General features: G+C 49.3%; 4 protein-coding genes and 2 long non-coding RNA genes across 7 annotated transcripts in view; 3 read left to right on the top strand and 3 right to left on the bottom strand.

Moving 5' to 3' along the window:
- GRIA1 (glutamate ionotropic receptor AMPA type subunit 1) overlaps positions 1 to 11509 on the top strand; it is a 120003-nt gene extending 108494 nt beyond the window's left edge. For both annotated transcript variants that reach the window (XM_048319656.1, XM_048319654.1), the window contains exons 15-16: positions 5760 to 5894; positions 8209 to 11509. In XM_048319656.1, the coding sequence (XP_048175613.1) occupies positions 5760 to 5894; positions 8209 to 8397 (324 nt within the window). In that variant the 3' untranslated portion in view covers positions 8398 to 11509. The remainder of the gene's footprint in view (positions 1 to 5759; positions 5895 to 8208) is intronic.
- Positions 11510 to 39390: 27881 nt separating this feature from the next.
- Positions 39391 to 53052, bottom strand: LOC125333837 (LON peptidase N-terminal domain and RING finger protein 1-like). Its single transcript, XM_048320092.1, has 12 exons — positions 52593 to 53052; positions 48746 to 48864; positions 48203 to 48325; positions 47860 to 47988; positions 47070 to 47205; positions 46204 to 46297; positions 44951 to 45065; positions 44195 to 44316; positions 43644 to 43802; positions 43017 to 43179; positions 42790 to 42936; positions 39391 to 41672 (listed from the first exon to the last, which is right to left on the bottom strand). The coding sequence occupies exons 1-12, from the start codon at positions 52963 to 52965 to the stop codon at positions 41475 to 41477; spliced, it is 1878 nt and encodes a 625-aa protein (XP_048176049.1). The 5' UTR covers positions 52966 to 53052; the 3' UTR covers positions 39391 to 41474.
- An 8503-nt stretch (positions 53053 to 61555) lies between these two features.
- On the bottom strand, positions 61556 to 62476 carry LOC125333660. The gene is made up of 2 exons (XR_007206946.1): positions 61886 to 62476; positions 61556 to 61721 (listed from the first exon to the last, which is right to left on the bottom strand). It is a non-coding gene; the product is annotated as an uncharacterized LOC125333660 (long non-coding RNA).
- A 5362-nt stretch (positions 62477 to 67838) lies between these two features.
- FAM114A2 (family with sequence similarity 114 member A2) lies at positions 67839 to 78268 on the bottom strand. The gene is made up of 14 exons (XM_048319737.1): positions 78167 to 78268; positions 76848 to 77053; positions 76538 to 76634; positions 76005 to 76100; positions 75598 to 75710; positions 74516 to 74650; positions 74186 to 74344; positions 73708 to 73831; positions 72662 to 72741; positions 71938 to 72066; positions 71574 to 71713; positions 70765 to 70837; positions 70145 to 70198; positions 67839 to 69418 (listed from the first exon to the last, which is right to left on the bottom strand). Exons 2-14 carry the CDS (start codon positions 77049 to 77051, stop codon positions 69320 to 69322), a joined length of 1503 nt encoding a protein of 500 aa, XP_048175694.1. The 5' UTR covers positions 77052 to 77053; positions 78167 to 78268; the 3' UTR covers positions 67839 to 69319.
- A 16-nt stretch (positions 78269 to 78284) lies between these two features.
- Positions 78285 to 88815, top strand: MFAP3 (microfibril associated protein 3). Its single transcript, XM_048319738.1, has 3 exons — positions 78285 to 78352; positions 82980 to 83438; positions 84802 to 88815. Exons 2-3 carry the CDS (start codon positions 83159 to 83161, stop codon positions 85545 to 85547), a joined length of 1026 nt encoding a protein of 341 aa, XP_048175695.1. The 5' UTR covers positions 78285 to 78352; positions 82980 to 83158; the 3' UTR covers positions 85548 to 88815.
- Positions 88816 to 91762: 2947 nt separating this feature from the next.
- Positions 91763 to 100392, top strand: LOC125333768. Its single transcript, XR_007206966.1, has 3 exons — positions 91763 to 92289; positions 99301 to 99599; positions 100208 to 100392. It is a non-coding gene; the product is annotated as an uncharacterized LOC125333768 (long non-coding RNA).
- Positions 100393 to 109333: the final 8941 nt, after the last annotated feature.

Genomic DNA, 109333 nt, shown 5'->3' with positions numbered 1-109333 from the left:
AGAGCTGCTTGAAACTCCGTGTGTGAAATCAGTAGGCACAAACCTTAACCCGTGTAAGCTTTTTCTGGGAGTGGAAGATCACAGTGAAGAGTCCTGGCTGTCACACAAAAGGATTTCATCTCTATTCCTTGCTCAGCGTCTGCACTGTGTCTGCAACAGAACTGTGACATGAAACGTCAGAGAAATCAACACAAACATCACCTGACCCCTCTCCCACCTACAGAAAGACCAAGAAATTGTATTGCTCACTTGTTCTCACAACTGCAGCCAGGCAAACATGCCCATCTATTGCCCACCCAAGTCCTATCCATTTTTGTCTCTTGGGCTCTTTCGTTCCTACTGCAAACAAGCTGAGCTGCCCAGCTGCTGCATGAGCATCCCCCTCCTTTTTCCATGGTGCCCATGGATCAGGGATGAGGCAGGGCAGGCAGGGCTGAGAACCAGCCCAGCTTTCCCCATCCTGCCCATGGTGGGCACAGATCCCTCCAGTACAGGCTGAAACACTCACCTTTTCTCAACAGCCAAGTTCCAGAGCTAAGCTGGAGAGGTTGGAGGCTATTCCATATCTTTCCTCACACGGGCATGACAAAAGCTTCCCACTTCTGTCTACTGTTGAGCTTAGCTTAGTTTGCAGTTAGAGCGTTTTCAGAATGATGAGTGCTAATGAAGAGGGATGAGGGCCTAGCTGGATGCAAGGTTTGTGCCCAAGGTTTTTAGCCAGAGCCTGGCAAAACCTCTGGTGTTTCCCAGGCTTATTTTCATTGGTCCCAGATGATGTTCCATGCCTGCACTGATGTCTATGCATCCTGTTTTTAGTCTGTTTACCTATCTATTGCCCACCAAGTTTTTTATCCAGAAAAATTCCTATCAAGAAACAATAGATACATCAGTGGATCTGCACTCAAACTCCAGAGGCAAACACTCCTGCTTTGCTGAATATTTTGATATGTCATGTCATCCCACAAGGTGCTGGACATTCAATCCATGGCCCCAGCTGCATTGCCAGACAGTGGGACATCCCAGGCAGTGTCCTGCACTGGGCAGCAATGTCCCTGCTGCTCTTGTCCCCACTGTGAACATGCACCAGCCACCCCTTCCCACAGGCTCAGGGCTTTTCCATGCACACTCACCTCCAGCATTGCATGTAGCTAGAAACCATCCACCAATTCCTGGTCCTGTCTCTCAGCTTGTCTGAGTCCCCTCTACTTGCCACAGCAGAAGAGAGACAGACACTGTAAGAGGCACTTCCTAGAAGGACCTTATTTTGCAAACAAGCACAGGATGGAGTGCCCTTTTTGCAGGCTATGAAATGGGTTTGCCAGGGATGCCTTGCATTGTTGAAAGGTAATGACAAGGTTGATTCTAAATGTTGTGGCAGACAGATGGGATTCCTGGGGCTTTTGCAAGACACTGGGAGAAAGGAAGTTTTTTCCTAGACCAGGATGGCAAGGTGCAAGCTGCTTTCAGGGACACCCAGGTCACTTCATGCAATTAAAAGACTTTTATCAAAGACACACATTTCCCAATCCTCTTCTCCAGTGCAGGAATTTTGTTTTTGTTAAAAAAATAAAAAAGAAAAGGAACAAATCCTGAAGTGCCTTGCCCTGGTTTTGCAGGGAATTGGCAGGTTCTCAAATCAAAGGTGTCTTATGCTGAGCAGCCTCCTCCCCAGCCATCCATGTGCTCCTGCACATCCCCTGGCAGCACTCTGAGACAATGGGCAGTGCTATGTCCTTCACTGCTGAGCTTCAGGCTGTACCCCACTAAATTCTGCCCAGCTTTTGGGGTAAAAGCTCAACCCCTGGAGCTGCCACCTGCTCTAAGGACAGTTCATCTTCTGGAGACTGCAACTACTTAAGGTGCCATCTCCCTGTGCTGCCAATGGGCCCTGCTCATGCAGGGTGACAGAAGGGACCAGCCCTGCTGGGAAACTGGGAAAATTTGGCCCTAATGCCTGTCAGCCAACAAGGATTAAATAATGACAAAGGGGATGATGGACACGGTGCCATGTTTGAGAGTAACAGACGGGAAGGTGCCGGGTTGCTGCAGCAACAAGGCTGGGAAGATGGGTTTTTCTCTTGGGAAGATGGGTTTTTCTTTCTCTTTTCACCTGCCAATCTTCCCCCCACGTCAGGGCTCTGCTGCTGAGGGAGATGAGCAGTGACATTTACACTCCCACTAACAAGCTGGTTCGGTGATGGGCAGCTCTGCAGGAGAGCGTCTGGTGTCACAGAGTCTGAGCAGAGAGGAGGGGAATGTCCTTTCAAGCAGATAGAATAATTTGGGACTTTTTGTTATTATGAGCATTACTAGGGCAGGATCACACATGGAAACAGCAGGCAGAGCCTCAGTGGGGCACTCAGGGCCTGGTCCTGCAGCTGATGGGAGAAAAGAGATGTCACTCCTGCCCAGAGAACATCTCTGCACATCCTGTGGGGAGAGGGAAGGAAGAAAAACAATATTAAAGGAAGGATGAGCAAGAAGTCAAGCATCACCACAGGAGCAGTTTCACTTCTCAGCCTGCTCATGGTAGCAGGCTGTGCCATCAGCCGTGCTCCTGCAGTTCAGCATTCCTCAGTGCCCCAGGAATCTGCCTTTGGCTCCTTGGGAGAAACCTTACTAGGGAAGCAGAAGTGAAAGGCTGCTTTCTCCCTCCCTGCAGCTTTGCCCACCACTGTGCCTCACAATGCTCTCCTTTGCCTTCTGGATAAGACAACTTTCAGTTCACCCAAACTGTCACAGTAACAGGAATAGCAGCAATAAGAGTAATAACATTAACAATAATAATGCTACTGCAAAGTAAATGGAAGAAAAACATAACAGCCCCGAAATGAATTGTAGTGGTGATGCAGGAAACTGCTTTGGGTCGTCTCCTCTCTCTTACTGGTTGTTTTGCTGCTGGCATGAGGAGGAAAGTGGGAATTAAGTACTGGCAGCCTTTCCTGGTTGCCAGACTGCTCTGCCACTGCAGCCAGCTGAGGAGGTGCCTCATTGGACCATGAACCTCAAACTGAGGGTGGAAATAAATATCATGGCAAATAAACCCTGAAATTTGTGTATTCCCATGCCCAATAGAGCCAAGGAAGACAGATATCCTAAGGATCTATAGATGCAAGTCAAAGACCTATGTACGGATTGCACTGATCCATTTGGTTGAGGGAGAGCATCAATAGGTTTTCTCTTGTCTGCAGTGTCATCCTTTTGCACAAAGCTTTGGGGTTCCTGATATTGTGGAGATTTCCACCCTTCTGTTAAATCAAGGTGAAAGTACAGGCTGACAATTATTAGTAATACACAGATAAACAGGCTGCTCTATCTGCATCCCTGTCCCATTCTTCCCTCTGAGCAGAGAGCGTGTGCTAATCAGCCACATTGCTTTAAGGAGCCAGGCTAAAAGATCAGGATGCTGAGGAGGGCAGCCCCCTTTTAGCATCTTTATTCCTCCCTGAAGCTGGGGCAGCTCCTTCAGACTGAATTTAAAAAGGCAAAGTACCTGATATGTTGCAACACAATTTCCTCAGAGTAATTGCTCTGCTTTTTTGTATCTCCACTAAAAATCTCCCAGCATTTCCCAATTGGTGCTTAAAAGTGCACCCAACAATCTGCAGAGAAGAGATGGCTGAACAAATACACAGTCAAGCCTGGGGGAAAAACTGCATGAAGGCAGATTAGAAAAGACCAGATAAATAATCTTTCAAATATTGAAACTGCAGAAATTAAGAGGATATTTGCAGAAATCTCTCATTACAGAGAGCACACAGGAAGCATCAAGACTACAGCCTGACCAGTGCATGAAGGTGATACAAGGGAGAACCCCAACCTTCCCACCAGCACACGGTGACAGCGGCGAGTCCCTTGCCAAAGTGATCAATCTGCAAAGCACAGAAAATGAGGTCACTTGTGGAGTTTTTTCCAGCAATGGAAACTCAGCAGAGATGGCCCCATAACAACCTCTGCCTCTTTCAGCAGAGGGTTCAGGACGGAAAGTTGCTCCCTATGGCACTGGAGCCCATGGCAGGTGCTCCAGCTGGGAAGAAGCTTGGCAGCTTACACTGGCAGTGGGTCAGGTGAAGGAGAAATAGAAGAAAAAATATCTTTTTAGCATTCTTGACTGGAACCCACTTTTCTGCTAATCAAAAAAAAAAAAAAAGATTACATTCTCTTCTGTTACAGGAGGTTTTCTTAATTGTGAAAATTGAGGTGTTTTCATGCCTGAGGGTTTACTTTTTTTGCCATCAAACCCTAATACAGAAAAAGACAGGATCCTTTGCAAAATGTACTTGCCTGAAAGCCTGTACCAGTGTCAGGCAGACCGCCCTGTACTGAAACCTTCCGTGCTCATGTTGGTATTCCAGTTTGGAGCCTTTCGACGTCACTCCAATATCCTTTTCTGTGTCCTGAATCCCCACCCTTCCCAAAAACTGTGGGTTGCTTCTTGTAAAACCTGCCAAGCCGAGCAAGTGAATCAACTGTCCTACAGGGGCAAGGAACAGGCTGTGCCACCCACCAGTCCACGTGTCCATGGAGTAGCAGAGAAGAACAGCAAGAACTGTGCAGAGGCTTCATTACCAGCTGCAGATGCTTCTACAGGCATCGATGTTATCCTTTAACTGTGTGGCTACATCTCAAACAAGCCACATGTGATTTTCCTCCCACATCCACAGAGCAGGGCTGTCAATGCTGCTCAGACTCTGGTCGCCCCAACAGATTTGCACTGAGCTGTTGGGCTGGCCCTGGGGAATCTCTACTGGTAAATAGGTACTGAGTCGATATTGCAGAGCAGCAGCAAGCACGGAGCAGGGGACTCTGGTTCACTCTAGAGAAAGCCTGTCCTAGAAACAGGAGCCTTGCACATGGAGCTGAGCCCAGTTTGGGATCCTGTTGCTGCCCAGATTATCCTCATACCCCAGCTCAACCTGGTCATCGTGGAGGAGAAGGTTTTGAAAGCTGCATGGGGTGACATCAGGGTTAGGTGTGGGAACTTGGTTTCTCCTGCAGTAAAATGAGTCTTTCTGAGCCTTGTCTCTTCCCTAGAGAGCCATGACGATTCATTAGGCAATTGTAAAATCAGAATGTAGCTGCTGACTGAAAGTTGCAGCTCATTAATAGCCCTATTTATTGCCAACCAAATAATTAGCTTAGACATGCATCAGCAGGTCTTGATTGCATATGAAATAACTGCCTTATTACATAGAAATCAAATGAGTTTCTGAGGACAGCTCAGGTGTCACCTCAACCCCAGAATCGAAAAGGAAAAGAAAAAAAAAGAAAAAATCCCATCCACTTCGATGTGTTGCTCAGCAACAGAATTTGCGGGGGAAACAATCTAGGAATGAAGGAACGAGCATTTCCAAGAGAACAGGTTATTTCAGGCGAGACATCAGGGACAAGCAAATGTCACAGAGGAGGAAAACTTCCAATTTTTTTCCTCCTTTAATCAATAATTCAAACTAGGCATTTTGGGTAAAACAAGCATTTAAGTTAGCTGATTGAAAAACAGAGATCCCAAACCTTTACCAAGAGTCACATTGCTGAGAAAATGTTTATTTGTTTGTGTGAGGGAAACGTTAGATTTACTAGACACTGAATTAAAAATTTAAGAATGCTCTTAGGAATGTCACTTGTTCATTTAAAGAGGAAGATGATGTAATGCCAGTACTGCTATATTGTGGATATCATTCCCAGAGCAGTTCCATATTAATTTTGTTCTTCTCCTTCCCATGTCCCCTCCTTTCCCTCCCTTCTCCTTTTTCTTCCAGGACAAGACGAGCGCGCTGAGTCTCAGCAATGTGGCGGGGGTTTTCTATATCCTCATCGGTGGGCTCGGACTTGCCATGCTGGTTGCCTTAATCGAGTTTTGTTACAAGTCCAGAAGTGAATCAAAGCGGATGAAGGTGGCAACCCATTCCACGGCCTTTCACACCTTCTCTCTGATCCTCCCCCGGCTCCAAAGCTGCCTTCAGAGACGGATGCAGCCCAGACCATGGGTGGAAAGCCAGGACATAGGGATAATGAAGTGACTGTGTCATTCAACCTGCTAGAAAGGAACAGGAGCATCTGAGGAAGCTGAAAGAGGGTCAAGTGGGCTGTCATGGGGAGCTGATGCAAGATCAGACATGTGGCAGAATGCTAATTCAAAATCCAGATATAGAGCAAAGCCATAGCACAAGCAGCAACAGAGACACATTGAAATTCCTTAAAATTAATGAAGGCAGACTATGGCAATGTGTGTGCAGCATGGATGAAGTGTGCTGGGGCTGGTGTGATACAGCCGTTGCTGCAATACGGAAAAATCCCCAAACCCAGGCTCTTAACAGAAGATAAAACTGGGGGAGCGCAGTAATGATTCATATCCTGTTGTTCCCTTTGCTGGCACCCTGCTGGCACCATTTCCAGGCTGACAATACCAATATATGCTCAAAGTATTGTTGCCCTGGAATGGGTGATGTGGGCCTCCAAATTCCAGAATTATGGGTCCTCTTTGAGAGAAATTGGCCTCCAATATCTCCTGTAAAGGTTTTTATAACTCCACCCTGTCATGGTCTTGCAGAAGCGTATTTCCTACAGCCCAGGAGATCTGTTTCAGCCCTAAATTCTGGTGTGCCTGAATTTCAGAGTGTTGTGTCAAGAGTGGATTAGATTTGAGAGCCTTGGGGATAAACATTTGTGCAGCATCTGTGGAGCAAGTATAGCTTGTCAATCCCTTATGCAGGTATCATGGTGTACAAGGAGGCAGTGGGACATGTAACACATCCCTTGTCTTCCTCATCTTGACCCCTCCCATGAGCATGGAATTTGTGATGAGCCTATGAAGCATGCAGTGAGTTTCAAAAAATCCAGATAGGTTTTTATTTCACTGAAAGTCACCCAGAATCAAAAGGAGAATAAGCAACTGCTTCTTTGGGTTTTATGTCATCATTTTACAGCATGCTCGATGTTTTGTCAGTAATAATAACACTTCTAGTGCACTGAAAATATGCTACAGCTCTTTTCCCGTTGAGGTTCAGGAAATTCCACAGGCAATGAGAGGTACCTTGAGCATGGGGGTAAAATAATAGGAGCAAATAATGTCCATGGAACTACAAAGATTAGATTATAATTTCTGCCCACTGAAAAGCTAGGTATGGCACAAATGCACTGCAAAAAAAAGTGTGAGAATGCAATAGTTCCATAGTTCTAGTCTTAAGGAGACTCTGCCCTGGTGCTGGTTCCCTTGTGTTCCTTGAAATGACCCTCTAACTCACATTAGTAGCAGCTTGTGGTGTTCTTGCCAGGTTAAAACCAATCTCACGGGAACAAATCAATGCTCCCAATGTTAACACCAGCTCTAAGTTTGTCCCTGACTGTCCCATCAGTGGCTGCCATGCAAAGCCAGTCAGCAGAGTCCAGGCTCTCTCTGGGATGTAGCTCAGGTGTTCCTCTGATCCCAGTCTCTGCTGAGCCAGTTCTTACAGATTCCCTGGGCGATCTGCACATCCCAGCAGCCCAGGAGGCTGTTCCAGGCCTGGCAAGGCGCCAAGTTGACTGGCTTTGAGTAGCTGTTCCAGATTTATCTGTTATGGATAATTCTTCACCTGACTACCCCAGTCCAGAAAGAATGATGGTGCCCTTGGAGATAGCTTGAATGCAAAGAAACCAAATTAGCTTTATCTTTTAGTTGAATTTTTCTAAGTAGGTAGTTTCCTTAGACTTCTGAAAGCAAACATTTCGGATGTATCTGGAACAGGAAGATGAAATTTTGTTTCCTGAATTAGGCTTGCACTTCCTGGTTACCTCAGTCATCACTGTAGACAAAAACATAGGCACATGCTCAAGTTCTCACATGAGGAAAGTTAAACATATGTTTGCAGTGAGTCAGAGTCCACCGTGCATAACAGCCCTGGAGTAGCAATAGCATCTCTATGGGGGAAGTGTGTAAAATACCTCTGCTCAGATCCAGGATGACTGTTCTTATGTTGTAGAGTTCGAATAGATTTTTGGCATATGGCACTGATGCTTTATACCCCAAAATACTGCTGAAACATTTAATTTTGCATGTAGAAGAGGTGTGAATGAACAGAGCAGATGCAGTGGGGACATGCAGAAAGTGAGAGCCTGAATGAAGACAAGGAAGGGGAGAACAGTGACAGAAAGACAATACTGGTTAATATTGTAATTTCTCCAACATTGCAAAGGACAGGGGGAGACCCCCCCGTCTTTCCTAAAAAGGGTTTTTGTTTAATCCCACAGCAATCAATCAACGAAGCCATACGGACATCAACCCTTCCCAGGCCGGCTGCAGCAGGAGGCAGTGGAGAAAATGGACGTGTGGTCAGCCACGATTTCCCCAAATCCATGCAGACGATCCCATGCATGAGCCACAGCACTGGCATGTCCCTGGGAGCTACGGGATTATAATCGGCCTTTTGACCCATTGCCTGGGTGAGAGCAGGGGCAGCCCAACTCCACCCCTCCAGAGCCAAAAAACATACCCAACACCAACAAGACAAACGATGATGACAGAAGGGACAATTGGATGGATCTTCTCAAGGAAATCAAATCAATTTCCCTTTTTATTTGCAAACAGATCCACTGGCAGGAGAACAGAAACAGGTCTGTACTGCAATAAGGAGAGTGTAATGGGATTTTACAGACTCGTGAACCATCCCTGATCAAAGAACCACTGGAACACTAATGAGGACTATGCCATTTTGTTTTAACTTGGTTGTTAATAAGTCTTAGTGTGTGCAATATATATATTTTTTCTTACTAATTCCTGTGGTGTCAGGGTAACATCAACCCTTTCCCCCTTCCCTGCTCAGTCCTTCAATCTGGTTTAGTTTGGGATGCAAACCACAGTGTCTGAGCTACTAACAGCAAAAAAAGAAAAACTGATACGTGGCAAGTTGACCTCTGTGCAGGGTGTCAGCATTGACCTCTTATGTCCATCGTGATCCTGCCTTTGTTGTTCTGTGGTGAACTCGGGCTGTGGAGTTATCGCAGCGAGGCAGATGGAGCTGCCCCCGGCTCTCCCTGCAGCAGGAAGGACTCGATGCAGGAGGAAAGCTGAACAAAAACATGAGGTTGTTTTATAGGGGGCAAAGTCATGGGTGAGTTTGGAAACCCCAGGTAGCGTGAGGACAAAGCAGTAATTCTTCCAGAGAGGATGAGTGGGCATTCAAGAGGAGAATCACGTGCCTGGAGTGGAGAGTGGCAGACTGGAGCAGAGGGTTGGTCTAAGATCACAGTCGGCTGCTGAAGAGGGAAAGTAAATGTGGTATTCCCCTCACGTGTGACTCTCCTGCCCAGGTTATCGGGGGCTAATAAGCAATTGTGAACCATTTCTTCATTGCTTAGCTTCTGTGTGTGCTCCCTTTCTGGTGGTCACATAAGGGAACCACCTCAAGCCAGGAATAGACCGTCTCCAGACATCCAGCTGTAGACAGCTGCCAATTAACCAGCGCAACGTGCCACAAGTCATGGGGCTGCAATGGGAACACCCCTGCCCTTCTGCTCTGAAATCCCTTTATGGCCATTCTTTTCTAACTAAGAGGGACATTTTGTAGATAGTTGGCCAGAATGGATTCCTGGAAGGAACTGCTGAAGCAAACCAAGGAAGAGATCCTACAAGAGCTTAATTCAAGCCACCATGACATTCAGCAGCATCAGTGCTGGTCACACTCAGTCTCCCCATCAAGCTGTGGCCTGTCTGGGTACAAAGCCAGCCGTAGCAGATTCCCACTTGTGTCCTTAGAGAGTGGGAAGCATCCACAAGCCAGGAAAGCAGGTTGCTGACCCCAGACTTGGTCAGCAAGAAACCCACAGTGCCAGACAGCCAGCTGGGGGTCCAAGCACAGGCCTGGAGATCAAGCAGGCAGGAATGGTTTCCCAGAACTGCACAAAAGGTTCATTCTGTGAATCTCTGTCATGGACAGACAAATGCTTCCCACCCTGGTGGGCCTGAGACACCTCAGGAGTGTGACATCCTCAAGTGAAGGATTCCCAGGGGAACATCTGGTGAGGGAGAAGATCTGTGGGGCAGGGGCTACAGTGAGCCCACTTAGCCTGGTTCCATCTCACTGATGGCAAATAAAGTTCAAAGGTTCTCACAGAGTCCGACAAACATCTGTCCAGGGACTGAGCTGCTACTGGAGCTTTCTGAGCTGCTTTTTCTCATTTTCTTTTCTCTTTTCTGTTTTTTGCAACGTAGCAAGAGAGGAGCCGTGAAAGAAGGGAGGCAGGTGAAGAGAAAATGATGCAGGCAAATGACTGGCACAGGTCTATAAGGAGAATCTGGAAGTAAGACTGGAAGCTGTGTGAATACCAGTTTCCATTAGTGTATGACTGTGCAGAGCAATACATCTACCACCTTTAACACCAGCCTGGTCTGAAGCATCTGCTCCACTTACCCACTCGTCATGCAACAATTTGGAGACCAGCAAGTCAGAGTCAAGGTCCTAAGCCTTGGCACAGCATGTCTTGTGCCAATGTTTTCCTCTCCACAACTGGGAACCATTGTGATCTTCACCTCTCATCACTGAACATGAACTCTGTTATCAACCACTCCAAACACCAGGGTGGTGTTTCTGTTGTTCATCATTATTTTTAACCTGCTTTTCTTACTTTAACTTCAGTTCTGTGTAACGCTAGCACAGTGGAGGAATTCTTACCATCACAAGCTCCTGTTTCCATGCCCAGAGCCCTCAGATGAGTCTCCTGACCCAGCTCTTGTCATGTCCTGGGCCAGTGTGGTGGGAACAGGCTGCTGATACCCACCAGTGCCCCATCCTTCTCCAGGAGCAGGACCCCGTGGCAGCAGGTCACAGCAGCTGGACAGCCTCATGAGCAGAAGAGCAGTGCTAGGACTGGCCACCTGTGACATGAAGATAGGAGATGCAGCTGTCAAAGACTTTTGATCAGCGGAGGGGTTACAAAAAAAAAAAAAAAAGAAAAAAAAAAGATGAATAGGACAAAAGCGTGGAAAATGTAAACTTGTAATATGTATTTTTACTACACTTTTCTTAAAAATAGAGTAATGGTAAAACTCTTAAAGACATTGACATTTTTTCTCTAAAGGATTCCATATTTAACAGTTTTGGCTTTCATTAAATTTTGCTCTTTGGTACCTGGATCTTTTATTTAACAGCTGTATTTGTTTTAACTCTCTTTTGGTTTTTCTTTCTTTCTTTTATTTTTTTTTTTCTTTTGGCAGTACTGCAAAGGATTTTGCTTTATCAAATGCAATGGTGTTTTTCTTTTCACATTCTCTTTTTTTCAAGCAACATTTTTATTGGTAATTATTATTTACACAAAAAAAAAAGGAAACTATCAGCTGGAATTTTAGAACCAAGGATCCATGATCCATTTCTCATACCTGTCCATGCCGTTTTGTGCCAGTGCTGGATGTGTGGAAATGAAAATTATGTTACCCCTCAGGCAATATTACCCAACCTGAATCAAAAGAGATTTCTTTGATTATTGCTGTGTCTGACTTGTGAACAGCAGCTGAATAAACTGCTTCAGGTTGAAATTGGGAATCTATCTAATATTTACCCAAGAGTCAGGAAACTAAATATTCATTGGGTTCAAAATTAATGATTTTGCTTTGTTTGGAGTCTTGTGGGGTTATTTTTTGAGGCAGGCTATTAGACGATTTTAGCTTGTTTTTACAGAGAGAGAAGACGTGGCCAGCTCAGAGAAAACTCAGAACCAGCACTGGTCCAAAAATCCCTACCAGGATCAGCTTTCCTAGGAGCTCCCATGCTGTTTCAGAGGCTTGGACATTTAGGATGCTTCTCACTCAGTTTTCACACAATTGACCTGTTAACTTCCTCATCTAAAAGCCTGCTGAAGGGGGAAGGAGAGGAGGAATTAAAGAGTGTAGGACACTTATCCAAATACTGACAGCTACTGAGGTAAACTGCACCCATTAATGTCATGCTCTTGTGGAGCACTTGGTGTCACAGAGGTGAAAGGACGTCCCTTCCCATATCCTCATTCCCAGTTATCATTTGGGAAAGCAAGTGCAAAGGCAAAGCAAGTGCAAAGGCACAGAAGTGCCTTTTGACCAGGCATCCCACAGGGCCAAGGTCAGAGAACCAAGATCTCCAGCATCCACAAGCGGTGTTTTACCCACTGGTAAGTTTTAAATATAGAATCAGCAAGGGACAGAATTAATACATTTTGAAAGGGGCAGTGAACCCTGAAGCTTCGAAGAACAAGAGATTCCCAAGCACTGGGGCCTGAAGGAGAGGTTTCCCAAGGGCAGGCTATGCTGGATCAGCCCAGTTTGGTCTTCCACAATTCCCTAGGTATCCAGTACTGTGATATGGGCTTGGATTCTGTCACAAAATGCCCTTCTTGCTCAGTGATTCACTCTTGGTTCTCAGGGAGATTGCAAAAATGCACAAGAAACATTCCTTTATATCTTAGCATAAACAGGACAAAATTTCCTCCTAGTGGCAAAAGCAAATATTCCTTGTAATAGTCTCCAGCAAGAATCCTTCAGCAGTTGGTGGAGCAAAAAAAGCCTGACTGAACCCTGAAGTGCAGCAGGAGAGCAACAGATGCATTGCCCAGTCCATTCCTTTGCTATGGGGTCAGGACTCAGAGCTGGGATGATCCAAAAAGATTTGGCTGGGCTTGTTTGTTCTACCTGCCACCAAGAGCAAGGAGAACTTAAATCATCTAAGTTCAGGGAAGGGACAGGGGGTGCCTCAAAATGTTCTGTGAACCAGTGGGTGCCATTGGCCTGTTCAGCTCCAGCAACTCAGTGCCATGTGTCTGTCAAAAGTTTTGGGAGACATGGGGAAGTTTTCACTGTGAACACAGGCTCCTGCTCAGTTTCACACAACATGGTCAGTCACCCAGGGCTCACACGTGGCTCTGGGTCCCAGGAGAACATTTCTGTGCACGTTTCTAATGTGTCCACCACAGAGGCACATGTCAGAGCTTAGGCATCACCTTGAGGACGGGAACACGTGGGTTCCTACCAGCAAAGGTACCAGCTTAACCCCAAATACCTTTTGGAGACCTGTGTGGTCTGTTCCCTGATGGCTTTTGTGGCTGCTGGCCCCTCCTGAACACAGATACCCCAGTTACCTCCATGTTACCCATGAGTATAAATCAGAGTGTCATCCACCAGTGCTGGTTTTGTGTCTTGGTACCCCACTGCTGACTGAAGCCCCCGTGCTCTCATCTCTGATACCCAGTTAATTAATTAAATAACAGAAACATCAGGATATCATGGTGCCATGCACACCTGTCCAGCAGCCTGCAGGAGGGCAGGGCTTTTGGGGCAAAATCCACATGGAAGCCCCGACTCCATGTTGCTCCAGCTTCATTACAAAGATGACACCACTCCAACCTTCCTTCTTACAAAGAGCTGCTCTGGTTTTTGCAGATACTTGGTCCTGATGGTTTGACTGTACAAGAGGGATGAATTTAGTGTGCAAGAACCTGGATTTGGTTCTCCTAGGCATAGATCACTCCATCAGAATCCTGACTATTCCCACCCTGGGATTCTACACTCAGCATCACTTTCCATTTTCCTTCTGTCCATCTCTCCTCCATCTGTACATCAATACCACCCTCAGCACTGCCAGTTTCTCCTCTCCAGGACCTGGAATAGGCTCTGGGTTTGTACACGGTGTTCTCTTAGAAGTGGGTAAGTCTCTATCAACATATACCTTTAGAAAGCAAATTAACTTTGGGATGGGGCAGAGGTGTGAATCCAGCTCCACCCTGGGCAGAAGTGATCCCATAACCCCTCACACTGTCCTTGGGCAGCAAGGAGCCCTTCTGCAAATGGGCTGTTCTGTGGAGCCACAACCCTGCAAAGTGCTGGGTTACCTGGCTGTTCCCAGAGCTCTTGGACTAATCTCCCTTTTCCCGGTGTGCACTTCTCCGATGGAGGCATTTCTGTCTGGCTGCCAGGAGAAAATCTGGCTTGGGGATGGAGAGGGGCAGGGTGCTGGGAATCACCTCCATCGAGTGAACTCACCTGCTGAACCTGTGCAAAGGAGAGCTGTCTCTAGAGCAGTGCAACTGCAATCCTCACCCCCAGAAGGGTAATCACACCCCTTTCTCGTGCACTAGCATGCATACACAGATATTGAGATGCCTTTGAGAGCCCAAATTAGCTGTCAAGGTACCTTCCTATTCCTAAGGATCAATAGGGTATAAAGTAACAGCCACAAAGTGTGTTCATTACTCTGCAGGGCTGGTTTAACACACTCTCTGGATCCCTTCGGCAGTAATTCCTTCCCCGTTTGAGCTGGCATCAAAATTTATGGCATGTCGTGTTCTATAAGTCCTGACTTTTCAGATGAAAGGTACATGGTGTTGTTCACATCAGTGTTACAGTGTAATAAATCAACGCTTTCCCATTGGAAGGATTTCAGACGATTTCACAGCTTGCTCTCAGGAACTCAAAAGGCAATGTCTGCCAGGCCACTGGACTATTAAAAAAGGAGTTTACATACACACAGGAAAAAGAGGGGAAACCCCAACATTTCATTGCAGTATTGTTGCCTGTTTCACATAGGACACTGGGGCCAGGGCAGCAATGCCAAAATTTCCTCAGGCCCCGTCTCAAGAGGTGGTGCACAGGCAAAGGGAGCACATTCCCTGTGCCAAGGAGGCTGTGGACAAGGCCAGCAGAGGCTGGGAGGGTCTCACTGGATCAAATAGGAGCAGAGACAAAAGCAGAGTTTGCCTTCTTACTGCCTGACCCTAGAAAAAACCACTCCAAATGTCCAGAAAAGCAGCAGGAAAAGGGAAGAGGAGCAAGGCCAGGACAGAGCACCCAGCAACCCCCCAAAAGGTGCCCACACAGCTGCTGTCCCAGCTTTTGTGGAAGCTGCTGCCCACAGAGAAGTTCACTTGCTTAACCTCATCTTTACCAAGTAAAACTTAAATTCCTCTGCTCCCAGGAGCATGTGTAAGACGGGAAGAGGCTGAACTTGAAAGGGGAGCCGTTTTGTTGCTTCAAATTAGCTCAAACTGCGTGATGAGCTTTCCTCACTTCAAAACCAATGTTGTTAACCTTGAAATCTGCATTATTAATATTTCAACATGAGTCCCATCAGGAGCTGCCGCAAGAGCTCTCCTGGACTCGTGACAGCTCGTCCTGTTTGATTCTAATCATATATGAATGCATGAGTTAAGAAGATATCATTAAAAGTACATTAAGTTTAATTATGCTAGCAGCCGCAGACAGTGGGAGCATCGGCTTAATGCAGAATGCATAATTAGATCAGACCTAATCCATTAGATCCATATTTGTTAAAGAAAATGCTCCTCATCTATAAGTGTCACTGCAAAGTGATCCATAGGCTTTGGAGGAACAGCACCGTTTTCTGGGGGCTACTGCCCTCCCACCCCTCTGCCCTCCTCCCTGCCCGTCACCCCTGTGCACGCAGCTGAGCCCTCCCTCAGCTCCAGTTAAACAAAAGCACACAAAAAAACAAAGCAAGGAGATCCTCTGCCTGGGCAGCCAAGCCCTGGAAATGTGCTGTGGTGATTTAAGGGGGTGTGGACCCAGATCTCCTTTGCAAGGACCTGGCCACATCAGAGAGTCTGTAGATGCCGGAATGCACCCAATCCCAGGTGGGTGTGTGGCCTCAAAACCCAGTTTCAACAGTGCAGCCAAGCTCAGGGATGGAAAAAGATGATGCCTTTACACAGACTCCAGGGATATTGGCTGCAGAGTGGCTTAGGACAGCCATCCAAACAGAACAAAAAAAGACAAAAATAAACCAAAATAAGGAAAGCAAAAATGTTTCATCTCCTTCTTGGGATGAACCAGCTCTCTCCAGTAACACCAGGAGGGTGCTGGCACGGGCCTGCACCTGTGACAGCAAGGAAGGTGACACATCCCTTTTCCCAGCAGCACAGCCCTGCAAACCACCCACTGCATTGCTCTGCCAAGCCACAGCATTCACAGGAAACCACCATCACCAATGGGAGCCGTGGGTAGTCACCCCCATCTCCACCCCACAGCAGGGATAACCGGCACCAGCAACCCCACACACCCCCAAGCAGCCTCACCACAGCAGGGACACCAAATCTGCCAATGCCTGAGCCCTCAGGTAGTCAGGCTGCTGTGGTCTGGTGATTCTCAGCTGGAGTATGGTGGATCCTGCAGCCATGTGCTTGTCCCGTGGAGTGATTTCAGCAGCATCTCCAGCCCAGACCCCATGGCAGTGCCCACTGTCTGGGCAGGGCATTGCCCAGCTCCTGGGGGCAGTCCCAGAGATGCACCTCGCTGAGCTGCTGTGAAATCACAGGGTACCCACTGCCGCCCTGCTCACTGCAGAGGGGTGAATTTACCACGAGTCTTCACCTGCCGCAGGTTGCTCACACTCATTGTCCACAGACTGACTCAGCTCTGCTCTGGATGTGGGGAGGTTCTGTGAAAGCTGAGGTCCCAGTCCCACTGGTGGGGGATCTCAGCTCGTGTCCCCTCCAGCCTGGAGACAGAGCAGGCTAGAAAGGGGAAAAGGTCAAGGCCACCATGTGACATGGGAGTGAGCGCAGGAGCAGTTGTGGTTCAGGAGGGAACCCCAGAGCTCTGTGTTCGCTGGCACTCATCACAGGCAGGGGACACTTTACAGCTCAAGTGAGCCCTCTAACACCTGCCTAAGTGCTGAATATTATTGCTATTAAAATATAATGGCCTCTCACTGCCTCTCCTCTGTGGAGCTGGATAGCAGCTGTGGTTGGGAAGCCACAGCACAGAGCACAACCCCAGAGGCAGGGCAGAGGGACGGGATTTAAAGCTTTCTGAAAGCACCTTTCACAGCCAAGGGCCAGCTCCAAATGGACCACAATTACTGGTTAGACAACAACTGAGATTTCCATAAAGAGTTCTGAATAAATCAACTGCTGACTTAGGTTTGGAAAGGGCTTTTTGATTTGTTTATTTATTTTGGGAGAGAGAAAGTCCCTTCCAGCCCACTGTATCCATATTTCATTTTCATCCTTGCCACTTTCATCCCATCTCCAGCCTGCGTATGCAGACAAGGGTGACACGGGGAGGTTGGTCTGTGCCATGGGGTCCAGCAGTGGATGGGATGGGGTCAGCAGTCCAGGCGTCCCCTTTTGCCCCCCTTTTGCAAGGCTGTGGCACACCAGTGCTGTCCTGCCCACTGAGAAGGGTCTCCTTCTCAAAGGGGGTTTGAGGAACCCCATGGCTCTTTCCTTGCCACAGAGGTGGTTTCCATGCTGTCTTTTTTAGGGTTTTTAATTGACAGTGCTCATCAGCATCTCTAATTCCAGTCTAATAAACATGGGGAAAGACTGGCTAAAGGCTGCTGGCATTTTCTTTCCCATCTGTGTGCTGAAGTCCTGGCTCAGCCGAATAGGAAGAGACACGGCGAAGAGTTGGGAAAACTTTCTCCCTCTAAGGAAGCAGTTGAACTGTAGTGAGTTGTGTATACTCCTAGCTCCTGATGGACTTTTTGAGTGGAGGATATTTGGGGAAATATTGGAAGTAATCTAAACTCACAAGGTCTTTTAGAGGAAACATTGATCTCCCTAAATGGGCAGCAATTGATATGTTCAAAGAGAGCATTGTGTGCATTCCTGTTTGCACTGTGTGCACCTGAGTGCCATTTAAAAGTAAAGGAGAAACCCCTCCAAAAAAAATCAAATATGAGCACAAAGATCAGCTCTTTGCAGAAAGAAACTCGAGGACCTTTGTGTCCTCATCAATGCCCTTTGGTGTGATAATCCACATGGCAAGATGAAAGGATAACCCCTGGTGCTGTTAATTGTTCTTTCCAAAGGAAAGCAATTAAACTACTGCATTCACTGAGCAATCAAAGGGAAATCTAAGTTAACCCCTCTGTGGCCACTTTGCCCCAGCCCAAGTTCTGACATCCCTGATGGGAGATGGGTTATAGCTGCAACCGTGGCAGTCACAAGCCACACACTTTCAGAGACTTATAAGCAAATTTTAGGCTCTAACAACCCCCTCTGAGATCCCACCAGACATCTGGCAGAATTCAGCAAGATGTCACATATCTCCATCTCTGCTCTAATATATTTTGACTGGATCGTGACACAGCCACATGACCACAGTGTGATCAGCTTTTAGGTTTCATTTGAAGAAGTGTTTTCACTCTGGTGTAAGAGAAATCTCCCCACCCCTCACAGACCATATGCCACATTTTTAGTACATTTGCTGATTAACCAGAAAGCAGTAAGAGAGCTTGAACACTGCTCCAGTGACTCTGGGATCCTCTTATAAACCAATTGGCACAGAAAGGGTTGCATCTCCTGTTCCTTTCTGAAAAAAACCACGAACTAACAGAAAGATCCTCATGGGATCAGTGGTGCTCCCTGAGAAGTCCAGGTGGAAGGACAGGTCACTTCCCAGCATCCTGGCTCCCAGGGGGCTCCCCTCTTCTACAATCAGCAGGTCACCCCACACCCCCTCTGTGTTTCTTGAAAGGGCCAAAAAGATAATTCAGAAAGACATTTTCAAGCTTAAGAAATGCAAAGCCCAGGTGCGTGGCTTTGCAGCAAATGCTCTGAGTCCAACCTGCTAGGTCCTGTAATTAGCTGAGACTTCAGGACATCAGCAGTGCCTCTCTCCACAGGGCACAGGGATGGCTTTCCAAGACAGGCACCTCATCCCTATTGTTCCCAGAGTTGCCTGATGCCACACAGAGGGCCACACGTGGGCACGGTGGGGTGTAAGGGTCTGTGTCTGGGGCTTGGTGGAGAGAGGATTAACACCCCAACTATGAGCTGCAGAGCTGGGCTGGACTGGGAGGAACTGGGAGATTGCCAGGAGCTAGAAAGGCGTGCTGGGAGAGTAGGGAGGGCTTTGCTGGGAGAGCTGGGGCAGGAGGCACGGCTGGGATTTCGGAATCTGTCACTGCCTGCATCCCATCACTGCCTTCATCCTCTCCTGGAACTCTGGGGAAGATGGGAAAAAAGGCACTCGCTTGCTTTTAATACCACGGGTAGGAGGGGAAACTCTCAGTGCCTTCCTCCTTCTGGCTCCTGAGCTGTGCCCCAAGCAGGCGTGTAGGAAGGAAAGCTTCCTTTTCCCAGCCTGTGGGACTGGTGCTTAATCCCTTCAACAGCACGGAGTTCTTCAGCTGCTGACAGAGACAGGAGGCTGCTGTGCAGGAATAATGGGAGGGAGATTAAAAGGGGTCAAAAGAGAGCCTAAAAACTGCTGAATTGTGTGTCTGGGGCTTCATAAGAGACCAGTGCAAAAGGGAGGGGGATGATATTAACGTTAACAGGAATTAGGACACTGCAAAGGGAGACTTTCTATCACTGAGCAGAGACAAAACCCCAAAATGCGTGTCCTGAAATGAGCAAAACAAATTACTTTGCAGGCCAGGAAATACTTTTTGGTAACTGTAGTGCATCAGGTAGGGCTCTGTGCCAGCAAGAGAAGATACAGCTTAACTCCAGGCCAGGAAGAAACAACCAAACTCCTGCAAGCAGTCTGCAAACCAGAGAAAAACCCAAAAGAGAGATCCTGACAGACTGCTGTGATGTGTTTTGTTGGTCTGTTTTCCTTCTGAAGCTGCTTGTGTTTCTAAGGGAGGGAGGTGTGGTAGGTTTAATGTAAATGAGCTTCACAAAAACATTTGATTTTGTGGGGCAGCTCATTAGCTAAAATGAAGACTATAAAAGAAAAGTTGTCAAAGTGAGACATCTAAAGAGAAGATAATGAGTTGTACTGCAAAGCACAACCGAGTGGAAGGAACGCACACATAGAGCTTCTGTGAAAGATTTATCTTGCAACCACCATTAAATCACATGAAGAATTGAAAGACTTTAAATGTGGGAAATAGACAGGATGAAAGGCTGTGGTTTGACATCATGATTGAGGGACTGGCTGCAGAACTCCCTACTGCTGGAAAGAGCAGCTGAAGGTGTGGGTATGCTTGCAGATCACACTGAAGATGTTTGTCCTTAATGGGACAATACTCCAGTCATTAAAAAAGAAAAGTTTTAAAAAACCCCAAGCATGTTCACGGGTCACAGCAAGAATTCCACGAGGGAAAAACCTCTGGTGATACCAAAAATGTTATGCACAATCCTGGCCAGCCATCATGGGGAAAGTTGACCTGGAACTGGAATAACTGGGAATGCAATATTGCAGGCAATACTTCCCAGCCTCACTTATGTTCATGCCTACCAGCAGTGTAGTGGCCACTGTGACCTAAAGAGCCTTTATCTATGAAATTCCTTCTCTGAGCTATCCCAGGAGTTCATAATCTTATTTGAAAAGTTACTGAGCCAAGCACAAGAGGCTTTTTCCCTCCATGGAATAGCTGGGCCGAAGTTGCATCTCCAAGAAGTTTTTCAACCTGCCTGGGAAATACGCCCTGAAATTGAGGCAAGGAGGGAAGCAAGATGGAGAAGGGGCCAAGGAGACTTTGAGCTGGTAGACAGGAGAAAGTAAGAGAGGGGAGGGTGATAAAACAGACGCTGGTGCATAACGAGTACCTCCAAGGAGCTGTGCTGGAGCACGTCCCCGCACAGCCGCAGCACGAGGCGCCGGGAGCAGCAGGAAGCGCCGGGGCGCTCCGGAGGTGTTACTTTTTGGATTTAATGAGCTTCAGCTGCTCCCTGCAAACGTGCCTGGCTCTCTCCAGAGCTGCTAGCTATGGAACTGGGACATCACCCCAGTCCCCGTTGTCAGTAGCTCCCGAAGGTGAGAGAAAATTCATACGAGCACCAGGTTTGCTGGCTCCGAGAGGCGCTGGGATGAGAACAGAAATCCTCGGAAATCCTATCGGGCTGACACGTGGGGCTCCTCCCACGCTTGGCAGGGAGGGAAAGCTTAAAAGCATAATTTGTCCAGGAATAAGAAAGCGGCGTCTTTGTGCCAGTTGGCTTGGAGGCAGCGAGGGGCAGCAAGGAAAACATGGTATGAGTTTGTTACCTCTCCAGTAGAGACTGGCACGTAATTACTGCTTTTGACCACTTCTGGGTGGGTTGTGTGTTGGAGTGGGTTGTTTTCTACAGTGCCCTGGTATCTAAATTGTGGAGCAGTAGGTTTTTAGTGAGGTGTTCCTGAAGAGCTGAGGGATGTCAGTGAGGCCAGGGATGACGCTGTAGGGTGAGGGGGTGTCTCCTTGCTGCTCAGATCCAGGGTGCTGCAAATCCCCGGTGCACCTCTCATGACAATCATGGAGCTCTGAGCAGTCCTTTGAAGGAGAGAGGGTGCCCAAAGTGCAAGTTACCCTGGAAGTATTTGGAGACCTGGGTGCTCCTCCATGGCTCAGATCAGGGCTTGTTCAGTTCCTGAGTTTTTCCCATTTTCACCCATTTTAAGAGAGAAAACATTCCAAGGTTTTTCCCTATACTCTAGTCCCTAGGCACTCTAAGACTGATGAAAGGTGTCCCCTCAAGTGATGGGAGGGAGCAAGCCCAGCTCCTGAGGGACCTGGTGGTACAGAAACCTCAATGGCTCCCTCAGCAGGACCAAAAGCACATACGGGCTTTAAAAGTCATGGAAGATCTTTCTTATGATGGAATATTTCTTTCATTGGCTGACTGCTTTGCCCTCCTTCCCTCTGCTGTTGTCATGTATAAACATAACTTAAGGAACAATGAATTCCCCAGGTCTCAGCTCCCACCGTGTGTCCATAACCGATTATGCTGGTAAATGCTGCCAAGGGCAGGGAATCCATTCAGCTGGTGGATATTACACAGACTCCATTTTCACATGCAGCACAAGCCCTCCCTAAGGAGGAGAGGAGTAAGGAGGAAGATCTCATCATGTCTGACTGATGTTTAGAAAACAACTTTGGGTCCCACCAGTGCCAAAGTCCCAGGACACATCCTCTTGCTCTAATTTACAGTTACAGCCATGGAGAGCTTTCTCTTGCAAGATGGAAGTGGGCTAAAAGCAGCTGAGGGAGGAACTTCAGGAGAGATGAGGGCAACGTGAGCTCCTCCTGCTCACACGGCTCAGCCCAGCCCAGCTGCCTGCGTGGCAGGGGCCAAACGACAGGATAATTGTTCTCCCTGCAACACACTGACTATGTACATTTAGATTTCAATTAATTTGCTGGCTCCAAACGAACTGCCTCCTATTGCTTTCAGCAATCAAGTCTTGTTAAGTGAAAATAGCGTTTATCTTATCTCTAGGAGAAGGCTGGACAAAAGTAGGGCAGCAGAATCCCACATGAAGGTAGCAGAAAGTGAAAGGAGGAGCAATGAAGTGAGGGAGGAGAGCAGCCAGGGTGGCCAAGGCAAAAAGTTCTGCTTTTCAGCTTTTTTTGCTTTTTTTTCTTGAAAGCTTCAATGTTTTTAGAGTGTCCCAGTTTGGAAGGGATTTTCTTTTTACCCAGATTCATGTGGTCCCACTTCCAGCTGGTTGTGGCTGTCAGTGGGGTTATGTGTACTCCTGGGGCACTGGCTCATGCTGCAAGGGCTCCTGAACACAGGGTCTGGGCTCCTGAACACAGGGTCTGGGCTCATGAACACAGAGTTTAGCCTCCCTGCTGCCTCTGACACCTCGGTGCTGCCTGGGGCTGCTGGAGCACAGCGTAAGTATCTCTCATCTAGGTAACACTGAGCACAAGGAATTGCATGTAATGCACCCCAAGCAGTTCATCACCCCATCTTTGTTTCCACAGGGGCAGGCACATTCCTGGAGAAACAGTGACTGAAGTGTCAAAAGTGTCTTGAAAATCAAACAATACCCAAAGCCCACCTCCTGCTCCCTTTCCCAAGGAAAGCCCTTTCAAAAGAAGACTGCCAGCCTGGCTGTACTGTTTGAAGAATGATCCCAGTTTCTTACCTTTAAATTAAGTTGCAAAGTAAGTCCTTAAGACATGAGATCTAGCACAGGTTTGGGTTTTATTTTTTCTTTTTCCTCGTCTGATTACTAAAACCCTCTCAAGTTTCCCACCATTTGAACCTGTTATCTCATACACACAGTCGTCATCTCATTAAAAGGAAATCAGAGAAACTGACTTTAATAAATTTTAACACCCTGTGTGAAAAATCTGGCAATTAAAGGTTCCTGCCCCTGGACCTTTGAAAGTGACACGTGTCAAATCCCCTTCAGTCTTTAATAAGAGCGGCTCATCAAAGGATGGTGGCACGCGGGGGTAGGGGAGGAGGCAGGGAAAGGGAAGAAACAGGAGCATCAAAACTGAAAGGGAGGGAAAGACAAAAGCTGACACTCCTGCCAGAAACTGAGGAGAGAACCAGCATCATTAGCTGAGACTGATAAGCCCAGCTCATTCTAGAGCAAAGAAGGCAGGATGGAAGTTGGTCCAACCAGGCAGCACCAGGAACGCATCAATTCACAACGACCCCCCAAGTACAGCTCTGCCTGGATTTTTGTGGTGGATGCTGATGTCACAAGGCAAAATGTTCTGGAGAACAGCAAGCAGGACCATGGATCAGGTTGGCTGCTCTTCTCTAGGCCTTCTGGGAAAACATCCTCAGGATAAATTCACCCTCCTTGCTACCTGTTGATAACAACTGGTCTGGGGATAATCACTTCTAATACTGTTTTTCTGGAGAAAGGATTTGGAGCTTTTTGTTTTATGGATGGGGAGAAACAGGTGGGTTTTATCACTGTTGAAGCTTCACCAGTGAGAAGGAGATGTACTAACCAGGTGGTCAACTTCCCTGTAATCAGATGGGAACCTCTCAAGATTTCTTGGTCCTTCTAGCTCCTTCTGAAACCTTGAACAGGTTTTCTGAGCTCTCTATCACCTGATATTTGTACAAATGGTAATTATGATTTTCATTCCCATTCCCTTATGAGTCATCTCAAAAGCACATAAAGTAGCAGAAATGTCTTGGAAGGAAGGCACAAAGTGAATATTGTGGTGGTTTCTATGACCTAGACTCTGACATCTCTTAATCTGGGGCTAAAAGCTCTCCTTTTTGCTTTATTTCCACTTCTTTTTTATCTGGACCTTTCAGGGTGGCAAGAGATGGTGAATGAAGGAGGGTTTACGATAGAAATCACTGACTTTGTGCACAGGCAGGTGGAACTCAAGCAGTGAGGAATTGATGATGGACTGGAACTCATTAGCATGAAAATCCTCAGGTGCCTCATAAAGCTTCTCCTCTGAGTCTGCTGAAGTGATAACTTCACTGGAAGAGATTTTTCTGAATAGGAATGGTCAACCAGGGACTATTGGTTTGATTGGATTGCACTGAAGCTTCATATCACACCTGAAGCACAATCTGTGGAGCCAACAAAAGTTTGTTAGGAGACCAAGACAGGAGACTGTGGTGCAGCTTGGCTTTTGCCCAGCACAAGAGGCAGGTGAAGGTGAGCCACAAGCTGAAAATGGACAGTGTAGCAGCTGGAAGGATGTGAGGCACTTTCTCTTGGCAGGCTGGGGAACCCAAAGTGATACAGAGCAACTGAAAAAATGAGGGCTTGCGGTAGGTCTTGGATAGGTAACTGGGATAGCATTGCCTCTTTCACTCCAGAGGGGAGAAAAGCTGGTCAGCACCCATGGATAAAGCTTGGTAGCCATGTGAAGAGGGGTTACTGCCTTTCTTTGCCTCCATGAGCACAGAGATGCTACATTTATATTTTTATATACATTTATACTTTTATATTGAGGGCTGTTGATCCATTCTTCTTGGAGTACCCACACTTCACCTCCTCCTGTAACTATATAGTTCCTGTGACCATTTCTTCCATCCCTGTCTCTCCTGCTACATATTTTCCTGTTGGCAGACCTGGTGTGCTTTTTGGTCAAAGGGATGTGTCTCTTGGCCAGTTCCTGGTGCAATGGACACACAGCCAGCTGGCAGCTCATCCCATCTCCCCGTGGTGTTTCCTTCCCGACCTTTAGTTCTCTCCTTGACATCTAGCATCCACTCATGTTCAGGATTCTGGTTTATCCCTAAGATTCAAGCACTATTTGTGCCTCTCGGTCTTTAGGGAAAATACATCTCTTTTATTCAGTTGGCCTTTGCTGACACGGAGGTCAGAGCACAGACCACTTTTGGCGACACTGACCCTGCCCCATGTGCTTGCAGAAGCAAAGTGCTATGCATGTGTGTTTGTGAAGGAGGTGTGAGGCCACATTTCTTTAGCAGGGTCTTTGAGACCTTGTAAAAGTAGAGGAGAACACATCTGCTCCACCCCAGACTCACCCAAAACTTGCACGAACACCAGCTCTGCACCGGGGCAAAGCCCAGGGGAAGAGCCCGGGCAGGGCAGCACAATGCACTTTCCCCTCTCACCTAACCCAGCTCCAAGTGCCCCACTTGTGACCCCCATTCCCAGCACTCCCCAGCAAATGCTGTCCAGCAGCAGCTGCTCACACAAGGAGGACTAAGCCAGGAGGCTCTCTGCCTGCTGGGTGGCCCACGCCCCTCCTATGCCATTTTACAGAAGGCTTTGCTATTCCAGGAATTGTCAGTCCACATCAGCAGGCGTGAGGGGACGCTCAGCACCGGTCACACCACGTCCTGCACCGTGAATGCCTTTGGCTTCAGAGCCAGACGAGTGGTCCAAGCACCTCAAGTCTCCTGTCCTCCAGATTTTTCTTGGCACAGGCCTTTCCTTTTCAGGGAAATATAGTCCATGGGCTTTTTATCACACCGACAGGCCTTGCTCCAGCCCCCAGGACTCTGGTTCTTTTGTGATTACAGCAGTGTTTAACTTCCAAGGCAATTTAGTTTTTAGGCAAAAAGCAATCTCAGCACCCCTGCCTGCTGCCACTTGCCTGCAGTATCCCGCATCAGCTGCTGGAGGGAAAACGCAGCTGGGACCCCTGGGAAGGCACGAAGGCCAGGAACTGCAGGAAGTCGAGGTGTTTGATGTTTGCTTTATTTATTTATGTAGCAGCCACCGTCTCCTCGAGCATCCCTTTCTGCCGAGGAGCGATAAGCTGCTCCCGGCTCCTGCTTGCCCACCCCTGCTGGCTCCATTTTCTGCCAGGCTCCATCTCGTTAGCATGCACCAAAAAGCCCCCGCTCACATCCCTGCAGGGCTGCCCTCCCTGCCCTTCCTCTGAAACACTGCCGGCGTGCCATGGAAACGGCCGGGCTGCCGGACTCAGCAGAGTGTGCAAGGGAGAGGGACCAGGGACAGCTCCAGAGATGCCCTGGGTAGCCACAAGACAGAGATGCAGCTCCAGAATTAAATTCCCCACTGCCCTTCTCACAGCTGGGCTGAGTATGGTGTGGTGTACAAAGCAATTTAAATATGTGTAATTAAATCAACTTGCTGGCATGGTGCTGGTTTGCAGCTGAAGGTCAGTGATTCACGTCTGACGCAGCACCAGGGTGACTGAGGGCTGAGTCCAAAAGGCCCCGTGCTTGGATCTCCTCCTGCATCATGGGTGGGAGCACACCCCTTGACATGGGCTCTGCAGTGGGCTTGAATTTCTCCTTGTGGGTGCAGCTCATCCCCAGCTGTGCCCAGCTCCTGCCATGCCACACTGTCCTGCCCACTGCAGCTCACGGTGCCCCTGGTTCCCTCACGGCTCCAATCCACACTAAAGCCTCATCGCTTTGCTGGGGTCTGGGTGTCACCAGCAGTGTGCAGTGTGCTCTGCCAGGTGCTGCTCCTGCATCCCACATCTCTGCGTACTCCACACTGCAATGCCCCCGCTGTTCCTCTCCTTTTCCCAGCACACTGCAGCTGAACAGCCAGGAGAGAGAGGCACACTGCTGGGCAGGATAATTTCTAAAAGGGGTCTGGTAGAGCTTCCCATCACAGCAGCAGGCTCAGAGTGCCGTGAGCTGAAGAGCAGGGAAAGCAGTTTATGCAGAAGTACCTAGCAGGGGGGAGGATGCCATCGCCCAGGCAACAGCTTTGCTTGCCTCCAAATACAAACCAGGCAAGTTATGGCAGAGCCTTTCCCATGGGCCAGGCCAACACCGAGGGGACATTTGTTCTCATGCATGAGCTGGTCTCTTGTGGGGATGCTGGAGCTCCAGAAACACCTCTCTGGCCACTGAATTAACAGCAGCCCTCTCGTGTAACCAAGGGCTGCTGGCTGCACACACAAGCCCTGCACTGGCAGCACCTGGGCTTCCACCCCAGCTTGGCCACCCAGCTGCTGCTCGACTGTGGGCGAACAGCCCCGCTTTCACAGTGCCTGGGAGCGGTGTTGGACAGGGCTGGAGAGGGCACAGCTCCTCCACAGGGAGCTATAATTAATATCTGGAAGCTGCCAGCTGCCCTGGCAATCCCAAGCTATCCACATTGTGCCTGTGCCATTCACACTCCTGCTTTGTGAAGCGTATTTATTATCATTATTAATTACATACGGCCCTTAAAATAGGGAGGAGGGGGAAGGAATGGCCAGTACTTTCCCACCATGGAAAAGCAAAATGCTACATTTTGTACTTGTTGAAAGTAAAAAATCTTTCATTTCATGGAGTGTGAGATGCATTACTAATTGCACAATTATTTTGTTCCGTGGCACTCGCAAAACAGAACTTGGAGTGCTTTCAGCAAATTCTGGTGTTGAGGAAATAATGACTTGGGTTTTTTAAAAAAGTACTAAATTACATGCTCTTCCTTTATGACCATGATTTCTTGGGTTTCTAGGATATTTCTGCCCTAACCCTTCTAAAGACAGAAGAAGCAAAGCTTTACTGCATTAGCAATGTGCCAGAGTCAGTGTGGACGCCGAGGAAAGGAAGGGGCTGTGCAGGGACTGCTCGCTGGCAGCAGCTGAGCCCCTCTCTGACAGGATCAGGCTGCAGGGGGTCACTTGCTTCACCGTGAAGGATGGTCCCCTGAAGGCCAGATGACACCTGACATGCAAAATTCATCCTGTGCCCTACAGAGGTGCCAGCAAACATCAGGAATGCAAACAGCTGGATTGCTCCCAGGGGCAGAGGGGGGTGATGCAGGTGCTCCAGCTGTCCAGTACAAAGCTTGAGCAGTGGAACAGAGGACAATGTGTGTTTGCACTCAGTGAGAGGGACAGGGATGGAGCTGGAATAGGGCAGATGAGTTCCTTTCACAACATGTGCACAGACCTCAATGTGCAAATGCTCCCAGGGAGGTGGATTATGTGGATCCTTAAATTTAGAGGCCCTAAAAGTTCTCCTGAGGTGAGAGGTGTGGTAGCCCCACCTCTGCAGGCTGGGCTGCAGTGTGTCCTTCCTTCCATGGCTGCTCTGTGTGAGCCCAGCCTGCGTGGTCTCCCACCATATCTCATCAAGACAAACTCAATTTAATAAACTGTAAAATTAATGACATTGAAAATAGTTCTATGGACTTCTTTCCTGTGTGCTCCTCCCTTGCCACTCTCCCACCACACACATAAAAATCCAGCTGTTGGCCAGCCTCAGGTCTCTCTTCCAGCTCTGCACTGGGCTGAGGATGTGCCTGGCAGCTTGCGAGAGCAGCATGGACGAGTGAGAGCAATCTCACTCAGCTCAGCAGGTAAGCACAGATGTTTGGAAAACTAACCTCTTCAAGATGAGAAGAAAAATAAGTCTATTTCAGTGAGATTGATCTGCTGGCACCAACAGAGCAGTCAGCTGGACTTCTAGGAGAGCAGCAACAAACAGCAAATTAGAAGGTGCCAACCTGCTGAGAGTTCAGGAAAATTAGAAAGAAGAACGTGTGTCTCAGCAGTGGCTGGCTGGGATAAAACAAGTCCTCGTGGCCCTGCAAGCCAGCCTCTGACTCTGCTGTGGTGGCCAGTGGCCATGTGCTAAGGTGAGGGAGCCAACAGCCAGGTGGAAGCTGGCCCTGGAGCACCCCATGGGGACACTGCACCGACAGCAGCCACCAGGTACCTTCAGGCCAAACTGTTCCTCCTGCCAGCCAAAACATTGACTTCCTGTCAATTAGCTGTATTCTTGAGCAATTTCTGCTTCTCTCAGAAGGCTTTGAAATACAGCTACAACTACAAACCCCAAAATGCCAGCACCTGGTGTTCAGCAGGAGCGCTGGGCAGGCTCTGCAGGGCACTTTGGCCAGTGGGAGCACAAGCAGTGGATCACCCTCCTGCTACAGCCTGCAGCCCCTAGACTTGGATTTTCCTAAATGCCCCCCAATTCCACCTGAATGTGCTGTTTCTAAGTCTCTCTCTTCTCCTGACAGTGAGATACTTCTCGCTAGGCAGCTAAAGAGGAGCGAGCTGTGTTCAGACTCAATCATTCCCACAGGAGGTCGGGGGGGTCAAACAACTCAAGTTGCCTTCCCAGACTGTGAGGCTCTGATGACAGATGCTTCCACCAAGGCACAATAGTTCAGTAAGTGTTGTTTAGCCGCACTAAGGAGGATCTGAGCCACAGAAACTCGGTCTTTATTCCTAAATGCTGACCTAACATATACTTTAAATTCTGATCCCATGGGAATGACGGCACCGATGTTTTCCTGCACCAAACCTGATGCAGCTCCAAATGAGATGGATAATTAAACATCTCTACTAAAGGTCTCAGAATAAAAAATCCAAGATTATAACAGCACAGAAGCACATCACCGAGGAGTAAGGATTGACAGTCACATTCTGCTCAGGTAAAGGCAATTACAGCTGTGGTTTTGTCTTTCTCTGAAGTCACAGAATGTTTAAGAAATATTTGTCCTTGGTTCTAAGGAGACAAAACTTCACCTGACATTTTTGAATTTAGTTTAATGGAGTTTGCTTTCATTCCTTCTTCCATTCCTGTTGAATAAAGGCAAACACTTTCCATTTTTTCATGCCACTTCTATCACAGAAATTAATGCTCTTTTTTGGCTGAAATGTCTGGAAGGAGTTAAGCCAGCCCCAAAAATTACTGCAATGCTTGATGTGCAAGACAGGCGAAGTGAGGAGTCTGCTAACAAAGTAAGGGTGGGAGAATGCTTGCAAGTGCTTTATAATTGCTAAGATTTTTTTTTAATCCTGTTTACATTTAACTTTGCACATTAAGTTCATAACCGTGGTGTGCAACCAGGTGCAGTAGCAATATACAAAATCTTATTAAGAGGAGCAAATGAAGAAGATGGGAGGATCTGGGATGGGAAAGGAGGGGCATTGAGATGGAATTAACACCTGCTGGTTTTCATCCTTTCTACCAATATATTGCTTGTCAAGAAACTTGAAGGGGACCAACTTCTGTCAGTTAACGATGCACTTGAGAGAAATAATTGGAATGGAAAATGCAATGGCTCACAGCAATCTCCAGAATCTCCTGGCTCCTTGGCTTTCCATCCAGTGGGCACTTCCTTGCTGCAGTTTGGCATCATTCGAGGTCCCTCCTGCTGTTCTCCTCCTCTTGTTTTGCTAATTGCAGTGGTTTTTCACAAACCTTAAATACAAAAGGGTCTTGAGCAGTTCTTGCTGTATTGAACCATTGTGTCAGCAGCTTTTCAGCCCTGCCACAAATGCTCAAGATAAAAGACTTAGATTTTAACCAGGTTGCTATTAGAATGGAAAAAAGGACCAGTTGATTACTGGTATCCCTTTGGGAAGTCTCTCACACTGGTGCTTCAACATTATCAACCCCTTCATATTACGGGATGTAGAAATGAAAGTTAAGTGTCATCATCCTTAAACAGAGACAGAAGCCCTGGACCCAGTTAGAGGTGACTTGGTAAGATTTTTCAGAAAGAAAAATAAGTGCAAAATCAGAAAATTAATCTTCGCCTTGGAATTTTTAAAATTCTTATTGCTGCTAGAGGAATAGAAGGACCAACAGAGGTGTGGGTATATTTCAGGATTTATATTTCTGTGACTTTTCTGCAGTCAATAGGTACCTGCTGCCATGGGCTGGGCTGCATCCTGAACCCTCCCTTGAAGAGAGGGTCATGAGAGCCCTCCTTGCATCCCAGCACCTTTGGAAAGGGAGGTAAGGTGCCAAATCAAGAGCTGCACCCAGGGCTGAATCTGGGCTAAAATCTCCTGTCAGGCACTCAGTGAAACCCCCAGCCTCAGGCAGCAGCTATTGGGCAGATGAGTTATACTCAGTCAATTGAAAATCCCACTGACAAGCTCTGCTGAGCATCCCTGGGGCAGCCTGGATGCATCATCCTGCTCCCAGCAAAACACTGGAGCCCCTCAGACTGGGAAAAGGCACTGGAAAAAGCAGCTGGACCCTGTTCCCCTGCAAACCCACACCTGCAAGCCCAGACCTGAGACAGCCTGGGCTCCCCACGAGCACTTGCAAAATCGAAACTCAGTTCAGCACAAGCCCAGCAGCCCAGCCAGCCTGAGGCTGGATCTTTTCCTTAACATAGGAAAACATCTTCTGCAGGAAACAGAGGAATGAGGGCTTTTCTCTGAGATATGTCATCTCCCTCTGCCACCTTTAGCTCAGTGTTAGCATGGAGCTGCCAGGGGGACTCTGACCTTTGTGGGAAATGTAAAAATCATTGAGGCTTTCATATTGTTTAATATTCCTCATTGATTAGTTTCCATCTCCCTGAAGGCAAGTGGATTTGACTTAGAGCTCAGCAGTACCCAGTGCTGTGGATGGTATTGAGCTTTCAAGAGAGAGAGAAAGCTGACAAAATAAAATGCAGGGAATGACTTTCAAAAATAAGGACAAGAAAATTAATAACTTTCAGAGTGGATGTCTTTTTTCCTGTCCTGGACTAAAATCTCACTACCATTTGCATAAAGCTTTAACTCCCAGAGACAGTCAAACACTGACAGCTTATTTCAGCTCCAAACCATGGAACTCATTTGTTGCAGCGACAGAAATATTATGTGGGCCTGTTTTTAATTTTTTTGTGCCAAAAATTGGCTGTATTTGCTGTGCCCACCCCAGAGTAGGCTTGTGGGTGCACCAGCCCTGTGTCCTCACCAGTGATTTGGGGTGCTGGTGGCACAGTGCTCCCACCTCACCCCCTCTTGTCAACAGGACTTCCAAGGCCAGCTTTGAGCAGGCAGGAGGAGGAAGAGCTGCCTGCTCAGTCAGCACAGGCAGAGCAGCTGCCAGGGAAAAGGCAGCAGAAACAGGGCACAGAGCTCAGGGTGGGGCAGTTTGCACTGAGTGGGGGCCAGTGCAGCTAGCATGGATGGAAATCCCCCCCACGAGGATTTCCTGCTTCTCCAGACCCAGAACATCCAATCTCACAGAAATCCATCCTTGTGCCAGACAAGCTGAATGAAGCAGAGCTGCTGAGTAAGGAAGGGACCCGTTGAAAAGCCTGTTTAATTGCCTTGAAACTTGTTTTGAGGAACCATAGGCAGTAATCTCCCTTCTAATAAAACAGCCAAGAATAGCCATGTCTGGGCAGCTCTTGCTACTTGATTAATCTCATCTCGGCTCTGGCTTCTTTCTCCCAAGGCTTTTTCCACAAAGCCCCGACTCGCCCCATTCCACTGAGTCATCCACAGCTCTGATCCCTCTGCTCCCAGGCTGTCTCTTCAGGCTCATTATATTTTTAAAGCCTGGGCTGGTTCTCTTCCTCTGTGTCTGGCCAAGTAAACGCTGGGATCTGCTTTATGAAGCCAGGTTTCACATCGCCTGCCAGGAGTCCCAGCAACATCCGCCAGCGGGGAGCAGTGTTCTGCACATCCCATGCCATGCTGGCCGTGCCACAGCTTCTGGCATCAGCAGAGGGAGGAACACACCACTCTCTTCTGCCCAGTCATTCCCTCCCTGGTCCCAAGCTTTCGGGATCTCTGGCATTTTCAAATGCTTGTTACAACTCTCCCCAGTTTGCTTTAAGGGGTTTGTGCTGTCCTATGTCAGCTTAGGTGAGGTCACTATAATAATAGCAGTAGATAATGAAGAAATAATGAGCATTAAGAACTACCTTCAGATTAATCACAGCTTTATTTATCTATTTCTAGGTACAGCAGCACACCTCCAGGCTCTCTTATCTTTTTGGGTGCACCTGTAACTGTGAAAGCTCTAAACTTGCAAATCCGAAGCTCAGACAGGGTAGTTTTGCTTCAAATACTCCAGTAAGGTAATAATAATTTAAAAAAAGGAGGAAAAAAAAAAAAAAAGAAGAAAAATCATGCTCTATATTTGGTCTTTGGATTTGTTGGGTGTGCAGGAGAGGAAGGTTTGGGGGAGCTTATGGATTTGTACAGGAGCTGAAAAGCTTCTGCCTTCTTAGCAGCCTTCATTGCACCATGTGCAGAAGGGAGAGAGCTGCTCTTGTTCTTGCCAGTGTGAGCCCCAGCACTGCCCTCCATCCCTGCTGAATGGTTCTGCTGAAATGTGGACACTGGGCATGAATTTCCCCCAGTTCTACTCAATGCCTGTAAAATTTGCCTTTTAAGCATCTCTTTTCCCATCTCAGAATAAAACTTGGCTTCCTTCTACTGCAGTTATTTGTGGGAGCTTTACAAGTGTCCAGGAAAGAGAATCATTTTCTTCCTTCACTCCTGGACCCTTCAAAAATTCTAAAAAAATAGATTGGATCACCTTCCTAGAAAAACAATAGTGATGTCAGTGTGTCTGAGTCACAAGGGGATGTTGTAACCCCTCGGTCTGGGATGGGATCCAGGAACCAAGAATTGGATTTTCACAGCATTTGGGATATGTCATGCCTGACTCCTCAAATTTTAGCTTTTTAACTTTTTTTAACTTTTGCCCAGGATCTTGCAAGCTCTCCAGGCTTGTAAAAAGGATTTGTGCCACACAGTCCATCTTTTAGCTATCTGCAGCAAATCTGGGCACTGTGTACAAGAAAAAGAAGAACCTCAGTGGCAATTCACTGACCCATGAATAAAATTTGATGAGGAGGTGCCTCCATTCAGTCCTGACCACTTTTGCTATTTACACCACACTCCCCAAAGTACCTGGTGGCTGGCTGTGAGCAGTGAGTAAATCTCTGCAGAGGACAGAACTCAGATGAACCTGCATTTAATGTGAGTGAGAAGCCCTGATGTGAGGGGTTAAACCCTCTATTTTTACAATATCTTCCAGAATTCAAGAGGAGGTAAATGTACCAGTGAAGTCAGATCCATTTCCCATCTTTTGGGGAACAAAAGACAAGGCATCCATGTGCTTTCTGCGGGCTTAAAAAACCAGGAGCCAGAGAGAGCTTCCAGTCTGGTCAAATTTATTGTCTTTCCAGCCTTGACTTTCACAGCACTCCCCCAGTTTTAGCTTCTCATTTTTCAGTGTTTGGGGCTGGCTGGCAGGTTTTCAGTTTCCATCAGTGAAGTGAGGAGGATGGTTACCCCCAAATGCCCAGGAGTGCTCAGAAGAGCCAGGGGAAGTCTGGAGGAGGGAGCGAGACAGCGACGTCTTTGCAGCGGAGACAATGAAGAGGGACAGCTGTGCCACAGCACAGTCCCACCTGCTGCTTTTCAGTAATCACCCAACTGGGCTGGTTTTTCCCCCCTCTCTCCTTTCTCGCTATTAAGATTTATGGGCAGGAATGTGCCCAGCTGTGTCTGACCACCATAAACCTCTCGTGGCTGGTAAAAACCGACGAGCTGCTCTCCCCGCTTGTTAGCAGTCAGGAAGATGGAAGGAAGTGGGAGGAATCCAGAGGGTGAGGCTTTCTAATGCCTCACTCTTCACTGCTGAACCCAGAGCTATTTATGGTGCAATTATCACCACAGACAGACTCCTTTATCATCCAGCCAATATTCTGGGTAGAAATCCTATTGCAGCCCAGCCACTCTATACGTCATCTAGGCTCAGGCAATGGCCAGGTGAAGAGGTTTGCTTGCAGGAAACATATCTGCCAGACACTGCTGGGCCCTGGCACGCCTGCTCACCCCCTATTTATGGCCAGGGAGGAGGCTGTGTCCTCCTGCCCTCCCAGCAGGGCCCAGTGCAGCGGGAGCAGGTGAGAACAGTGTAGGGCTGTTCCACACAGCGATGCCAACGGGAACTTCCCACGGGAATCTGCTCCTGTTGGGGCATGATGGATGGGTTTTACTAGGAACACAAACAGCAACAAGTCTTCTGGACTGAGCATGGCTCAGGACAGCAGCGGAGGGAGAGGGATAGAAGGGAAGTGACAGGAAGTGAGTTTTGAATCCCATGTGGTTTCATAAATGAGCCACAAGGCAGGGAGGGGAGTGAAGCACCTTACACCCTGGTCATGTCTCTGAAGAGCAGTTCCCTGGGTCTCTGTGTGCCCCCACAGCTCTGGGACACCCTCTTCACCTCCTGCCTGGCCCCATTGCCTGAGTCAGTGCTGTAAGAATCGTCCCCCAGGAGTCACTTTGGGTGTGCAGCACAGCTCCACCAACTGAAACTTGGATTTTCTTTTTTCTTCTTCCTCTTCCCAAAATTCCTTTTACTCTAGAGAGGAAACTGCACCATTCTCCTTAGTCTGTGCTGGAATCCCTCACAAAGTTTGGCTGCACTTCTCCATGGGGCTAGAGGGTCTTGGGGCAAACTCCCACACAGCCTGCTCCTGTGGCTGGTTTGGGACAAGACCAGAGAAGATTGAGTCAGGAGGAGATCAGTGAAGCAAGGTTTCCTCTTTAATAACCATCTTGAAAAAGACTGTGATGTAGATTCTCTGATGTCTAATGAGAGTTGAGCATACCCTTCCCCTCCCCATTGGAAGATGCATTTCTTTCATCCATTTCATTTCCCATATTCACAGACCCTGCCAGGACCTCGATATACCTGGAAGCCTCTTCCCCTGTGTCAAACATGGGTGGTCCTGGGCAGCTGCTGGTGGGAGCGAGCGAGAACACACACAAGGCTGCTGAGTCACAGAGCCTGATTTTCCTGGAGAATCAGACTGAACTCCCACCCACATCACTGTTCCCACTGCCAGAGCAGAGCTGGGATGTGCCCTGGCCTCTGCTCCACCCTCTCCCCTTTATCTTTCATTTCACAGAGCAGGGATTTATTTATTAAGGAATGAGCCTCAATACTTGCAATGAGTTAAATTCTTGAGGCACAGGAGCTGAAATAACCATCACTCACCCTGCCTGTTCACCTTCTAATTGTTACTCACTTCTGCCTTTTCACATTGAAAAGGGAAGAATAGATCTAGGCAATGCAATTTAATACACCAAACATACCACTTAATTGCAATCCCCATAAGCCAGACACACAAAACTCTAAACAAATTCGATTAATTTATTTCAATTTGCACAAGTCTTCCTCTCAGACTGTAATTAATGGAGGGAAACAATTAAGGTAAACACAGCCCAGCTGAGAGAGCTGTCCTTGCTAAAAGTCACATTTATTTTAATAATGCTGTATTTATGTAAGTTCCACGCTTTTAACAAGTTTCCCATTTCCTCGATATTTAATCAGTCCTTTAAATATTTTGCCTAGGCTCAAAGGGTTTTGTGAAATCGGGAATCAGGAGGGAGAGACCAAATCACCGATGGGCACTTGGGATGGATGTGGCTGTGGGCAGAGACTCAGGGGTTAATCCCTCCTCCAGCTGCTTCCCGGGGGCTGAAATGTGATCCTGAATCAGGTGGTGTGGGAGTGTTGGGAGGCAGTCCCCTGTTACTGTCCCAAACCCAGGGCTTCCCAGTTGCAGGCTGGTAGCATTGCTGGTGTGAGTGGGCTAAACGGGTTTGGAAAAGCCTTTGGAAAAAGGCTGTCACTGTAAATCTGTTTATTAATGGTGTAAATTACCCCCGGTCATGCTAAGGCAGCTCCACCTGATGCATCATCCTGGATCTCCTGCTCCTGCTTGGATCGGGGCTTGGCTTTGCACAGTTCCTATGTGCAGCACAGCCAGGGAATGCCAGTGCGGCACCTCCAAAATGCCACTGCACGGAGGCAAAGGCATTTGTCCGGCTGCCACTTGATCTCTGCCCTGGCTCACCTTCAGCAGTGCCCGTGATCATCACGCTCTGCCCTGTACAGGACAGGGCTGGATGTCACCCCCCCTCATGCAGCCTGGCCGGAAGGAAGGACAGCACAAACACCAGCACCGTGTGATTTTTGGGGTTATCCCGTGCAGAGCCAGGAGCTGGACTCGATCTTCCTCGTGGATCCCTTCCAACTCAGGATATTCCGTGTTTCTATGATTCTACCATTTTTCCAGGTGAATAGGCAGGTCCCACTTCCAACTGCTCCAGCAGTGACTTTGCATCACATTTTTTTCATCACCTGTCATTTTCCAGCTTTGAATACATCCCGTGGGTGAGTTTCTTGAAAGAGACGGCACATCTGTCTCCATTGCTTTCCTTTGCTTTTTTCTTCTTTTCTTCTGAGAAAGCAGGAACAATACGACCCGTCTTTCATTGCACCAACTGGTATTGCTAAAGGGTGGAAAAAATTAGGTGCTGTTTTTTTCCTTTTTCTTCCCACCTTCATTAACTTTAACATGTTCTGTTCTCCTCTTCCAGCACGAACGTAGCATTGCTAGAGAAGAAAATCTTAGCTCAAACAATCTTGTGTTGATTTTCCGCTCTCTCAAGTACCGGCTGGTCTAATTAGTTTGGAAATGCACCATTTGTTAAAGAAAGATGAGGCACAGTCTGACACCTGCTGTATTAATTACTTACCTCTATCTAATTGCTTGCCCACACTGTTAGGTGAGGGAAGTTGTCACCCGTGTCTCGATTTGAAGGGGTTAAACAGGAAGGGAGGAAATGGTGCTGTTGGGGAGGAGGTCACATTTTGGGGTGATGGAAGTGGGGCCAGTGTTAGCACTGGTTTACATCTCCTCACAGATGTCAAAACAGGTGCAGGATACATCCCAGCATCCACAGAGGAAGGCTGGATGGGGTGGGAAGAAGGCCTCTTTGGAGAGTGACTACCAGGGACCTTGTTGGGTGACCGTGGGCAGCACGTTTCCTCTTCCCACCCCAGTTCCTGCCTGTAAAATCCCGAGTGGTGTTACAGAAAGGCCAGAAATCATTACTAGGTGTTGTTGGGATGCACAGGGGAGGAATTCAAATCCTCAGGTAGCAAGTAAATCACAGTGGCACAGGAGTCAGGACCTCCTGTGCTGCAGGCCCAGGTGCCTGGTTCCTCCTGGGCCCTGACTGCCCCTGAGGAGCCCACACAGAGACAGACTCATCCAGCCCTGGCTCTGGCTGCTGGTGTGGGGCTGAGGCTGTCACACGCAGCCCCCTCTCCCACGCAGACGTTTGTGGCAAGGCTGGGAGGGGGGGGCAGCATGGAAGTTGCCAGGTCTTTGCCAGCCAGTCCCAACCAGATCCCAGCTGCTCGGTGAAACAACTGGTCATGCCAGCGGGGCTGAGAGATGCCTGGGCTGCCTTCAGGAGGGGCTGTGGGATGCTGTTCTGCCCCAGCTGTGTGCTGGGACATCGGGTTGCTTCACCTCCCACCTCCAAGCTGAGGCCGTGCCCAGCAGGACATCTGGAAGAGGATGGGGAGCAGGACACCCCCAGCTGCCCCAGTGCCCTGCTCCAGTCCCAGGAGAGCAAACTGGCTGGAGTGGGGAGAGGAGTCTGCAGCACAGACCTTGCGTGCTGGGGGAGCTGGAGGTGGACTCACAGTGACCTGCCCAGGTCCCCAGCTCTCCTTCTGTGCTGAGGGAGTGCTCGGGGCAGCCCGTTTGGGGTCAGGGCTGGGAGTAGGGCTGATTTTGGGGCTGATGGTGAGAAAAGCCAAGGCTCTGGCAACAACCGATGCTGCACATCCCCTGTGCTGTGCCTTCCTCCTCGCCCGCACTCAGCCTCTTCCTGACATCTAGTGGGAGCAGGGCAACACGGCAAAGGGATCTGCTGTCAGCTCCAGACTCCCGGGCACACACCAGCCACAGGTCGGGCACAAGGCCTGGGCTGCCAGAACCACCAGAAGGGCCGGCACCGGCCACAGCTCACAGCTGGGCTTCATCAGGGCACAGCTGCTTCTGTAGAGCATTGCTCGGGAGGAATTCAAGGTATAATTCCTCACGGAAGCAGTTATTAATGGGATAGCAGGGGCACTGCTCTGAGACATGGGATCTGTTTAGGGTTATCCACCATCTCAGACCTCTTGAGCCCTCTGCCTTTCTGTGACCACTATTCCATGTTCCCAGGAAAGATGCACAGCACAGCTGGGCACTTCCCTTCTTGCCCTTGGTTCTGGATGGCACCTCTGGGAAGCCCAGGAAAGAGGAGACTTGGGAGCAAGAGACAGGTGAGAGCTGTCCCAGCAGGACATCACCTTCCATGCAGGACCACCCTTTCATTTTAGAGCCTGTGCACATCTCCCTGGATCATCTCTCATCCCTGATACCAGCTGCCAAAATCTAACCTACTCCAGCTCACAGCCCTCTGCCCATGGTTGCAAAGGCAGGACAGAGACAGATGCTCACCACAGCATTTGGGGACATTGCCTCCAGGGTCATCCCACACTGCTCAGCATCTCTGCTCCCATCCTTCCCCAAAGCCTTTAGCTGCAAAGACAGGCAGGAGCTTATTCTTCCTGTCTTATTTCACACTTTTTCTGCTAGCAAAACCACTTTATTTTTTCCCCTTGTTGCCACCTGCCCTTGCTGGACCGTGGTCACTGTCCCTACCTTGCTGTTTGAAGGGTGTCACCTCTCCACGTGTCCCCAGATCTCCCTGGGGATGCCCAAGCACTTTTATTAACAAGCTGCTGAAAGTTAAACACCAGCAACAAAACAACAACAACAACAAAGGTCTTTATTTCAATGACCAGAAAGAAAATTTAATTCCAAGAGCAAAGATAGTAATAAAAACCACGAAGGTGCTCCAAGCAAACTGGAGCAAGTTGCACAGATCCCTTCCCAAAGCAGCCAGGCAGACGCAGCTCTGGTCCCTGGCTCCTCCCCAGTGTGACACAGTGCAGAGCCACACTTCTCCCTGCGTGCCCCCATGCCAGCCCCTTGCTGGAGAGATCCACAGAGACCTCTCAGCCCTGGGGAAATGGCAACTCGGGGCAGGTGAGTGGCTTGGGGTGGTGATGTCACTGGGTGAGCCCACATTGATCCTGGGGAAAGAAAGGCACTTCCCAAACTTCAGTGTCATCCTGCCACCTGCCCTGGGACCACAGAGCATCCCTTCATCACCTACCCCAGCCCATGCCAATCTGACATCCCAGGGATATGGCTCCTTGGGAATCGTGGTGCTCCTGGGCCAGCAGCACAGCTCAAAGGTAGAGGAGCAAATCCAGCTCCGAGCTGTCCTCAGCTGCCCTGTGCTCAAAGAGATTCCTGGGGAGCAAGCCCTCAGTTCCTGACTGTTGCTCCAGGGAGGCACTTTGATGAAGAGGAGGGACAGGCACTTCTCATTCCGGGAGGCAGAAGGACAGGGAAAGGTGGTGGCCCTGAGCAGGGACCTCTCTGGAGCAGTCTCCCACCCCAGGCTCAGCCCAGCAACACATGCAGTAAGGATCACTGCACTGATCTGCTCCCCCACAGCTCTCTGAGGCGGTGTGGGAACTTTGAGAAATGCAGGGATAAAATTCCAGAAGCAATTGTAATCCAACGACTGAGTGGCTGTCACTCCTAGAATTGAATCCAAAGCCACTGAAATTATGGATGAAAACAAAAATCCCAAATCTTCAGGACTTCCATGGAGGCCTGGTCTGTCCAAAGAGAGTCTTTGCCCTGTGTCTAGAGACAAGCAGCAGCCAAGCACTCGCTCCCTGACATGTGGCTCATGGCCTCAGTCACTGATCCTACCCCCTCCCTGCCTCTCCAGAGATGTGGATCCCTTTGACTTCACTGTGCTCTTTTGGGGGACACTGAACTATTCTCGGTCCCAAGTGCAAGGGTCCAGCCTTGGCTCAGATCCTGATTTTCTCCTGAGGAGGCAGAAAGTTCACAAGAAACACAGAGCAGGGAAAAATTGCATTAGTCAAGGAGCAGAAAGTCTCACAACAAAACTTTCTGAGTTAACTCCCTTGTGCTATCAGCTCCTCCCAGCCCCCAGGTCCGACCCTGTAACCTGAACCCAGCCAGGGTTGGGAACAGCAGCCTTTGGGTAGGGGGAAAAGCACCAAAGCCGACATATTGCCCCCTCCCACGGTACTTCACAGCATTGGAGCCGGCAGTCAGGAGAGTGCCTGGCAGTGCCCTGGCAAGCAAACACAGCACAGCACCGAGCAGAGCAGTGGGAAGGGGATGTCTTGACCTGAGAGCATTCAAAGAGAACCATCTCCTCACCATGTGGCCATGGAGGTGGTTAGGAGCAGGACCATGAGTTTCAGACTGTTTAATTTAACCTTTCTTCCTGTTCAAATACAAACTAAGTCAAAGCTGTAAGCAGTGGCACAGCCAGCTCCCCAGGATGGGGGAAGCCACTGGCACTTCTCTGCTTCCCCAGTGCCACCTCTCCCCAGCCTCTAAATCTGCTGCAGGGGGCAGGACCATCTATAAAACCCCTAAGCTGTCCTTCAAAGTGAAAGAACCAAAAGTGAGGCAATCCCTGCACTCAGTCCTCTGTCCTAAGGAGAATCCTCCTCCGTGCAGAAGCCACTCAGCAAGTGATTTGGGCTTTGGAGACACAACCCAGCTCTGCACCCCAGTATCCCCTCTGGTGGCACAGCACGGCAGCAGTGGCACCAAGCAGCTCACAGAGGTGGCCCGGCTGGCACAGTGTCGCTGTTGCTGCAGCCGGGCAGAGGGTGCCCAGCTCACGGCTGAGGTCACTATTTTGGCGGGGAGGGGGGGCTCAAACCACACTCAAACCGTGGAGCAACACACAGAGAAACCCAAGGGTGGAGGTGTGTCCCGAGGGAGGGCAGGGTCAGACGCGGCCCCGGGGGCTGCGCTCGGGCAGGAGGTGGCGGGGCGGGGGCTGCTGCAGCAGGGCCGTGAGGATGTGCTGCAGCTGCGACAGGCGGGCGCGCAGCGATGTGCAGGACAGGAGGTTCAGCTGGTAGGACGGGTCAAGGGGCAGGATGGAGAGGAGCCACCAGCACCACGTCGGGCCGTCTGCTGAAGCCTGGAGAGGAGAGAGGGAGAGATCCCCACATCAGGAGCTGCGAGGTGAATGCAAGGGTGGCCTTCAGGCAGCATCTGATGGGAAACAGTTGCTCTTGTCAGGACAGCAACGCCAGCTTTGGGCAAGGTACTCCTCTGAACAGCCTTTTGTCTGTCCCAGCTCGAAACTGCTGGACAAACTAATTTAATTTCCAGACAAGCATTCCCCAGGGAGCCTCCAGATGCAGATGTAGCTGGTAAAAAGTCTATACTAAAGAGACAATGAAATATCTTGTGCATTTCCTTGTTTAAGCTGGTGCTTTTTGTAAACATGGCGCAAATCCTGCATGGTCAATGTTTTTGGGACACTGGCCATCATTTGAAGAGGTGAGGTACAGGCCATGCAGGCACAGCTGTTGGGCACTGCTTTTGTAAAGTGGCTTTTTTATAACCTGAGACAAACTATGAGGGAAAAGCTCAATTCAGCTGAAGGAAGGGTGAGTAGTTTCGTAATTCCAGAGCACGTCATTAACATGACTGCTGGCCAGGACAGCCTTAGCCTGGGACAAGCCAGCAAGAGTATATTTGTAATGATCCAGAGAGGAAACACTTTCCTAAAGGAGCGAAAATTAAATTTTGGGATTTTTTTTCCTACAGAATCTGAATTTGTCAGAGCAGTATAACAAGCAAATTGGACCCTGTCCTCTTAGCTCCTCACCTCTGGCCAGCTGTGGCTGTCTCAAAGGATCACAGTGAGAAAGGAGACTGCAGACTCAAAAAGCTGCAGGGTTCGCTTCTTTGCCAATTTGTTTCGTTGCTTTTTCCCAAAGTGTTTTCAAACCCACACAGTTCAGTTTCTCAGTTCTCATTTAGGAAAAGACTCTGGGAAAGATTTTAGAACTCAGTGCTCCATTTCCAAGAACAGTTTAAAACCATAAAGAAACATCAAGCAGTTTTACAAGACAAGCCCTACCAACTCTATGAATGAGAGATGCTGCAACAGGGGTGAAAAACTGGGTTTGTTTTGTAAATGCTGGGGGGAAGCCGAGTAGGGAAGCAGGGTGGTTAGTGCAGAACAGCACCACTTCAGAGGCTCTCTTGGTACTCTGCTTAGTGCATCCCTTCCCTCAGGGCATTACCTGGATGTCCTCTTCCTTCTCGGGCAGTGGTCCATGCTGCATCAGGATGTGCCTGGAGGGGAGGTCTCCGTGCTCACAGAACCGCTGGGCCAGGCGATAGGTGCTCTCGTGCAGGCACTGCAGCTCCTGCAGCTCCTCCCCAGACACCTGAACAGACACAAGAGGGACACAGGTGTCCATGGGGAGGTTCTGTCCCACTGCAGCCCAGGATTTGGCCCAGCCCTCACCTTCCTGTCCTCCAGGTACTCGATGTCAGCAGTGTGGTAGCCATCCCTGTGCCCGCGGCTCAGCACCCGGAACCGCTGCCGGCCGATGGTGTCCACCAAGGACCTCCCGTCCGCCAGCAGCTCCACCTGACGGATCTCCAGCATGCAGCCGTAGTCAGCAAAGCTGCAGGGACATAGGGACAGAAAACAGCGGCTGAGCTGGGGTAATGGGTGGTGAGAGGGCTGCTTCTCCTGAAGGTACCATCTCCAAAGCAGGAAAAGGCCCAGGAACAAGCTGTCTGGGCAGGGGCAAATTCAGATATTCAATCAAGCCTCCTCCCAGTGCTCACTAAGAGGAGCTGGAGGTCACAGCCAGAGAACCACGGAGCTCAGAGACATCCTGAGTCAGAAGCTGTTCCAAGAATGTTGTGTTTAACAGCCGCCACTGGCTCTGTGCAACTCCAGTGCTGGCCTCATTACTTGATCCCATTTCACTCTTCAGTGTGGGGAACGCACCACCTCCCTGCTGATTTTATCTGAGAGATGCCACCGATAGGGAATCTTTCTACTCAGTATTTTAGACATTTGGGGCTGAGGCAGAGAGGGCCAAATCAGCTGGGGCAAGGGGAGGCTTGCCCAGGAGCTCACCTTTTCCCATTCTCATATATGCACATGCCGAACCTCCTGGAGCCACTCTCCTGGCACCGCCGGATCATCAGGCGGTACCGAGGCTCGAAGACATGCAGAGGGCAGGGGATGCCAGGGAAGGACATCGTGCACACGAAGATGGGGATGTTCTTGGTCAGGCTGAGGGACAGAAGGAGAAACCACTGTGATGCCTCCCCAAGCAAATCTCATCCCAATAGCTCTGCATCAGCTGCTCCCCCAAACCAGGTGTGTCCTTTCCCACAAGAAGTGAGCAGAGCAACACTAAAGCTTCCACTTGGCTCACCAAGAGACCAAAGACACATTCTGCCCACAAAACAGCTCCTTGCAAAGATGGTCCCTCACCCCCAGGTGCCCCACTGGCCATGTCCACGCCCACCAGCACTGCTGCAATGTCATCTTGGAGGTGGGACAGACATCACTTGAGCAGAACCAAGCCAGAGCAATGGTATGGGGTGTGGACAGCCCCCTCAGAGCGCATTCCAAGTCCCCATGTGCACACACACACACACACAGGAGCAGTCCCTGCTTACTTGGAGAGCTCTGCCATCTCTGCCCGGTGCAGCTCCCGGCGCTCAGCCAGCTGTGTGGGGAAGGTGGCCAGCATGATGTCCTGCAGCAGCACCGTGGGGCTGTACCTCCCAGCCTTCAGGTACTAAAAGGAATTAGACCCAAAAATAGGTTGGAGAAGAACAGGGAGGAAGCCCTGGGGCCCTGTCGGACTCTGAATCACGCTCACTTTTATTGGAACTGAAGGTAATTTTAGACCAGAGAGAGTCAGGGATAAAACCCATTGGGGGATGTTGAGCCATCGAGCAGGATGGGATGTCAGCTCCACCGAGACCTCCAGACACAGCTCAGAGCCAGGGCCCATCCAACGCAGCGTCCTGTCTCTGACAGTGATGCAGTCCTTGTATGACAACCTAATTTCCCTGATGGTCTCATCCGAATCCCTTTTCATTAAAGATTAAAGCAAATCTCCAGGCTAGCAGGTTTGCCATCCATTTCCATTTTTTAAAGTAATTAGGATTTGCTTCTCTCTCTCTCTCTCTTTTCTCCTGTTTACAATCTCACTAAATCACTGTGGCATCTTGTGGAAATGAATCTCTTGGTCTTAATTATCAACTGTCTGGTCATTCTCATGTGAGTGGAGCTGACACCACCATGCCATGGAGCTGCTAATTTAAGAGCACTGCACCTTCCCACCTCAGCCCTGGGCACACAGCCAGCAGCTGGAGCTGGTTCCCAGCTCTCCCTCGGGCTCCATCCCTTGGGACTCATGCCCTCACCTCTCTCAGGCTCTGTTTGCAGAGGGGGCAGTTGGGCCGGTGGTCCAGGCAGCGTTCGAGGCACTCCTTGCAGAAGGTGTGACCACAGGGCGTCGTCACTGGCTCAAAGAACATCCTGCAAAGGATGATCACAGTCAATGGATTGCAGAAAACAACAAAGGGAAAGGAGCACAGATAAGTCCAGCAGACACAGACTTTAATTAGTCTTTTAATTAGAAAGGCTGGGCTCAGACTGCTGGGCTTGCACAATGATGTAAGATGAGAATTGTTCCTGGCCTGAGCTCTGCTCCCCATGTCTGCTGGGTCTCGATGGAATCCCAGTGGACCCCATCAGTACACACATGGCACCCCTTAGTCCTGCCAGGGCTGTGGTTCCCCTGATACCCACAGCAGTGTGTAATACAACAGGCAGTGACAGGAAAGTGCCTCCTCCCCTGCTCCAGGAACAGAGCCAGCAACAAGCACTCGAGTTGCTCACAAGTAGCTCCAGGATCAGAAATTAAATTAAGGTCTTGGGAAAGCCCTGACTCCTCCTGAACACTGTTTTCTCCTTTCAGAAGACACCCAAATTCACATATTTCAGATCAGATGCAGCCTAAATTTCTCTCCCCCATGCCATGCACAGACCTGGAAAAAGCTGCCGTGCAGGAGACCTTGACCGACTTGCGCGTCTGGCAGTGCAACACCCACCCAGCTCTCTGCCAGCAGCCGCTTGCACAACTCCCCCACGTCCTGGGACACACCAGGAATAACAGCCTGCTTTCAGCATGCCCTGTGGCACTACAACACCAGCTCCTCCCCAGCCCTGAGCCAGCAGACAAACACAGGCTCTACCCTGTTCCCTTTTCCACCTGCACCAGGCAAAGAGCTCAGAAATGTTCCTCTCTAGGTCTGCAATACCCCATCATGGATGGAATTTCCCTGGGCAACACCTTCCTGTCCTAGCCTGCAGGTACAAAGGGCAACCACTGCTTTTGGTCTTTGACCCCACTGAACATCCCCACCTCCACATCTATGTCCCAAGGGATACAGCTGCAGTGATGCTGCGCCCTGAGACAGGGTGATCTGAGCTTCTGCCACCTGGCAGGGTGTCCCATGCCCCTGCCTTCCCCTCTCATCTCTACTGAAACCTACATATCAGCAGTACTCAGGACTGAGCTTGTACAAAGATGTGAAGAAAGATGCACACCAGTAAAGAAAACCCAGCAGGTGCTAATTCCTCATCCTTAAGGCTCTCCTGCTGGAGAACTCACCGTATGCAGAGGGAGCACTCCAAGTCAGAGATGCTCAGTGACTCCCCGAGGCATGGCTGGGTACACTTCGCTGCTGCTGTTTCCTCCTTGTTATCTAGTGGCAAAAGAGAAGAGAAGACAACCCCCCATTTCGATATAGAAAATTAATCTTTGCTTTCTGACCTTGTTCTGAGGCCTAACTGCCCTACAAAATGCTTTGAAAGTGTCAAAGAAAAACAAAACCACTAGGAAATGCAACATAAACCCCTGTTAACCCACCCATGTTCATCCATAGCTGGAGTGTCAGTGGATCTCATGGTATGTGGTGGAGAAAGGTGGTATCTCCTTTTTCAGGCAGGGAAACTGAGGCATTGGGCAGTGAGATGGCCCAAGAAGCTCCAGGATAGAAGTCTCTGGAGACCTGCCATGAGCCATCACTGCTTTATGCAAACCCAGGTATGTGGCAGCCACCTGGCTGGACACTGATGGCAAGTTAATGCTGATGGAGGTGCTGCTTCCCCAGCTCATGGCATGTCCTGTCCCCCACATGGAAATTTATTCTAAACCAAAACCCATCTAAACCCATGGGAAACAAAGAAAGGCTGTCCTGACTCCACAGAGGGAACAAGTGATGACTGGCTTTAGCAAGAACTTGTCACCAAGCTGGAGCCAAAAGTTCAGCAGCTCAACACAGGAAGATCAGGTGGATCCTCCTCACGTGCATGACAAGCAGAGAATGTCCTGGCCAGAGCTGCCCCATCATGTGCCCATGGGATATTTGTTTGTTGAGCTGGATACAGTGCAAACACCAAGTTTTCAGTGCCAAAATGGATTTAAAAGATGTATTTTACATGAGACAACACTGTGGTACCTTTGATGACACTCACCCAACAACCACTGGCCCTGACTCTCTGCCGAAGTCTCTGGTTCTTGCTGTCGCCCCGGCTGGGAAGGGGTGGCTGTACCCTGGCAGTGCTCAGACCCAGCACCCCCTCGGCCATCTGCCAGCTCTCTCTCCTGATCCTAGGCACAGCAAGATGAAATTGAGCCCAAACCCTCCTCTCCCTCTGAGTGCACAGCCCCATCTGTCCCACCAAGCCTGATGGCACCAGGAGGTTTTCCGGTGTGCTGCTGTACATTAACATCTTGCATCTGCAGGACAGCAGGAGCATGGCCTGAACATTGCTGCCCATCACATGGTTAAAACATGGGTTCACTCTGGTCAGACCTACCAAATACTATTTGGATGTATCTGAGCCCATTTTCTGAATTCCCTCTTCTCTCCAAACCCCCTAAGTTTGTTTACAGACAGCAAAGAGAAAAATACAAGCTGCCCTTAACAGCTGCTAATGGTCTGAACTATTCTCAAGTGTGTTTTTTAGATGAAAAAAATTGAAACTCACTTTTTTTCTTTTTTTTCTTCCTGAATGTAGTGAGATGAACAGAGAGAGGAAGTCTCCTCTATTTCCCGAGTCCCCATGGCATCAGCCCCGATGGTACCTGCTCTCCCACCCTCCACAACCTGCAGATTCTCATCCCAGCACACCACCAGGTAAACATGGCTACATGTCCTGCACAATCTCCCCATATCACACCTCCTTTCCTGTCACTGGACAAGTGGGATGTCCCAGAGGGGCATTAAGTCTCCTTGCAGACTCAGATATTGCAGGCTCTTACCTGAGCTTGTGTGGAAGATGGGAGTGCTGTGCTCCCTCCACCAACCTGGGAACCAGCTGAGCTCAGGTGAGCATCACCCAGGTGTGCAGCAGCCGTGTGTGGCTGAGGAGCATCGGCTTCCCCGAGGATCTGCATGGACAAAGCAAGGGTTGGGGGATGCTAGGAGGAAAAAGCAGGGAGGTGGGAGGGCTGCCAGGCTCCCTCTTTTTCCCCAAAGCACCCTTCTGCTCACTGCAGGAGGTGTCTGTGCTGACTGAGCACTCTGTTGAGTCCTTCAGAGGACAAGGACATCTCCCTTTGTGATGTGAGAGCCCAGGAACCCACCATGGCAGAGCCCACACACCTTCTCCATCTCTCTCCGAGCCAGCTGGAAATGGGGACTGAGTGTCAAGCAGTGCTCCCAGGCCAGCAGGGCTTCAGCTCTCTGTCCCATCTCCAGAAGCACCTTCCCTTTCCTGAAGAAGGCCTGCAGAGCAGAAAAACTTGTGGTGACTATAAGACAGTGACCAGCTGAGCGTGTGCCCCTTCAGCTCCTATGCAAGCCCTGGGGGAATGTCCCTCCTGCCTGCTCCCATCCCAAACCAAAGCACCCGGATATGTCACTGATCCCCTGCTCAGACTTGGCTAAAAAAACCCAGGACTCTCCAAAGTGCAGCAGTTGTAAAAGCCAAGCCTAGCGAGAGCTGGAGAAGGAGGGAAGGAAGGACACGGTGCCAGACCTCTCCTGTGAGAGCAACACAGCACCTGCCAGCTGGGTTAGCAACCTAAAATGGGTCTGTCAAGTGCATTTCTGAGCAGGATAAATCCACTGGCTTGGAGAATTCAGGAGGGGGGAACTGCTCCTGTACAATAATACTTGGCTCCAGTGGATGTGGCCTTCACTCACCTGGTGGTCTCCAGGCTCAGCCCTGCACACAGCATCCAGGTCCTCCAGTGCCTGAGGATACTGCCCCAGTGCCACGAACGCCTCTGCCCGGCACAGCCGCAGGGAGCTGCAGTCCAGGGCTGGAAAGAGAAATGTGGTCACTCGTGTGATGAGCCCATGGTGAGGCAGTGGGGCTGGGTGAGGCTGGGGAGAGGCCACCACAGTGGGACAGTCAGTCCCTGTGCCATTGCCTCACGCTGAGCACAGCCTGGTCCTGCAGTGCTCTTCCTCAGGAGTCACAGGTCCTGTAAGTTTCTGCAAGGAAATTATTTCCCCTAAATACCCAGTTTTAAACTCTTTGAGGCTCTTCCCTTTGTTTTTTCCTCCATCTTCCCCAAACACTCTCAGCCAAGAGGCCCCACCATTGCCTCAGGGCTCAGCCATGCTGGGATCTGGGCTTTCATCCATCTTTTTGGGATGCAGCATAAAAGCTCTACCATACACGTAGTCCCTACAGGGCTGTGGCCACAGGAGGCTCTGCGATGTGACTCACCTAGCAGAGTCACAATAACATGTTACCAAACAAGACTGCAGTGCTGGATACCTTAATTCCAAGACCTACCTGGCTGTCACGGCTCTCCTGGGGCAGATGAGAAGCCAGGGGGGTGTAAGAATCTGTCTGCACCACAGGACCTTCGGCTTGGGGTTGACCCCTTGACTTGGGGTTTCCAAGTATGAGAAAGGCTGAGATTTCCCAAAACAGAGGAAGAGAACTGAGCATCCAGTTCCTTGTCAGCGAGATGTCACTGATGGGATGTCAGGGGGCTGGGAGCACAGGTCCCACAGCCACTGCTAGTCATGACACCAAGCATTACATGCTCCTGCCCTTTTCTAAATAACTGGCAGCGATATCTTCTTCTTTCCTGCCTCAGAAAACCACATAAAGACCTTCCTTCCTATCAGCACCGCCAGTGGCAGAATTGGGTTGGGGGATTTCAGGGAAAGCGAGGAAGCAGCACCCCAAGAGCCCACACTCATGGAGTAACCAGGTGTGGCAATGTTTGTGGGTTTGAAAAGCAGAGATGCCCAGACCCACCCCGTTACATCACAGCTCATGGAGGTGACCTACATCCAGTGCAGTGCTGCTTTTCCAGCTCAGGTAACAGGTCTGTGCCTCCAGTCCTGCATCCCCCCAGCTCTGAGCATCGGCTCAAAGCTGCTGAGGGTTGGGGTTGGAGACTTGTTGCTCTCTGGTCCATTTGGGGAGGCCTCCAGTGTCAGGCTGGTCCCCCCACTGGCTCCCAGTTCCCGGGGGGATGATGGTAGGTCCAGCACAGGTAACTTCTGGTGGCCCTGCAGGATGCTGGCACTGAGGCCAGCCCTGTATCATAAATAAGGCACCATTCGCAGGCACTGCTGCTGCATTTGCTTGTGGCAAATGTGGTGTGGGCAACATCGCCTTGCTGAAGGGCCAGGAGCTCTCTCAGGGGCAAGCTGAGTCCATGGGCCTGGCTGGCAGCTGATCAACAATCATCAGGAAACATCACTGTTAGTGATGTCTCCTGCACTTCCAAGCCCAGCAGCATTTCCTCCTGGCCCAGTTCAAACACGGTGCTGACGCAGCTCTGCCAGCAAGCTGCAGGTCGGGACTGGCAGCTCCATGACAGCCGGGTGCAGGAAGCATTTGCCCCTTTCCCTGCCTGCCCCTGCTGTCACCCTGCCCAGGCACACACCACTGCTTATCACAGAGGAGGAAACTCTGCCATGGCTATTGCTTCCTTGTCCCCGTGCCCAGCATGGAGCATAGGGAGACTTTGCTCCCTACCTGGTGTCACCCTAACCCAGAGAGCAGCAGAGCCAGGAACAGCCACTCCTGCACCACTTCTCCACTGGCCATGCTGAGCTGTGCAGCAGAGCAACACTTGGTCCCTAGCAGCTTGTTTTCCTTTATAATATTAGCCAAGACCCTAGGGCTCGAGTCAGGAAACATAGGAACTTGCTGCTCAGTACCCCATCCCACAAGCACCCATCCAGAGGTGAAATATCCCAGCCCCTGAGGACGGGTAAGGATGAACAAATAGGTACAAAGTCCAGATGTTTATTTTCCATGTGGGCAAACCCATTCAAACATTTGCACAGCCCAGCAATAGAACGACTGATTTGGCAAAAAAAACCCCATTCCAGATGTGTAAAACAGGGCAATGAATCCTGCATTTCTCTGCTGCTACAGCTATTTTTGATCTATGATATCATTACACACCAGGGCCATCAGCCAGCTGGCAGCCTCACAGACTCGCCAGCCTCCATGCTCCAGGCATGTCAGAGGGCCTCCTGTGCTACACGTTACACTGCATTTCTCTGTTGTTCACTCAGAAAACATGAAGATAAAAAGTTGACAGTTTACTTCCACCCAAGCAAAGCGAGCTGGGCTACAGGCTGGGCTGAGCAGGGCACTGCAAACCGGCCCTATCACACCACAAATAAAATATTTCCGAGGGTCTAACATTTATCAGTGGTTCTGTTTCAAAGTGAAAGGCAGCCCGTAAAAAGTTGTGCAGCCGAAAGCTGGCTGCAGGCTGCAGGAGCTGGAAAACGCATCCTGAAAGCACCACCCACGTGGCTGAGCCTGGCAGCCCCTGGCAGCAAGCACGGGTTCACTGGAGCTGAGGCTGCGACTGCAATTTCCTTGTCGCCCTCAGCCAGACTTTCCTGTCTTTCGGGGAACAGACGTGCAGGGAAGAGTGAGGACAGAGTTTGCAATGCTTCCTCTTTATACTCACAAGGGATTTTTAAAGAAATGTGTGATTGTACACCCCGATCAGGCAAAAGCCTGGAAAATAAGTACTAGAGAAGTGTACATGTGCCTTTGCTCTGAAGGAGGGTGTGCAGCGAGAGATGGATGCCTCTGGAGGTTGCATAAAAGGACCTGTTTTCTGCTGCCAACACCAGGATCGACCGGTCCGCTCAGCCCTTCGCTTCCAGGCTTACCCTGAACCTCTGGCACTTGTCTCGAAGCAGGCGATGAATAAGAGCCTGCGCTGCGGGAGGGGAGCTCAGTGCTGTCATAGAAACGACGTGGAGAAAGGAAATTCTGCCTCCGTCGCCCCAACCCCCTGCTCCAGACATATTGTATAACCCCTTTTATTTAAGTATTAACTTTCCAAGAAATCCACTTACAGCCACACATTGAAGCAGATCAAACCCCACCCCTCGGGCCCGATCCTGGCCCTGCAGCCAAATGTCTCGCCAGAGCCGGCTGCAGAAGGGGCCGGGCTGGGGGCTGACCGGCACGATGGGGCTGGCACAGCAGCTCCGCCAAGGTTGTGTCCTCGCCAGGCTTTGGGGGGAGAGGACGTGTCCATCCCGGACTGGACAAGTCCCAACCACTTAACATAATGGCCACCCCCCTGGGCAGAGCTCTTCCTCTGACCCTGAAATATTGCCGGGCTGCAAGATGTGAGTATCTGCTGCACTTCCCTCTCCAGAGGCACGTGGCCGATGGGACACAGGCAGCGGGCCTGGCCGGGGATGAGCAGCGCGATTTGCCTGATAGCCCACCGCTCCCAGCACCTCGGGACATCCACGGATATGGAAGAAATGCCCAGCAGCTGCGTTCCCCCTTCCCATCCCCATCCACACCAGCCCTCCCTTACAACACTTCCAGCTTCCCACGTCTTCCAGCTCTGGACCGTGCAGGCTTGGAGTGCACTGAGCTGCTGGGACACGGTGACCTACATTGGTACCCACATTGGTACCCACCTGCTGCAACAGCCCAGCCCGTGCCTCCCCGTCTCTGCTGCTGGGCTGGCCCCTCGCACCCCGCACCCCACCATCCGCACTCCCAGCCCCTGAGCCCGGTGGTCCTTACCCAGCTCGACCCCTCTCTGCGCCATCCTCAGCGCCTCCCGCGCGTCCCCGCGGGCGAGGCGGTCGCGGACGCGCTCCGCCAGCCCGGCCAGCCGCCGCTGCCGCTGCACGCATCGCTCCAGGATCCCGCACAGCACCACGCTGCACCTGGCCGCCCCGACGCCCAGCAGCTCCAGCCGCTCCTGGCACAGCGGGCAGCGGGACGGCCCGGCCCCGCCGAGGCACGGCTTGCAGAAGGAGTGGCCGCAGGACGCGGTCACCGGCTCCCAGAGGAGCAGGCGGCAGCAGGGGCAGCGCAGCAGGTCCAGCCCGAGGGGCCGCCTGGAAGGGCTCTCCCCGGGCGGCGGGGAGCTCGGGCTGGAGGGGCCGCTCATGGCAGCGGTCGGGGGAGCTGTCCCTAAAGCCGGCGGTGCCCGCACGCCCCGGCCGCCGCTCAGACTGCGCTCCGCAGCGCTCCCGCCCCGGCCGGCCCGGCGGAAGCTGCGGCTCCTGGCCCGGCCCGCCCCGTCCCGCCGGAGGGACCCCGGGCGGGCGCCGGTGGCGGGGCTCCCCGGGCCGCCATTGGCCGCCGCCGCCCGCGCCGCCCCGCCCCGGCCGCGTTTCGTAACGGAGCCCGCGGTACCGGGGGCGCCGCGGAGGGCGGCCCCGGCTGGAGGTTGGTGTGCAGGTGGGTGCCGACCGCCCCGAGCCGGGCCACGGGGGAGGGGGGGGTGCTTCGGAGCCGGGAGGCAGGGATGCTGGCGGGCTCCGAGCAGCCGGGGTGCGGGGTACGAGTCGGACGCGCGGGCTGAAGCCGTGCGCCGGGCGGAGGAGAGCTCTGCGCCAGCTGGGCACGGGGTCCCAGGCGGTCTGGGGCACGCTGAACCTGTTGCAAGGGAGATGCATTCCCTCACCACAGAGTCATACAACAAAAAGGTCAGTAGCTCTTGCGTAGCAGGTGCCGAGAAAAACAGCTGAAAGCTGGCAACTCTGGAGCTTAGTAGATCAGACTTTATATAAGGATGATGCACATTCCCCAAGGGCTCATTTGTGTGTCCCCAAAAACAATCCAAACCCACGCACACAGTGGAAGAGCTGCGCAGGGAGGGAGATCACCAGCAGGATGTCAGTGCAGGTGAAACCTGTGCCCTGCTGAGGGAGTGGCTGGCAGAGGTTTGGGCTGTGGAGCAGGTTTTGTTTCCTAATGTATCGCAATTACATGAAACAGCTCATGAGTAGTTTTAAAAGCTCAACAACTAAGCATTTTATGTGGGCTTGATAGGCTTCATTGCTTTCTCCGTTATCTTTTTAAGTGATCCCTCCAGACTGGAGAAAGCTCGGATGACATTTGGTAACACTGCCCTGGAAAGCTGAGCATGGCATTAGGGACACCGGTCACCCTGGGAGCACTGGAGTCTGTCTGGGACTCTGCCCAGCAGTGGACATGTTCCACGTCCCCATCTGCAGGGTCAGTCTTTGGTTCTCTCTCCCCGACTCCCAAGGACCTTGCACATCACTTCCCTCAGCAGTTCTCCCATGGGCATTTCTCAGGTGGATTACGCTCAATCAAACCAGATGCTCTCCTTTCATGGTTTAGTTCTCATCATGGCTCATTTTTCCAGCAAAACCTGGCTATTCACTGAAAAAAAAAGATTGCCATCAAGGAGGCCTCACCAGTTTTGCGTCCAGATTACCCCTCAAGAAGGGCACGTTCCTGGCTCCTGTGCTATGAAATGAGGGTGATTTTAGCCACCACAGCCAACAATGCAGCAAAGTGCACAATAACCTGTTTGTGTGGCTCAGCCTGGGAGCAGCAGCCCTTTGCCAGGGACAGCTGCTGTCAGGTGGAGAGTGCAGCATGTTTCACCACCCCAGCCAGTTCCTCTGGGAGACACCGGGCTGTTTGCCTGGGACCTGCCTCATTCTTTCCCTCACCTCCTGATTCACTCCACAACCATGTGTGGGCTCTACAGCGCCTCACAAGCAGAGCAGACGTGCTGCTGCCTTTGCATAATACAGTTTAAAATCAATCAACCATGAAACGTGAGGCCATCGCAAACCAGGCTTCATTCGCACCAGTGTGCAAGAACATTTTGTTTTCTTCAATCCATCCAGAGCTGAGCTGGTTCAGAACTCCAAATGCTTTCTCTTGTCACTGCCGTGTTTGTGCTGACTCAGTACATAACTGTAAAAGAAAAAAAAAAGCTTTAAATGCTTAATGCTAACCATTCTGCTGGCCAGATGAGAACTTCACGTGTTTCATAACACAGGACAGATCGCACTGTGTGTAGGAACTACTTGCAAAGCACAATAGCGCTTTTTTTTTTTTTCAGTTTAGAGGTGGGAAATAGCCCAGGGTCAGTGCTGGGTGAGGAGCTCCAGGTGTTGCTGCAGCTCCTCCTCTGGCTCCCAGCCACATGTCCGCTTGTGCTTCGACTCCAGCACAGCCTCATTAATGTGGTCCAGACTGTTGACAGCCCAGCATGGGGATCAGGGATTTCTCACCAGCTGTGTTTGCTCATTTTTAGTGCATAAATATTTCTTGCAAACATTGACACTTGTTTTTGACACGTTAGGGTTTAAGGAGTAGCTCTGAGGTGACAGCACCTTCCCAATGTTGCCTTTTTTTGTTCAGAGAGGAGGCCTGCATGCTCCTTAGGGTGTCTTCAAAGGCACCAAGCACTTGTAAACAGGAATACGCACCCTGAATGTCATGACCCCTTTTCCACACTGCTATCCCTGCTCTACCCACCAGCTTCCTCCAGCACCATCAGACCTGAAAGTCCTGTTGCACAGAGGTGAAACAAGTTCTCCCATTTCTAAATCCACAGAAGGAGGCAGGCAAAGTGTCAGCATCCCAGCCGAGGAGGGGGGAGTGTTGCTATCAGCAAGGGCCACTCGGGGCTCACAGTGCCATGTCTAAGGGCCAGGCAGCCTGCTGGGTGATCAGGCGAAGAACCAAAGCCAACTCCAGCCTCAGCACCTGTGCAGACACACTTGTGCCCCAGCAGTGCTGCACCTGGATCCTGGCTGTCTGCAAGCCTTGAGAGTTGGCCTGAGGAATTATTTTTACACCTCAGTACGTGCATATAACATGCAGCGAGTTATTTGCATCATCCCTCCTTCCCCCCCCTGCCCAAGCCGGTCAACAAACACATCAGCTTCCTGGAATTTTTGCTTTCTTTACATCATAGTATTTCTAGATCCAGGATGTTATTCAACCACCACGTTTCCCCAACTGCCACACGTGATTCAAAGCCAGTCCTGGGAAGTGGAGCAAAAGGAAGTGGAAGCAGGTGGTGTGGGAGACTCTTTGTCCTCAGCTCATCTTTTGTAACCAGCACTTTTGCTCTCAGGTCTCTGTGTGCAGTTAGGGGAGCTGCTCCAGGCCTGGTTTTCTCTTGGCAGAGGCAGGCAGATTACCACACTGCTCCATGAGGTTTGGGATTCAAGTTCTGCACTGTGCTGACCGGGCATTGGGCAGGAAGCAATCATATAAATTACATGGTATTGTTCCCAAGTCCTGAAACTGCTGCTTGAGAGCTCAGAGGGGTCCTGACTCTCAGTACGGAGGATCAGATGTAAACAGGATCGGGGAATTAAGAAAAATTTAATATTTTTTCCTTCTGACTCATACAGGCTTTGCCTGAGGCAGCCTCATTCCTAGAGAAATGAGTTGACTTTCACATGGATTGGTGGGACAGAGAGCTGCAAAGTCATTATCTCGTTGTTCATGTAACTAGGCTTATGCCTGAACTTCTGGAAACTGGAGAGTCACACTGAGAGAGCCCAGATCCGTATTTGGCTCATTTTAGTCTCTTGAGCCAAACATCTTGGCAAAGAGGTTGGCAGAACATTATCGCTCAGTCCTGGAAGCAAGGCCCACATGAAATGGATGGGGATGTCTTTTTTCACAGCATGGGCAGTCATGTACAAACCACATCCCACTGAGAAAAGAACACAAAGATCAGGACTGTCTCCATTATCCCAGGGGAAGCCCTAGGATGGGTGGCAAGACCATGGGCTGTGGTGCAGGGTGCTATAAGCTTGCCTTGATGCTTTGCAATTGTTTCATTGGTACTTCAATTGAAGCTGAAGATCCTCCATCTACAGGAGATCCCAAGGAGGAGCCCAAAGTCAGCACGGCTTGTTCAGCACCACCTAAACCCATGGATTACATAACAAAGTGATTAAAGGAGGAAAAGTCATAACAAGCCAGCTCTCTGATGACAGCTTTACATTGCAGCAAGGTCCACCACTTCCAAGGAGATTGGTGTCCAGAGGGAGCTGCATCCCAGTGGGCCAGACGTGGAGGTCACATCACCCACTTAATCTTCTGGATGGGGAGAGCAGATTTGTAATCAGTCTTTTCTACAGGGTCAGACAGAAGTTGCCAACTTCACAAACCGCTGTGTGTCCATGTGCCTCACCTGTGGCCGGGAATGACGCCATGGTGGCCCATCACTGCAGCTGGGGACTCTCCAGCTGCCCTGCACCGTTCACTCACCAGCTCCTGTGGCCTTGGCTCCTTGCCCCAGCAAGAAGCGAGTACGTGCTGCCTCCCTCATTTCTTCCTTTTTCCACTCTTCCTGTGTAGCTCCCACCCACCTGACAGAGATGCCAGCAGGGCTGGCGGGCACCCAGCGCTGCCTTTTCGCTTTGCCAGAGGAGGCTGCAAGCGGCAGCAGGTGGGCTCTGCAGATGGCAGAGCCTCTCTGCAGGGATGCCTCGGTGCTGTCAGGCCAGATCCAGGGTCTGACTCCCTCATCCTCTGCCCTGGTCTTTATTCCTTCAGCTCCAGCATCTCCACCCCCACTGGTGATAACTCAGTGTCCTTGCTGAGGACAGAAGAGCTCTTGCAAAGCCAGGGGCTCAAATTCCATCTAAGAGCCATGTCTGACCGTGTGGAGAATGAAGCACCTTGAAGTCTCAGGGAGAAATGCAGAGGGCTTCTGCAGTTCCCCTTCCCCTCAGCCAGACAGAATGAAGCCCTAAACATGCCCTGGGCTGGATTTCAGGCAGGATGAGCAGCCCTGTGTCTCTACCACAGTTATAAATAGCTGCCTGTGGGCTCCTGGCCTGCTCACAGCAGTGGTGGCCTGGGCAGAGCTTTCTGCTCGAGGAGCAGACAAATATTTCTGTCTGTGCCTTTTTGTTCCACAGGCTGGCTTGCCTCCACCTCTGCTGCACTTTGAACAGCAGGTGAATCATGTTTGGGTAAGCCAGTCATCGCCCCGCCGCCAGCTCCTCCTTTCATAACGCACAGATGTCACGGCTTTTAAAGAGGTCAGGTTGTAAGTACTCAGAACATTTGTCACCCAGAAACCTGTCCTGGTGGATCTGCCAGAGCAAACTGCAGGTTTTCCTTCACAAGAAGCCTGGCACCATTTCACTGTGGGGTTTAGGAAGGTATTGCAGCGAGGTTTGGGGAGTAAGGAGCCTGCTCTGCTCCCCTGAAAGAGCAAATGCAGAATCCTAGAGAGGTTTGCAAGGGAGAGAAAGGTTCTGGGAAAGATGGGTATCCTTAGCACCATTTTTATGAAAAGGAATCCCAAGCAATTCAGTGAATAAAGCTCTGCTATAACTTTTAGCTGCTAATTAACATAGCAAAGAGTCTTAATTTACAGATATTCAGAATGAAGGCACAAGTTGTAGAAGGATGCAGCACAGACAGAGGAGCAAGTGTGAGTGCTGTGCAGGGAGCAGGAGCAGGGATTTCACCTTCCAAAACACCCTTCACTTGCATGACTCCAGTTCCATTTGGGTTTTGCTTTTCTTCTTATTCAGCTCAAAAATAGAAGAGTGGTTTCACAGGAAACCTCTGCCCAGCACTCTGCAGAGATTAGCAGATCGTAAGCAGGGCTGCAGGAATCAGCTTTTCTGGGAAAGTCAGGATTTCTAACTGTTTCCACTTTTTAGTGGAATGAAAAAGCAGCTTGAAATTTTCCATGAAGAAGGTCACTTGGGAACAGAGGAAAGATTTCTTTTTGATGTCTACCTTAGAAAGCCTTGTTTCCCTAATAGGACACTTTATATAAAAAAGCCCCTAGATGCAAGATGAAAAGCCTCGTCACAAAATAAAGGTCCAACCTTTCTGTTCTGAAATGGTTGGCATTTATAGAAAAATGTCTTCATTTGGGGGCATCTCTGCATGCAATGGTATAGGAAACAGTTCTTTCTCCACACCTAAACTCTCTTGGCATCTCTGCTGCTGTGAGGCCCCAGCCAGCCGCATGCCATGCAGGATCCCTGCGGGTACCCCCAAATGCTGTGAGCAGGGGCAGCACAACCCCTCCTGCTCCCCAAGGACCAGCCAAAATTATTACATAAATTTGTGTAAACACGACTTGCTAAAGTAACTCCATGGCTGCCAGTTCCTCTTGCTGGTCTTCTTTTCCTACTCCACCCTTCCAGAGCCTGGTGTGATGGGCATTTGGCACAGCTCTGTCCATGCTCCTCTCCGAGCCAGCTGAAGACACAGCAGCTCTAAGGAGCCCCTGGTTGAACCGTGCAGATGCTTCAAGCAAAGGAGGTGGTTAAAACACCCCGGTGAAGTCAGAGCTCAGGCCCGGCAGCGCCTGGGAAGCTGCCGCCTGTCACGTCTGTGGGCAAACACCCATCTCAGCACATCGACGTCATGCTGGGGGACGTGCTCCTCAGGAGAGCTACTGAGCTGCTGTGACTGAAGGTCCTCAGCATCCCCAAAAGCCAGATGCTCCACCTGCCTTTTTGCCTCCTCCACTAAGTGTTTTTAGAGCCCTAATCCCCATGGCTGGCACGAATGTTCATGCTCTACGCCCATTCACGTCGCCGGGCTTCAAGCCAGGGCTGAGATGCAATGAGGAATTAGGAGCACTAGAGAACTTGAAATGGTTTTCACCTCCACAACTTTTTGGGGAAGCTTGGCCAGTTCCAGTGAAGGCAGAACAAGGGCACAGAGAGAGCTATGTGCAGGGCAGGGTGCCAAAGGCAGGACAGAGAACCTCGGCTGCTGGAGGAGACGCCTGGATGTTCACACAGCCAGTCAGTCCCTGGGTGTGTTTGGCTCTTTGCTCTTGTGCCACAGGGATCTGGCTGCACATGGTATATTTGCACAGAGCTTAGTGCAGTGGCCTGAAGCAGGGACTGTAAAACACAAGCAGCAAACGGGAAGACTTTGCCTGGCTCGGCGCTTGCCATCACCCAGCACTGCAGGGAGTGCCCAACGCCCTGAGCACATGACGATGCTGAGATTTGGGGTAGTGTGAGGACATGGCTGTGGGGTCCAGCTGCAGACAGACATTTGCAAGCTCCACCCACTTTGGGAGGTGGGGCACAAGGCACAGAGGACAATTTAAGGGCTATTAGATGAAATACCTGTCAGCTGGAAAGCAGAATCTCACTCCAGTGAGATGCAACACCTCTTGGCTCCAACTGAGCATCTACAGGCAGGCTTGACCTCAGAGTCTGGCACAGCATGCTTGAAAAGTTTCCAACCTTATCTTAAAAAGCAAAGGCAAGGCCTCCCCTTTTCATGTCCAAACACAGAATTTATTCCAAGATGTTCCCATCCTGTAGTAGCATGGCCTGAGGGGACTATAAAATTCTGCAACTCTGTCTACTATTTGGAAGAAGCTTGTGTCTTGTGCAAGAGTCCTGTGTACTTGCACAGGGGAAAAAGTAAAATATGTGAAATAACCCCACACAGGATTATTTTACATTAATGCACCCAAGGGTTCATGAAGCAATAAGGCAGTTAAAATCAATCCTTCCCTGCTGAAGCCAAACCGGCTCATTGAAACCCAGTTTAGCTTTGGGGGTTGTTTGTTTTTCCCATCTTCATGTTTTCCCTTTAATCTTTGTGCTGAATAATTAAGACAACATTCCTCAGCATCTTTCCTGCTGTTTGTTGTGTTTATACAAGAGCTGGCTGCATTTGTTCCACGGAAAGAACATCCAAAGCCACATTCTGTGGTTTCAAGTAAAATCCTCCATGGTGTTGACTTTTAATCTCGAGTTTGCCTGAAATCTGCATTAGTCAAGAAAATACTCATAAAAATAGACTTCTTAAGGAAAACAAAGCAAGGCAGCAACGCAGCAGGGAGAGCTTGGGCTCAAGTTTGCATTGAAGTTTTTATTGATGGTGAGACTTCTGGGCTTGGCCTAATACTGCCGGCAGCAGCAGTGGGTCAGGGTTCTGGTCCTTTGTCTCCCTCTGAGGCCCCTTTTGCTGCTGGCTGGACCCTGCCAGCAGCCTCGGCCCCCACAACGCTCCCTGCCCCCGGTGCGCTCCCTTCTCCCGGTTCTCTCCCTGCCCCCGGTTCTCTCCCTGCCCCCGGTGCTCTCCCTGCCCCCGGTTCTCTCCCTGCCTCCGGTTCTCTCCCTGCCCCCGGTGCGCTCGCTGCCCCCGGAGCGCTGCGGGAACCTTACAAAACAGCCGAGCGGTTATGAAACCCGTGGCCCCGCTGCCAGACGTTCCATCCCCGGTAGATGGCGGTGCCAGCTCATTTTTCCTAATTTTTCCCCCTTAGTTTTTTTCCTGGCGCCGCGCCCGATGCCAGCCCTCGGCGGCTGCGGCGGGGCTGGGGATGCACAGGCGCGGTCCCCGCGCTGGGGTCAGTGCTGCAAAAAGAGAGAGGTTTGTCGGGGTTTTTCCCCGCTATAACTGCTTTCCGTCTGTTTCTGGTGAATTTGAAATCAGTTTTAACAGCTCAGCGCAGCACCAGGCATCTGTTCCCAGCAGACTCGGGCTGCTCCATCCCACAACAGGCGGCGTGGAGGGCGCAGGGAGGATGTTGGTGCTGCCAAATCTGGGGGGACTATGCAGAGCCAGGCAGACAGAACCCCTGGATTTGTCTCCAGAGTCTATCAAGGTCTTGGACAAAACCTGCTCACCCAGGCTCCAGCTCCCCAACTCTTGCCTTTCCTTGACTGTTTCCTTCTGCAGAAGGATGGATGGCAGTGGGTAGGCAGTGTGACTGGATGAACAAATAACATTTCTCTTTGGAGACCACAACATCTTTATTTGGCTAAGAGTGGCCCAGTTGCCCTCCAGCACAAGCTGCTGTTTACATCTCCACCTCCTCGGTGTGCCCAGGGCATGTGCTGCCTCTCCAGCACGGAAAGACTAATCCTTGTCTTCCTTCTCATCATCCTTGGCAATGCCTTGGTCCTGGCGCAGGAACAAAAAGAAAGGGGACAGCATGTGAGGGGAGTGCTGAGTGTCCCATCCCAGATATTTGATAGCATCCACACTGGGTTTTATAGGTGCAAACCCCACAGGGCTGGGGTGCAAGGGGAAGCCAGGCCCCAGCACAGAGCTGGGGGTGAGGTTACCTCCTCCAAGTCACTGTCAGAGCTGCTGCTGCTCCTTTCCTCTTCCCCATCTCCCTGCTGGGGTGAAGAGAGAGGGACAAGCATCACTGAGAACCCTGGCACTCTTTGCTGTTTGGGCTAGAGCTTCAAGTCAGAGTGACTCCTTGTCCTGTGGGTTTCTAGAGCCATGCTTGGCACCACTGGTGCTGCTGTGGAACCTCGTGTGCCCATGGCCCCACAGAGCCCTCCAGGAGCCAAGAGCAAGGATTTCACCGTGTGTGCAGTGCAGGCAGCATCACTGTCCACACCAGCATCCCATTTGGAGCGAAAAAGGAGGAAGAGCTAACTAGGAGTGCTGGGAGCAAAGAGACAGCTGTCTCTAAGTGGAAAGGCCATGGACACAGTGTGATTTCTAGGCTGTGGATGGCATAGCTCCTTCTACCAGGGGCATGGGGTTGCCATGGGTCAGACGTGGCTTCCCTTTACAGCCAGGATGCAAATGGCCCTGCAGAAAACTCCATAATTCCCCTACCTTTTCTTCTTCCTTCTTCCTCCTCTTCTGCTTTTCCTTCTCTTTTTCTCCCTCAGTCTTCTCCTTTTCTTCCTTCTCCTCTTTCTTGTCCTTCTCCTCTCTCTCCTTATCTTCCCGTCCAAACCCTACAGAGGAAGGTTCATTGCCAGCGTGCAGCATCCAGCACACACAAACCCAGCAGGTGCCCCTGGGCCCATACCAAACACTCACATTTCAGGATTGTCGACATTTCTCCAAAGCCAAAGAGCTCTGGGGCACAAGACGGTCACACCTACAGCACAGAGAGGACCTGAAGGAGCAACAGGACAGTGGAGGAAGGTGAGCTTTTCAGGAGTGAAAACATCTTCCTGCAACATTGAACATTCAGTTTTCACAGAGGCTCTGTGCACTTCCAACCCCCCAAAACAGCAGGGAGGGAGATCAAACAATCTGTGGACTGCACAAAAACCAAAAGGACCAGGCCTTGTGCCCACCCAGGCAGCCCCCACTGCCTCTGCCCAGGAAGCAGCAAGTGGAGAGTAATGGAAGCAGAGAAATTTCAGAGAGATGTCTAAACCTCCCACCATGATCAGGTGCAAATTACAGAAATATTTCAAATTAAATGAGGAAGAAACAATAAAGAGCAGGTGTGGGGGCTCCTAGGAATCCCCAGCAGAAAGGAAACCTTCCCTGAGGGAAAGGGTGATGGCAGCGAGGGAGATGGAGACAGCAGCAAGCAAAGGAAAAGCCACGAGCAAGGGTAAGAAAACTCCCAAGCATTGATTAGGTGCCTGAAAGGTGACAGATGAAAAGAAGGGAAAGAAAACAGCTTGGTTTAAAAATAGGAGGCCCAAACAAAGCCTATGAAATAGCCTGGGCAGGTCAAACCCTCCCTCTGATACACAAACAGGGCAGCAGGGGTGAGGGATCAGGTCCCTTCTGCTTGCTGGGAAGAGCAGGATCCTTCCCTGCTGCAGCAGGTAATTAGGAAATAGTTTCTCTTCCAGCCAGTGATGGAGGGATGCAGAATATTAATGCTTCCTTTTAATGGTTTTTAGCCACAAAATTACATCATCTGGTCGGTATTATTGGCCCTTTTGAAGGAGCCAGTCACAGCCTCTGAGCCAATAACATTGATTTGTATTTTCTAGCAGGGTTTTAAACCCCCAGGATGCTGCAGGGGAGCAGGAAGCAGTGGGGTTTGGGGTGGCATCAGGGGAGAGGGAGTTTGGATGGGAAGGAAAGAAGTGTGGGAAGTGACTGATAAAAGATGTAATCAGTGCAAAGTTAAAATCTAATTAATAATGAACAGCAATCTAATTCATCTCCGTAATTAAGAAGTGTAACTACTAATTGAAAATAATCACATTTTAATCTAAAATCATTAAAAATAATCAAACATTAACAAAAAAAAGGCAGCCCCTGGGAAGGGATAGGAGGTGATGCTCTGACCCCAGGTCCTGCTCCCCAAAGCTGCCCCACAGCTCCCATGGTGTGCCCAGCCCTGAATCCAGGAGGATGCCCCTGCCTTGAGTCCTCACTGCCAGAGGGGAGCTGATGGGGAAGGCACAAGGTACACAGAGGTGGACATCAAGCTTTGCGCTAGGAGATGGACAACCAGACCAAAGTCCAGCAGCCAGGGCTGGGAAGGGGTAGTGCTGCCCCAATACATGCCAAAAAATGCCTCTGTGGGGGCTTAAAACCCTTTAATTCCCCCCTGCACCACTACCCCTCTTCCTGGGGACCAACTCAGCTGATTTTCAAGAGTTGAGGTGGGCTCTGAAAAGCTCCTGTCTGGGCGGTGCCACCCAGCACCATGTGCAGCCCCTGCCCTGGGTGCTGGCTCCTGATGGCTGCCAACACTCAGCTTTTTCCAATCCCAGACCAGCAAATCCAGTTTTGCCTGGTCCTCTGGAGCCTCGGCCACCTCGTGTTTTGGGCAGGCAGGTTTGCCTGCCCCAGATGAGCTGGTTTCCTAAATCCCAGGCAGACAAACCAGCAAAACCCAGAGACCAGCTGATGGTCCCCACGGACCAGTTGCAATTGTCCATAGCCAAGCTGAGTATGAGGTGCAGCTGGATCAGACCTCTGGCTAACAGAGCAAACCGATGTGTTCATACCCTTCCAGATGAAGCCTGGATGGCCTCACCCCACCAAGCACAACAGGCTCACAGTGAGCCCACTCCCATCTCAGCCAGGGGACTGTGTCCTTCCCGAAAGGCTCAGGCCCCATTGCCGTCCCCAGGACCACATGGAGCACAAGCAGTCCCAGGGATGCTCCTGCTGCACCCTCATTCACCCTTCCCTCCTGCTCTACTTCTCCAGCCTGTAAAATACACAGGTGAGTCTGTAAATTCCCTGGATGGCACAAGGGAGAAAGGGAAGGGCCTTACCTGAAAGGGAGCTGAAAAAGAAGTGATCTCCTCGATGCCTGGCTGGCAGCAACCAGGGCTCCGGGTATTTGAGTGTTGCGGTCTCCTCCCCAGTCCCACTTTTGGAGCAGAAAAACTGGCTCTGCCATCCGTCACGGACAGCATGTGACACCGGAAACGTGACCAGTCCCATTGGTACCCACAAGAGGCATTGCCTCCAGCACGGGCAGGAACAGAAAGACCTTTAGCAAGCAAGTCAGGGCAGCTCTCGAGGCTGCAGACATCCATAGGGACCAGCCCTGGAACCAGGGAGAGAGCACTGGGGACTCAGTCTGCGAATGTGCTATGGTCAGGACTTCTGCTGGAAGTACAGAAAAGGGGCTTTGGGGGAGGCTTACTGTGGGTGGGAAGTGCCAGGCAGCTCCAGGAGGTCCAGGCAAGGCTGGACGAGACAGAGCCCAGTACTCCCAGCTCCCTCCGATGCTTGTCCTTAACTGCTGGCTTTCACTCCAACCTATCATTATGTAAATACCTGTCAGCAGAGAGCAGTTACCAGCACGTCTAAACACTTGCATAATGTGCCTTCCCTCTAATGCAATGCCCTCATTTCTAACAGCACCAGTATGGATAATAACAGTAACAATAGTGTCAGAAAGGGCCTGTGTACTCAGCTAATTTGTTTTCCCCACCTAATAAAAGGAATTAGCTCTCCCATAAGATTTGCCCCATTTAACGCCTTCAACTCTACAACTAAGTTGCTCCCACAATCATTTTACTTTCATTTACAGTAATTGCAGTGTGCATGGAGCCCCCTCCCACAGAGTGAACCTAACCCTGGGTAACTCATGCAGGGAGCAAGCAGCTCTGCAGAAGTCGCTTGTCCCAAAACCTGGCTGTCTGCCCCAGACCTCCTCCACCACAGCCTGCACCAGCCCCAAACCCAGAGCAAGAGTCCCGTTGCCAGGTTTAGGTCAGAAATGAGGAACGGGTTTAATGTCCAGGGTGGATAAACCCTGGAGCAGCTCAGCCAAGCTGGTGGCAGAGTCCCTGTTGCTGCCCAGGTTACAATCAGTAGCTCTGGTGCTCTTACAGCATGCTTCAGCTCACACACAAATCACTCGGGGAACTCCTGATGCCAGCACTTAGTCTTGGGATAAAAGATGGCAGCAATCCCATCTGTGCCAGGATGACACAGACACCAGGCCAGTGCAGCCAGGCAATTTGGTGGAGATGTGCACACGGAGCACCCTGAAATCCATGGAGGATCTGTTCAGTGTTGGGACCAGCACTGGCATCCAACCCACTCCTCTGAGCAGCTCCTGCCACCTTAGAAGGATCCTCCCCAACAAATACCAAACTTGAGCTTATTTTTAACTGGTGACCTCATTGCTCACTCCCTGCCATCCCCAGCTGGGCTCTCAGTCTTTTGATGCCTCCAGCACCCTCCAGTGAGAGCAGCCCAGGAGACAGCCCTGCCATTGCTCTCTGGACACGAGGACACAAAGCATCAGCCAGGGAACTGGCACCATCCTGACCATCAGGCCAGGCTGCAGCCACCAACATCTTCCAGCACACGGGTGGCTGCTACCCCCAGCAGGACAGCAGAGTGGCAGCCAGGGACACCTCCAGGTCCCAGCCCACAGACTGCACAGGCTCTGCTCTCACCCTGCAGCAGGCACAAAGCTGCCCTTGAAGGAGGGAAAGCACCTGCAGCCAGCACCCAAAACACCAGTGCGTGATAACCTCGAGCTGCTGCCGCAGGAGACTCCCAGCAAACATGGATTAGCACAGTACAGGCCTCTTATGTCCTTTGTTTCTGTGTCAAGGAGCCTTTGACTACAGAACACCCATCTCTGCTTGAGTCACATCATCACAGACCACTCTTTATTTTGGATTCAACATACACACCTGAGAAGGAAATGCCAGAGCACTCCTCCTCCTGCCACAAGCTCCCCCCTTCCTGCCTCTGAGTCAGGCCCTTTAATTTGTGCTGTGGGTGACCTGGGACAGGTGTCCCTTTAGGCAGGGCCACCAGTGGCAGCAAAGCTGCTGCTTCTTCCAAATGAAGACAACTGCTCATCCTGCCAGAGGTTCTGCTGCTACTGAACATGCATGTTTTAATAATGGAAAATGAGTCCCTGGCAAGGTGGTTGGACAAGGCCTGGGAGCACATCCCCAAGCCCATTGGAAGACCAAGCCTTTTTTATGTTTTAAACCCTTCCACAGCAGCTGCCAGGAAGCAGCTTCTACAGCTGCAACTAACAGAAGCACTCCCAAGGAGAGGAAACAATCGTGGAAGGCTTTTTTCCCCCCTCCAAGTCACTGCCAGCATCTTAGCTGCCTCTTATCTATTCTCAGCCACCTCTCACCTCCCCAAACACTACCAGAAGGGCTCAAATTACTGTCAGCTCTCATTAGGTTCACACGGAAGGCAAGGCCAAGCAGGAAGACCTCCAGACAGTTGTATGCTGAATTCTGATGAATCCTTTGGGTAGAAAGATTTCAGCAACTGTGGAACTGTTTTTGTTGTCTATCTACTGCAGTCCCTGCACTGGCACACAAATGAAGCTGGTGCACTTTTGATTATTGGCTGCTATAACAAAATCCAGGTGGGCACATGACCGAAAGAATTACTGTCTGCATGTTAAAAACAAAAAATCGCCTCATTTCCTTTAATTATTAAACTACTCTACACTAAAGCATTGCAGGTTGGTGGAATTTATCTGCACAAAAGCAGCTGCTGCTTCGTAAAACCCCATTACCTTTATTTCTTCTCTTCTGATATTTCTGTACATTTTGGCTTTTTGGCAGGAGCAAAGCTGCCTTTTTGCACTGACACAGGAACTGGGAGCTCATCTGTGGGAGCTCTCACTCCCCAGCCTGTGTTCAGAGCACTCTTTCCTGCCATGAGAAAAATTCCAGCTGTCCTGGCCCCAGAGCTGCACCCAGCTCTGCTCCAAAAGATGCAGTCAGGGCTGAGAAAAAAAACCTACTGTTCTTTTATTTCATTCATGCCCACTGCTACCTGATAGCTTTTAAGTGAAACAGTTGTTAAAACAAATCCTTTATTTAATAATGCTACCAACCAAAAGAAGAAAAAAATAGATTTTATTGTAGTGCAGATTTTTTTTACCCCAGACACACTCCTTTCAAGTCCAGTTTAAGGATTCAAGGAAAAGCTCTCCCTTTAGAGATCTAACCAGTCTAACCATGACTAAGGCAGGGCTTTTTCCATATATACAAAATCAGAGCATTAGCCAAAAGGTATTCTAATACAAAAAATACTTCTCTACTGCACAACTAGAGCAGAGGAATGTTCTAAACCTTCAGCATAGCAGAGATGTGCAAGACCTGCTAAAACCCAGAGGATTTTCAAAAGGGGATTTGAGCACCATTGTTACCAATGAGCAAGTGCAGAGGCAGGTGTGACACTCAGTCACCTCTGGTTAGCTATTATGGACTTCTCGAAAATCCATTCTAGCTGTGCATTTCTGCTCTTGTGATTCCAACAGAGGCTGCTGCCTCCCCATGGGCAAGCTCAAAAGATAAAGGAACAAAGCAGGGAACTTGCACAGCACAAAGAAACAGATACCATACGTGGAGCAGCTTCTGAGGCAAATTAGGACTCTACTAACAGGGCCAAATTGCTTCCTCTCTCCCTACTTTAATATATACCTTCCAAGAAGGAGTGTTGCATTACAGTGTTTTTCCACAGAAAGAGAAGACAAGCAGTATGTGAGTCTGTGAACAGCCTGTGGCTGACATGTCAAGCTGCACTGAAAAAGGGGAATCGTCCTGCTGAATTCTCTCATTAAATTGCCCAAACACGAATCAATCCCTTTTAGTCAGTTCTCATTTACTGCTATAAAGCCAAGTACCTGCATTCTCAGGGCCAGATCAGCATTTTCCCAGCTCATGCTGAAGCAAGCACAGCATGAGAGAATGAGAAACAGCCCCCTGGTGAGAGTCCCTGTCCCACATGCCTGACACAATACAGATATCTTCAGGAAGCTGAGCTTCTCTTCAGCAGCAACAGCTTGATCAGGAATCCTCTCTGCTCTATTCTGCCCCGTCTAGGAACTGCAAGGTTCATAATCATAAAAATTTGCCTTTTCTTGCACCTCCTATCCAATATTCACTTTGACACAAATGCAGAGCTATCAGGAACCCAATTATGTCTGACTTAAAAATCACACCATGATTTTAGCTAACTAACTAGCCAGCTGCTACTCTTCTCTTCAGCACTGGAGAAGCTCTCTGGACTGTGAACACAAAGAGCTTGTTAACACATACAGCAGAGAGATTTCGGTGAAAAGATACAGACAGTCCATGAAACAGAGAAGCAATCTGCACTTTTAGTCTGTCACATTGTCCACCAGCCTGGACTATGCTAATCACATCTCTCAGTGTGCTGTAAGAGCTGTCATTGCCAGTCTGCACTTAATCACCATTCTTGCAGCAGCAGTGAACAGAGTTCATCTTTTTCCCTTCAATAAGAGCCATTACATCATTCTCCAGCATGGAAACTATGAACTGGGAAGGTCAAAAAGTTCTTAATTAGAAGGATTTTTATTACTGTGATAGTTCCGTTCTAGCCTCAATAAGAGAGATCTGCAGTACAGGCAGCAAGAGCTGGAAGGCATCTTGGATATAGGAAGCACTGTTTGAAGCCTGTAAAAACAAAAACCAAAATACACATGTGAATAAATACGCTACCAATCAGCTTTACTCACCACATACTCATTTCAAACAGCATTGATTATTGCACAGAAAAAACAGAAGCCTAGTGCTTGCTGGATTTTAAAGGATTCATTCCAGAAATCAATTTTATATCAAGTTTTTGAGGGGCTTTATGCCACTAGGCAAAAAAAGCAACTGGCTTAAAGACTGCCAAACAAGATCAGTTCCAATCCAAATGTAGGATACTGTTCTCAGTAAGAGAAGAAAAGTGTTTATTTCTAAGTGAAGCATAGCACGCTGTGGCAGGAAGGAAGAACACACCAACATGAAACACCCCTTTTTACCACACCTCAGAGCTCTGCAAGCATTGAGAACCCACTTAACATTAAGGAAGTGTTGGGACTCTTGCATGCTAATTTCTGAACTTGTCTAAGGTTTGACTTTGGACATTTCAATTCTAAAAATGCAGACTGCTGAATTTAGTATGTGTCTCCTGACCCATCATAACTGTGAGCTGACACTCACTCCTCACTAAGTAACTCATCTCTTGTGCAAACCTACAGACATTTATCAAAACTTTCACATTATTAGACAGATAAGCACAATTTTAGACCATGGGTTAGAGGACTTGGCATGCATAAGGATCCTGAAGTGGGAAGAACCAGCATATCTATTTTTAAAGTATTAGCTTAAAGTTTTAATGTTAGCATAACTGACCTCCAAAAACACTCCAGTGATTAAGGGATTAAGCACATCTGCTTTCTCTTTGACCTGCAGAGATCAGACATACATTATCCTGATCGAAAATTTGATCACATTTCTTCAAGCAAGATAAAGCTAAATCCCCAGTAAGTTTAAAACCACCACTGCTCCTGTAACTAGAGGAAAGCTAAGCCACAAGCTCAGCAGCCTTGTAGCATGCAAATAAGAACAAAGTAACCTGCATGTGGCCAGCACAGGTTGGGTATGAATACACATCACACCTTCAAATGAGCTGGGGACAAGTGGAGAATCCAGAGATGATGATACAATCTTCAGTAACACCCGAGTGCTTTGGAAAACCCACAACAGGCTCACAAACCTTTTTTGCCTCTGTCTCCTTAACACTGTGAGCATCAATTCCCACCCCCCACTCAGTGCCAGGCTGAATGCAGCAGGAGCCTCTCAAAAACTCAGCTGCCACAGTTTGAGGAACCCTGGCCTAGAAGATCAGTTCACAGGGAAAAAAACCTGCATATGTAAACACGCAAAAACAAAAAAGCACTTCATGGCAAAGATCCCAAGGCTGTTATCAAATAGCCACATCTCATTCCTAAGAACTGTGGTGTAACTCTTACCCCTGCAGTTGTTAAGCACGTTGTGAACTCTTTAGAGAAAGCTGACAGTTCTTTACACAGCATGATCGTCAGTCTGTGGAGGAAGACAGGGAAAAAAAGGAAGTAAACACAGTCCTCAAGATGAAGTTTCTTTCTGCATTCCTCTAAAACATAAATGCCTTGTTTCCATGCTTATTAAATTAAACCAAAATCGATATAGAACATATAAATGGTGCATGAAGATTCAGAAGTTTCCCCAATAAAATAGAGAGTGGAAAGATGGGGAAATAAATAATTAAAGCAGAAGATCTTAAAGAGCACTCAGAGGACAGACACATCCATTCCAGAAGGAACAGTACTAACTTGCCTTTTTTTACTGGCAAGTATCATTTTCTGAATTAGAAAGTACTGCACATTTCAGACACATGCCAAGTGTCTCCTGTGCAGTAATTTTGCTGTCTCATGTACCAAGCATACTAAATGATTAACAGAGAGGTGATCAGGAATCACTTCTATACAACTGCTTTGTCATGTTTTAAATCTCTGCCTACTGACTAGCACAAACTTAGGGCAAATATTCTTCTAGGTTACACAAAGCTTTCAAGAAGGGTTTCCTTTTTCTTATCAAGAAATGTCTTTAAGCTGGAAAGAGACAGCTGAGTTCTAAAAGACAATGATGCCACCCATCACAAATCCACAAATTTGCCCAATTCCCAAATTTAAACACCTATGCATTATTCAAGAACCCTGCATTGCATGGATTTCCAAAGAATTATTAGACAGTTTAATCAGTAATTATATGCTATCCATTTACTGAGAGATGCACTCACTGTGAAAGGGACTTGGCTCTGTTTGTGGCTGTCACCTCCTGTTTCTGACCATAGAGAAACAAAGCTGCAGTTTTGTGAAACATTTCAATGGAGCAGGCTGTCAGTTCTGCCAGGCTTCTTATGGCAAATGCATGAATGTCCTGCAAGAGTGACAAAAATTCCCCATACCATACAGAAACTAGCAGCTTTTATTATTTAAAACAAGTCAATTACACACCATACTATCACACTCTGCCCTTTCTTGACCTCAGAACCCACACACCCTGTGTGTAGAAACCCATACCCCCTGCGAGTCACAACTGCAACTCAGCAGCCAGATAAACATTCTGCAGGCAAGTATTCTTTTCCTTGATTACTCAGTTACCTCTACTGATTTCTTAGTATCCTGGTCACCATCTCTGGATTCTACTTCTTGGTTTTCTTCACTTTCTTTTTCTTCTTTAGAAAGACTGCTGTTGAATTGTGCTATCCACTCATGAGCAGATGTCCTCACCTGTAGCAAGATGTGCCATAATATTTAATGACTGGAATGAAGCCCCCCCTGCACACAAGACAATGGAGTATGGGCCCTCTCCAGAGGAAAGAACCAGCTACAACTCCTTTCAAGCTTCTGAGAAGAACCAGGACAAATATTCCCAGTGCCTTCAGGATTTTGCAAAAGTTTGGCTGCACTGATGTAGTTGAGGACAGCTGTTTCTCTAGCACCAGGGGCTGGAGTTTACCAACAATTAGAAACATGTCTGCAGAATGCTGCTGCCACTTGGTGGATCTGAACGGTAGTGAAATGATGGCAAGAAAGGTGATTCTTCTTCATACCAGCTCCTGAACACAGTAAAATCAGGTGCTTTGTACCAAGAGGAGGCCTTCAGTTCATGACCATAGGTTTTTTCACTGTGGTGGCTGAAGGTTCACATGATTCTGCCCCATAAGGTTAAAAGAAAAGGCCCATCTCCTTTGCCTACCATTGCCAAAAGATCTAAAATATAGCTTGTTTTCATGCACTTGATATTTTCACAAGCAAAGCAGGTGAAGAGAAGCTATTCCAGTGAGGAAACTCTCCAGCTTTTAGAATATGGAAAATAACTCACCGTGATCACTTTTTCTGGCTTGGAGGAGATGTGCAATTCTGAAAACAGCTCTGTTACTTCTTTTGTGAACTCCTCGTCTCCTAAAGGACAGGAAAGGTTAAAGAATCCACACAAAGGACAGATTCAGGCATAAGCAGCACTTCAGTGCACACCTAGTGCTGCACAAGTCTGTCAACTGTTTCCTTTATGTCTCTTTGAATCATCACCTCAGGCAAAGACATATCAAACCCAGTCTTTTCAAATACAATTTCTAAGGTAAGTTCTGCAAAGGTGGAGACATCAGTGCCTGAAGGTTAGTTCTTGCTTTCTCAATTCTGGTTTTGTAGCTAAGGTAACTCCTTTTTTTTTTTTCTTTTTTTTAACAGGCAGCCTTTTATAACACACTAACTTGCACATCACCTTGGAGAGTGTGAAATATCACTTAGAACCTATGGTTCTCCTATTATATATGGCACAGCAGATGTGAGATCCATTATGTGCAAATATAAAAGATACATTAAATGTTGAATGATAGCAAGTGCAGGTGTGTAAGCCCTCCCTGATGAGCATTTAGGTAAAAGCAAGGCAAGAAATTTACATTTAAATCCATGTAATTCTCAAGAATCAGGGCTCTTGTGTGCAAAGGTACCTCTGAATCTTTTGCTCTGTGTGGCTAAATCTCATTTAATAAACAAATAAAAAGCCTTTTTGCTTTCCTGCATGCTGGACAACTCTGTTCACAGTTTTTCCTTCCTGGTCAAGGAAACCCACTCTCTCTCTGAATTTGCATCTTGGCTCAGGGTCAGTTTTATGAACTGCCCATGAGTCAAACAACTCTAATCGTGCTCTGGCAAGAAATCACTCCTGCTATGGAATTACTGCACAGCAGCTTTACAGAGATGAAGGGTGTTGCTACCTGTCATGCCCCTGGACACAGATGGCTTTAGGATTAAACATCCATCTAAAGAATAACTTAAATTTGGCATCATGGCCATTGCTACTGATCAGGGCTGGCTGGTTCTGCACTGAGGACCAGCTTCTCTTCTCAGAACCTGGGGCTCTCTTACCCTTCTTTTCTTCCTCTTCTTCTTCAAAGAATTCAGGTAAAGAAAATGCTTCTTTGAGTTGTTCCATTTCCTCCTGCAGTGTGTCCAACTTCTCTCCAGAAAGGGCATTCAGAACTGCTTTCACCTGGTTAGGGGCAGCACAGCCAAAGAGAGAATCAATAAATCCATCCAATAGGATGGAAAAGGCAGGCCAAGGCAGCAAACGAGTGGGTGTGAGGAGAGTAACTTGAGAAAAGTTGTGAGACCTGCAGGAACTGAGGTTGGCTGGGGTAAAGGGAATGGCTTTAGGAGCTGAGGACAGGACAAACTGCTCCCAAGGTAAACACCAGATCCTAATGCAAGGATCAAAGTGAAGTCCAGTAATCATTTTACAGCAAGTTCTGAGCTGAGCACTTGCATGTCTATACATATATTTCTAATCCTTTTTCCCCTGTTCAGCTGAACTCAGAATAGAAAGCAAAATGCTCAAGGCCATTACCTTTGATTCACTCTCTCTGGAAAGCATCTCCAAGGCCTCCAGATGTGAAAGACCCTGAAACTCATCAAACAGTAACCCATAATGGGCTTTCTTCTCAGTAGCCATGGTAACCTCAGTAGCTGTCTGCTGCTCTTCTTTCTCCTTTGCCTCTCGTAAGACCTGAAAAAGAAAAGTAGAGACCTCGTGACAGTGTCAGGAGATAGAGAATACAGGAGGAGAAGGCTTTTGGCTCAATAGCAAAAATGGTTGCTTAATGAGAGGACCCCTTCCACAAAGGAAGGGAGAAGACATGAGAGAAACCAATGAGGTGCTGATAGGGAACTGCTGTACCTGAGATAACGTGGAGGTTCTGTTTATCAGGCCCTTTGTTTTTTTGAATCCAGGGTCTCCCTCAGCTATTACATCCATTGTCTTTTTCCCGATGAATTCCAAGGCATCCAGACCTCCACTAATAACACTTTTACCCTAGGAATCAGATTTGGATAAAGACAGCACATAAAACTCAGAGATTACACAACAGAAGAAATTGAATTGGGAGGGTTTTATCAGCAATCTTACGCTGGGCACTCACAGAAAAGCCAAATTGGTCCTTTCCACCCTGAAATTCAACCCTAGTCATCACAAAAAGAGCAGCAGGACATGGAAAGAGCCACAACACATTACCACCCAACAGCACCCAGACAGCTGCAGCAATCTGATGGGAAATACATTTTTAGTTGGTGAAGAAGCTGGTTCTCAGCACATTGCAGTATTTAGTTCTCATCCTTCCAATGCGAAAACACCACACCTGTGGATTTTGATTGCTAACTTTTGTTCAAGCCTTAAAAGCAGAAACAGAAGGCAGCTTTCCATCTGCAGCTCTTTCAGATTCCCAGGCAAATTGACAAGACAGCAGATCACAAAAGCAGTTTCCAAGGGTAATGGCTTCCTTTGAAGTGCATTTCTCATGGTCACAGGAGCAAGCTGATTTCCAAGCAAATTGGGCTAGTTTCACAGAGGTGTTTGAAGAGGAGAATGGATTTCATCTCCAGACAGTTCTGTGGAAATCAGTGGAAACACTCCAGGAATGAGTCTGACCCTGCATTTACCTGAACGCTCCAAAGGCAAGGCGCAGAGATGACAGAGTACAGAGGTGACATGCACAGAAATGCATACTCTGCACAATCCACCGTTAGGATTGTTTTGCTATGTACAAACACCCAATACAGAACTATCACAATTCAAGACATTTTTCACATTAGGTGCCAGTTAGAAGCAAGGCCCAGGATAAGGTTTGTCTGAGTTGGAGGAGTTTCTCACCACATATCCCACAAACGTCAAAATTAAGTTTCCTCTTACAATGTTTCAGATGAAAGGCCAAAACCCCAAAGCTCCCTTAAACCCATTTTCTCCCACACTCCCAACTCACTCACTGTGCTTTGGACAGCAGTAGAGATGGTTGATAAAACTTCAAGAGCCCCAGCAATAGGGAAGGAGCTGCCATCATCCGCTGCATTGGCATTGCTGCCAGCAGGATTCTCACTTCCTGCATTAGAAGGCACAGAATTAACTTCCTGACTTCCAAAAACAAAACTAGACCCTGTCAGCCACAGAGTGGAGAAAACCAACAGACACCAAATATCCGCCAGGAGCAAGCCTACAATTCAGATTATTTTCCTTTCTACTTTTCAGAGCTAACAGAACGAAGCAAGAGAGAATTATTTTAATGTTTTTATTATCTATCTCAAGGTGCAAGGTGCAGAGTAAGGTGATGTCATTTTGGGGCTGATTATCTTATGAAAAACATTTCAGGGTTGTTCTTATGCAGTACAAAACTGACCTCTTGTAGCGTCTTTAGACTCTGATGAGATTTCACTAGGACTGGGGATCCCAAGGGTTGTTTCTGCTTTTTCTATGACATTTGAAATTCCTTGACCTAGAGAAGACAGAAATCAGAACAGAAACAAGATTAGAGCTGCATATTCTTTTTTATTATTCTGGACTCCTTCTGCTCAAAACAGTTTAACCAGCACTGAAACCTCCTTCTATCCAGCTTGCCTACCAATGTAATGAACCAAGGTTTCATCTCAGCTTTTAAATGAAGTTGTAAATATTGGCTGAATACCAGTTTAAAATACCAGGTGAAAATTACACAAACGCCCTAAAAACTTGAAAGTTCTGTCTGTGCATTATCTCCTATCTCACTGTCCCTTTTGGTACAAGCTTTTCCCATTACTTGAACAATTCTCTCGACATTTTTCCAATAATGGCTGCTATAACTGAAATCCCCTTCTCTAGAAACAAGTTCTAAAGCACCAGCTTGAGACACAAAACATGATTAAAATATTTATCAAATACCAGAAAGAGCCTTACCTACAGTAGCTACGGTAGCAGACGCAGTTGACAGAAGAGATTTCCCCCAGCTTCCCCAGTAGCCCCACCCTGTCTGAACTGCAGGAGGATCTGAGACCTTTAATGAAGAAAAACAGAAGACTGATGCAGGCATTATGGTGAGGAAAGGAACAGAAGCAGACTGTGACATGTGGCTTTTGTGCGGCTTTTTCATTTCAGAGAACAGCAATGTGAATTTTCAGAAAGGAGTGGGGCTTATGCTCAGAGTTCTCCTGTGCTCAAAGCCATGAAATGTGAAGTCACATCATTTTGAGCAAGCACAGGAACATACCTTGATGGTTTCAGCTGCAGGCTTTTCTGTGGCAGCAGGCTGGCTTGGGGGCTTGGGTTCAGGTCTTTTCCGAGTCACAGGCACAGTCTCTTGTTCTCTCCTTTCCCTGCTCTCAGAGCAGCCAAGTTCCTCTGTCTTCTGTTCATTTTCATCTTTGTAAGAGGTTTCTTCTTTCAGATTTTCACCACTGTCTTCCTCAGACATGACTACAAACATCCATAGAAAGCAAAGCAAATTAAATAATCACTCCCTTGCACTTTGACATTAGTTCAAGAGCATCACATTGGTGTTTTAAATAATTAAACACAACAATGTGGCCACGCATACGCACATGTGTGTAGACTAAATTATGTCTAACTAGAAATGTCATACTTGGGAGACTAAAGTCCCACAGGGCCACGTGGCTTTATCTAACTGACACACCCTCTCCGCAGGGAAAAAAACAGTTTGCTAACTCTGGAAAACAAATGACGGTACGATAGGGCCTCAGATAATCAAATCATTACATGTTCTACCAAAATAAAAGTGAACACAAGTCGCTTGGGATGGCTGCTTTGAGGAGTGTAGGATACAAATGGGGACACAGAGAGCTGAGCAGGCAGGGAGGCAGCGACTGGGTCACTTCTGTACTCGGGGATGAGCACTGCAGGGCACGAACACCCCCCCGAAGCTGCGATGTGCCCCAGCTGCCACAGCAGCCGCCCCAGCACCGCGGATCGGGGATGGGGAGCCCATGAGCGGGGCTGTCACGCTGCTCCCGGGGCCCACGTGTCACCCGTGCGGGCTCCTCTGGCAGCAGCTGCGGGTGAAGTGACTTGCAGGTGCCAAACCGAGCACCCCAGAGCTCCCGGGATCGCACTGGGGCGACGCCGTGTCCTCGGCCAGGCGGTCACTGATGCAATCGGGGCAGCTGCCCCCGCCACGGGGCAGCGATGGCTTCAAGCGAAGGAAAGGGACAGCTCGGGGTGCGGCTGGGGACCCCCACCCCATCTGCCCAGGACTACCGGGATCCCGCAGCGACCACGGCCCCCAGGTCACCCCTGCACCCTCCCCGCCCCGCAGCCCTGGAGGCCTCCCTGTGCCTCCGCTTCTCCGGGAGACCCCCGAAGTCCCATAACCCCCACCTCGGGCTGCCCCGTGTGGCACCCCCAGGTTCCCTAAACCTTCCCGTGGGGCTCCTGCTGCACAAGGAGCTCGCCCGGTGTCCACACCACCCCCCCACACACGGTGCCGCCTGCCCCACAAGGCACCCCAAAGCGCCTCTCCCCGCGGGGCTCCCTGTGCCCCGCAGAGCCCCCTGAGCCTGTGCCGCCCCTCACCGTCGGCGCTCGGCGCGGCCCCCGCGGCTCCGGGCGGACCGTGACCAGCGAGGCCGGCGCAGAGCGGCCCCGGCGCTGCCCCGGAAGCGGCCTCAGCCCGGGGAAGCGCGTCCGGGCGGCGGGGCCGGCGCGGCGGCGGAGCTGCGGGACGGACCGGGCCGGGCCTGGCCGGGTACCCTCGTCCCGGTGAGAGCGGCGGTACCGCCAGGTTCACCTGGCGAGGTCGGGGTCGGGAGGCAGCGGCGGAGGGGGAGGCCGCGGGCCCGTGTCCCGCCTCGCTGCTCCGGCGTGGAAATGGAGCTGGGGCAACAAGGGATGGGTTTGGAGGACAGCGAAGGTGGTGGAGGAGCTCGAGGGGAAGCCACACGAGGAGCTGAGGTCACTTGGTCTGGTCAGCCTGGAGAACCGGAGACTGAGGGCAGAGCTCATCGGGGTCTGCAGCTCCTCCCGAGGGGCAGCAGAAGGGCAGCTCCGAGCTCTGCTCTGACAGTGACAGGACCCAGGGGACGGCCGAAGTTGTGTCAGGAGAGGTTTAGGTTGGATTTCAGGGAAAGGTTCTTCCCCCAGAGGGTGCTGGGCACTGCCCAGGCTCCCCAGGGAATGGGCACGGCCCCGAGGCTGCCAGAGCTCCAGGAGCGTTTGGACAGCGCTCTCCAGCACGGGGTGGGATTGTCGGGGTGTCCTGAGTAGGGCCAGGAGTTGGGTTGGATGATCCTTTTGGTTTTCTTCCAGCTCAGAATATTCTGTGAGTTTATGTTTCTGGCTTGACGTCATGCCCCAGTGACACCAGCCCGCGTGGCATCACCCCCGTGGCCCGGTGCCCTCGGCTGCAGTGTAGTCGGGTCGTGTGTCCCACTGCCACCACCAGCCCAGCGGGACCGGGGCTTTTCCACGAGTGAACTTGGAGCACACTGGGGCTGTGGGAACAGGGTAATGCTAAGTGGAACTTTGTGCCTGGTGGTTTTTAGCTGACAGGGCAAAAAAACCTGTTCTGGTGCGCAGCCGATGCTGTGTCGTGGCAGGTTACTCGTGACAGGTGTCAGGCAGCCAAGGGATAAGCACAGCAAAACACCGTGTCCTGTCAGGCAGCCAAAGGGTGCGTGCAGGAAAACACCAAATCCCATCAGGCAGCCACGGGACTGTGCACAGGAGAACATCAAATCCCACCAGGGAGCCTCACCCAGCGAGGCTGGCCCTGGTGTCCTGTGGATTTGCTCCTTAGGTTGGTTTTTGCACCGTGGGTGCTGCCATTCCCCTGCAGAGCTTTGGCTGGTGCCAGCAGAAGTGAGCCCTCCCTGTGGCCCCTCCCATGCTGGGTGCACCCAGAATGGCTCTTGTCAAGACCATGCTATGTTCATAAATCCCACAAGAGTTTCTGCCTGTAGGGCTCTGCCAAATGCATCCCCCTGGTTTGACAGAGGGTCAGAGGGGGCTTGCAAATTGTATTTCTGCAAGACATCAGCAGCCTGTGCTCTGTCTGGTGTGTCTTGGTTTATTGCCTCATGTTACTCCAGGTATGATGTGATGTTATAAGTAGTGAATGTAAAACCATAGAACTTGCAACCTCTTGGGCCCCAATTTTGCAGTGCCATATAAATGTGTGTAATTTTAAGTACTATCAGTGCTTCCACTGACCTCAGTGGGACTACTTAGAGTGCTCTAAGTTAGACACAAATACACTTCTTCAGGGTAGGAGCCAAGGATGACTCATACAAGCGCATGCATCACAGATTTTTATCTTTCCACTGCTATTTGTTGTTACAACTTATGGTTTAATAAAGGTTAAATGTGTTGAGCTCAGCTTCAGGTTCAGTTGTAAAATAGCCAGTTCCTATTCTGACACATTTCATCTTGCTTGAGCTTAACACTTTGTTGAAGAATTGTGATGTTGGCACTGATCACGCTTTATCCTTTTTGGGTCCTTTATCAGCTGCAGCAGCTGTTTTGCATAAGTGCAATGGATGAAGAATATGGATTTTGCAAATCATTTTATTGTTCCCAGCACTCGGCAGCGAGAGATCATTGTCTGCTTAGCAATAATGGCTTTTCCAAAAGACAAACAATTTCTAATAAATCAGACCTTGAAGAATTTAATAGTAAAATTAAATGACCCATCACCAATGGTTTATGCATTATGCAGGCTCAGTGCAAGTATAGTGGAGAGCATATGCAATTACTGAAGATAATTATTCTTATGAGGGAAAATGTTGCTGAGTATTTCTTGTGTTAAATAAATGAGTGAGATTCATAATGTCATTTAGGAGAAACGTCACAGACGCTTGGAAACCTTAACAATTCAAATTTAATAATTTCAAATGACAATAGCACAGGCAGAGTACAAGAGGCACTGGGATTATTCTCTAATAAATCTAACGTTTCAGTTGGGAGGTTATTGTTTTAGAAGACTGTAAGTTATTATGTGCCTGGGATTCGAGGGTGAAGTTGAGGGTTTGTGTTTGCTGCAGAAGTATTGTCTGTTTTAACTGTATCAGGTGCTGTGAAGTCTGATGCATGCAAAAGCTTTTAAATGCATTTTTAGCTAAAGTCAGCTGGGTCATGGGGTGATGTCAGCTGAAGGTCTGGGACCACAGCACCTCACTTGCCACTGCAAGGTGTGACAGACCTTTAAAGCAACCCAAATGTCAGTGGTCCACAAACTACCAGTCCACAGCTTGCCTGTGAGGAGCCTGCACAAGGTCAGTGTCAGCAGTCTTTTGCGGGCTCTGAAACACTGAAAACACCAGAGGTCTAAAAATGGAAGGTTAAAACCACTCCCTCAAACAAAAGAATAGTTGTTATCAACAGCAGCCTTAGTATTGGGTTCTTTTCAGACCTGTGCTGTTGCTGTGGATGGGATGCTCTTCTCCAGAGGCAGCAGGACTCAGTAACACTTTCCCTGAAGTGTAGCTGGTGAAAAACAGGAATGAAAGAGGCCTTGGTAGTGGTTTTAACTGTTTAGCTGTGGGAAAGTAGCTTCTCCAGCACAATGGTATAATTGAGTTCTCTGCAGTAGTCTCATCTTAAATGAAAGGACAAGAGGCATGATAGAAAACAGAGTGGGGCCAATGATTAAAAAAAAAAAAAAAAAGAAGAAGAAGGCAGATGAAGGGATTGCTGTTTACAGAGAAACAAGTAGGGAGCCTGTTTTCCAGTTTCTCTTGCAGGATTCAGTGGGTGAGTTGGTTAGTCAAGCTTGAAGGAGAGTTGGACACAGCTGTCTTCTTTGCCTTCTTTGTTAAACTGGTTTTGGCAATAGCCACAACAGAAATGGAAATGGGTCAAATAACACATTTCTCATCAGATGTCAAGTCTGGAATCTGGTTTGACCTTCGGCAAATTAACTTTCACTGAAAAAAATTCCCAGTCTGGATAGCATCTTAGCAGCAGAATTCCCCTTTTTGAATATGCTTGGTTTGTCTCTGATGAAAGACAATTACTAGAAATCACCTGGCTTTATGCATATTACATTATTTTTCAGAAGTGCTTTAGATAGTGTTAACTACTAATTCTAGAAGGATGAAAAGTGTCTGCATTATTTATCAAGTAAATGGGTCCCTTTGTGTGGTGATATTTATGAAATTCCATTCCACTAACATCTGTTATTTGTAGAAGAAAAGATGATAAATTTGAAGTCACACAGTCAATGGTATGAAGTGAGGTATTCTTTAGGATAACATTTGAGCTTGTGGCTTCTGTACTTTGTAAATGGTTTTTTAAGGCTCTGGAGCAGTCTGGATGGAATCATAACTTCAGGGAACACATATTGGATTAGAAATTTTCTTGAATCAGGCTTCCAGGACAATTGATAACAGATTGTCTCTTATCAGTGTCATCTCATTTTGTTACAAGTTGGTTTTATTCTGGCTTGTAAAAAAGGAAAATCTGTGTGTGCAGAAGACAGAAAATTAAAGGCTGTATCCGAATGTCTTAAAATATCTTTTGTGCACATCAATTTGAAGAGTATCTAGACAAAACAATTTTTCACGTTGCTATGAAGTTTGGCTAGAGAAGACAATGAAGAATATATGACTGCTGAGATGAAGCAGCATAAATGAAAAGATTTTCAACAGGACCTCATTGTAAAACAAACAAGAATAACAGGAAGCAGGCTTAGAAAATGCAGCAGCAACAAGAGAGATTGCAAAAAAGGAAGTATATGTAGACATCATTGTCCTGATATTCAGAAAGGGACTTCCTCTTCTGGCTGTAGATAACAACCAGGAGACCTTTCCAAGTAATTAAATCATGTTACGTAGTATTTAGACCCCTAATACCAGTTGTACCCCTAAAATCAAGTAAGTAGATGTAAATGCTAATAATCAGATGTGTGTGTGTGCTTTGGTTTTTCTCTGGGTGGTAAATGAAAGACTGGCTTTAGAAAACCAGGGCTTAAAAGCACTTTGATATTGGTGGAGAGGGAGGCAGAAATGACATCCTCTTTCTCTCTTTTCTTCCTCTATTAAGAAAGCACTTTTTCTTTGGTAACAAATGCAGAATCCACTTTTAAAGATAATTGTGCATTTCGAGTAGTCTGAACAATTTGTTCTTTTTGCAAAACCTTTTTCCCCTTAATGATTATTATTCCGGAGATTATTTATCTGGTTGGGAAGATGAACATCTAGTGGACTGGAGGCTGTGCTAATGCCTTCTTACCCTCATTTCATTACTGTGTTCTGAGCAAAGCTCTGATTTGGAACCTCTCAGCTGACAGTTTGTATTACGCTAATTGAAATCTGTTTACTGGAAATTAAATTTGAATACGTGGTAACCTTGCTGTCATTAATAAACTTACTGCTTTATCTTTTTTTTTCAGTTGTACTTCCAGTTTCCGCTTCAAATATTCATGGTCTTGAAAGTGCGTTTGGATCCCAGACATTTTCCAGCACAGAACAAACCAAGAGCCCCCTCTCCTATCTCAGAGCAAAACAGACAGCTTGATATCATACGACCTCATTTCTCCAAATTAAATGAAAGAATTTTCACTAGCTTTCCATGAAGCTCAGCTATTGCCTGTTAATTTTGACTGTTAGTGCTGATCTTTCAGTTGGATTCACAGTGGAAAATGTAGCTTTTAACAGAACAGTTGCTTTTGGGTCTTTCAATGCATCACTTCATGCAGTGTCTCAAGCTTTAATAAGTTCTCCAGCACACCATGATATCATAGCCAAAGAAGGGACTAGTATTTTAATTGAATGTAAACTGAACATCAGCCAGTATGAACATATCCTTTGGTATAACTCCAGAGGACACCTGCTTGAACAGAAAGATGAAGGTGAGTTTTCCTGCTGTTTTCTGTCCATCATTATTCCCCTTTTTTACAGTATTGGAAAACCCCTGGGACTTTATTATAATTTTCTCTTCCTATCCTCCCATTTTTACAATTAGGAGATAAGGAGAGAGCAAAACAAAGCCCTTTGCCCTCTGACATGTTGCCTGAGAATTACACCTGAGTACTTCTGTTCCAGCCCATCCATCCTGCTTTGGTGCCCCACAGAATCACCTTGTTCAAGAGTCATCCCAGTATTCCATACAGAAGAAATGAGTCTTCATCTTACCTAATACTAACTGATGGTTTTATTTAGTATTGCTCTGGTTTAAATTATATTTTTCCAAATGCATGAATTAAACACAATTCTCCACAGCTTGTGACTTTATCAGCTGGCAGTTGGTGCTTTAATTTTGTTACAGGATATTTTAAACCATACTTAGTACATGTATTTTTTGGTTTATGCACCAGTAAGACTGTGGAAAGTAACACAATATGTAATGGCCAACGATGGAATTCCTGCTATTTAACCCTTTTGAACTGAAGGGGAATATATTTTCCCAGCCATTGGCTCTTACAGTTCTGTCCCTGCAGTTTTCAATTTTAAAAAAGTGTTTTGGAGATGTGTGTGTTTTTCTCTCTGTTAGTATTAATGAAGGTCATCAAACTAATTGATAGGATCTTGTTGGAGGCCATTTTTCTGCCTTAAGTATTCAGTAACCTTTTTGTAGTTATAATGCCATCTGGAGATTAGTTCAAAGTAGAGTAATTAGAAGAATAAGTTATGAAAACAGTTCAAAGTAGAGTAATTAGAAGAAATGAGTTATGGAAACAGTTTCCCCCCTATGTTAAAAATGCACAGCAAATGCTGTATAAAGCTTCTTGTATTGATTTCTTTTTACTTGGGTTTTGCTTGTCAGCACTGCATGCTCAGCAGAAAACTGTCTTGAGAAAATTCTGCGTTCTTTTGCCAACAGAGCCATTTACAGACTGATCTTTTTCATGGGTCACTTGACTTTTGACTCTGAACGTATGGAAAATTAGACTTTATAGAGGACAGTCTTTTAACATCGGGTGAGAAGTCCTAGTTAAGAATTAGGATCCCTGTCAGGAAGAACCAGCAGGCCAGAAACACACTGGAAAGTGCAGATGAGAGAAGGAAGTAAAACCAGTGTAGCAAGCATGCAGAATAATTTACCTTTAAGCAGTAGGATTGGTAAGTGGGTTATGGCTTTCTGTGTCATTTCAGTCCTTGGTGTACTGTTATGATGCTAGAAGTGGACTGCTTACTGCCAAACTTTGACTCCTGTTGATGTTTACCCTGGGATTTTTGTTTCATGAGCTCTGTTTATTTCTTTCCCCTCTGCAGGTGACCGGTGGAGAATTGCTGATTATTCCCTCAACATCACAAAGGTCAGCTTTGCTGACCGGGGCCGGTACACGTGTGCAGGTGTTAATCATAACGAGACCTTGTACTACACAGTCACCCTGAGGGTTATCTTCACCTCAGGGGACATGAGTATCTACTACATGATTGTGTGCCTCGTTGCCTTTGCCATCACCCTCATTTTGAACATCACCCGCCTGTGCATGATGAGCAGCCACCTCCGCAAAACGGAGAAGGCCATCAATGAGTTCTTCCGCACGGAAGGGGCTGAGAAGCTGCAGAAGGCTTTTGAGATAGCCAAGCGTATCCCTATCATCACATCTGCCAAAACGCTCGAGCTGGCCAAAGTCACTCAGTTTAAGACCATGGAGTTTGCTCGGTACATCGAAGAGCTCGCCAGGAGCATTCCCCTCCCGCCTCTGATCCTTAACTGCAGGGCGTTCATGGAGGAGATCTTCGAGGCCGTGCGAGTGGATGACCCCGATGAGGTGGGAAAGGAGGACAAGCAGCCCCCCGGCTGCGGGGCCCAGGCCGCGCTGTTCCCCAGGAACCCGGAGATGAAGCGCAGCGATTCCCCGGCCGGCGACTCGGACGATGGCTCCATGAGCGAGCAGGGCCAGGAGATCGCCGTGCAGGTGTCCATCCACCCCCAGGCCCAGGGGCAGAGCATCGACACCGTGTCTCACGGCAGCTGCCACTCTGTGCCTGCCGAGGAAGGCACCTGCTGAGCCCAGTGATCCCCAGGGGGGTGAAGGAAGCTCGGGTGATCCAAGGATAGTGTGAGAAAAGGGTCTGCAAACAAGCTGCCTCGGTCCCATGTGCACAAGAGTTTTCCAAATTGCAAGGTGCCAGAACTAGATCTGAAGTGTGTATTTTCTGTCAGTGTTGATTTAACGATTCGAGTCTGCCAGAAAAGGCCATTTGGAATATTGTGCAGGGGCTTTTCTTTCTAAATCAGGCTTGCTATATTTAAAATAGTTACACAACAGGAGTTCTTTGTCCTTGGCTCCTTGGTAGCTTTTGATACTTCAGATCTGTGTGAGAAGTGACCAAGCCGAGCAGTACAACTTGCAATAAGAACTTTTCCTTTGTGAGCTCCTTCTTTCCTCACGAAGTTGAGCTGAAATTCCTTTGAGTCAGTGTTGTCCTGATGAATTGAGTTCTGTGCTCTTTTTGAGTTGCCTCGTGGTGCGTGTAGCCCATCAGAACCATGGTGAGCTTGAACAAATCTGTTTTGTGTTGCGTGCTTGTGTGTTGCTATCAAAATGTACTGTACTTAGGAAAAGAATAGTGCCAGGATCTGCTGCTGGATTAAATGAGTTGTTGTCGTTTCAAAGCAGCTTAGAGAACAACCAGGAGGTCTCAGTTTTCTCTGCATCTGCAGGAAACTTGTGTGTATTCTAAAAGCTTGTTTTTTAAACTTGGTGCTGATTGCCAAAGCGCCTTACCCTGGTTCTGTCCCACAGAATGGAGCAGGGACAGCACTGCTGGCACTGCCTGGCTTTTGACTTTGCTGATTTCACTCACTGTAGAAAATCCAAAGTTTTATATGTATTTGACGTTGTTGTGAGAAAAGGATGACAGTAATCACATAGTGGCATAACTAATAAATGAATTTATCATCTACAGATAGGTGCCAGGCACATCTTTCTGAACAGCATTATAATAAAGCAGGTGAAAAGTAGTGACACTGAGTCGCTCTGCTCTGGCTGGTCCTGTCACAAGGCAGTGGCAGAGAGAGTGGGGGGCTGGCTGAGCTATTTGCCAGCCACTGTTTGCAGGAGTGGAGTGGCTCACTACTAGAGCCCAGCCTCATGTGCTGCAGAGGTGGCAGAAGGGAGAGCTGCAGGTGCTGACATACATACACACAAAAGTACTTCACCAAGGATCTCCCACCTGGCTTCCTCAGCTGTAGAGATCCAGCCTCCAGGAATTAGAGTGCAGACAAGAATCTACTTTCTTCTTCCACTCTTTGGTGCTGATTTTTTTTTCTCCTTAACATTTGTAAGTTGTATCACTTAAATAGTATTTTATATCCTGTTGAGATTTAGTAGATGTAAAGCTTGTAAGCACTCCACAAATTAATTTCTTACAACTACTGGAAGCATATTGCCATATAATTTTAACAACTTGGCAATAGGAGCACCATTTAATTTCACACAACTCTTTTTTCTTCCCTTATTATTACAGAAATGTCAGTTGAACAAGTGATTCTGGAGGGCTGCTCAGGATTCTTAAGAGGATTTGACATTACATTTACATGAGTAGAGGTGGAAAACAAGCAGGCACAGTGGTAATAGCAGGGTGGGGCTGTCTGTGGTAATGCATGCTCAGAATGAAGGGGCTGAACGAATTACAGTTACTCTGTCAGAGAGAGGAAAATGACAGCATCTATTACCATTTTAAACTACCTTCTGGGGAAATTCCTGCAGTCAGCCACCAGTTAAATCACCCTGGTTGCCTTTGGCCTGTCGGGTTTGTCAGGAAGAAAATTGCTGGCCTTTATTATAGTAACATTCCCACCAGCTTGGTGCCATTTCCAAGACTGTAGCAAACTTTATCTGCTTCAGGGGAATAAAGCCTTCTGTACATACTTCAAGTAGCTGCCTCAACAGTGACTTCTTTTTTTGCTTCCATAGTTTGATAGCACTTTATGTCCAGGTGAAAAGTTTGTATAGTTTTGTGTGACCTGTCTGGTTTCTTTTAAGTTTTTTTGAGGTTATCAGTGTTAAAAGATACTCTGTGGATAAATTCCTATTTCTGTTGGAAGAGAGAAGCTGCTGGCTTCACTTCTGAGCTACAATGGATTCATTGTTGCACATGTGTGAGGGGAGATTTGGGAGTTTGCACCCTTTAGGATGCACTGGTTGAAAGAGGTGAAGGCTACAAGAGAGAATGATCTGTTTCAATCTCCTTTGTGCCACAGGCCATCAGAATGTACCTGCACCTGCCTTATTTCCCTATAAACAGCTCTCCTTGCTTCTGTGAAACTGTTGCATGATATGCAGCAGTAGCACATTGGATGTGTAACTCCTAAAAACACACGCAGTGAGAGGTGCCACTACAAAATCTAAACCCTATTTAATTGCTTCCTAAGAAGCAGTTATGATTGACAGGTGTCACATCAGAAGTGGCAGCTGACAGGCAGCAGGATGACACTGGAGGTGTGTCAGATGGGTGTCAGGAGAGCAGTTTCTAGAAAGATTTGATCTCTTCTTTGATTTTTCTGCTTTATTTATGTAGCTCTGAGTTCTTCAGCACAGTTACCTGATGTCTTCCTATTGCTTTCTGAGAGGAAAGAATGACCATGCATAAAGGTCCTCAGAAGTGCAGTTGCAGTGTCAATTGCTGGATAGCAAAGCTGAGAGTTTTCCTGAATTACTACAGTATTTTGTTCCTTAAATTAATTTCCTTCCTGGGAAGGAGGTGCTTTTGTAAGGATTTTGGTGTATCAGGAGTACCCTCTGAATGTAGGAACTGATCCTACTCCCACTGAATTCATTTAGAGAGGATTTGGAGCTCTGGTGCATTTCACAGGATTTTTATGCATCTGAAAGCAAGGACGATGGTGATGTTAAATGGTAAAAGTGATTTCCAGAGAATAAAATTTGACACCAGTTTCCAAACAACTTGTGAACTGTTCTAGTTATCCTGAGAGTAGATGTGTGCACTTAAATTTCTTTGATGAATCTAATTGAACATTAACATTGAAAGTGTTTCTCTCTTAACTTTTTTTAGGATGAGGAGATTCTGCAGTGGTTTCCTTGCTTTAAACTAAAGTCTTTGACAATCACAAGGCTATTCTATCTCTTCTTTGTGACTTATTTTAAAAGACCTAAAATCTACTTGTTATCCAAGAGTACCTAAAACTAACTTTGTAGTGATGATTTGCATTACCTGGATTGTAATGTAACTGTTTAATGTAACCACGTAGGATTTCATACTTTCATAAAATGAATTAGTAGATTTGCAAAATAAATTCAAAAGAAAAACCTTGTTCTGGTGGAGTTTTCTGTTTTACAAGTGAGGAGTGCCTGTCTCTCCAAGGTTATGTAGCAGCTGTATTGAGCTCAGCAGAATGTTGTTAATCAACCTGACAGAGGTTACTGGAATATTCAGTCATCTGAAGGACCATTCCTGCTTGACTTCACTGTCATTTTTTTTTTGTCTTAAACTCCTCAAGAGCACCTAATAATTGTTCCCAGCTGCATATACAAACAGTTACAGACCTGAAATGGTTTCAGGAAGGTCCTTGTTTACTTCTTTGTTTCACATTTTGTGTGTGACCTTCAGCCACAAATCTGTTTTATTTGTTCTCACCTTTTTCATATGATTGTACTATTCCATATTGTAAGCACCTCTCTTTTTGTAATCCCACACCCCAAACACCAAAAATCCACCTTGCTGAGAAACCCTCTGAAGTGCCTTCCAGGGGGTGTGCAAGTGTGAATGAGAGCAGAATTCACCCACCGTGCTTTTAAAGAAGAGTCTCTGGTTGCCAGCATCTGCACAAGGCAGATAATGGCATTACAGCTGAATGTTTGGGGATTTTCCCATGAGAATCAGCTGCCTAAAGGAAGAATTACTGGACCCATACTCCTCAGGCTAGGTCAATACTCAGTCAGCATCTGCTTTCTATCTCCTTGTTATGAGAGATGCATTAATGATAACGGTTCAGTTTTTTAAAGCTCCTGTAACCTGACCCCTCATGATCCTATCCACAGTGAACAAATTCATCTGCATCCATTTAGAGCACTTTTCCATCTGGTAACAACAGATCATTGAAAAGGGAGCTGCTTTAAGGATGATTGTACTTTAATTCTAGGTGCATGCCTTAAAAAATACATTTTTTTCTTAATGTTACAGCACTTCTGTGAATGAAGTCTCCAGCTGGAGACACAAGGGAGACACCACGGTGTCATTCAACTCAGGCAAGTTACAGCTTTATCGACTTCCCTTCAGCCAGGTCATTTCACACCAGCTGAGTCTCCTCTTTTTTTATTGGATAGCAGCTCATTCAGTTGTCTCCAAATACTGCCAGCTTTTTTGCATGTGGAAGTGAGAATTGCACCATCATTCAAAAAAAAATCGTTCTGCTAGATGCTGAAATACCAAAAAAGCCCTAAAAGCTGGAAAGTTGTTCTTTATCCCTGGTAAAACAATACCTATTCTTTGGTCACGCCTGGCTGCCAATGAGCGCAATAATACTGAGCAATTAAGCCTTTCATTTTCGTTAGGCTAATTAATTGTTTGCACAGTGCCCTGAATATGGAATCATTTTCCTTTTGGAAAGAATAAAAGGATTAGAATGGCTCTATCCCAAGTTGCTCTGAACGTATTTTATTTATTTAGTGGGAGAAAAATCCTCTCTTGCCCCAAACGCAAACCACACACTCGAGCGTTACGGCTGCACGGGGACGTTTCCATCGGCGGGGATGTGAATGCATCCACATATGTCCATCCATCTGCAGCCACACTCCATATGGGATCTGGGGCTTCTGGTGCATGGCAATGAGTGGGCAGAGGCTGGAGCCACGTTGTGTGTGCTGCTGGGTTTGGATGTCAGCGCTGTCAGGGGCTGCAGCGGGATGAGCATCCCTGGGGTTTCAGCTGCCCCTGGCACCGTGGTCATTGTGAGCTGTGACAGCGCTGGGAGGGCAGAGCTCTGCGACTGGACACTCTCTCAAGAGGCTTGTACTGAGTGAATCCAAGGCAAATGGAACCTGGGCTAGGATTTCATGAAGAAGGGACCCAGTGGGCACAGTATTGCAGAGGCTATTGCCAGCTCTTCCTTATGTTTGTCCCATTCGGTACCTCTTTGCGCAACCAAATTATTAAATATATATTTCACATTAAATGATTCTACAAACTTGCAAAAAGCCATTTCAGTGGAAAGCAAGGGAACATACTCAGCTCTAAGTGCAAGGCAGAGGCTGCCATCACACGAACTTCCACTACAGGGGTTGGAGATAACTGGCTGGAGCTCCTCATGCCTTCTCTGCTCCCTGCTCTCCTGTAAGACCTGTTATGGTCCATCTGCAAGAGTTGAAAGTGAAAATTCTGTCCCATGCTACTTCCTCTTCCTCTATAGATCAGGACATTGAGAACAGCCCTGGGTTTAAAGGGAGCATGAGAGGCCACCTAGGACATGCTCTCAGCCACAGATGTCCATCCTGGCTTAAAAACAGCTGCTGGCAGAGATGTCGCATCTCCCAGGCAATCTGTTCTCCTGCTGAACTACCCAGACCACTGGAAAGATTTCCCTAATATCTGCCCCAAAGCATCCCTTAATGCATCACCCATCTCATCCTTTCCATGCCCACTGCTGCTACACCTGCAGTCCAAATCAGGGCCACCCCAAACGTGCAGGAAAGGAACTGGAGGGCAACACAACACAGGGGCCATACTTGGATTTATGTGCCTGCCTCGCCTGCATACATCATTCTGCGTTCAGCCTAAGCCTGCAGAATTTAACTGAAAGTCAAACTCCTTTTGTTTATTTAATGCCTGGATGTCTGTGAGTGTTGCTTCTTGGGCTTTGGACCTTCTTGCTGTCTGTGCTGGGTCATGGAGATGTCCCTGACACCAGTGCTGTTCATATCAAAGGAGTAGCTCCAAAATTCTGGGTGCAGCAGTCTTGTGATAGCTTTATACTTATATGTGATAAGGGATAGAAAGCAGCCACTGTAAACCACATGAGCCTGTCCCACCATTATCTCAAGAGATTTTCAGTATTTCACTTGCTTTCTCTCCTTGGTGTCTTCTATTTGGTGCATGAAAATATTCAGAGTATCTTGCCTGGTCGATGGGAGAATCCCAAGTTTTCATTTTTCTTTCTTTCTTTTTTTTTTTCCTCTTGTGAGTTTTCTCAAGCTTAACTCTCCTAAATAATGACTAGGGAGGAGGACAGTGGACCAGAACAGACATGAAGGAGTTTGGACAACTGTCCTAAATTAGAGGACAGGTTTGCTTTGGAAATCCTATATGCATCACACTCTGTTACAGAAAGTTGGCTTTAACAGCAAATCTCTTGCAGCAGGGTGTCACTTCACTTCCACAGATTACTTGAAATGCTTTATTAATTCGATGACCTTGTGGGCTCTCAGAAAAAAAACATTTCTCAGTGTTTTGGGGAAAGAGAGCTTCTCTGAGCTAAAGGGACTGTTTTGTTGCACAGATTTATTGCTTGGCTGACTTAATTCACCATTCAAAGACGATGATTTTTAGCTGCTGGGCAGTGGGCCTTGCAATGTTGAAACTAATTAACTGCTAGGACTCTTCTGAGCAAGGCTGTTTTCTTACTGGGTTTTGGCTTTTTTTTAACCCACAGAAATGAAGCAAGCACGATCCTTGGAACACAGGTTGCATGGATACAATATCAGCACAGACACAGCCCGGTGCTGGATGACTCCGTGTCAAAGGAAGAAAGGCTTCCAGCTGTCCCCACTGCCGGCGTGACACCACACAAAGGTAAGAGGAGAAAAGAGACAACATCTGAAGACAGGAGGGGTGCCAGGGCCATGACAAAGGGAGAACTCGGAGAATAGCAAGAGAGGTCTCCACTCTGCAGCTCTGGATCCACAGCCTCCAAAGACCTGAGCTGTGGACCTGGCTGGCAGGCCAAGGTCAATGGCTCTGCAGCTGGAGTGTCCTCACACCTCTCTCCCCTTCCTTCATTCCCAGTCCTGGTGCTGCAGGCTGTATTTCTGAAAGAACCTTGAACCTCATAGCTCAGATAGATCTAAAGAGCTGCAGTGCCTGCTGGCAGGACCTCAGCAAAGACTTGAGAGGGAAGACAAGGAAGGGAAGAGGGAGTCACTCTGTCAGGATGCACCTGTCTGCAGGAAGTTACCGGTTGTTATCCCATCAGGGACTTCTGCTCATCAAAATATTTTCTGGGAAAAGTTTATAACCCCTGCAATATTTCCTGGTGATGTCAAAAGATGGCATAAACAGGCCTAGAAGCTCAAGCAGAGACAAATTTGGTGTCTGTGTGTTCCTTCCTACTGTGTTTTTGCAAAGCACTTCTGCCCTGCTCCTTGCTCTGAGTCCATAGAGCAAGTGAAATATAAATTGCTGCTGCTGACTGAAAGCATAGAATCCCTCACTGGCTCCAGGGGGCTCCCCATCTGTCTTTGTTCCCAACAGTTTGGTTACCTTTATCACCATTGTTAAATGCAGAGCTGCAAATACCATTACTGGTCATACAGAATGGCAACTCTCTTGACATGCCTCAACCACAGTGACCTTCCTCGATGGGCAGCAGGGAGCACAGGCCAGCCTCTCTCCCTCCTGTGAGTTTGGGCTGGGAGTGTCAGCCCCAGCTGTCAATTCACCTCTATCTCATTTTTTTCTTCCCTGCATTTCAGTTCAGATGTTTCCAGGAATTTCAGCCTTCTTCTGAAGCCTCACAGACTAGTTGCTCATTCTCAAAGCGCAGGAGTATAGAGCAGCACCCCTGGGTGTGTGATCAAGGAAGTCTTATGTCACTTGACTTGCTCTGAACAAAGGGGGAAGTGCAGAGGATCAGCAGCATGTGGGAGAGGAGACCTCTGTTTCCCATAGACGCTGGTGGATCTCACCTGGCCAGGAGCTCCAGAAGGACCGTGAGGTTTTCTGTCTGCTCATTCTCTAGGTGAAATAAGAGAACAGTTAGCGAAGGTTTGTCACAGAGAGGTTTTTGAATAAGAGAAAACAGAATCTGGTGGCTGTGAGAGTCCAAAATAGCACCTTGGGATATGTTGTACTCATGAGCTGCCCCATCTCTTAGCTCTCAGCCAGAGCATGTTCCAGCATCTCCTGACTTGGAAAGGTGTCCTTAGAAGCAGTACAGAACACAGTCAGGGTGTGAGTGGGACAGTGCTGAGGGCTGAGCATGACCCCTCAGGCATGGGGACAATGGGACAGACCAGCTCTCTTCAGTCCCTGACACTTCCCGCTGCGCCACTGAAGCCACCCTGGAAAGGAGCACACATGGTCCACATTTTTATCATTTTCCATCCATCCCCACATATCTCTTTCTGCCTGTGAGCACCTGTGTTTTTCTTCCCATCAAACTGTCCTTAGCAAAGTGCCAGGTGTACCTTTGTTGCCACTCTCATCCCGGCAGCGAAGGCTTTCTTTTGTTTAGCTGAAAGGGAGCCTGGGTCAAGGTTTTTTCGTGCCAAGCAGAATCCAAAGACAAGAACACAAAGGTGAGCTCAGAGCCAGGATCTGGGCTGACAGTGGCAGCGGCAGGAGGGGCAGCACCATGCCGGGGACCAGGGAAAAGTGGATAACAAAGGGAGATGCCTGTGGGGGAAGGGATGGGAAGGCCGGGGGGGGGGTCTCTCTCCGTGCAGTTGTTGGGTGATGGGGACACACCACGGCCAGGCAGCAGTCCCCAGGGCAGGGCCGGGCAGGAGCTCCTCGCCTGGAGCCCCGCAAAGCCCCGCTAGAGGCAGCTCTTGGTTTGCTCTGGGCATGGAGGAGCAGCCGGGCGCTGCGGGCAGGAGCGATGGAGCTGCTGCTGCCTGCCCCGACACACGGCCCTTCCTCCCCCGGGCAGCTGCAGCCCCTCGCCACAACCCACCCGGGGTCCCACAGCACACTCAGCAGCCGCTTTTCTCCAAACACAGTGTGTTAAAGCCTGGGTGGGCGAAGAAACCCCGGTGGGAGCCAGCCTGAACCCAAAGGAGGAGGGGTTGCAGGGACTGGGGGGCTCAGGGGGCTGAAGTCGGCACCTGGGAGCAGCGATATCCGAAGGAGAAGGTTGGAATTTGAGCTGTGTGCCCCCATCCTACCCGCACCGAGAGCAATTCCCACCGCTGGCATCCTGCAGCAGGAGGTAAAAGCCAACAAGGAATGGATTTGGTTTGTCCTTTTTTCTCTGTAGATTAACAGATCCAGCTCTGACTGAAGTATTTAGTGATCACAGCGACTTAATGGCATGCGGAAAACATTCCCTGGCAATTACTCCTGCGCCGGTCTTGGCTCGCTGGGTGCTTCCCTTCGCACGGCGGATGGCAGGAGCAGCCTGCCACGGCACGCAGCCGTCCCCGGGGACGGGCAACCACAGCCCGGGTGGCACAAGCCCTGACAGACGGATGCTACCTGCAGTGGTGCCCCTGCCTGCTGCGTGCCCTGGGAGGCCCTGGAGAGGCCGGATCCCCTCGCCCACCCTCCGCTTGGCGCAGGCTGCCAGGCAAGTCCTCGGTGGCCAGGAGGTCCTTGGCGGCCACCCACCCCTCTCTGTCACACCGGGTTCAGCCTGGGTGAATTCCAGCGTTGCTCTTTTCATTTCAGAGCTGCAGGAGAAGCGGCTTATGGTCACCTTAAAGGAATAAACGATGCATAAAAATATTTGATCACTTAAGCCAAATGATTTGGCAAGCGCAGGCTCCCGCCGTACCCATCCTCCTCACAATTGTCTCATTATCCAGCCCTAAATCAAGCTGTCACAGCTTTTTTTTGGCTAGGAGGGGAGAGGGAGGGAGCTGCTTTCCAGTGTTCACCTCCAAAAGAGAAACCCTGAGCAGGGAGCGGGTCACTGAGCATCCTCCCGCCCCCTTCCCCCTCCGCCCGCTCCCGATCCGCCCGCGCCGCTGCTCCTCATCAATCGGATTGCGGAGCCGGCAGCGGGATGCGATCCCAGCGGCCGGAGCGAGGGCTGGTGCAGAGGCTGCAGGTCCACCCCGGCTCCGCCCGGGACCGGAGGTGCCTCGAAATGCCCTTCCCAAAGCCTCTGCCTTGGTCGCTTGCTGTCGCCAGGGAAGCATCCCGAGAAGGGGACACAGCTCATCAGTGGGGCAGGAAGCTCCCCAGGGATGGGGCCTCCATCCTTCTCAGGTGCCAAAATAAAGGGGGCTTGGATCCTGCTTGCTCCTGTTCGTGCCACGTGCAACAAGCGTCTGGAGAGCCTTCTCTTGCCTCAGCTGGGACAAGGGGCACTTGGAGCCCCTCATTTAGGGGCACACCTGCACTGTGGTAATCACATCAGCCCCTTTTCACAAGAAAACCATTGGGAAATGCACCAAGAGGCTCTTGATACAAGCAGGTCCCAGAGGGACAGCAAACATGGAGTCTTTCGCTATCTGCTAGTCAAGAGAGAACCAAAACCTGTCTCTTTGGGAGCCTCAGTGTTTCATAGGCCCTATGAAAAGAAATCACCTGAGGACCTGTCTCCTGCATTCTCAGGACAATGGAGCATCCCTCACCCTACACACAGGGAAGCCCATCTCAGGAAGAGTCCTCCTCCTCCTCTGCACTCCCTAGGTGACACCCTGGATACTGTGCCAGACCTGTGTCATTCCCCAAGTCTGCTGAATTAATTAAACTAATAATTATTATTTTATTAATAAATTAATTAAAGACCCATTGATTCACTCTGCTGGGACAGTGAAACAGCTGCAAACTCATCTGTTCAAACGAGCACAGCCAGTCAGATGGAGCATTCCCTTTTTGCCTGCCCTGCACAGAGACAGCCCAAACCAGGTCTTTCCACCCAAGAAAACTTTCAACCCAAGGAGAATAAAGAGGGGAGCACGTGGAGTAAACACAGACCCTTGCATGCAAAGCTGCTCTGGATGGAGTTAACAAAAATTGTGCTATTTTCTCCTGCCAACAGCAGCCCAGCAGGCAGGGCAGGGCAGAGATGCTGGTTCTGGTGGGCAGGCTGGGACCTTGCTGGTGCCTGGGACCTGCTGTGCTGCTGCAGCCACCACCAGATCGGCTCTGAGCAGCTCTCGTGGATGCCATGTTCAATCCACACTGTTTCATTTTGTTGCCTTTTTAATGCTGTCAAAACATGAGATACTCCTGCTGCTTTCACAGCCTTGCTAATTGGCTGCAAAGAGCAGATTTCTGTTCAAATTACAGCTACTTTTGAACTTTGAACTTGCCTTTAAAATCCAATTCCTACAAGGTTTTTGTCCCCACCCCTTGCGGAGCTGTGAAGCAGCATGAGCAACAACTCACTCCCACAGTGCTTTTTGGAGGACCAAGGGCAGTTCACACACCCTGCAGGGATCCTACGAGGGATTTTCTGCTCTCATGCTCTTCACCTTGGGCTCCCCCCAGTCTCTGGGATCTCTGGAAACGGAGAACTGGGGAGCACATGTCAATCCGTCACCTGGAAAATGCAAGCAAGACCCTCTCTGGGCAGCACCTCTTGGGCTGAACCTCCAGCAGATGCTGTTCTGTCTCCAGGGTTTCCCTTCTCCATGCTCCAGTGACTGTTCCTCTTGGATCACAGAGGTGCAGGTAATGCTGTGTACTGGGTGCTGAGTGAAGCACCTGCACGAGTCACAGTGACCCCTGTGCCCTCTGCCTGTCCTCCACCCACCCCCTGCCCAGTCACCTCTGCAGCTCAGGTGCTCTCAGCCTGTTTTCCAGCTCTGCCAAAGCATAATTTGAGCTGCACAGCAGGGCTGGAGCCTTCCCTATGGCACAGTCCTGGCAGACTCTGGTTTTCCTCAGAGGAGGCCAAACAGGAGCTCTGGAAAAGCCCAAATGAATCCAGCAGCAGCAGGAGAAGGGCTGGTGATCTGAGATATCTCCAGGCTGAAAATGCAAGCCCCTCCAGGGAGACTGGGAAAATCACATTACAAGCCTGGCCTCTGCCCAGCCCCTCAGCAGAAGCGATGAGAGGAGGAATGGGGGAGCTGGACAAAGCCCCCTGACCCCTCTCTGGTCATCCCTGAGCCCACACTAATGAAAAGCCAGGCAATGCCCACATGTGCAGTGCCAGGAGGACGAGCCCAGGATGGTGCCTGCACTAACACACACTCACAGCGCCAGTGTTTGCCAAGACCCTGTTGCTCAAGAAAATGAGCCTGAGTTTGCAAGGAGCTGTTTGCCAGAGCAGAAAATGTTGATCTCCAGCACATCTTTCACTCAACAGATGTTCCAGGTTCTGCTAAGCTGTAAAAAGACTGACGAAGAGTCCCTGATGGGTGCAGATGGTTTCAGCTCCATTAGCCATCAGTAACAACCCAAGGTGCTCTGACCATCGTGAACCACAAAACCAACCTGCTGCTGGGCAGGGGCAAGAGCCAGCACTGGAGGCTGCTGGGGATGGGGGAGGAGAAGCTGGAGCTGCATGAAAAATCATGGCAAAAGCACCCACAGTGGGAGCAGTTGGAGCAACGATTCGGGGTTCCTACATTACTCGGTAATTTCGGATCACAGATGGAAATATCCAAGAGAAGCATCTCGTAAATCACACGGTCTGTGGTTTTTCCCTTTTCGCCTGCTGTGTTATGATGGAAAATTGCAGCCGGTGTTTCCAAAAGCCATGAAATACCACGCAGGCCCTGGCAGGTTCATGTCCAGCTGAAGCAAACTCCACTCCAGCGTGAGGCTTGCCTCCAAAAGGGTCACTGAACCCAACAGCTGCGTTTTGCTGACTGGAATTTGCACCTTTCCCCAGCTCACGGGGCTGCTCTCACCTCTTTCCCATCAGCATTGATTTCGAGTTGGTTGTGTGCCAGCCTTGCACCCCTTGAACACAACTGAAACCAGAGGATTTCTGATAGAAGACAAGGAAAAAGGCATGAACAGGTGGCTTTGAGAGAAAGAAAGGGATTTTTTATATGATTCTGCAATAAAAAGGGAGAAGATGAAGACTTTGCTAAAAATTACCACGCAGCACCGAGCAAGAGAGGATACTTGGGCCCAGACGTTCTTCTCTGCTGCTGCTTCCCTCCTTGGCCAGGAGAAAGCACAGGGAGTGCCACAGCAGACAGCACTTGGTGCCATGGCTCTGCCTTCAGAACCACGCTCTCCATCTGCTCAGTCCCAGCAGCACAGGGGCAAATTGTCACCAGCACAGTGGTAAAATTGTCACCGTCCTGCCTCTGATGCTTCTCTGCTGCCTCTCTCCCCCCTCCAAGCCCAGGAGCTGTCCCATTTACCCACAGGGCTCAGGGTAAGCATTGCCCCATGGACTGGGAGCAGCAGCATCTTCATGTCACAGCCCAGGACACACTGGGGTTGAGGATGCGTCCCCTTGATTACCCTGGAGCTATGCTAATGGCTTTCTGTTTTAATTACATGGAAGTCTTACCGTGCTGCAGGGGCTGGTTAATGCTGCATGGCACAGAGGAAGGCCTGTGCATCACTGACAGCCTTTTTTTTTTTTTTGCATAATAAAGGTAAAGTGGCACTGGGGACATGTGTCTTTTATGGACCGAGGTCAGCTGCCTGCAGGTCCTGAGAGCCATGAGAGGGAGGGGAGAGGGAGGGAAGGAAGGCAAAGTAAACAGATAAATCCCTGGAACATATGGCCTGTGCTCGGTATCTTTACGCATGAGGCACCCCACTTAATAAAAGTTTAGGATGGAAAAGCCAAATAAAATTGATAATCTGCCCAGGGAGGGTGATTCAGATGAAGTAAGCACATTACAAGGGGGTGACTGATTTACAGTTTTCTTCTATTTGTGGTTTTATGACTATTACAGTTATTCTTGTGAATATAATTCATTACTGTGCTATTATTCCCAGAAGTGAAAATCAAAGGTTTATCAGCCGACACCAGCAAGCATGAAATACTTCCCCAACACACAGCTCCGTGCTGGAATCACAGCTCAAAACCAGATGGGAAGGCAGAAGCTGAGCACTCACCTCTCCCCATCCCCAGGTCCCCTGCTGGGACACAGGCAGGGGCAGGCAGCCCAGAGCCAGCAGCATCTCCCAGCTGGGCAAGGAGCAGGCAGTGAAGCAGACCTGTGTGAGCAAGATCTCATCCTCCAAGAGATGATGGACACAGGAATGGCTCAGTTATTTGGAAAAAGGCAACATTGGTGAGTGCACTGCTGGGTAGCCCTGGGCAGGCACAGACTGGGGAGACCTACAGGAGCTGGTACCAAAGGGATCAGGCACGCTGCCTCTCCTGGGGGCATGGCAGGCTCCGGGTGTGGCTTTGGGCACAGATCCCACTGTGCTGCCAGGTGCTGGCAGGGCAGGGTGGTGGGCTTGAAACCAAGACAACATGGCCTGGAGCCAGAAAGAGTGGCTTAAGGGCAGGGTTTTATTTACACTAACAGCTCTAGCTGGGAGAAACGGACTGAACCAGGGATTTATCCAACATAAAAGCAGTGAAGAGAGTACTGAGATGTACTTGAGGTTGCTGCTCACTGGATACCTGATTCTGTAGCTCACATGTAACATAAAAGCCATCATTCCTATAGTGTGGTTTCTCCAGCAGCAGCTGAAGCCCAGCCCCAGCCAGCTGCTGGTGCAGCTTGATGGCACAGCCCTCCCTGGCTGCATCCTGTGGGCTTTCAGGCTTTGTCACTCCTGCGTGCCAGCCTCAGCTGTGAAAACCAAGAGAAATCTCTTCCAGCCTCCTTTTTCTCCTCATTTCAACAAGTTTTTTCTGAAGAGACACCCTTTGCTTTCTCCATGACAGATCCTCATCCCAAAGGCTTCTTTGCAGCACTCCAGATGTGCCTGACATTCTGCTTCAGCACCAAGAGATACCAGCTCTTGCTTAAAAAACCTCCAGAAGCTGATGGCAAAAAGAGCGCAGCACAGAGACCCTGCAATAATCCCTGGTGAAAGAGGAGAGAGGAGAGAGGGGAGAGGGAGAGGAGAGAGAGGGGAGATGGGAGATGGGAGAGAAGGGAGAGGAGAGAGGGGAGAGGAGAGAGGAGAGAGGAGAGAGGAGAGAGGAGAGAGGAGAGAGGAGAGAGGAGAGGAGAGGAGAGGAGAGGAGAGGAGAGGAGAGGAGGTGAAGCCCCAAATCAATATGTCTGGGCCAGATCAAGGGCCTCTTCAGCCCAATATCCCAGTGCTGGTTCTGGAAGAGTGGATGTAATGGAGAGAACAGACAGTCTGGAGGGACATTTCCCTGGCATCCTCCCATCTGGGTCCCAGAGCTTGTCTCAATGCTTAATAGCTCTTGATGGGTTTTTTTTTTCTTCCTCGAATTTGTCTAATTACTTTCTGAAGCCTTGTAAAGTTTTGGCATTGCCAGTATCATCTTGTAATTAGTCTCCAGCTGAAGGACACGCTGTGGGTGGAGGTTCGTGTGCTTTCACAGCCTCGGTCTGTGACACTGGGGTCTGAGTCACGTCTGAGGGTGGGAAATGCAAACACAGGAGCCAGGAGTTTACTCCTCATCACTACAGAGTGCCACAGTGGGAACAGAGTCTCCGAAGTCTGAATTGCTTAAGAGGAAATAAAGCCATCACAGCTGCATTGTCAGAGTTTGTCCTCAGCTCTCTGCTCTCTCCCTAAAAGATGTGGCATTCCCTAGAAGTGGCACGTCCCAGATGAAAACAAGCCATCAGGATGAGCCACAATTGCTGTTTAACTGCTTTAGATCAGGAAAAAACCCCAAGCCCAGACATTAACAAATGTGCCCGTTGCACTGGGGTGAGCTGAGCCTCTGCCTGCCTTCAAAGTGAAGCACACGTCAAGTGCTCTGCTGAGAAGGGCAGTTTGGTGAGGCCAAGAGCTCTGACAGAGAAATGCAACCAGCTCAGCAAAGCCTAATGCAGCCCCTCCTGTGGCCCCTCAGACTGGCAGTGCCAGCTCAGGCCATTCTTCCCCATCCCATTGCCCCAGCCAAGCACCAGGCTGGGGCTGTCCTTGGCATCCCCAGTGCTGCTGGCACAGTGGCTTCCAGCAGCAGCTCCAACCAGACATGCGCAAAATAAATCCCATTAAGCTGCAAACTGCATCAAGTAAAGGCAAATCAGCTGCAGCAATAACCGTGAACTTCCCCTGCTGGAGGCTGGGGACAGGGTGCAGTGGGGCCCCCAAAGTGCCCGGCGAGGACACAGCTCCAGACTGAGCTAATGGCACATGTGTGGCCAAGGGACTATAGCATCGTGGTTAATTGTGATGAGCAATAAAATTCCAGCTGGGGATGAAGGTCCCAGCGCCTGCCAATTAGTCCTGGCATCCTGAAGACAGGCTGTAATGGGATTATTGAACCAGTCCTATTATGCACTAAAGCGTTCAGGGAAGCTCGCCACTGTGCCTGGAGAGCTGCTGGGAGCGACGTGCACAGAGCTCCTGCTGGGAAGGGATGGAACCAGGCACCCACCCACCCTCCCCACAGAAAACAAGCACTTCTCTTACTCCCTGGCTGAAATATTCAGCATGCCAAAGGGGTTTGAGTCAGTGGGCAGTGACCAAGATTTCGCTGTTTAAAATGAAAATGGATTTGTTTTCTCTCTTGAACAACAAACCCAAAGGAGCTGCATCAGACCCCAGCTGAGAACACTTAAAAGGCAGTGCCGGAGCAAGAAGCTGTTTGCTTGGCCATCTTGCTGTAATGGCAGGTATTTGTGATTTGGAGCTTTTTCCTTGGCAGCCCTGATGAGATTTCATGTTTATAACATCACAGTTCAGGGTGTGAGGATGGGCTCAGCCTGCCAGAGGAGCCACTTGCTGTCTCCAGCTCACAGAAGACATTTGGAGCCAGTGGGTTCACCACGGCAGATGATGCAGGAAGCTTCCTGCAGACTCCTCATCTCAGCAGCTGCCGAAAATACATGACCCTCTGGCTGTGCTTGCTGCAAGTATTGCTGGAGAGATCTCTCTTTGATGGGAAAGAGACCAGATCTGTTGTTTAGATGACAGCAACCCTGGCAAACCCTGGGCATGGAGAGGCGCAGATGTGTCTGCTGTGAGTGCTGCCTCCCCCAGTGCCTCCCAAGGGGGAGCCCAAAGGCAGGGACCACATCTGGTATGTGCCAGTACCACAGCCCACACAGTGCCACCCTCCACCCTTCCTGGAGCTCTGAGGCCACTAATCACCCCAGAGAGCCCCTGGCCTGATCTGGAGCTGAGGTCTTCTGGATTGTCACACAGTTCCCATGGCCCCTGTCCCCTCAGTGCCATCAATCACTGCTTGTGGGTGAAGGGCCAAAATGTGGTTCCATTTTGCATGCTCAGCCAAAGAGATGAAGAAATTCTGCACTGAGAGAGGGCATTTCCTGATCATGGCTCACTCCAAAGCATCTCCTCCTCTGGAGCAAGGACCTGGCTGTCAAAGGGCTCTTCCACCTCCTCAATGGAGGGATATGGGAGCTTGCTGCTGCTGCTCCAGCCCCTCCACTTGGCCCCATCCCCTCAGCAGTGCTGCTCCTGCAGGACCTGGGGACAGGAGCCCAGGCAAGCCAGGGATTGTGCCTGTCTTGGGCAGGACCACCACCACAGCAGTGGATGCCAGAACTGAGTCAGACACCATTTATTAGGCAATAAGGGTCAGAGAAAGTGGAAAATGAGTGAGGTGGGAGAGGACGGGTTCTGGGTTGTGTCTGCAGGAAGAATTAGCAGGACATGGTTTACAGGGATGAAAAGCTTTTTTATTATAAGGACAATATTTAGTGCCTGTGACTGCAGGAGAGGAAATGCTGCTGCTTTTCCCCCTGCTCAACACAGAGCCAGGACTCCTCCAGCTGACCTGGTGGAGTGCAGCCACCACAGTTGAGACTGTGCATCATCCAGGGAAAAGTTAGGAAAGGTCCTGCTGCCAGATCAAGGCTGCTCTGCCCACGCTGAGCTGCAGCCAACCACTCTTTAAAGAGCTTCAAGAGGGTCTCAGTTTTATCTCCAGTCCATAAGGAGCTTTGCTTTTCTGTCTGGAAGCCTGGGCATGAGGTGCCTTGAGGTTAGGATTTATTTCACCTTTATCATCCTGGACAGACATCCCCAGGCTCCTGGGAAGGTCTATGTGAGCTGTTTAACTTCAGCCAGCTCAGCCAAGATGATGTGCACATCTCGGAGCCCAGACAGATGCAGGGAATGCCCTGGGAGCTGCCCATGACACGACCTGCTCTGCTGTCCCCACGAGGCCAAGCAACAGTGACAGCCCACAGCAACGCTCCAAACTGACTCTGAAGCTATCATTTCCAGTGCATTAATTCCTACTCATTATTGATCACCTTGTAACATGCTGGGACTGTGCCGTGCTCCACTGGCCCTGAGTTATGGACCCATCAACGTCTGGCTGCAGTAAAGGAACTGCCCTCAGGAGCCACCCTCCTGTCATAGGGAGAGGAGAGGAGAGGAGAGGAGAGGAGAGGAGAGGAGAGGAGAGGAGAGGAGAGGAGAGGAGAGGAGAGGAGAGGAGAGGAGAGGAGAGGAGAGGAGAGGAGAGGAGAGGAGAGGAGAGGAGAGGAGAGGAGAGGAGAGGAGAGGAGAGGAGAGGAGAGGAGAGGAGAGGAGAGGAGAGGAGAGGAGAGGAGAGGAGAGGAGAGGAGAGGAGAGGAGAGGAGAGGAGAGGAGAGGAGAGGAGAGGAGAGGAGAGGAGAGGAGAGGAGAGGAGAGGAGAGGAGAGGAGAGGAGAGGAGAGGAGAGGAGAGGAGAGGAGAGGAGAGGAGAGGCTCATCAGGTTGCAATCCTAACATGTCCATTGACAGTAGTTACCTGCTCCTAGCAGAGCATAACATGCTCACCACACAGCTGATCACTACAGTGGATTCAGCTATGGGTGGAACACAGCCCTTTGTTCATGCACTCCCGAGTTATTTGGGAGCCAGAGAGGAGAAGAAGACCAGGGCACATCAGTTGACATTTTTAAAGATTTTAGGGTTAGCAACCAGGATTTATCCTGAGTCACAGGTGCCCTGCGGGGTCTCCTCGATACTCTCAGCAGCCTGTGCAGCCTCGTGGAACATGCAGGCAGCGAGGGGACAGGGGGAGGCTCAGTGTTGGAGAAACAGAACTTTGATTTCTTAAAAATTAGATGCTCAAGGGCTCAGCTCCCACTCGGGACTCGGGTGCAAGAGCCACACACATGCTGCAAGTGTGGGTCTCTGCGGCTGGGGAACACACCATCGGCAGCTGCTGTGGACACTGCAGGGAGGAGAAACATCCCAGGGTTTGCTCCTCACGTCCAGGGCGAGAAATGGGGGAGCAGGAGCCGTGTCCCCTCTGCAGCGCTTTGAGCGGTTTAAGTGCATCAAAGGACAGAGCAGCTGCGGCATCATCTGCTCTGGAGACGCTGGCAAGGACGGAGGGAGGGAGGGAGGGAGGGAGCAGCCTCTCTCTGCCCGTCTGACGGTGTCTGGGGCTGGTGGCAGTGGCTTGAGCATCCCTCAGAAGGACGCAGAGCCGACTCAGCGCTGAGGACAGCGGCCAGAGGAGAGGACTCGCTCTGGGTCGTGCCGGGGGTGCTGAGCCCTCTGAGCCTCGCACCGGGCTCTGAGCTGCGCTGGGAGCAGCGTGCACTGAGCCCGGGGCTCTCGCTTGTGTCCCGCGGCACCACGAAGGCTTCTCACCCCGAGGAGAGCACACCAGGGTGTCCCCAGGGCACTGATGGGGTCCCTGGGCTGGGGGGAAGGACGCAGAGCCGGTGGCCTCCTCGGGATAGGCGGGAGCAGAGTCGAGGTCACATCAGGACAAGATCCAGTTGCTCAAGCAGGCTGTGAGCAGCAGCATTTCCCCCAATGAATTCCCTCTCATTTGGCTTTGTCTTTCCTCTTACCACTTTTCCCACCCTGAAGGACTTTCTGCACAAAGCAGGGGGCTCTTCCCATGTTTCAAGACATCGCCTCCCTGCCACCTGCTGCTAGTGGCAAGATAAGCCTGGGTTTTGGGAGGGGTGGCAAGCAGTTTCGCATGCACCAGGGAGCAAAGGGATGCCAAACACAGACAAGGACAACAAGGGGCTTGAGGTGAGCTGCCCAGAAAATATTGTGAGTTGCAATGTTGACTGCACAGACTCACTGCTTGAAAAAGAGTGACGGGTTTCCTTCTGTCAGAAGAGCTCATGTGCCTTCAGATGACCTGCCTGAGACATGAGAGAGAACAAGAGGGGCTGGCTCTGCTCTCTTTGGGACAAGCATCCCCTGTAATGCTGCTCCTGGCAGAGCTCACACCCACCTCCGTGACTGTTCCATCACCAGGCAAAACTGCTCCTGCCTCGAGCAGCTGCTCAGCTCTGGACACCTGAACAAACACTCCAAGAAAGCAGAAATCTCCATTGTGGGACACTGCGCTGAGCAATGGCTGCACACACCAGCTTCCTGTAGGTAATATGCATAATTTCTCTTGTAAGTAATTTTCATGAGCTGCAGACTCAGAAATGCCAGTCTCTTGGCTTCGTCAGAAACCAGAGCAGCTCTGCATATGCATTAAAACCCAGCACACGCAGTTTATCTTAAACTACCTGAACTTCTTGTTCTAGTGCAGTATCTGCCAGCATCCATCCACCCTGGGAGGCGTAACACGGCATCTCTCTGCTCAGAGCCCCGGTCCCTCAGGGCCTCAGTGGTTTAGATCATAATTCCTCAATAAGACACAAGCAGTTGGAAAAAAAACAGTAAACACACCACAAAAATGACAGGGAGCCTGCCAGCACATATGGAGAAAAGGCAAAGCAAGTTCTGGGCTTCCCACCCCTGCTCTCTTGAGTGTCGTGTTAAATTCCCAAACCGACTCCAGGCAAAGCCCAGATGTTTTGCAGCCATGCAGTGGGAATTGTTCTTGTCCCCGTGCTTCCATCACAACATTTTCATTTTTAGAGGCTCTTAATTAGCCACTTCATCTCTTGCCAAGCCCTCTTCGGTTTTGCAGCCTGCATGTTGGGATGGGGCCACCCTGGCTGCAGAATCCCAGCAGCCCCATTCCCACAGGACCATTCCAGTTCCCTCTATAACCCCTATGGAAATACACAGCAGCACATCCTTCCAGCCCCCCAAATATGTTTTCCAAGTCATTTATTTGTAAGGGACTTAGCAGCAGGCTTAAAACTTTCCTTTTTGACTCCATAACTCCAAAGCACTGATGCTATAAACAAACAGCAAAACCTCAAACCTCTGGGAGGAGGTTCCTCCTTTGGAGTGATCCCCTCTGCAGCCAGGCTCCTCCCCAGGGCTGAGGTGCTGCAGGGGCACCTGCAGACCTCTGGCAGAGCTCAGAGGGGGTTGCATAGCCTCTCTCAGCCCACACAAGAGAGGGGATGGTGGTGTCCCCTTCCCACTAACATCCAACGAAGGAGGGCAAGCGCAGGGATGAAGCAGGACCTAAAGCATCACGGGGCTCCTCAGTGACTCAGAGGAGGAGCAGCCAAACAGAGCTTCCTTTATTGATTTATTTATAGAGAATGAGTTATTAATGCAAGACCTGTTGTTTGAACAGGTTTCTCCTCGCTGTGCCGAGAGAGAAGCCCTGCGGTGAGGGGGTTGTGTGGGGAGGCGTGTGTGGAGTGCTAATCCCTGCCCGGTCCCCTCGTCCCCTCCTCACTCCATCTGTTCCTTCAGATGATTCACTGCGACTTCTCAACTTCCTATTCCCCTTTCCCCACCCTGAGCAGGGAGTAGCTGGCAATTAAAATATTAGCAGGGGGGAAACATTTCATAATGCACATGATTATTCCTTAGTCCGAGGAATTTTAATTAGCTGAACACATGGAAGACCAAGTTTTGCAGGTCAGACCCCACAGACTGACGCTGAGACCTCACTGGCCGCCTTCTCCTGCCCACAATGTGCCTGGGATGCTCTGTTATTGCTGGGTCAGAGCTTGTGCCTCCAGACTTTCCTGCAGCTTTATTATTATTTTTATGTCTTGAGTTTTACAATACACAGGCTTTACAGCAAGGTACTTTCTGTGATGTTTTAGCTTTGGTTTTTGCTCAGTAGCATAACAAGGTGATGGGATTTATGGGCAGCTCTGGGTTTTCTGTTACAGCTTTCCTTAGCAAGATCATCACTTTTGCTACTATCCTTGCTGGCCTTTTTCTCTGGCTTTGGTCGTCCCCAGGAGTCACAGCCCACATTAGTCTCCAGCTGTTGTTCAAGCAACCCAAGCAAGGGATCACACAGGAGCTATTGTAGCTAAATAAAAGTTTCAAGAGCAGCAGGGTTTTAAAAGTCTTCTGATCTATTTCTGCTGTCACCTGTTAACACCAGTTTGAGCAAAGCCCTGCTTACTGGGGACAATGGCAAAAAGTATTCTTGGCTGGAGAGCTAAGGACTAATGCTGCAGTCCTGAATGACCAGCTGGGGACTGAGAAAGCAGCCAAGAACTGCACAAAGCCAGAAGCTATAAATTGGGAGGGGGGAGGGGAGTGTGGAATAAGAAGAACCAGGGTATTATTTCTTAATGATGCCAAACCCAGGATTCAGGCGGGGAAGGTGTGAGCCAGCACCACTGTGTGCCCGAGCTGCTCCAGGAGGAGCTGCCTCATGGCAGAGGAAGCAAAGGCTCCACCCAGATGTGAATTTGGATCTGTGATTTTGGGGACAGCAGCCATGAAGGCTGAGGGATCTCCAGAAGCCATAGGGGATGAACCTTCCTGCAGTTTTCTTACGAAGGGCAGCAAAGAGCATCCTTCAGCTGCGATCATGGTGAGAATTTGGGAGGTCCCTACCAGACAGCCAGCAGCCTCGGCAGGCTGAGTCTGGATCCAGTCCCATCTCAGGAGCAGGAGTCTCAAAACACAGCCTCGTCTGCATTTGACTGTAATTGGGCTAATGAGATTCACCCGCCAGCCCACCCACCCAGCCACAGCGTGAGGAACAAGACCCATCAAAAATCTTTACCCCCTTGATTTTGTGGAGTTAACACTTGAGCTTTGTGGTTTTACTTAGCTTGAGTCCCAGACTGGGCACCAAAGGACAAAGGGAGGCTGGTACTGCAGCCTTGCTTCTTCAGCATCTCTCAAGGAAGGACAAGGGCCACAGCTTCCTTTTCACACCCTCAGCTCTGACAGCTTGCAGAGATGAGGACATTTCGATGCTTTTGCTTACACTTTGCAAATATTTCTCCACATGTTTGGCCAAATACTGGATTTTTTCCCCTCAAGGGAAAAGTCCCAGTTGCAATGCGGTCTGTGACGGTGCTAAGGCAGGTACAGAGTCTGGGGGTGTCCCTTACATTTCCTAGAGCTATTTTTTAGCTTAGCAAATACAAGATCGTTGTTTCGCAAGTCCCTCCCTGGAAAAGACCAGGGAGGAGTGCCTGGGGGTTTTACAGGAGTGGCACAACCACTTGGCAGGTAGCCTGCAGGCAGGACTGACCCTGTATGGTATGGGGCAGCCTTGCTCAACCTCCTCCTGGGCTTCCCCAAGCTCTGCTGCCTCCAGTGCCACTTCTCTCACCAACACGCCCCTCCTTACCACAAGAAGAAAAAACCCAAACATAAAGAAAGGCGGAATTTTTTAGACGATCCAATTACAGAGGCATGGAAAGCCTTTCCCATAGCAAGAGCTCTCCCCCTCACAGCAGCCAGGGCATGGCAGGGCGGAGTCTGCCCTCTGGCAAGATGAGAAATTGTTCAGTGGGCAGTGTAAATATCTCAGCAGTGTTATCTCCCGTGTCTAAGTGCCCTGGCCATTCCCGGCTAATTCCCAGGGGTCCTGCGCAGAAGCAGGCTGCTAGAAGCCTCTGCAGGGACACACACAGTCTCAGTGGGCTGGACACACATTTCCAGAGCCCCTAAGACAGGAAAATGTAAAAAGGCTCAGTTTGGAGCACAGAAGGTTGAGGGGAGATGCTGGGATGTTAATCCCAGCTCCAAGAGCAGGCTAAATGGGAGGGGTCAAGAACCGGGCAGGAAATATTGATCAGCAATGG

This window comes from Corvus hawaiiensis, chromosome 15 (genome assembly GCF_020740725.1).
Source record: "Corvus hawaiiensis isolate bCorHaw1 chromosome 15, bCorHaw1.pri.cur, whole genome shotgun sequence".
NCBI lineage: Eukaryota > Metazoa > Chordata > Aves > Passeriformes > Corvidae > Corvus > Corvus hawaiiensis.
The sequence above is the reverse complement of the archived record's forward strand: the minus strand, read 5'-3'. Positions and strand labels throughout refer to the sequence as shown.

Excerpts from the sequence above, each read along its gene's own strand:
- LOC125333837 (XM_048320092.1), bottom strand. The coding sequence starts at position 52,965 with ATGAGCGGCCCCTCCAGCCCGAGCTCCCCGCCGCCCGGGGAGAGCCCT. Across the intron at positions 48,326-48,745 it reads CTGAGCCTGGAGACCACCAG|GCCTTCTTCAGGAAAGGGAA; the intron begins GTGAGTGAAGGC and ends TCTGCTCTGCAG. Across the intron at positions 47,206-47,859 it reads CATCTTCCACACAAGCTCAG|GATCAGGAGAGAGAGCTGGC; the intron begins GTAAGAGCCTGC and ends TGCTGTGCCTAG.
- FAM114A2 (XM_048319737.1), bottom strand. The coding sequence starts at position 77,051 with ATGTCTGAGGAAGACAGTGGTGAAAATCTGAAAGAAGAAACCTCTTAC. Across the intron at positions 73,832-74,185 it reads CCAGAGAGAGTGAATCAAAG|GTGAAAGCAGTTCTGAATGC; the intron begins GTAATGGCCTTG and ends GCCCCTAACCAG. Across the intron at positions 71,714-71,937 it reads ATACTAAGAAATCAGTAGAG|GACATTCATGCATTTGCCAT; the intron begins GTAACTGAGTAA and ends TCACTCTTGCAG.
- MFAP3 (XM_048319738.1), top strand. The coding sequence starts at position 83,159 with ATGAAGCTCAGCTATTGCCTGTTAATTTTGACTGTTAGTGCTGATCTT. Across the intron at positions 83,439-84,801 it reads GCTTGAACAGAAAGATGAAG|GTGACCGGTGGAGAATTGCT; the intron begins GTGAGTTTTCCT and ends TCCCCTCTGCAG.